The following is a 133666-nucleotide window of genomic DNA, read 5'->3' as shown; positions in this document are numbered from 1 at the left end:
CATTGATATATCAAACTGACATCTTTAATTTTTAATATCATTCTAGTATAATATTAACATATGTTAAAATAGTCTTATCATTAATATCACGTCAGCATAAAAAAATATAAAAAATTTAAAATTTTTCTAAAATTTTAAAAAATAATATTATAAAAAATCAAACAATATGAAATATCTTTAAAAATTTATAAAATTTATGATAATTTTTAAAATTCAAAAAATATGAAAAATCAAATAAAAATCTAAAAAATGAAAAAAATTGAAAATTTTAATAAAAATTAACTTTTCTTAAAATTTAAAAAATACAAAAACTTAAAAAAAATCTAAATTTTTTGAAAATATTTGAAAATTTAAAAAATCTTAAAATTCTGAAAAAATCTAAAAATTATATTAAAAAAATTCTAAATTTTTTTAAAATTCAAAAAAATAAAATTTTCATAAAAATCCAAAAAAAAAATTGAAAATTTTATTGAAAAATTCATAAATATATAAAATTTAAAATTTTAATATTCAAAAAAATGAAAACTTTTCATAATTTTTTTAAAATTTTTACAATTTTTAAAAAAAGTTTAGATTTTTTCAAAAAAAATTTTGTATTTTTATATTTTAAATATTTTTAAGTTTTTTGTGGATTTTTTATTTTAAAAATTTTCTATTTTTATTAAATTTTCATTTTTTTTGAATTTTTTGGATTATTTATTAAAATTTTGAGTTTTTAAAATTTTTAAGTTTCCTTAATTTTTTATTTTTTTTAAATATTTCAGTTTCATAAATTTTTTATAATTTTTTAAAATATTTCAACTTTTTTAAAAAAATTTAGAATTTTTATAAATTTTTAAAATTTTTTTGAATTTTGCTTTTAATGTTGACGTGATATAAATGATGTAACGTTAACTTGATTTTTTTATATTAACAGTATCTTATTAAATATTAATACCACATCAGTAAGTTTACTTACAATATTAATCTTAAATATTAAAGTGAATGATGGAATAAAAATTAAAATATCAAACTAATAATTTTAATTTTTTAGGTATCAAACTAACAAAAATATATAATTCATGGGTTATTTTTATATTTAACCCTTCATAATTTCATATACAAAGTATACTTTTTCTTAAAACGTTTAAAAATCTATATTAAATAAATGTTAGAACAACACTAAAAGAGAAAAAAAAAAAAAAAAAAAAACAAACAAACAAGCAAACAAAAGTTGTATAAGCACTTCGAGAGTATAGTCATTTTCTACTCATGTTTGTTGTATTGTTTACCTCCTTTAAGTCAAAGGTGTCAAATTTTTAAAATGTATAGTATAAGCTACGCCTTTTATTTTTTTTTTAATTTTTGGATGAATTTTTAGCGAACATTGTTCTTTTAATTAGATATTTTTGCAATCTTTGTGCATCTTAACATTTTATGTTAGTAGTTCTCTTTTCAATCAATTTAAATAGGGCAAGTCTTAAATTTATGATCCATTTAGATGAACGGTAAGATTGATTATTACGAAATTAAAAACAATAATAAAATTACTGTAGCTACAATTTAAAAAAGAAATTGTAATTGTGATTAAAAAAAAATTAATGATAAATTTTTATTGAATAAATCTCACTAAAATTAATATTTTAATTCAATTGATAATGTAATAAATTCAATCATACCATACTGAAGATGCAATGAAATCAAAATAGACATTTATTCTTATAAAATATTGCAAGTCAGCTTTTAGAATCCTACAAAATACATTACTTCCTTTGCATGACAATGCTTACCGATCATGAATCAAACTACTTATTAGTCAACTTTTATAAACAACTAAATAAAAATAGTTTTGTGCATATTTATACTATATTAAAACAATCCTCTAAGGGATTACTTTATCTAAGTATTAATGCTATAATAATTTTCATCTAAGTTTTAATTTTCAATTTAAATTTATTATTTATATGTCATATAATAATAATCAAATTAAAATTACTTTATCCATTTGAATAAAAATTTTATATTTAATAAGATGTAAATCTAATAATTTATTTTATTTTGTTATAATATTATATATTGTCAATAAATAATAAAATTAAATTAATTTTAATAAAATATTATATGTTGTGAATAAATAAAAAGTTTAGAAAAACTAGAAAATGAATTGGTCTAGTAGCATTTGCTAATATGATAAAATTACAAGAATAAATAAATTACAATTTAATGAGACCTTTAAATTATAATTAAGAGAATTGAGTTAATAATTTTTGAAGGAATACATGTTAAACAATTTTCAGTTTGGTTTTGTTGACATGAAAGGGTTCTTTCTTTCATATTTAAAAATAATCATTACAATATTGTTTTTAGTTGCAATTTTTTATGCAATTTTTAATTCTATAATGAAATTTTTACATGTAAATTTTATACTATATTTCCATTTCTAAGATCCTCCATTTTCTTCTACTCTTCATTTTTTCTTTTTTCACTTTTTTTTTTTACTATTTTTTTAAGGTGCATTTTTTGTTTTTCAATTTTTTTCATTTCATTTGTTTTTACAAAGCTCAATTAGTAAAGCACGACTAGATGACTAGATTTGGTCTTAGAGTAACATTAGTATCTAACTCGCGAAGAAAAAAGGGTAAAACAAATTTAAAAAAAAAATGATCGAAGAGAAAGAATGAGAGAATGCATTAGCGACGAGGTGTGGTTGCTAGCATCGTCGAAGTAACCTATCATTGATTTTTTATCACAACACCAATTAACAAAAACCATATTGATGGTTAAAGAAATTAAAGGAGTACTAAAAAGAAAATTAAACTTAAAAAAAAAAAAGAATACAGTTAAATTAAGAAAAAATTATTAATTAAAGGGTTATTTCAAATAAAACTATTATTATTTTATTATAGAATAACCGTTTTTTTTTATTCCTTAACATAATTTTAACTAATCAAATTTCTATACATTCTATTAAAGTTAACCCCTCTCTCAAATTTTAAACTCATGTAAGTATTGACATTAAAAATGATTTGAGTGTCAATTCTGAAAAATATTATTATTTGTTATAAGAGAGAGATTGGAAGTGAAATGAGCTATAATTATTATGGGAGATAGACTAAAAGTGAAATCAAACCCAATGATTTTGTTTGTGCTAAAAGTTTAAGTCCAATAGACATTTTGTTTCAGCATGTTTTGGACAAAAAAAAAAATCTTACTCTCTAACTTTTAAGTCATGTTTGATGTATAAGATAAAAGATAGAATAGAATGATAATGATCTTATATTATATTTTATTTGTATTTAAAGAAAGTGAAAGAATTGTAAAGATTAATATCCTTTTGATATAAGATGATTCAATCATCACAAAGTGAAAATAATTATTTTTAATCCATAAAATTAAACTTTCATATCTTATTATACATTTAAAAATTACATCAATAATTTAAATTCTATAAAATTTGAAAAACGCCATCAAATTAACGACATTTTTCTTCAAGTTTAGCGGAATTTATAAATGCTACTAAATGATTAGCAGCATTTGTGAAAAACGTCGTTAAAAGCGTCAATTATACCTACATAAAAAAAATAAAAAAATGTTTCTAATTTATGATGTTTTCACCCATAAACACCATTAAATTTTATCATTTAGCGACGTTTGTGTCACAAAATACTACTAAATTAAGCTGCATTTTTTGACACAAATGTCGCTAAATTTAGTAACGTTTTTCACTACAAACGCAGTTAAATTAGAAATTTTACTTTTTTTATTTTTTTATAATATTCACTATTTTAATTAAATAAAAAATAGATAAATATTTTTAAATACATAAAAATGAATTAAATTCATAAACTAAATATTATAAAGATTTAAATATCTAAATACACAATTTGTTCTAGTGTACATATAAAACAAAATTTAATACAATAACATAAAGAAAAAGATATGTAAGAAAGATTAATATCCTTTTAGCATAGAATGATTTAATTCTCTCAAAATGAAGAGAATTATTTTCAATTTATGAGATTAAACTTGTATATCATTTTATACTTTTAAAAATTACATTAATAATTTAAATTACATAAATTTTGAAGAAAGATAATTTTGACAAATAATTAAATTCTCATATCCTAATCTTTGCATACATCAAATACAAGATACTATGACAATATTTAATCTAATGCTAATCATAATATCATTTTATCTTATCCTATCTTAATCTTATGCACCAAATACACCCTTAATCTATAATATTTGATTGCCCTAAAAAATAAATAAATAAAAACATTATATATTATAATAAACTAATAAATTTAAATATAATAATAATGGATTAATTTTTGAAAATAATATATGCATATATATTTTTTTAATTTGAGAATCAAATTCAAGTAATTATAAAAAATTTAGAATAAATGAAAATCATATAAACATACTATTAATATATTTGGATCATATTTTTATTTTATATAAAATTATTATGATTTTAAATAATTAAAAAAATTTAATGAAATTTAAATATTTTACTACAATTATTATTTTATTTGAAAATGTGTAAATTTAAATTTTTATGTAATTCTTAAGTTAAATTTTTTTTTAAAATTTATATTTTATAAAAAATAAAAAAAAATTTGTGATCTAAGTAAAGCTAAAAAAATTTTCTAGTATTCATACTATTCTCCCCTTTTTATGAACCAAACTATATAATACCTCTTCCTTTTCTATTTTATTCCAACATAATGATTATGCTAATATTTTTTTATTCCCTTTAGTGAACAAAACATGTTGTAAAAGAGAGAGGAGATTGGTTTATTTTGGATTTTAATTTTTAATGGATTTAAATTTTTACATTTTATTTTTGTAATGGATTTCGATATTGATATTTTGTTTTTCAAGAGTTAACTATTTTTATTATATATTACAAAAATTAAAATTAAAATGATGATTAAATAATTTTTAATACATAAATAATATATATTCATGAAAAATCAATAAGCAAACTATCTTAACAAATAAATAAAGCAACATTTAGTTGGATTAAACTCACATATGCCAAAACTTGAATTTTAGAACTGATTCCAAAATAATAATTATTTCATTTGAACAAAAAATTTTAAAATAATTATTTTATCAACAAATATATATTTTAATGTAACTTATCATATATTCTTATTATTGTTTGAGCAACGATACCTTATAATGATTAATGACTTATTAGAAAATTTAAGTGAATTCCTAAATTAATAATTACATTTTACAAATCATACATACTTTTAGAATACATTTTTTAAAACATCTAGAAATTTACATTAAGTAGAATTTTAAAATAATACATGAACAAAAAAAGAAAAAAAAAAACTAAGACATAACAATGCTAGGGGTTATGGACATTTTGTGGTCATTCTTTCTTATGTGTTCACCTCTTTGAGTAATTTTTAAAAATGTGAAAGTATTATATGTAGCTTATAATTTTTTTCAATTAATTTTTTATTGGAGCTAATAATTTAATAGGCGTTATTATATATTTTAATCAGTCTATAATCTTTTTGCATCTTAATTAACATCTTATGTTAGTAGTTCATTTTTCAATTAATGTAAATACTATAAGTTTTAGGAAAAATATTATTAAAATCTCACAACACAACTTCAAAGTTTTTGTAAAGTACCTTGATCTCCTTTAAAAATATTTATCGTACTTGAACCAAACCATTCATCAGTCAATTTTTTATAATAAAAACTAAATAAAAAGATAGTTTAGTACATATTTATAATTTATTCTAAAAATGCTTATCGTGCTTGAACCAAACCATTCATTAGTCAATTTTTTTTTATAAAAAACTAAATAAAAATATAGTTTAGTGCATATTTATATTCTATTTATGTATAACAATAATTAAAGACAAGGTTTTGGAAGGTTTATAAGTTGACATTGGGTAATTTAATTGGCTAGCATTTGTCAAGACCTCTTTTTTTTTTTTTACTTTTTAATACAAAATACAAAGAAAAATATTAAGAACAATCAAACAATTTGTTATATAAAATAAATCAACAAGAGCTCTGATATCATTATTTGAAACTGATCATGTAAACATGTTGGAATTTAAAATTTTTCAACTACCAAAACCAATGACCATTCATTAATATCATTAAATATAACCATAGATGGTAATCAACAAAAGTAAAAAAATCATTTATTTTATCTACTTTTATTCGACATGAACACAAATCCACCAAGAACACCAAGGCTCAGTTTGGTAATTATGAAAATTATTTTTGAAAGTTATTTTTTATTTTTTCCATTGGGAAGCTTCTAAACACTCCCAATATTTCTCTCCTCATCCCTATTTTTTTTTTTCAAAATTACCCTTAAGTGAAATAACTTATTTATCCTTTAGTAAATTATGATTTTAACCTTAATACACCCCATTTTTAGTTTTTCTTTTCTTTTCTTTTTTTTTCCTCTATTTATAGTATCACAAACCCTAAAATTAGTTTACAAACCATAAAATTTTCAAAGAAGTATTTTTATCTTGTACAAATGGATAGTGAAATGGGAAACCAAATTAATGGGGATGAAAAACAAGTAAAGATGATGTATGTCATTTATACATTTCGAAATGTAAATTTAAATTTTACAAAAATGCATATCCATAACCAATATTGCCTTACCAAATATGCATATTCGATACCGTTATCATATTATCGAAAATGCATGTCCAATAATATAATATGCTTTCTAGATATATATTTCGATAAACTATTTATGTTATCGGATATGTATATCCGGTAATGCATAATTGGTTATATATCCATCTTATTATAATATTTTTAATATCTTGGAATATGTTACCAATTTGAAAACTACACTAATAAAGTGGAATCAATCGCAAAAAAATTAAATACCAAATATGATTATAGTTTTTTGTTTACTACTAAAAAGGTAAGATTATGTTTTTGAAGTTAGCTTCTTATAGGGTATAAAATGTTAGTTTATATAGACGAATAGAGTAATAAGTTAAATATGTTGTATAGATATTTTGTAGTCAAGAAGTCTTGATATCATGTACTAAGCAGGTTGGAAAAAATAATGGTATTATGATAGTAATTAAAAATTCTAATTTGAAAGGCTTATGAGAAAACTTATAATAAAATCGACATGTAAACGAAGTAAAAATTACAAGCAACAAATAAATAAGACCAAGGTAGAATAAATGCAACATAAAAGAACAAGAACGAAGAAATGTAACTACCTATTTAAGTTATATGGATTAAATTGGTAAGAAATTATGAGTGATGTGTGAAAGTAATATACAGATTTTATAATCATCTACTAGTAAAATAACTAGAAGGATGTTTATTTGTAAGTCGATTATTTGATAGGGAGAAGAAAATAGTGGTCGATATGTTAAATAATATGATCAAATCTAAAAACATATTGTTGACCGTAAAATAACATAATGAGAAGAATGTCAACACTATAAGAATTATATGCAATGATGCAAAAAAAAAATAGATATGTTAAAAAAATTATAGATCACAAATGCAATAACTTATGAAAAAGTTAACCAATTATAAATACATGAAGTGACATAAGACTAACAAATCAAACAATCATGTAAAAGACTTGTTTTATGTAAAAGACTACTAGGTTAATTATTTGATAAAGAAAAAAAAAAGAGTGGCTAATATATCAAATAGTATAGTCAAACCCAAGAACATACTATTGACATTAAAACAACATAATGAGAAAAATGTCAGTATTATAAAAATTATATGCAATGAATGTGAAAAATATATATGTTAAAAAAATTATATATCATAAATGCAATAACTCGTGAAAAAGTTGACCGATTATAAATACATGAAGTGGCATAAAACAAACAAATCAAACGACCATGTAAGAGATTTGTTTTGGGCTTATTCTACTAGTATAAATTTGTTGCATGCCTTTTCAAGAGTCCTGATTATAGATTACATCTACAAATAAATAGATATCATTTCATATTACTTAAAATTATTGGTGTGACTTTTATTGATATAATATTTTCTTACGCATTTATGTATGTGAAGGTTATGCATGATGATAACTACAGTTGAGCAGTGTATATGTTAAAAAGTTTGATGCCTCACAATGTATTACCTATTGACATTATTATTTGACAAAGATTTGGCTTTGATGAATGCAATACAAGTTATTTTTCCTAACACAATAAATCTTCTGTAAAAATTACATATCTTAAGAAATATCTTTACAAATTGTAATAAATTTTTTGAACGAAATAAGAAATGAAAGGCATTTATATTAGGTTGGAATGTTCTTATATTCTCTGCTACTGAAGATGAATACGAAAGGTATCTAAGTTCATTGAAAATTGATTACTAGATTTATCCAAGTGCAATCAAGTATGTGAAAGAACAGTGGTTGACAAAGTAATGCATTTTGGGATTTTTTTGTTACTGTTTTTATACGGATAAAATAAAGCACTTTAGTAATATTTTAACAAATAAGTATTACTTGGTTTACATTTTTAAGATTATTTTGATTTTCATAATTCATAACAAAAAAATTATTACAATATACCTATATTAATTCATTTAGGACAGAAAATGCATATGCAAAATTAAAAAAGTACCTTGAATCTTTTCAAAGAGATTTTAAATTATCATTGAGGATAATTAACATCCTTCTTAAGCTTTAAAATATAGAGATAATGGCTTCATTTAAGAAAAATCTTATAGTTGTCGAGCATAATTACAAACCTTTATTGTTTAAAAAGTTACGAGATTTGGTATCTAGGAATGCACTTACTATGATATTAATAGAGGCCAAACGAGCAAATCAAGTAAGGATTAATAGGCATGCATGTGGTTATGTAATCAGAAGCACGCATGCATTACTTTATACTTGCGAAATTATTGAGCATATAAGAGTGAGAAGTCAAATTTCTTTATTTGAAGTGTATTATTATTGAAGAAGTTGGATTTAATGAAAGTCAAGTTAATGATATCTCTAAGAATTGACTATTGTGTTTGAAGTTGAGCAAATCATAAAATATTTCAACAAATGTAAGAAGTTTGATAAATTAGCCATGCAAAAAAAGTTACGAGAATTAGGTGATGCATCAACAATTGTATTGATTTCACTATTTGAAATTGCTAAAACAAAGGTCACAAAGTTATAAAAATAGATATATCTAAAGAAATGACTGGTTACACTAAGAGATTATATTATTTGCATAGGATAGTACATCACCAACCACTGCAAATTCAGTAAAAATGACTATATAGATCACTAAAATTTTTATTCAGCGTCCCCATGGTAAATGAAAAATATGATATTAAAATAGTTTAGTTGTGGAGTTACATCCATATATATAAGGTATTGTTGATGTTGAAGTAGATGAACATTATGATTTCGTTCTATTATTGATTGACTTGGATTACATTTAAATAATTGGGTACAAATGTAACATGATTTAATTGATAATCTTAATTGATATCAAGGTAAATATGTCACTTTGTATGAATCCATAAAATGTGTTGAAGAATTGTTAGAAACATTATCTTATTTTGACACTTGTGTCTTATATGATAAATGAATGACCTTACCTGATATAGGTTATTTAATTGCCTTCAATTGTAGATAATGCCTGATCTATTTTCTTATTAGATTTGTACCATTTACACCATTAGAGCACAAAGTCATTATGATTTGATTTGTTAATGATTGTCATTTTATATAAGTATATCTAATTAGTATTGATACATACCTTTTATATTATTGATAATCAAATTATAATTAATACTTATCATTTATATTTTTGCATATTTTAATGAAATTGTTCTTACCAATACCTTCGATTGCAATTAACTAATGCAGAATTTGATATGGGTGTGCTTGAGGATGAAGGTATTATATGTACCTCACATAGAGACTTTCAAGTAATTATTTAGTAAAAATTTTGATGTGGCCACTCAAGAAATAATGCACATAGATCGATTAGTTTGATTTTTTTTCATTTATTTATATGTTGTATATATATATTAATAAGTTAGAATGATTGTTTTAGAATGTTGAACATTTTATTAAATAGATGTGTTATATTGAGCAGGTTATTAAAAAGTTGTGTTACATTGAAAAAGTTATTGAATGGTTATATTACATTGAGATGATTACTAAAAAAATGTATTATGATAAGCAGGTTACATTGAATGGATGTGTTATATCGAGTAGGTTATCTAATAGATGTTTTATAAATACAATATATATATAAATACTACCATATTAAATAAAAATAATAAAAATACAAAATCACTTTATGTTTGAGGCTTACATAAAATACTCTGCACCCTATCTCTCGACTTCTTAAATTAAATATATACATGTTGTGGTTGATTGGGCTATACTGTTGTTGATGTAGTGGGTAAAAATCTCTCGAACAGAGTCAATACTGTTGTCGGTACAATGGGTGGAGAACTCACAAGCACAATTAATGCTACCGTTAATGTTGAGGGTAAAAAGCTTGCAGACAGTAGTGGTGCACTTGGGTGGTGCATGTGTTGATGCTAGTGATGAGGTACGAATAGGCAAAGGTGGTCTAAACACCTAAAAATGATGTTTTAAAAGTCAATGTCTAATGCGATGCAACCGGTCTAAATTGACTCCTATTAGTTATAGTTGATGACCTAGATAATATAACATATGCTTTGATAACTGTATCTCTCTTTACATCGACTTCTTATTGTAATCCACCAAATAAATCATTTTTAAGAACAAACAATGTCATCAAGCTTTGCTAAAAAATATTAACAAGATAATCAATATCAATAACATATAATTAAAATTAACAAGGTAATCAATAACCTTAAACTCATAAAGTTATGATTTACAATATTATTAGTAGGCCTCTATCAATTAGTTGAGACTAAAATCTTTATCTATGTTTTAAATTTTAAATTTATTAATGTGAAATTGATGTATATCAAACATCATAATCCGTTGAACACTCACTTAATTTTTAACACCTTCGCCCTTGATGCTCAGCTAATATAAGATACATATCACATCTCTCTTAGTACTGATTCAGAAAACTATATACATCATATGTGTTGGATGATGAACTTTGCTTAGTTCGGTGTATGGCTAAAAAGGTTAAAGAATAGTTTATACAAATTCAAATTGTTGTAGAACTCTTTCAAGATGATATGGCTTTATTCACACTTGATACATTTTGTAAAAAATAAAATGTCATGTAATAGATGTTCCTCTAATGTATCGAAGTATGATTCCTAACACACCTCAAATACTGTCAAGATAATCAACTATTCTTATAAGGCTTGTAATGTTTTAAATAAGTATAAGTTACGAGCCTTTCATCGTTGAACACACAGTTGATCATCTGTGTATGTCAATTTACCTATTAGACTTAATAATAGAAAGTGCTTACAAATTTATACTTACATTAAATACATAAGTAATCGTTAATCATATGTTTGTTTAATAATGAATAAATCAAATAATTACAATATATATTGTAAGTAATCATAGATACATACCTATAAAAATGTCAGATAACTAATGATTTTATGCACGTTTGCCTTAGTTACAATACTAAGTTGTTTGTATAAACATTTTAGGTAAGCTATCCCCCAAGCATATCTACTAGTGGCATTGAAGTTACTTAATAGACTTAGGTATGCTACTAATACTTTTGTTATATTTTTATTAATGAATAACGTACATTCTAACAGACATGACAAAAATGTCCTAGATCCATACTTTATTGCTTGATCATTAAATATATATGTTATATCTTTAAAAGTATTTCGTAACCGTTATAACCTTACAACGAATCTGCAAGCCTTATTAGTCTTAATTGCTACCTCAAACATAAAAACTTAAATTAACTTAACTAACAATGTGTTCGTCTCATTGATTGTCAAATAATTAAATGAAATCATGGTCTTGATGGTTGGTATGTGTAAAATCATGAACATATCATTGAATTTAATGATCATTTCTTCAAATAATAGATGAAAGTTGTTAATCTTAAGTTATCACCTTTCAATAAAAGTTAATAATATTATATTATTCATCAAATGATTGGTGAAATCAATAAGTGAATCCAACTTTAACTCGACTACATTAGCTCAAATAAAAGTATGTGAACCATTTAAATGCCATTACTGTAATTTATGATTAATTAATTTTAATGGATCTCACTTTTGTAACAATAACAACAACAATATCAATAGCATAAACAACATCAACAATAACATAAAAAGCATTAACATCAATATCAACAATTGTAATAATCAACTTATTCATTTTACACACATAAACTAGCAAAAAAAATTATATGATTAAAATGAGTATCTAGCTATTCCATTTTTGCACCACAATAAGAGATCTAAAACTCTTAAGGATAGATACATCAATAAAATTTTTAAGAAAAGGTTAAAAAACTTGCTTTGCATTATCATCTCCCTCTTTATCAAGATGCTTATGGGTAATAGGTTCCTTATTGTAAGTAAAAGGTTGAGCTTATGAAATATCATCTCTTGTACAGTCTTAAACTAGCTCATTATCATCTACTTGACTCAGAGTCTTTTTCCAGAGTAAGTCAAACTCTTTTGACTTAGACCATGATCTGTTATGGTACATTTATCACATTTATCAATGATTTTACCTTTTGTTCGAATATCTCCACCTTTCATTTGATTCATATATATTGTGATAGTACAAATGTAATAATTACATAGTGAAAATGGGCATTGATTTCAATTCTGAGCTTATTAAAATGAATTTTTATAAGTTCTAAAAAGCTTACGGATTATCATTTCTTTAAACTTTTCAAGCTTAAGGAAAAAGATTTTCATAAGCTTTGAATGGCTTATCTATGTTGAAAATTCAATTCCAACATCCTTTAGAAAGTTATGGAAATCTATTTTCATAATACACGATTTCACCAAAAAATATCACAAACCCAAATTATAAACCCTAAACAAAACTACTAACTAAATAAACTACATCAACTATATCAATTAAATCTTACCTTTGAGTAGAACAAATTGTCAAAACTTGTGATTTATGGGTTTGTATGGTTTTAAGTTGAATTTGGGTTTAGCTTAGAGTAAAAAGATTGAAAGAATAAAAAAGAGAGAAAACGATAGGTGTAAAAGGAATGAATGAAAACATGAAATGTTGGGATTGGGTGTAATGAGTAAAAATTTTAATTTGTATTATAAATCTTGAGTATATTTATCAACGGGAGTGAAGAGTATTTTTTGGACTATATTTAAAATTTTTTTAATGTTTAGAAGGTTGAAAATAACCTGATCAATAAAAATTAATTTTTGATTAATAAAAAATTAAATCATAACATGCGTAAATTATCTTATTTTTTTAATGAAAGATAATTTTCATCACTATTACCCCAAATTTTATTGACAAACCCATAATCCCCTTAAGGCTTTAAATTTTTCTCCATCACCAACGACTATTAAAATTCACAGATCTTCCTTGATCTTACTTTTTCTTTTTTTGATCTTTTTATCTTCCTTTGTTTTTGCATATATCTTCTTATTTGTTTCATGCGAAAAAAAGTTTTGCTCCAACACCATGTTCCCCTTCAACTTTAAATCACTTTTTTTTAGCTTTTTTTTTTTTTCACAAGTCTTATCCTTAGCTTCAACCTTGACTTTAATTTAATCTTCAACTTCAAATTTGTCTCTTTAAAATATATGATTCTCAGATCCTCCAATTTTTATAATTTTTCCTTTATTTGATTTCAAATCTTTAAATTTTTTTTGTTGTTTTCTATATTTATTATTTTAAAATATGATTATAATTGCAATTTTTTTATTTTTTATTTTGTCTTTGTTCATCCATGGGATTGGTTTTTTTTTTTTTTTTTTCATTCATTTGAGTGTTTGGTTTGTTATCAGATTCTTATGATAGATGGTCTAATATCATGAGATCCATTTATTGTAAAATATGCAATGAATTTGATGAAGTTTTTATTATATCTATATAAGAGTATTTATATATGATGATTTTTTCTTTGTTTTGCCACTTTGAGTTCCAATCTTTCTTTTGCTATTCATGTTTTATAGTTTTGATTTTTTAATTTTTATTGTTAGTTGCTAATGTGTTGTTGTATGATACTGTAAAATTTCAAGATAAAACTTTGACAAGTTCTATGTATCTGTTAGTAGATCGAAAGGAAAGAAAATGGTATTGCACAAAATCCTTGAACTTTGCTTGTGCTTTATTATTAAGGTATGATTTATTTGTTGTGCATGTCAATATTTTATTTGTTTGTAACTATGTATTATACTGTATCATCGAAACTCAATTTTATTATGAAAATTGAAACTTTTATAATTTTTTTAAACTTACCAAAATCAATTCTCATAATATAATTAAAATTGAATATTATTAATTATTTCTTTGTAGATGGATAAAAATTCTTTATATGTAGTGGTTATAAGTGCAGTTACTTCAGTATTGGCTTTTGGTATTGTTTTCATATACTAACTGAGCCTAGTGTTAATTAAGATGAAGAAAAAGAATGTACATTATAGTATTTTACATAAAGTTGATATTCATTGTATGATCTAAATATGATATAGCTGATTGTATTTTTTAAATTATGTGATATTTTTAATAGAAATAATTTAAAATAATCAAGTAGATATGTGCCTATGGAAGAACAAGTGATTATATTTTTACATCTAATTGGTCATAATGTAAGGTAACGAGTGATTGGATCAATTGAGATAATTTATAGGTACTTTAAAATTATCTTGAAAGCAATTTTGAAATTATATAAAGATATGATTAGGTTATATGATAATTTGACTCTACCTAAAATAAAGAATATCCAAAGATTTTATCCATAATTTTAGGCATGAATCAATGTTAATAGTAAATCTTTTTTTTTTTTTTATATTTTAGACAAAGTTTATAAATTTTATTTTCTAAAATCTATCCTATAATAATAATAAGATTGTGTAGGAGTAAAAGATGGCACTCATATTTGTGCATTTGTGCCAATTGAAATTTAAGAAAGATTTCATGATAAAAAATGAGAAATGACAAAATATTTTAGTTGTAACAACTTTTTATTTGAAATTTGCTATATGCTTATTACTGGTTGAGAAGGAAGTGCACATGATTTTTTTTTTAAATGCACTTTTAAGGTCAAGAAGATTTAGAATTCCAAAAGGTTAACTGATGAAATATAAAAGATTAGTAATTTAAATTATTTTGATAATTAGTCTATTTAGTAATAATATAAGTTTTGTAAATTTATAGGCAAATATTATCTTACCGGTTCTAGTTATGGCATTCAAAATGAAAATATCATTCATATCTTGATGTTTGATACCACTTAAAAAAGTTTAGTGATCATTGTCATAAAAATGAGAAATAACTTTTAAAATTTTGCCATTTTTCTTTGTGAATAACTATTGAAAATTTGAAAAAAAAAAGTTTTCATGTATTAGATTTTGAACCATTTTAGAATTATAACACCTAAGTAGATACAGTTTTAACTTGTTATATCATCCACAACCATATGATAGAAATTGATTCTAGTGACTCACTTAATCAAGTATCACTTGATGACACAAACTTTAAAGTATAAAGTTTTTCAAATATCTTCTAACGAAAGAAAAAATGAGAATGGATGATAAAGAGAGATGAAATTACACATGCTTTGTGGATTGATTAAGGGTAGAAAAATGCAACTTTTTTTTTTGTTTTATGTTTTTTAACATTAATATGTTACTAAATTTTTTATTATGTATGTTCTCTACTTGTTTGAAATTATTGTTATGAACATTAGTAGGCTGCTATATATGAACATTATTGAAATAATTATGTATGCTTTCTACTTGATTATGTATGATTGTTTATTATTATTTTTTAATTTAAATATTTTTATCATTATAGAAATGAAAAAATCAAAGCAATTTAGGTGGACAAAGCTAATGGAATGCATTATACTTGAGATTCTTGCTTACAAGGCTTTAAATAGAAATAGACCATTTAACATTTTTAAGCCATTCTCATACACTTGAATAGTTAAAAACTATAAATAAAATTTTGAATGTTTAATATGAGCCAAACCATGTAGAGAATCATTTTAAAACTATGAAAAACATATGAAGAAATATAATCCAACCACTTGTTTGCAATAGTAAATTTGGATAGGATGACACCTTAAAGAGATGACTGCATCAAGAAAAATTTATGATGATGAAGTTATGATATCTTTATTTTTTAAAAGGATTTGTGTTAATACTTTGTTATTGTACTGGACTTTTTTTTATGTTAATGAATAAAACAAGCACATCCTGCACATGAACTATTCATCAAGAAGAAACTTGACATGTATAATGAAATGACTTTAGTTGTTAGAAAATATATGGCTATTGGGAGTTTTGTCAAATCATTTGCTGATATAAATTTGAAAGGGAACACTAAGATTAATTCAATGCCTGTAAGATTGGAAAATGAAGTTAATTACGAAGCCACTAGAGGGAAATAAGCATATTTATTGATTGGTATTTAACAACCATGGTCTCATCACAAAAAAAAAAAAAAAAAACTCTCAAATTGTCAAAGATGAGAAACTTGACAAAATGTCAAAGATATTTGGAGATATGCCAATGCCATTAAGAAATTAAGTGATGATCAAATTGTTATTGTTAACTTTTATAAACAAGTGATAAGGATGGAAGGATTTCATGACGTAGTTTTTTCATCTGCCTTTGATTATTTAGTAATACATGAGAAGTAAGCAAAGGCATTCATGGTGAAAAATAAGAATTTTAGAAAAGTTTGGTTATAAAATTTTTTTAATCGTAAAGATGACCATCAAAACTTGTTTATGTAATGCCATAAAATTTATGTAGTTACTTTTGTTAGGGAAGTAAAACATCATTCACCTTACAAATATGAATGGATATGGCTCTAACTTGAGAATGTTGAATGTATTTATTTATAAAATAATGAACATAGCTCTAACTTAATTGAGAGAGTAGAATGTTTTCGTTTTGGAACAATATTATTATATTAAAATTTTGAGTGATGATTAATTTTCTTTTTATAGATATGATTTTAATTATTTTATGATAGTTATTTTTAAATTTATAATGATAATATTATATATATGATATTACATATAATATCATATAAAAAAATTTAACATTGAAACACAACTTTTATAGTTATAAAAATTTTGAGATGTGTTATGGTGAAAATTTTGAAGATTAACCATGGTAAAAAATTTTTTTTTGATAAAGTGATCTAAATATCAAAAATATATTTGCTCCAATGTCATCCAAATAATAGAAAATATTTGATTTTTTAAAGAAATATCTTTGACATAAAATATCTTTTTTAAAGAAATTAATTTTCAATTACCAAATGAAATCTAAACTAAATTTTTGCAAACTCTCAACTATCAAATCATCCAACCTTTAACAACAATCCACATAAATAAATAATGACAAAGTTTTCCTTAAGAATGAAAAGAAATTTAACCGAATACTATGCTAGTAGTATATGTAATTGCCTCTCTAAATTTTTAAGTTTTTTCAACAAATGAGATTATTAATAAATGAAAAAAAAGGGTGGCCAAACCTTTAAATAAAGAAGCATTTGATCAAGAGCTATTCTCAATGGATTGATTCTTTTGACAAATTTTCTTAGATTTTAATTCATTAATTAATTTAGTACTTGAAGTTCCTAACTTCTTTTAATTAACTCCAATTTAATTAGACCATATTAATCTTTTGCAAGTCATGTTTTCTATATATGTAACCTATTAGATTCCTTAACATGTTAATAAATATAAGTATTGTAATCCTTAATAATTTTGAATTAGATGAATCAAACATTTTGAGTTCATCATTAATTATGTAATTAATCAATTTTATGTTTATAACTCATGATTATCATATAGCAATGAATAATGACCATCCAATTATTACGAAAGGCTAGTAAAGTTTGAGTGCTTAGTTTTTTGGTGTAGGTGTTATCCTTTTATCTTTTATTGTCTTGGTTTAACATTAAGTTTATATTAATATCTACTTAATTTGTTTAACCATAATAAGCTTCAAGTTAGATATTAACTTTTTAAATAAGCTTTAGAACAATTCTAAAATTTTATTTTATTTTTGTTAAAGATTTCTTTAATTAATTCTTATAAATAGTATTTTAAATATTCTTTCAATCACTCAAAGTAGTGAATCTTATCTCAATTACTCATGTATCATCATGTGTCTCATGTTATATCTAACAATATCCAACTAAAACATCCATGATTAGGACTATAAAGAAGGTAGAATCAAGTCAAAAGATCAACAACTTATTAGAAAATTTAAGTAAATTCACAAATCAATAATCACGTTTTTCAAACATCTAGAAATTTACATTTAATAGATGTTAGAATAATAAACGAATAAAAAAAAAGTTTAAACATAACCATGCTAGGGGTTATTGCCATTTTGTGCCTGTGTTATGTCATGTTGTTCACCTCCTTAAGTAAAAGATTCTAAATTTAAAAAATGTAAAAATATTATATGTTGCTTCTAATTTTTTCAATCAACTTTTTGTTGGAGCGAATGCTTTAACAAACATTGTTATATCCTTTAATTAGTTCACAATCTTTTTGCATCTTAATGTCTTGTGTTAGTAGTTCCTTTTTCTATCTATTTGAATAACGCAAGTTTTTGAATAAAGCAAGTTTTAGTAGAAATATTTTTACATAATCCCGCAAGGTAGCTTTGAGTCTTATGCAAAGTACCTTGATGTCTTTTAAAAATGCTTATCATGCTAGAACGAAACTATTCATTAGACACTTTTTAATAAACAACCAAATAAAAAGATAGTTTAGTGAAATTTATAATTTATCTATAATCAATTTATTTATAACAATAATTAAAGACAAGGTTTTGGAAAGTTTGTGGGTTGACACTTGGCAATTCAATTGGCTTTCATTTGTCAAGACCCCATGAACTTTTTTTAAATAAAAAATATAAACAGAAATATTAAGAATAATCAAATAATTTAGTATAAAATAAATCAATGAAAGCTTTAATATCACTTGATCATGTTAAGAACATGTAAATGTATAGGAATTTAAAAATTTTCAACGCTCAAAACAAAAAATCATACATTAACATCATTGAATATAACCATACATGGTAATCGATAAGATCAAAAAATCATTTATTCTGTCTTTTTTGATTCAATAAACACAAATTCACTAATAACATCACATTAAAATTTTGTAAACTCTCTTATAAAAGTCTGTACAAATATGAAACGAAAAAGTTTTCTTCAAGACTAAAAAAAAATAGACTAAATACTATGCTAGTAGTACATGTAATTGCCTCTCCAACTTTTTAAGTTTTCTCAACAAATGAGACAATCAATGAATGGAATAAAGATGGGTAGCTAATGTTGCTTTAAATAAAGAAGTATTTGGCGAAGACCTTCTCAATAGGTTTGTGCCTTTTTACTATTTCTCTTGGATTTTATGAAGTCTAACTTAATTAGTTTAATTTAATCTTTCACAAGTCATGTTCTTTATATGTGTTACCTAATTAGAGTCTTTAACAAGTTGGTAATAGATATAAGTGTTGTAATCTTTAATTATTTTAGATTAGACAAATTGAATATTATAACTTCATCGTTAATTCTCTAATTAATTAATCTTATATTTATAAATCATGGTTGTCATCTAACAATGAGTCATGGCCATTCAATTATAAAAAAAAAAAAAAGTCAATATGTTTGAGTGCTAGTTTCTTCGTATAATTGTTATCCTTTTATCACTTTATTTCATGGTTTAATATTGAGTTTAGGTTAGTGTTAGCTCAAGTTGTTTAACCATAATAAGTCTCAAGTTAGATATTAACTCTTCAAATTAACTTTAAAAGTATTCTAAACTTCATTCCACTTTCCTAAAAATTTCTTGAATTAATTCTTATCAATACTAATTGAAATATTTTCTCGATCACTCAAGATGAGGAATTCTATTTTTATTACTTATGTATTTTCATATGTCTTATATTATAACTATCAATACCCAACTATGACATCCATGCTTAAGATTATAAGTATGGTTAAGACAATAAGAGTCTTAATTCTAAGAAAGATATTTCTAATTTTGAATCAAATTGTGAAGGAATTAAATATGTTTTCAATACAACAAAAATCTAAGTAAAAAAATAAATGATTAAGTCTTTTTCTGACAAAAAGCTTTTTCAAGAAAATAAATTGAATTTTTAAATACTATTGAAGTGAAAAAATATTTTTAAAAATTTTACTAGATTGATAGACAAATCTTAGAAATTATTTTCAATATTTAAATATTTAATAGAAGACTATTAGAATCATAGACAGTTAGAATAATTTAAAATCAAGTGGTATCCTTCTTGGACAAACTCGTAGGAGTGCTATAACTTTCTTCATATGTAACCGAACTCCTGAACTTAATTTTAATATATAAACTAGAACCTATTTTTTAAAAACATTAGTTAAACTTAGGACATCCTTAAAAAGAATAGTTTCACCTAGGTAGCCAATCACACTTCAATAAAAAAAAATTGATGGTAACTTCTTAAGTCATTTCTAGCTGTAGATTCACGGATCTATATGTTATGACAAATACTACTTGAAATATTCTCTCGATCACTCAAGGTGAGAAATTATATTTTGATTACTCATGTATTTTCATATGTCTCATGTTATATCTATCAATATCCAACTATGACATCCATGGTTAAAACTATAAGTGAGATAGAATCAAAGTATAAAATTTCTCATATAAGATTGATAATAATCTCAAGTAAAAGATCATTTATACACTTACAACATTAGAATATTGCCAAAGACACTAAGTGATTTACCAAATGACATTTTTATGCTAGATCGTATTTAATGAATTTGTTTTTTTGTAACAAACATTAACAAAATAGTTGAAGTTTATTTAAACTTCAATATATGAGATTAGTTGTTTGCGTCAAAAGTAAGAGCATTACTATGCTTAGATCTCAATAGCTTTATCAATGGCCTATTTTAATAAAATATTGATTAGGAACGATTTAAATAATATAATTTTGATGGAATGACAATCTTATAATCACAGGTCTTTGTAATTTCTCTACAAATTTTGTTTATTAACTCCATGAACTTTAATTAAAGTAAATAATATCAAATTTATTATATAAAGAATATTTTAATTAATAAAAATAATACTTAATAGTATAGGTATCCCATTATTAATCAATTTACATGGTGTAAAACTAAAAAGTGTTATACATTTTTTTTAACCATTGATTTTAATAAATAAAAGGATAAGAGAGATAAATAAAAATAAGAAAAAATTGTTTAATCTCATCCCTTAGATATATTAAAATTAATGGTTAAAAAATAAGTAAAACTTTTTTAGTTTTATTCCATATAAGTTGATCCATCTTTTATATATATATATATATATATATATATATATATAAATAAGGGCAAGATCAACTTATACAATAATGTAATATTTTTAGTTTTATACTTTTTTTTTAGCCATTGATTATAATAGATCCAAAGGATGAGAGAGATAAGCAAAAAATAAAATTTAATCTCATCCTTTGAATCTATTGAAATCAATTATTAAAAAAGTGTATAAAACTAGAAAGTTTTATATTGATTTAAGTTGATCTCTCCCATATAAATATATTTACATATATATGCATGAGATATGAGGATGAGATCTCAAAAATCAGAGATAGCCAATATATAGCCTACATTGTTAACCGGAGAAGATGTTTTTTCCTGGACTCACGCTTGAGTTTGACCAAATGGCTCAAAACTTTGGCATAGCGACTCATCATTCCTTTGAGCTTCAATCCATTATCTTGTTGATTTTTCTTCACCAGCTGAAGCTGTTTCTCTTCTTCCGTGAAGTGGTGACCCAGTGAAGTACTACTCCTGCAGCTGCTCCCTGATCTGCTGATTGCCTTTTCGTCCCCATTGATGAGTTGCTTTAAGCTTTTACGATCACTTTCTAATTCCTCTTCATGATGATCACCTTTGCTTGGGGAGCTTTGATCAAATATACTAGCAGTTGTATGACTGTTTTGATGAATAGCTTTTTCTTGGAGATTCAGTGGCTTCCTGGTTCTCTTGGACATCGTAATGTCATAATGGAGCTTATTACTTGGATTGCACTCACTGCCCATTTTCTCCAAAAAGACACCGGTTAAAACAAAGCATACATGGAGATGGGAATATGGAAGTGGATATGAATGAAGAATTAAAGTTGTGGTTATGGTGAGAGAGAGAGGGTTTACTTGGTGAGCAATTTAATTAAGGGGTAGTTTAAAGGTGAAAGGTCTCTCTCTTTCTCTCCAACCTAAAGATTAACCCTCCCCATCTACATGTAGCTGGTAAGATGCAGCAAATCAGAAGGTGATATATTACCAACCAACTTCTATAATTCTCTTTGTCTTCCCTCGTTTTCCTCTGCAAAGGGTAAAATAAAATAAAATAAAGCATGAAACATTATACTTCAGACATTTGAGAGCAGCATTGTTTATTTAATTATGAGACCTTTTGCTTTCCTACTTCTAGAATATTTTAATTATCAATTGATATGGATGTTAATATTACATCCTCAATATTATATTATTAAAAAAATATTTATAATTAAATTCAAATTTTAATTCATTTAATTTATACAATTACCATTAAAAAATACACCAATCCTTTTTCTTATATTTATGTTATAATCTCTGTTGTATCAATAAATAAATATATAGTTATTTATAATACGAATGTGATCTAAAAATTTTGATTTTCTATTGCATAATATTTTATACTTGGATTTGCTAATCTATATTTTCCAGGACATTGATTAATTTGATTTGAATGCTGGTTGGAAAGAAATTCTTATCGTATCATCGTGTGTTTTATCATTTGATTCAATGATAAAACATGTTATAGAGTGATAAGAATTCCTTCTCACGATCATTCAAATGAAATGTAAAATTATTATATGATGTAAGATTACTTAATACATTTAAAATTTATCCACAAAATTAAATCATTATTAATGTAGTAATATTAGGAAATATCTTTGTACCTTAAACCTTTTCTATTGGACTATTTGAACCCTGGGCGATATCCCCCTCTGTCCACAGATCAGTGCCTCTGGCCGCCAGCCCTGGCCGCCCAGCACCAGAGTAGGCTATAGAAGCTAGATATGGCACATAATAGCATCAGGTCCAGAAGTCGATCAGGCCCAAACTCGTCGTCAGCCATGTTTTTGGGCTCAAATGACGGCGTATCTAGTGTCTAGGGGCTCCAATGTGGAGCCTGGACCAAATCAGGCCACTTTTCGCATCAATAAAAACAAGATAAAAACAACGTAAGTGAGGTTTGATCGTGGATGAGTCAGGAATAGAAGACATCCTCATCGGACTCCTAGCACAAGTGCAACTATGCCAAGTGAAATACCATTAGTTTTCTTCCATCAACTGCTAAATGTAACAAATATACATTCAGGTCGAAAACCAAAAACGATTTAATTCTTTGTTCAACGGAACCAAAAGGGCATTCTCTTGGCTTTCTATGTCTGTACAGCTATAGTGGGAAAAGAATAAAAATTCTGTTAAAAGCAAAATGCTAATCTAGGTAACTAGTCCTGATGATGCTTTCGCAATGATTTTTAAATCGTACCTCTTTTCCGAGTTTCTTTACAGAGGGAAGAACATAATCAACATAGATAACGGCGTATCTTTTCGGGTTCACCTGCATAAAATTCTGTGCTTGATTATTTCAGAAGAGGCAAGTTTTACCGGCCATGACTCCTTCCCAAATGCTGAATAATAAAAAAAGTAGCAAATGCAGGTGCAAAAATGAATCAACCATTCACCTGTCAACAAAAATGATACAGAGAAGCTGAGCAGAAAAAGATATGATACAGAGAAGTTAAGAAGAATCTGTACTAGAACTAGGTGGGATGAACATGCTGTTTCTTAAACTACTGTAATTTAGTCAAACACAAATAAACACATTATATGACAGCTCAAACATAGGGATAATTCCATTTGGCCTTTGGTGCATTTTCCCTCTTCAGTACTTAGTACAATGCATTGGAACATCAAGTTAATTAAAAACACTACCTAGTGAAGGATAAATCAAAGTGACTTAGTAGATTCTCCACTCAATTCCCTTCCAACCAGCTTCAATATCTCCATAATCTGAAACAAGCAAAACAATATACTTAAAACATCAAATTTTGAATGCATAGATGACAAGTATACAGAAATTATGTGCATGGCTAAGCTACTATGGAATTATCAGAACATCACAACAAGTTATTAAATCTTCATATTTATTTTTTTTCCATTAAAATTAACATTCAAGAATACATACAAAGAGCAAAGCAATAAACTAATTACTTATTCTTACTCCTCTATTATCAAAATGACCATGCAGCAGGTTGAAAATTGCATAAACATGCAATCAAAGGTATTTAGATATGCTAATTTTAGTTAACAAACCAATAAACCAGCACGTTTTAAGTAATCCAAGCATGAATTAGCTAAGACCTTTTTTTTCTTTCCTTAATCATTATTTTTGCCTTCTTGGCAAATTCAAGTATAAGCTTTGTAACTGGAGTCATCTGTCATTTCTTTCTTTCTTTCTTCTTTCAAGGGAAAGTTAGAGGGTGGTAGATTTGAACTCAAGACATTCTTTTGGTAGAGAGGTGACATATGGGAATTTGTCCTATGACAGTCATCACATTAGAAAGATAGTTAGGAGAAGATAATCTACGGATTCAAAAGTATTTAATTCTCGGAAACTTACAGAAACACTACTGTAAACATTGTCAACAACATTAAGTTTAACCCTTCACCTTTAAAACCAAAAGTTTATTGGAATTCCTTTTTGCCATAAATAGGAAGAAATAAATCTGAACAGAGTGAGGCACATTTTTGGAAAAAAAGTAAAAACCAAAACAAGAAAGACAAAGTTATGTGAAACTATGATGGAAAGTACAAGTTATTCAAATACAAGATTATCAAAGTAGCATTTTCTTAAAGAAGAGTTTTACTTTACCAAAGATTAGGGAGAAAGAATAAAAAAAATGAAGGATAAAAATCAAAAGGAGAGGGAGGGGGAATAGAACAAAAATAAAATCAATAAGATGTGGTACCAGTAACGAAATGAAATTCAAGAAAACTTGAAACTTTTCCAAATTAGAAACTATTACAGTAAATAGAAAACTCCAATTTGTTTTCTTCTCAAAAAAATTTTATATGCCAAGGGGGGGGGGGGATGGGTTGAAAATTTGCCTACACAAGAGCAAGCATTGAGTATTGAAAAAAAAAAAAAAACAGAAAGAAATAATTTTCTATCTAATCTCTGGCCAATTTTGAGATTCAGACAAGTTTATGAACTTAAAAGTCGACAATTATTTACATACTACAGCACCTCAAACATTATTTTCACACACAGTACATGTAAATAACAGTGTTTCCATGAACAATGGATGCTGAGATGTTAGATCCAAGGTCTTGTTAGGATTAGAGTTTTTTATTATGAGTATTTTGGTTAATTTAAATGGTAAAGTAAACCTCCATCTGGTTGTTGCTTTTACTACTCGCCTTTTGCTTTTCAAAAAAAAAAAAAAAATTGCTGTGAGGTAAAGGCAAAAGAAAAAAGAAAAATCATCTCCATCACGTTGGAAACTCCATGGCATGATTCAGATTGATAAAAGTATGTCAGAAAACTGTGATGACCTTGGAAACTCCATGACATGATTCTTGTATATTCCTTTGTCACATAACTTTTTGCCTATAGCTAACTCCAGATAACAGAGTCCCACTGTGTTTAGTTGCCTAAATGGACCATGTGACCTTTTTTATAGTTTTTGCCAATGTCTTCTTGGGTTTTCTCACCTCCCTTTCCACATAGGCATCCTCATTAAATCAAGAACAACCAATTAAAAATTGTTTGCACAGGATATTCCACAGTTTTAAAACAAAGAAAGTAATTAAGGAACTCATTAGCATGCTTTCTAATGCAACGGAACATATACAATAGGCAAAAAAGATTTTTATAATCAAAGTACTAAAGTTATTATCAACGCTTTGTGACCTAAGAAAAGCTGCATAAAATTTGACTATTTTTTAAGAAATATAATAATGATATACAAGTTCAGTAGAATAAAGAGACAACTTACTCCAGGATAATGTTTCAATATTGGGGAATAATGATCAAGCGCTATGTATATTTTCTCGAGAAGGCCTAAAAGTACTCCTACCTCATCACCCAAGAGATCCACCTACAATACAAGAAGGAAACACAATAAATACTAATAATCTACCAAATAGCAAAGCTCTATTATAAATGCAATCCATGATACTCAATGATCCTCTCTAGTTTGGTTCAAGCTACATAAAATGCATACCACTAATGCAAAAACTTATATGGGTTAATTTATGTAATAATTGAACCTTGAGCCAAAAGTCAACATTTATTTTAAAAGGCCCAGTCATAATATCTATCTATTGTTTTTTATCAATGAAAACCTTCACAAGGGAAGAAGATTGAGTTCTTTGTCCTCTTCCATTTTGCATTTCTTACTGTTTAATGATGTGGGATCATAAAACATATATTCTACACAACAGTGCATAGTCCATTAGGTGATGAAATAAAATATAAAGTGCTCACTACCATATCGCTCCACTACCCTTTTGGTAGTTTTCTTCCCAAACTATTACTGATCAAATAAGGGAGAAAGAAAATTCATATATAAAATGTCATTACTTATACTGTAGAAGATATCTCCAGCTTGGTTTATCATTATAAAAAATGCAAGCCATGCATAGTTATTCCTTATGAAATTCATTTTACAACATCATATATGGTTAAAGCCATCACAGAATGGAATGCTTTAATCTTTCCAAATTCTAAACTTATGTAAACCTTCTGACATTCACATACCTCAGTTTCAGCTTTGTCAAGGTCAGAACATCTCCTTTCAAGATTCTGCTTATATTGCAATTCCTTTCTTTTCAGTATATTGGCCGTCTGAATAAGAGAACCGGATTGCGAGCTCAAATTTTCCAACCTGAAAATTGACACATTTGATGTTAATAAATGCAATACAAAATTCCACCTCCAAATCAATGAAGGTACTTAGTAAAACAAAATAAGTGGATGAAAACTCAGTGGCAAAATATCAAAAGATCCAAAGACAATTCAAGTTAATATATATGAAAATAAATTTGACCAAAGGACACAAGGTCGCACTTGCACACCAATGAAAGGTGAGGAAATAGACCAGAGTGAAAGTTAATTTAAAAAAAAAAAAATCCAAATGAGCTTTAAGTTGATGGAAAAACAATCAACACATCGCTATCCCCACCATAGAGTTCTGAATGGGCTGATTTAAAAAAACATTTTGACCTTTTTGCATGAAGGTTGGGTTGAGGGGTTGGTGGGCTACCTCAGTCAATTGTGGAATTAAAAACTGACAGACATCATAGACAAATAGCAACAACAGGTCATTTATATCACAAAATGAGAGTTCTCTTAATTAGTTCAGTTGATGAGCTTAAAAGTGATAAGAATGAGCTTAATCTAACTTTTCTTGACAATATTAACCAGTTTTTTGAGTATTAGCAATCTGGAAATAGCAGTACACTAGAAACTAAAATTAATGAATTCAAATGTCAATACTTATATGCCTTTTCTCCACAAGTCTTGAGGTAGAGACAGAGCTTAAGTCAATCTTCCTTTCTTAAGCAACCCTAGCATGAGTGAAAATCCAATACCATATATTGTGAGGAAAACAATGCAGTTCAACAGTTACAACCACAATGAGAAAACCTAGGATAAAATTCATTTGGTTGGGGAGCACACAACAGTTTGGTAACTTTAACTTAAGCGTTTCTTTCCGCTTATAACCTTCTATTCATTGGTAAGGACAGATAACATAGAACCTAGACAATTTTCTGCCTCTTATAGCAGAAAGAGTGTGATGAGACCCACCAACATCCCAAAAGACTTCTCTGAGCATCCCTTGAAAGAAAATCTATCAATCGGGAAATGATAAAAAAGGCAACAGTGGTTGGGAAAGTACCTTAGATTACTCCTCTTCATATCTTCTGCTACTCGACATTCAAAACCAGCAACTGCCTTAGATAGTCCTTCAACAAGAATACATATTGATTCCATCTGTTTTCTATGCTCACTTTCATTTGCTTTAACTGATGATAAACTACACTCCTTCTCTTTGGCAGCAACAAGAAGCCTCCTTCTCTCATCATTGCTTTCCCTCAAATCTTTCACTGCCTCGTCAAGCTTCAGATTTAATTCACATATCTCCACTTTATGTCGTTTAAGTTTCTCCAATGCTTGAAGGAGATCAGTTTTCAGAACACTGGATTCTTCATTGCACTTAGAAATCATCATTTGCTGCTGGTTTGTCTGATCCCGTATAAAGTCAAGCTCTTGAGAAGCCACCATAAATTTCTCCTTTTCTCTTGCCAATGCAGCTGCCATTTCATTAAGCAACTTCTCCTTTTCATCATCCACTGATGCCATTAGGAGCATACGTTGCTGCAGTTTTTCCTTCTCTGCAGCTTCCAGTTTTAGTACCCTTTCCTTCTCAAATGCATCCAAACCTAAGTCATGGACTTTCTCCTTGGCTTCTGTGAAGGCTTCTCTGAATATGATCATGCATAGTCCTTCCATAATTGAAGACTCTAAATCAGAATCTTCAAATTCACTCTTGCAGGCATGTGACATATTGCAAGAAGCATCTTTGAGTATAAGGTCATAAATTTCTTTCATAATATTATGCTCCATCTCTGAATCTTCACTGATCCACTTATTCTGACAGATTGCCTCTTTGATGAAGCAATTATATACATCCCCACTAATGGTAGCTTCAATATGTGCATCTTCAACAACAGATTCAAGGTTTTCTACCTTTTTTAGTAAGTTTTCCTCGGTCAGAGAGTACTGTGACATTTTCTCTATGGCATCAGAAACTTGTGAAGAAAGGCAGTTAACTTCCTTTTTCTTATCGGAAAGTGAGTCTCTCAGTTGATGATTTTCTGAAAGCAGGGATTCTAATTTGTCCTTCAAAATTATAAGATTCTCATTATTATTACTTAACAATGGAAATTTTTCATTTTCCACAAGAATCCTATCCAATTTTACAATGACATCTGGGATCTTTTTCCTCAAGACATCAAACTCCTTATCCTTCCTAGATGGCAGAGAAGAGCCCCTTTCTTTCAAGTACTCCCGTTTGAGGCTAAAATATTTTTCAGTCATCTCTTGTAGCTTGTAGTCATGGTTCCTCTTCATTTTTGTCATCTCAACCTTGAAAAAATTCACCAATTCTTCTTTTGACATGTGTGTTAGTTGCGCAGCATCCAAATTTTCTGGCACGGTAATTACTAACTCTCCATGCTTGCCATTTCCTTCCCAAAGTGAATCAGACAAGGAAACATGATTCCCTGAAACCTTTTGATGCAAATGATCAGTCATTTTATAGTTACTCAAATCACCATTGATTTCCAATGAACTATAAGAATTCAGCATCCCAGTTTCAGGATTAGACAGTGATTTAGAAATGCCATCTAATTCCTGACGCAAACTGGAAATATCATTGATCTTCTCAATCCAATTTAGATTTTCATTAACGTAGCATTGAGCACTTTGATCCCATAGTCTTTCTTCAAATTGTTCCTTCAAACTCCGAATACAAATTGTAGCCACCATATGGTCAACTTCTTCCAGATATTCTTGCTCCAGCTGCCATTGACAGAGTGATTCCTTGAATGAGTAAACAATATCATCCACTTGCCCATAAACAGAGTCCAGGGTTATTCTTAAGGAATCAAGGGTTTTATCCACATCAATCCATTTTTTGGGTTCCTCCTCTTGCAAAATACCACCCAATCCCACCATCTTAGAAACTGAATTAATCTTATGCCCTCTGATTTGGTCAATTTCTGTCCTGAGATTCTTAAACTGCCCTTTAGCTGTATTTTTAAGACAGCCAAAAGATTCTTGTATCTTGTCATGCTCAAATAAAGCATTTGACAATCTTGGAAATACACCAAGTTTTGGTTCATGGTGCTTCATTAAAGATCGTAAAGGTTTGTTTTTATTTGAACCAACATGGTAAGGATTCACCATTTTCTTCAACCTCACTATTTCCAACTCTTTTTGAGCAATCCTATCAGCTGCCTCTTGCTCAACAGCATTGACCATGCCCCTGATGACTGAGTCACTCACCATCCTAGAAATGGTCAATCGATCCTTGATGTCTTCCACATATAAATCAAATTCATCGAGAAAGTCAACATCCAATTCCTCAGTGTCTTTTACAGCATCCCCAGTGTGCACCAACCCATGATTAGATGCATCACAATGTGAAATGAAACTAGCATTTACATCTCTACAGCTCTCCATAGCCATTCCAAAATTGCTTCCCACCAGCAGGATAAAACTGCCAAAAAAGAAAAGCGGAAGTAAATCAATTGTAACTACACATATTGCTCAAGATCATAATAAGTTTCTAAGCTTCCATGAGCCAAATAACTGAAATTTTTTTCTTTTTGGCCAAAAGAAATTGAAAATAACTGAATTTAAAACAAAATTGTTTTCTTACTTATAGTCAACAACTTCATAAAAATCCAAAATTTATCAGTTTACCAAATTGAGCTCAGATTTTCAGAGTAAAACATGAAGAAATTAGCTGCAAAGCTTCAAATTTCAGCTCTATTTCCTTTCCAAATTCATTCTTAACAGTCAAACAACGGCAATCAGCTCAAAGTCAAAATTTTCAAAAACAGAATTCTAACCAAATTAACACAATTTGACAACTTTTGACACCCAAATTTGAGCTAAAAACATTCGTAATATATTGCATTTAAACAAGAATTAAACGTGAGGATGAATTACCAAGAAATTCAAGCTTAATATTCTAAGACACAGTTAAAAAAAAAAAAAGCGTAGAATCGCAAAAAGGAACACAATTAAAAGAAGGAGCCAACTTACAAATTTTGACACAAAATTAAAGGTGAAAAAGAGTATTCTGAGTTAAAAGCTGCTCCATTAAAAGCCGTATGCTTCTTTCTTTCTTTTTTTTTTTGTGGTGTTTAGGGTTTCTGAGAAAATAGACAAAACGAGTCGGACACGGTGAGCGGGAATGGAAGGGAAAATAATACAATGAACCTTAAAATTAGATTTATTTACATAATCTGCCATCCACAGGGACATGACATGAGGGTATTTTTTTATGAATTAGAGAGCTGAAAATAAATTATTACAACAAAATTCGATTGACTTTTGTCTGTTTGCTTGTTCGAATGAACCGTTAGAAGTCCTGTCGTACACAATATATATATATATATTTTAATTATTTTTTAAAATATATTTTGAAAAATATGTTTTATGTTACTAATTTTGGTTCTAAAATTTTAAAACTCTAATTAAAATGAATGAAATAATTTATATATATATATATATATTATGGATGTAATCGATCGAGTTTAAATCGATACAATATTAAACATAAGTTCGAGCTCGATTTAAAATTTAATGTTCGAAACTTGACTCAAACTCGATCGAATTTTATTTTTTTAGTTCAAACTTAATTCGAAATAAAAATCGAGTTACTCGAACTTATTCAATTAAGTTTGATTAATATGTAAAAATAAGCTTAATTATTATATTTGACAAAAACTCGATTATTTGTGCTAAGTTCGAATTCGAGATATTTTATTAATTAAAATAATAAAAATATATTTAAATATAAATATTTGATTAGATTCATGAACAACTCAAATTGAATATAAAAAATATTTGAATTCAATTCAATCGATGAATCGAGCTATTTGAACTTAAATTTGATTTAATAATAATTGAATTGAATTTAAATTTTATTCAAATCAAATTCGAATAACTTGTAAATATTGATAAATCATTTATACCTCTATTATACTCAGTCAAATAAATAAAATGTAATATTTTAATGGAAATGAATTGCACATGTACTGGATTAGGTGAGTTAGAGGAGAAGCTCCTTTCTTTAAAATTTCAACTTAAACCTTAAAATATAAAGGAAAATCAAAATTTATTTATGCATTTTAAATATGATCTTATGAAAAATTATTTTTCATGCAGCAGCTGAATAAAGTGAATTTCAGCTAATTAATTAGCTCATCCACCTTACTAGGAATGGCCTGAATCAAATTTGGCTCAAATAACTTAATGAAAGTGGTCAAGGATGATGGGAAAATAAGATCTTCTTACAGTCTTCTCAATGATCTTTGTTTAGAACTCCATTGGAAAAGTTTCATAATATCCAATGGCATAGGTTTTCATGATGATGGCTATTCTTGTTAAGAAATCAAATACACATATTTAGCAGTTCAAATCATATATATTAAGCCTTAATTTCACATATATATTTTTTTTATATTGTCATTTTCACTTACATTTATTGAACTTGAAATTTTAAAAAGAATCTAATTCACCTTTGTATCTCCATTTCACGTAATAAAATGATATTATCATATATCTGTTAAATTTTAAAAATTTTATATTTAAATTGAAAATTTTCATTTATTATTAATTAATTTTAGGTTGAATATTAAACATGCTATCAAAGATTAGATTTATTCCACTCCTCTTGCTTGTTGTCCATTCTGACATTGTCACGTGAAGGTCTTTCTGTTTTAGTTGACAACATTAATTTTGCCGATTCAAGTAGTCAAGGAGTTCAAATTTTTTTAAGTAAAATTTTAATATCGAATTTTATAAATAAAAAGATTTATTTTTTTATAAAATTTGATTCGATTTAATTTTAAATTGAACGATATCGAAAATAACTATCGTACACCAAATTTCCTTACCAAACAAAATAATAAGCCTACACCTGATGGGGCACTTTAAATAGTGTTATGAAACCCATTAAGTCTTTGTCTTTTTTTTTGTCTTATAACATTATATAAAGATTTAATTATTAAATTATTTAAAATTATGTTCAAGTGGACATGTCCACCTTATTTTGCAATTTCGGTAAAAAAATTTTTAATTAATTGAATTCTTACTATTTGTAATAAAGTTTATTAACATGTTTTGTAATTACTAAAAATATTTATATTATATATTATATTCTTATTTTTTTATTAATGTTTCATTTATCTAACAAACTAAGAAATTTCTTAACTTTGATGATAATAATAATAATAATAATAATAATAATAATAATAAAATAATTATTACTTTTATGATCCTTTGAAATTATCTTTTTATTAGAATAAATTGTAAGAACTTCTTTACACTTTTAATAAAGTTGATTTTATAATTCTTCGATTTAAGAAAATATTTAAAATTACTTATTACAAATTTTAAAATAATTTCATCATTGGAGATTTTTCAAATAATCATTTTTTATTATTAACTCTCTATCTCTTTAGTATTTAAAGTAACATTAAAATAAATATATAAAGAAAAATTAAAAATATATATAAGAAATGAAAATATTTGTAAAAAATTGAATAACTTTTTTTAATTAAAAATGGAATAAAAATAATTACTTAGGCTCCATTTTTTAAGGGAAAATGAAATAATTATTTTTCATTTAGTTCACAAAAAATTATTTTTATATTTTTTAATATTTTTTTAACAAAAAACTAACTAGTCAACAAGAAATGATTTATTGGTCCGCAAAAAATGTTGTTATTTTTTTGAAAATTATTTTTTTTTGAAAAATATAAAATAATTTTCAGAAAAGCACTGTTTATGGGTAAGATTATTTATCAAGTTCGTGAACAAAATTCTACTCAAATCAAATCTTGAAATAATTTTTTTTAAGCTCTAACTTTATTTGACCCTACCTAAAATATTATTATATTAATAAAATGTTGCTTAAAATTTTAAAATTAAAAATATTCTAGTATTTTAATTTTAAAAATATTTTTATAGTTCTATTCAAGTAAGACCATGAACATAACATTTTAAACTTAAGCTTGATTTAACCCAATATGAAATATTATTATATTAATAAAAAACATTTTTGTTCAATTTTAATGAAAAAAATAAAATATTAACCATAAAATTCTTTTGATAATTATAATTTTAAATATATATTTTGTATCTCATTAAACATAAATATTTTTAATATTTCAATAATAAATAATATTATTTTATTAATAAATAATAATATATTAAATATCATTTTTATTATTTTAATAATATAATAAAATGAATATTTTCATAATAAAACAATATTATTTTCATAAAATGAATATTTTTAATAATTTATTTTTATTTGTTAATTTAAAATATATTATTTTTATTTGATTTATTAATGTATTTAATTTATTTTTTAACAATAAATATAAATAAGTAATAGTTTTGTTGTGATTTAATAATAGATACTTTCAATACAAAAATAACTATTTTAATAGTATAAATATTTTAATAATAAATATTATTATTTTAAATATTATTATATTAATAAAAATAATATTTTAAGAATTATAATACTATTTTAAATATTTTAAAATATCAACACGAATGTGAAATATTTTTATTTTAAGCATTTTTCATATTCACATAATACTTTGATATTACACATTAGTGCTGAAATATGATTTTTTTAATATTAATAATTTTAATAATAAATAATTTTTAATATTTTAACACTTATATCAATATTATTTGAAAAAAAAAATCATAACAAAATCAAATAACAAAAAATATTTTTCATTGGCTCATCTAAATTATAAAAATCTCTATATTTCAAAAAATGTAAATATTTTTTTAAAATTTTGTTTTGAAAATCAAATTTACGAAACAAAAGAAACTTTTATATTTAGAATTGGGGTTGTTTACATAAAATGTGTTAAAGATCTACCTTGGATTTATTTACTTAAATTCGACTAAGTCGTTATTAACATATTTTTTTAGAGATTTATTTTAATCTAAAAAAATAAAATCGTAATCCATTTATCGCCTCAAAACCAACAAAATTTAATTAAAACATTGATCCAACTATTTAACATATAGACTACAAGCATACAATGAACCTATCATAGACGTACAATCGCACCACTCATATCTCAAATCCAAACAAACTCATAAAAAATAAACATTTGTCACTTTTCTAGATGATCCATAAGCAATAAGAAAAGGAAAATTATTAAAAAAAAATGTCAGGTACCTCTTATTTATTTATTTTTTATTTGGCCCATCATTGAACTAAGCATATTAATATGTAAACTTTATTTATTATTGAAAATGAAAGGGTGATATCATATGAATGGATCACTTTATTTATTATTGTTTTTTTTTTGTAACCGTCCTTAATCTTATTCACATTTGGGGCGGTTGATGACGTGATGTAATTTTTTAACTTTTTTTTTTTAATTTAAGAAAAAGTAATTTTCAAATCTTTGTTTTTTAGTAAGAGAATTATGTTCTTTAACGAACTATGGTTAAAAATTTTTTTTGTAAAAAAAAAATAGATAAATAAATTATTTATTTTTTTAAATTAAAATAAAATATATCATACTTAATAATTTAAAATAAATAATTATAAATCGTGTATTCGATAAAATTTTAATAAACTATCATCGATAAGATTCAAATATAAAATTTTTTCATTAAAAAAAAAAAACCTTAACCAATTAATTAAAATTTTCACTAATTAAACTAATCACTTAATAAATTATAGTTAAAATTAACCGAAAGAGTTCGGTCTAATTTACGTTCTAACGCACGTGAATGCTAAAGGCAGCGACTTTAGCAGTCGCCTTTCACTACTCCAGAAACAAAGAGACCACGTCACCGTATTTTTTTAGTTTATAATCGACTACTTAGAATGTCTGAGGTCACAACTTATTTATAATTAATTTTTTCTTTTAAAATTTACACGGAAGTCTATTTTTTAGAATTACTTAATAATTGTCTTCATCTCACATATTTATATAAATAAAAATGCCCTTATATAATATTGATATTTTTAAAATAAGTGATTAATTTAATTAATTAAGATTTATCTTTCATGATAAAAAGATTTTTGGTTTAAATTTTATCAATAATCGCTTATTAAAATTATTTTGAATATATAATTGTAATTATTTGTCTTAAGTTATCAGATATGACACATATTACTTTAACATGAGAGACTGAATAACTTATTTATTCTCGAATTTTTCTTACAAAAAAAAATATTTTCAAAATATACTATTATCATTTTTTTTTTCTTAGTAATGCTTTTTAACCTAATTTTTTTCACAAACATTTTCTCAAATCTTTATAATTATATAAAAAAATTAATATATTGTGAAAAATTTTTGTTCACTCAATTAATTTTAATTGCTCTTTTTTTTTGTGTTCCATCCAATTTTTAATATTAAATTTTTTATGAAAACTTTTTTAATATTAATTAATGACTAAAAAATTGAGTACAAGCTATACAAGTTCAAATTTGGAAAAAAGAATTAAAGAACACAGTCTAAAATAAACTTTTTTTTTGTCATCACAGGCTAAATTAAACTTCAAAAGAATAAATTATCAAACCAAGTATATATATAAAAAAAAACTATGAAAATATGCATAAAATTAAAATTTCCCATGCCATATGCTATAACTCAAAGTTTGCAAGTGCAGGATAAAATTCTCAATAATACTAAAATTCTATGTCATATGCCCCTACAATTCTCCTCTCACGCAAAGTTGAAAACTTCTCAAAGCTGATTGCCTACGCCAAGTAATTTGAAATTAATTTTTTTTATCATTAATTTATGTCTATTAATAATCAAATGGACATTACACAGCACATATACATATTATTAATACAAAATTATTAAATATATTATCAGAATAATTTTTTAATTTAACAAACGAAATAAACAAGATGACATGACACAAGCTCTTAAGATATATTTAAAAAATAAAAAACTAATTAAAAAAAAGAGATGTATGTCATCTATTAATTTTGTTTGTATAATTAAAAAATTATACTTATAATGTATCAAATAATTTATTATTTTTAACATATGTATATATCACATGTCACATTTGGAAAGTAAAAGAAGTCAAGTTGTGTAATTTTCTAATACAAAAAAGAAGTAATTGATACGTATGACTTGGTTAAACTTAAAAATCTCTATTCAAACATTACTTATTTTTCCAAATTTCAATACTTGAGCTAAACTCAAGCAAAATATAATATTTGAGTTTATATGGATAGATGCTATGCACTATCACAGAATTACACAATAACAATTCATAAAAAATTAATTATAGAATCTTAAAAGTATTTATATTTAATAGATCTTAAAAAATATTTAAAATTAATTTTTTATTAGATATTATTATATTGTTCATTAACAGTATATCAAACATAAATATAAAACATAATATTTATTATTATAATTATACATGATAGGAAGAAAAGGGTTGCAGACGACTGACGATTACCACTTGCAAACAAGAATGTTAAGTTCTTGTTATATGGATCAAGCGAATGCAGTTAATTTGGGGCGAGGAGGGTTAGCCACGCACATATCAAGATACTTATCAATGGTAGTATAACTGTAGTCAGGATATAGCTTGGAGGCCTCCAAATCTTCTTCCATCAATTCATACGTCATTTGATCTCCTTTGATGAATATGTTGTGCAAAACCGCCACCGGAATGTTGTCCGGGAAAGGCAAGGCTATATCAAACAATAATAAGAAACATATTTCAATGTTGGCCAACGTCCAGTATATATATATGAGATCGATAAGAGAATCAGTGGCTTACTCTCAGAGAGCTTTATAATTTCCTCTTCAGGAACATGAACTCTTTTAAAGGTTCGGCCAGTCTTTTCCTCCCATGCAGAAATCAGTTCCAACTGAGTAGTAACATTTGCCGGCGGCCTATAGATGATGACGCGATTGGCTACCCTTGGATCTGTCGCTGCTTTTACTGTATAGGCTGCAATATCTTCCTCATAGTTGAACACAACTGCATGCGGGTTGAAGTAAAAAATTTACATATTAAAATCTTCAAATAAAACGACATAGTTTCTAAGATTACTTTTACTTTTCTTTTAACTATTCAAAGCAAGAGATGGTTGCCAATGTCAAATAACAGCATAATTTATATGGTTACTTGTACATAGCTTTTGTTTTTTTTCTTGTAACCCAATCAGCAGGTTTCCTAGGTTTGAATGGTTTGTTTTTAGTCTGACAACAATGATGTTGAAATTTCCAATAAGGTTACATACGTACGTATACGTACCCTTGACTTGGCCAGTTCCATAAACCACAAGTTCATTTGGTTTCTCATGTGGGTGAAGAAGATAGTCAATAAAATAGACTAAAAATGTATTTGCAGCAACGTAAGTGTAAGGGAGTCCAGCTGCTTCTGCTGCCCTTCTGATCTTCCTTTTGTTAGCTAGTAAAGCTTCAAATGGTGGAAGTGCACTTGTTATTCTGTCTACTTCATTTCCATATTCTGATGGCACAAACCTCTACAATTATTTCACAACTTGTTAGCGTCGGATTCATTCAACCTCAATAAACTTGTTACCATCAAATAATAAAGAAATATTAAAAAAATATTGTCCCAAGGATTGTTACCCCTTTTTTTAAACTTCTTTGCATATATAAAAAAACTATTCAGTTCATATAAACATAGATACAATCCAAGAGCATAATTATAAAGAAGTATATATTAATATTAGATAGATACAATCCAAGAGAATAATTACAAAGGTATATATATTAATATTAGATAGACATAATCCAAGAGCATAATTATAAAGAAGTTTATATTAATATTAGATAGATATAATCCAAGAGCATGATTAAAAAGGAGTGTAATATTAATATTAGATACATTAAAGAGCGGAGTTATCCATCTAACATTGAAGCTCCGTTCAATATTTGAAGAAATCGAGTAAAAATATTAAATCTTTAAATGGATTTAAATAAAAAAAAAAGAATTTTAACATTGATGAGATCGGCTTGGTATGATCTAACAATTATATATGTGTATTATTTTTATATTTATATTTTTATATTATATAAATGATAAATATATTACAGTGTAAAACATTAAAAAATATATTAAGATATCCATTTTTAAAAACTTAATAAAAAATAAAAATACTAAAGATTAAATAAAAAATGCTATTTTTTTATTTTTTAACTATGTATGGACATATTTAGACAAAATTTAAAATTTGAATTATTGGATAAAATTAAATTTAAACAAACATATAAGACATTAATATCATATTTAAGTCAATATGAACCTAGTCTAGCTAAACCCATGGACATCTCTAAGTAATATAGAAAATAAATATTTTTTAAACTTTGAGTTTCTTTGATTAAGAGTAATAACCTTTATCGTGCCAGCATCTTTCATGGCACTTATTATTTTGAGTTGGTCAAGATGTTGTGGGACTGCTAGTGTAGAAATCACAACCTCAACCTGTTGAAGCACCGAAACTAGCTTTTCATGCTCATCCAACTCCCCCTGTGTTAACGTAAAACAAGTTAAATCAATGATCGAGAAAGAAAAAAGTAATTAAAACACAATTTTATACTTAATTTGGAGAAGAAAAAGAATAAAAACCAGAGAAAAATAGCATAAAACAAAAAGTAAATACGAAAATAATAATTACTAAGAAGAAAAGCAATGAAGTTACATAGAATATGGTGACACCCATGGATTCAAAGTCCTTGAGAAGATCTAACTTGGAAGAGGAGTTGTTGTGACTAAGTGGGCGAGTGTAGGCATAAGTGGGATGACCCAAGGCCACGCTTGCCTTCACCATGTATTTCCCAAGATAGCCAGTGGCAGCAAATATCAAAATCTTGCTCTTTTCACCGCCCATGGCCATCCTTTCTCACACCTTAAGTTCAAGCAACTCAGACTGATCAATCCTTTATGTAGGAAAAGAGCCGCTGAATATTGGCCTATTTGGTCAATTAAAAAGATATACAAGATCGAATATGATCATGTAATATCGATTTTTTATTTGTTTGACCAAGTACATGGAATTTGCGTCAATAAAAAAAATTCAATAGAAAGACCATTCAAGGGAAAATTACCACTAATTAAAAATTTTTCATTTGAAAACAATCCTACAATGACCCCACCACATTTTATCCTTTTGTCCAAAATTTCCTTCACTCATTTTTTTTTTTTTTTTGAAAATTGATCATCTCAGTCAAAAAAGCCGGCAAAAAATCAATCTCCCTCTTTTTTTAATTCCTTATTTCTTTTTTTTAATATGTAATTTTGAATCATAAAAATTATCACATAACTATTTTCAATATCATTAATCTTATTTTATTGCAAATTCAAACCCATGATCAAATCCATAACCAAACCTTCCTTTTCATGGTACTTTGTTGTTTTTATAATCTTTTTTTTCTCCAAACATTATCATGGAATGAGTAAGATAAAAAAAATAAATCAATGATGAACTTATGAAAAGAATCTAAAAAAATAAAAAGAATTACATGAAATAGATATCCAAATGTATGAAAAGGGTGAGAAATATACCAAAAGGGAGGTTTTCTTCTATAAGAAATTTTCCTCTTCAATAGTTTTTTGGGCTGGAAAAAGAGACGAGAACCTAAAAAACCCTATATTTTTCTATTTAAAATATCAAAACACCCTCTGGATGAAGATGCATCCAATGATTGTTGTTATTTTGTTTTTTTCTTTTAACAAATGAAATATATTACTCTTTGGCTCATTTTTGTTATTCATTTTTTTGGGATATTTCAAAATTATATTTTTTAATATACAAAATTCTTTTTTTATATATTTTAAATTATTTTTTATATTTTTTTCTTTTTATTATAAAAATCAGAAAACTTTAATCTTATAAAAAATTTGAATTTTAATATTAAATATATTTAAACTAAAATTTTTTATTAAATTTTATAAAAATTAATATAATTTAAATATTTTAAGACAGATAAAATATATCTTAAAAAATTTACTATAAAAATCATCTACTTGTCTTTATGCCTTAGAGACGTCTTTGCATTTTTCTGTTTCCCAATTTCTGCCGCTGTGAACTTTCCTACTGTTTTTTTACTTTTTTTTATGGTTACTTGGAGTTTTAAAAAAGCATTGTTTGTCCTTTTCTGTACGGTCAAATGCCCATTTGATTTACATTGACGTCAGGTAACCTGAAATAACGGGTTTTACGCTTCAATTATAGGGTTAAAAATGAAAATTCCCCTTCAACGCAAAGTCGAAAACTTCTCAAAGTTCATTTGCCTACGACTAAGTAATTAGAAATTAACATTCCATTTGTTTTACAAAATATAATTTTTAAAAAATAATTTTTATATTTTTAAGTATTTGTTTAATAAAAAATTAGTTGATTAATGAAAAATAATTTATTAGTCAATAAAAAATAAAATTATTTTTTAAAAATTATCGTAGAATTAAAAAAAATATTTTTCAAAAAAAATATTTATGGGTAAAATTATTTATTAATACTTTTGAATATAATTTTACTTATAAATAATATTATATAAATAAATAATAAAATTATATTAATAAATAAATAATATTATATTAATAAATCATATATTAATAAATAATAAATTAATAAATTAATATATATAATATATTATGAATAAGTAATATAATATTAATATAATATATTAAGAAATAATATTATTATATATTAATAAATAATATAATAATGAATATTATTAATTTAAATAAAAATATTATACTAATATATGAGTAAATAATAGATTATTAATAAATAATATACTATTAATATAATATATTAATAAATATTATTAATAAATAAAGTTATAATATATTAATATATAATATAAAGAATAATAAATAGTTTTACTTTAAGTATTTTTTATATTAACATAATATTTTAATATTAAATATTATTATTAAAATATAACTATTTTTTAATATTAATTTTTTAAATAATAAATAATTTCAATATATTTTAATAATAAATATTTTTAATATTTTAATAATTATATTAATATCATTTGAAAAAAAAGATTTTTTAAAAATAATTAAATAATAAAAATATTTTTCATTAACTTATCCAAACAGCAGAAAATCTCTTCCAATTCAAAAATTATAAATATTTTTCAAAAATTATTTTTCAAAAGTTATTTTTTACGAAACAAATGGAGTCTAATTTTTTTTATCTTTAATTTATGTCATTTAATAATCAAATGGACATCACCGCAGCACATATATATTATTAATACAAAAATTATCAAATATATTATCAATATAATTTTTTAATTTTACAAATGAGATTAATAAAATAATACATATCCTTATGGTATATTTTAAAAATTAAAAAATTAATTAAAAAAATAAAATATGTGTTACACTATTAATTCCATTTATGTTATCAAAAAAAAATTACTGGTAATATATCAAATAATTTATTATTATTAATATATATGTCCCATATATGTTATATTTCAAAAGTAGAAGAGGTCAAGTTGTTGAATTTTCTAATACAAAAAAAAGAAGTAGGTGATATGTATGAAAACTTATGATCCCCTGCTTGTACTTCCAAGTACCAATACTTAAGCTAAACACAAGTAGAATATAATATTTGAATTTATATTTTATATACAGTTGATATATAAATGTTATATATTATTATTGAATCACATAACGATAATTTATAAAAAATTAATTTTTAAATTTAAAAAAAGTAAATACACTTAATCAATCTTAAAAATATATTTAAAATTAATTTTTTTAAATATTATTATATAATTTATTGACAATATATTAAATATATAAATCAATAATTCTTATTACATGTATAATCCTTATTAATTTTTAGACTCAAATCAAATTTTAAATAAAATTCAAATTTAAACTTATTATTTTATCGATTCAACTCGATACTATTACATTCTACGCTAACCTTTCACCACTCGAGACATAAAGAGACCACGTCACCTCATTTTTTAAGTTTCTAATCGGTTTCCTGCTTAAGATATCAGAAGTCACAACTTGTTTGTAATTTCCTTTTTATTTTACATGGAAGTCTATTTTAGAGAACTATTTGATAATCTATCTTCATCTATAGACAAAATGCCCTTATATAATTTTAATCTAATTTTTTTTATAATGAAGTTTATCTCAAACATTTTTTTAAATCTCTATAATTATTAAAAATTGAATACATATATTGTGAAATTGTTTTTGTTCTCTCAATTACTTTTAATTGCTATATATTTTTATTCTATCCAATTTTTAATATTAAATTCTTTATGAACAAATTTTTAATATTAATTAATGACTAAAAAATTGAGTACAAGCTATACAAGTTCAAATTTGGAAAAAAGAATTAAAGAACACAGCTTAAATTAAACTTTTTTTTTGTCATCACAGGCTAAATTAAACTTCAAAAGAATAAATTATCGAACCAAGTATAAAAAAAAAAAAAAAAAAACTATGAAAATATACATAAAATTAAAATTTCCCGTGCCATATACTATAACTCAAAGTTTTCAAGTGGAGAATAAAATTCTCAATAATACCAAAATTCTATGCCATATGCCCCCACAATTCTCCTCTCACCCAAAGTTGAAAACTTCTCAAAGCTGATTGCCTTACGCCAAGTAATTTGAAATTAACTTTTTTTTTATCATTAATTTATGTCAATTAATAATCAAATGGACATTACACCAGCACATATATATTATTAATATAAAATTATTAAATACAATGTCAGTATAATTTTTTTTATTTTACAAACAAAATTAACAAGATGACACTTGCTCTAGGATATATTTTAAAAAAAAAAACTAATCAAAGAAAAAGATATGTGTCCTCTATTAATTCCATTTATATAATTAAAAAATTATACTTATAATGAATCGAAATTTTTTTTATTATTAATATATGTATATATCACATGCCACATTTGGAAAGTAGAAGAAGTCAAGTTGTTTAATTTTCTAATACAAAAAAGAAGTAATTGACACGTATGACTTGGTTTAATTTAAGATCTCTATTCAAACATTACTTATACTTCCAAGTTTTAATACTTAAGCTAAACCCAAGCAAAATATAATAGCTGAGTTTATATTTTATATACTATCAATATATAGATGCTTTAGGTTATCATTGAATCACATGGTAACAACTCATAAAAAATTATTTATAAAATCTTAAAAATAAATATATTTAATAGATCCTAAAAATATATTAAAATTAATTTTTAATTAAATATCATTATATGGTTCACTTACAGTATATCAAACATAAATCTATAATCTTTATTACATAAATATAGAACATAATATTTATTATTATAATTATAAATGATAGGAAGAAAGGGTTGCAGACGACTGACGATTACCACTTGCAAACGAGAATGTTAAGTTCTTGTTATATGGATCAAGCGAACGCAGCTAATTTGGGGCGAAGTGGGCTAACCACGCACTTGTCAAGATACTTATCAATAGTAGTATAACTGGAGGCCTCCAAATCTTCTTCCATCAATTCATACGTCATTTGATCTCCTTTGATGAATATGTTGTGCAAAACCGCCACCGGAATGTTGTCCGGGAAAGGCAAGGCTATATCAAACAATAATAAGAAACATTATTTAAAGTTGCCCAATGTCCAATATATATATATATATATATATATATATATGAGATCGATAAGAGAATCAGTGCTCTACTCTCAGAGAGCTTTATAATTTCCTTTTCAGGAACATGAACTCTTTTAAAGGTTCGGCCAGTCTTTTCCTCCCATGCAGAAATCAGTTCCAACTGAGTAGTAACATTTGCCGGCGGCCTATAGATGATGACGCGATTGGCTACCCTTGGATCTGTCGCTGCTTTTACCGTAAAGGCTGCAATATCATCCTCATAGTTGAACACAACTGCATGCATATTGAAGTAAAAAATCTACATATTAAAATCTTCAAATAAAACGACATAGTTTCTATGATTACTTTTGCTTTTCTTTTAACTATTCAAAGCAAGAGATAGTTACTAAAGTCAAATAACAGCATAATTTATATGGTTACTTGTACTTCGCTTTTGTTATTTTTTTTTCTTTTTCTTTTAACACAATCAGAAGGTTTCCTAGGTTTGAATGGTTTGTTTTTAACCTGACAACAATGATGTTAAAATTTTTGTTGTAACGGTTTTGGAACCGTCAAACGTAAAGTGAATTTTAAAATCGAAAAAAAATAAAAGATGGGAGTCGCCATCAATTTTTGTTAAGATGTGATTGATCACCCAAAAATTTATCCTTTTAATAAAATTATAAACACAGGTTTAAAGTTTATCAAAAAGATAAATTTCGATCTACAAAAAATCAGGTTGAGTCCGAGAGTCGATTACGTGTGGGGAAAGATTAGCACCCCCACAATGCTCGTAAATTAGTACCATTTAATTACGCTCTATTTTCGATGTTGGATAAACATGGTTTTAATTTGAAATTTAACACTAATTCCCTTCATTTGAAAAAATAAAATTTTGCTAAAAATTTTTATTTAAAAATATTAAGAAAATCTTTAAGTTAAAGAATTATCTTAAAATTCTTTAACATCTAGGCAGAATTTAAAATAACTCTTTTCATTTAAGATTTAACACAACAATCTTTAAAATGAAATAACACTATTTATAGAAAATTATTGATGACTCTCCAACATCTAGACAGAGTACCAAGAATTATTTCTTTCGAAATGTTATTTTTATTTTATTTTATAATATCATAATTTTTTTTAAAAAAATGTTATTTATTTTTTAATTATAAAATATTTTATCATCAAATAGTAAATAAAAATTAAAGACAGAATAATGCAAATAATTACCAATGATAACACGCGAACGAATGTATGCCAATGGATGTTATATAGGATGAGATGCAATTTTAAAGTTGAATTCTTAAGTATAATGAGACCACCATGACTCTCCAACATCTAGGTAGAGCTTAGGTGCGACTGTTTATATTTAAGATCTCAATTTACTATTATACTTTTTAGTTATTAATTTTATTATTAATGCGAATTAAGAAATTGTGTAAAAAGATTTAACGAAGTAAAATTTTCTAAATACTTCATCATTTAGGCGGCATTCGAGAATAAATTGCTTCAAATGAAATTTTCACACGTGTCCATAGGATTTTTAGGATTTTGGATTTTAAGAAGTTTTGAATTTTAGGGGTTTTAGAAACCTAAGATTTTGAAAATTAAAAATTAGTGTTTAACGTTTCGTTTTTAAGAAAATACGAACATCTCTAAAAATCTCCAACATCTAGGTAAATTTTTGAAGCAAGTTCGATTTTAATGATTTTTAAAAATTAAATAAAAATTTCTTATCTTTTTTTTTATGAAAATTTATTAATAATAATTTCTCAATATTTAGGTGAAATTATTTCTTTAAAAATTTTTTTTTTTATTCCCTCCAACATCTTGGTAGGAAAAATAATAATAATAATAATAATTGTTTTTTGAGCATTTTTAATATATATTTTTAATTATTACTTGTTTTCAAGTTTATTATTATTAAAACAATTAAATATCTATCATAACAAATTTAAGAACTTATCATGCATAAATAAAAAAAATACTCAAAACAACAAAAATAATAATAAATAAAAAAATTTAGAAAATTAAAAAAAATTTTTTTTTTACCTGAACCGGATCGGTCAATGGCCCGATCAAAGACGGTTCAGTTGGACCGAAAAAGAGGTCAATTCGGCGTGCGGCTCTATTGAGCGGTCTACGGTTTGATCCGGTTCAAACCGGTTCAATTGGACTAATCAGCAGTTATTGGAAGAACGGATCCACAGGTCGGGTTATGTAGATCCCGGGTAGGATCCGAGTCAATGCGCGGATCCTCATCGACCTAAAATGACATCGTTTTTCTCGTTCGTGTTTTATATATAACCAAAAATTTTTTTTGGTTATTTTGTTTCTGTTTTCAAAAAAACAAAGGGACAACTCTGGGGAGAGCCCCTGAGCTTTCTCGCCGTCCGGTCGTCGGACCACCATGTTGGTCACCGCCTGGGTCGCTGTCGGCAGGGTTGCTGGTGGTCGTCGGTGATCGAAAAATTTTAATAACACTCCCAGAAGCGTTCTTCAATGCGCTCTTCCTGGATCTGACGTTCGTTTTACCTGAAATAGCCTCGATCAGCGTAGATCGAGGCTCAAAGTTTCTATTTTCCTTTTTTTTTGTTGAAGCAAGACTGACATGATTTTTTTACTTTTACAGGCAGTTTTGGCATTGGGTTCCTCCCTGCGGGGAGGACTGTTTGTCTCTTTTTTCTTGTTTCTATTTTTGTGGTTGGTGTGGGTGTTTAGAGTTGTTGAAAGTGCTTTGAGGGGGGTAGCTCGTCTGAGCTTGGTGATTTCTGGTAGGGGTGAAGTGAATGGCTCCTGGGCGTCCGAGACAGCTTTTGAGAGGGGGTCCGAGAGAGTTTTTTGAGAGGGGTTCCGAGAGAGTGTAAGGGAAGAAATTGAGAGTTTGTAAGGGGTTCAAAAGGGGATCTGGGTGGCTGTAAGGTGGTTGTAGGTGGGCTGAACAGAGGGCTGTAGGGTGGCTGGTTGAGGGCAATAGCAGAAGGCTGTAGGGTGGCTGGTTGGGGGTGGTGTCATAACGGTTTTGAAATCGTCAGACGTAAAACGAGTTTTAAAATCGAGAAAAATAAAAAAAGGAGAGTCGCTACCAATCTTTGTTAGGGTGTGATTAGCCACCCAAAAGGTTATCCTTTTAATAAAACTATAAAAACGGGTTTAAAGTTTATCAAAAAGATAAATTTTGGTCTACAAAAAATCAAGTTGGGTCCGAGAGTCGATTACGCGTGGGGAAGGATTAACACCCCCACAACGCCCATAAATTGGTACCATTTAATTACGTGCTATTTTCGGTGTTAGATAAAAATGGTTTTAATTTGAAATTTAACACTAATTCCCTTCACTTGAAAGAAAATAAAATTTTTTTAAAATATTTATTTAGAAATATTGAAAAAATCTTTAAGTTAAAAAATTATCTTAAAATTCTCCATCGTCTAGGCAGAATTTAAAATAACTCTTTTCGCCTAAGATTTAACACAATAATCCTTAAAATAAAATAACAATCTTTATAAAAAATAATTGTTAGTGACTCTCCAACATCTAGGCTAAGTACCAAGAATTATTTCTTTCGGAATGTTATTTTTGTTTTATTTTATAATATCACGAAAGGATTTTTTTTAAGTATTATTCTTTTTTTGATTATAAAATATTTTATCATTGAACAGTAAATTAAAGAGAGAATAATGCAATCAATTATCGTTGATAACATGTTGACGTATGTATGCTAATGAATGTCATTTACAATGAAATACAGTTTAAGAGTTGGATTCTTAAGTATAATGAGACCACCCCGGCTCTTCAACATCTAGGCAGAGCTTAGGTGCGACTATTTATATTTAAGATCCCAATTTTATTATACTTTTATTTATTAATCATATTATTAATGTGAATTAAAAACTCAGTGTGAAAAACTTAATGAAATGGAGTTTCCTAAATACCCTATCATTTATGCAGCATTCGGGAACAAACCATCTCATACGAGACTTTCACACATCCTTAAAGTTTTGAAATAGATTTAGGATAAAATTTTAGGGTTTAAGTTTAGGGTTTGGGGTTTAATTAAAACGCGAACATCTCTAAAAACCCCCCATCATCTAGGCGGACTTTTGGAGCAAGTTTAATTTTTTATAATTTTTGAAAACTAATTAAAAATTTCTTACATATATATATTTTTATGAAAATTTATTAATAATAATTTTCCAACATCTAGGTGGAATTATTTGTTTTAAAAAAAAATTTTTATTCCCTCTAACTTTTAGGCAGGAAAAATAAAAAGCTTATTCCATTATTATTACTATTTAAATATTTTTAAAATATATTATTTTTTTAGTTATTATTTTAATATTATTTTCATTTTATTATTATTAATAACAATTAGATATTTATCATAATAAATTTAAACATTTATCATGCATAATTATAAAATAACAAAAATAATAACATATAAAAAAAATTAAAAAAATTTTTTTTTTACCTGAACCGGACCGATCAACGGTCCGATCAACGCTAGTCCGGGCGGTCTGACCAGCTCGACGGTTGGATTGGCGGTTTGGTCGATCTGACTGGTTCAACGGCTGAATCGACGGTTCTGGCGACCAGCCATTCAGATCAGTTCACTGGCGGTTCGTCTGAACCGGGTTGTCGGGTCGGGTTTGGTCCACGTGCGGATCTTCTACGCTTGAAACGACGTCATTTTAGTCCTATGCTTAAAACGACGTTGTTTTGGTCCTCTGTTTTCTATAAAAGTCAGATTTTTTTCTCAGTCTGTTTGGTTTCACAAAAAAAAAGGCTCTTGGGGGGGTTTCTAGTCTCGTCGAAATTCAGCGCCGTGCCTACGCCTGTCGCCATGTGAGTCACTGCCGGCGGTGGTCGTCGGTGATCGAAAAATGGTCAGAAAGTCATCGAAAATTCTTTTGGACACCCTTTTTCCAGATCCGACCTTCGTTTGGCCTGAAAGTGGCTTGACCATCGTGAATCTGTCTTCAAAGTTTTGGATCTCTCATCTTTTCTCTTTTTTTTAGCTGTGAACAAAAACTGATATATCTTCTTTCTTGCAGGTAGCTTAGTGCTGGGTTCCTTCCTACAAGGAAGACTGTATTTTTTTTGTGTTTTATGTAGATCTATTTCATTTTCGGTTCAGGTGTTTTTTGGGGGGGGTTTACGTGAAATTGGGTTTCTTATGCATGAGAATGGGGGTCTGTCTGAGGCTGTTAAGGGTGTTTTGAAAGGAGAAGAGTTCGTCTGAGTTCGAGGGTTTTCGTGGGTATATCGAATGGGTTTTTTTCTTTTTTGTTAGAGAGCCTAGACAGCTGGAAGGAGAGATGGCTGGGGATTTTAAAGGGCTTCAATTTAGGGGGATCTGTGTGGCTATAGGGTGGCTGTAGGTGGGCTAAAAGGATGCTGGTCAGGGGGCTGGTCAGGAGGCTGACAGGGGGCGGTAATGGCGCCGTACCAGCCCCTGGTTTCTATCTCATTTTTTTATAATTTTATTTAATTTTTGATTTTTATATAATTTAAATATTTATTATTATTATATAATTATTATTAATATTAGTATTAATATACTTAAAATGGAATAATAGTAGACCCGGACAAAATCGGTGTCTACAGTTGTCTCTCTTTGCACATTACTGAGAATAAGGAATAGGGCAAAGATAAAGACAACGATTTTGTTCGAAAGTAAATCATGAATTTTTTTTCAAGTCAGGTCAAGTGATAAAGAAAGCGACATTGTGAGTTGAAAAATAAAGAATCGATTAAGGCAACACCTAAAGTCGAATAAAAGAAAGTGATCGGGATGACACCGCTAGTCAAGGATTAAAGATGACTGAGGCGAAACCACAAGTCGAGGGAATTAATGAAATGATCGAGATTAAACCATGAGTCAAAGATTAAAGATGACTAAAACTGAACCGTAAGTCGAGGAAATCAATGAAATGATCGGGATTAACCGCGAGTCAAAGATTAAAGATGACTAAAATTGAACCGCAAGTCGAGAGAATTAATGAAATGATTGGGATTAAACAGTTAGTCAAAAATTAAAGATGATTGAGATTAAACCGCGAGTCAAAAATTAAAGAAATAACCGGGATTAAACAGCGAGCCAAAGACTAAAGACGATTGGGACTGAATCGCAAGTTAGGCAATTATACAAGACTGAGCTGTGAGTTGAGAAATAAGAGATTGGGTACTCCATAGACCAATAGTTTTGATTTTAAAGATTGTGCTAACATACCATCTTCAAAGCCATCATCTTTGTTTCGAGAAAAAAAAATGTTGATTCTTCCTGATGTCTCATAAAGAAACCTTTTATGCAACTTATCAAAAGGCATGTAACGCGTGCAATGATTATGATGAAAGAAAAGACAAAGATACCGTCAACGAATTATATCATGCATTTCATCCAAGTTAATTCAACTTTTGGTTAAATTCTTTCAAACTTTAGAAGCCACTTCCAGTAATCTCGTCCTTTTAAGTCTTTCAATTTTCGATCAAAAATCTCTGTCTCATAAGGGACCAATCTGGCTTTTAGTCGCTCTAAAACCTCTCATTTTTTATTCTTTATCCCTTTTTTCTTCTTTGTCTCCAATAATCAATCGATTTCGTTTTCATTCTTTCTGTCCCCATATTATTATTTTTGTCATCCTCATATTGCATTCTCTTTTCGAGCGATGCATTGGTCTATTATGAGCTTTATCAGTCAATACCTTAATTTTAAATGACAAACGCAATGATTTCAGGTTCAAAGTTGGATGTGCAATATGACCAGTAATAGGGTATTTCGGGTTTAGAAAAATAAGCCTTTTGAGACATAAAGAACAGTTAACTCAAAAGTATTTCAAAAATCAAATATCAATTCTCTAAATAATGAACATTTGGATGACCTCGGCTTACTTAGATAAGGTCTTTTCTCAAAAACTCGTTACATTTACGATCTTGTCACATGTGATTTCATATGACCAATCTTTACCCCACATCTATGACCAATGAGAACTTGCCCCTTAACAGTCATCTCTTTTAATTCTGGTGACAATTCGTCCATTTGGTGCCACTCCTTCATTCTCTGAAAAACTTTCTCTAAGCTCTACTTTCATTCAAGCCGTCTCTACAAGTTTTTAGCTTAAATGGCCCCCTTTTAACTCAAATCGCTCTTTTCGAGTTTTCAATCTGAATCACTTCCTTTTTCATTTTTTTTTATTTTTTTGTTTCATTTTTTTGTATATATTTTTTAAGCAAAATATTTCTTGACAATGTCTGAATTTACAAGACTTGATAATTCATCTTCGTCCATTTCTGTAAGGATCAAAGCCCCACCAGAAAAAACCTTTTTTACCACATATGGATCTTTCCAATTAGGCATCAATTTTCCTCTATTGTCATGCTGACATGGCAAAATCCTTTTCAAAACCAATTCGCCCTCACGAAAGCATCGGGGTCGTATCCTTTTGTCATGCGCTCGCATGATTCTTCTTTGATACATTTGTCCATAATTGAGTGCTGAAAGCCTTTTCTCTTCAATAAGATTCAGTTGCTCGAAACGATCCTGAACACATTCTGTCTCATCCAATTTTATCTCCATCAACACCCTCAGAGAAGGAATTTCCACTTCAATTGGTAGTACAACTTCCATCCCATACACTAGTGAAAACGGGGTGGCCCCTGTAAAGGTTCGAATTGATGTTCTATAGGTAAGCAAAGAAAAAGGTAACTTTTCATGCCAATCCTTATATGTGTCAGTCATTTTTTTCAATATTCTTTTTATGTTTTTATTTGCAGCTTCCACTGCACCATTCATTTTTGGGCGATATGATGCTGAATGATGATGTTTAATCTTGAACTATGCACATAATTCTTTCATCATTTTATTGTTTAAATTACTAGCATTATCTGAGATAATCCTTTATGGGAGACCATACCGACATATTATCTATCTTTTTATACATCTACATATCACTGATTGCATAATACTAGCATACGAAGCTGTTTTCACCCATTTTATAAAATAATCGATTACCATAAAGATAAATCAATGCCCATTTGAAGCTTTTGGGGTTATGGGTTCGATCACATCCATTTTTCACATGGAGAAAGGCCATGGTGGTGCCAAGACATGTAACGGGATTGGAGGAGAATGAATTTTATCTACATAAATTTGGCATTTATGGCACTTTCTAGCATAACTGATGCAATCATTTTCCATTGTAGACCAGTAGTAACTAGCTCTCATGATCTGTTTGGCCATCATATGCCCATTAGCATGTGTTCCATAAATCTCTTCATGTACTTCTTCAAGTATTATTCTTGCTTTCATAGCATCGATGCACCTTAGCAAAATCTGATCTCGACTTTTTTTATACAGAATTTCTCCATCAAGCATAAAACCTGCTGCTAATCTTTGAATGATCCTCTTATCATTTTTTAAAGCCCGTTCTGGGTAATCTTGACACTTGATATACTGTACAATGTCATAGTACCATGGTTGTCGATCTACATCTTCTTTCATATTTGAACAGTGAGTTGGTGAAACTTTCATTTGTACTGTAATGGGCTAGATTCCCATACCATTGTTTAACTTAAACATGCTGCCAAAGTGACCAAGGCATCAGCAATCTGGTTTTCTTTTCGTGAAACATGCTGAAATTGAATCTCTTGAAAATATTTTCTCAAGCCAGCTATGTGCTTTTGGTACAACACTAGTTTCGAGTCCTTGGTCTCCCATTCACCTTTTAGTTGATAAATTATCAAGATTGAATCCCTATATACTTCTAGTGTTTCAATTTTCTTTTCAATGGCCATCTGTAACCCCATGACACATGCCTCATATTTCGAGATATTGTTTGTGCAATTGAAATCTAACATCGCAATACATGGGTAATAATTTCCTTCTGGGGATATTAGCACTGCCCCAATGCCATGCCCCATTATATTGGATGCCCTGTCAAAAAATATTTTCCATATTTCTCTTACAGGCTTTTTATCTTCGTCCTGTAAGATTGCCATCAAATCTTTATCTAGAAAGTTAAACTTCATAGGTTCATAATCTTTTGTAGTTCGATCAGTAAGAAAATCAACAATTGCACTCCCTTTTATGGATTTCTGTGTCACATACACAATATCATATTCTGAGAGCATGACCTGCCATCTCGCTAGCCTGCCTGATAAGGATGGTTTTTTAAAAATGTACTTGAGGGGATCCAATTTTGATATTAGCCACGTCGTATTGTAGAGCATGTATTGTCTGAGTTTACGAGTAGTCCAAGCCAGGGCACAACATATTTTTTCTATTTGGGGGTACTTGGCCTCGTACTCTGTAAACTTTTTACTCAAATAGTATATAACATGCTCTTTCTTGTCAGTTTCATCTATTTGCCCCAATACACATCCCATCGATTTTTCTTGAACCGTTAGATATAAAATCAACGGTCTTCTTGCAACTGGTGGAACCAACACCGGTGGGCTTATCAAATATTCTTTAATCTTTTTAAATGCATTTTGGCATTCTTCATCCCATTCATCATGATTATTTTTACGAAGCAACCTGAAGATTGGATCACATTTCGAGGTAAGTTGGGATATGAAGCAAGAAATATAATTCAATCACCCCAAAAAACCTCTCATTTCCCTTTACGTGCATGGTACTGATAATTCTTGAATGACTTAAATTTTATCAGGGTTTACTTCTATACCTTTTTCATTGACTATAAATCCTAGCAATTTTCTAGATTTAACATCAAAGGTGCATTTGGCTGGATTTAGCTTGAGCTGGTATCTTCGTAATCTTTCAAAAAGCTTTTTGAGATTAACAACATGATCTTCCCTTTTTTGAGACTTAGCTATGATGTCATCAACATATACCTCTATCTCCATATGCATCATATCATAAAAGAGAGTGACCATCACTTTTCGATATGTGGCACCGACATTTTTTAGCCTAAAAGGTATAACTTTATAGCAAAACGTCCCCCACATTGTCACAAATGTAGTTTTATCCATATCTTCATGAGCTATTTTAATCTGATTATAGCTAGAGAACCCATCCATGAATGAAAAAACAGAGTGTTTAGCAATGTTATCCACAAGAGTATCAATATGTGACAATGAAAAGTTATCCTTTGGGCTCGCCCTATTTAAATCTCGATAGTCCACACACATTCTAATTTTTTCATCTTTCTTGAGAACTGAGACTATATTGGCTACCCATTCAAGGTACTTGGCTACTTCTAAAAAATCAGCATCAAATTATTTTTTTATTTCTTCTTTTATCTTCAGCAATATTTTTGGCTTCATGCATCTCAACTTCTATTGTATTGGTTGGCATTCTGGTTTTAAAGGCAGCCTATGCTCAACTACCTCTGTGCTAAGTCTTAGCATATCCTGGTAAGACCATGCAAATACATCCATATACTCTTGCAGTAGATTCACCAACTTTTGCTTCTCAATTGGTGATAGTGAAGTATTGATCTTAACTTTTTTCTTATCATCACCATCTCTCAAATTTAATGGGTCAGTCAATTCCTGGTGGGGTTCTATAATTTTTTTCTCTTGTTCCATCCATTTCAACAGATCATGAGGTAAATCATAGTCTTCTGAATCAACATCATTATCAAGCTCGTTAATGTAAATCAAATTTTTAAAATCAAACCCGGTGTTATTACCTTGGTCATCCGTAATATTCATTATTAGAAAACCTAAAAATGGATATAATCACAAAGAAATATATATTGATCTTGGCAAGGGTAAAAAGAATGGTAATGAAAGAAAAAAAATGAAAAATAAAGAATACGGTATAAGTGAAATGCATTGCATTCATCATTTTATTAAGACAATGAAAATAAGCCCATACACTTAACCTCCGCATGCTCTTGGGCAGAAGCAATTGAAATTTTTGAGTTTAAAGTTCAAGGATAACAAAAACAATACACCATTCTTTGAGTCTCCTAAAAAGGAAAAAAGATCTCTTCATTTTGTATAACTCTTTCATCTGCTTCTATTTAAAGTCGTGAGAAAACTTTCCCTAATCCCATTACCAGTCCTCTTTGTTCAACTCCTATCGACCCAGGATAGATATGCCTGACTAAACGGAAGGTTTCATACAAATAAGGGAACATCATTTTTCCATTAATCAAATCTTATCCTTTGAGGCGTGCCATTCTCTTTTCTTTTTTCTCCAGCATTACATTCTTCTTATCAGCAGCTGTAGGCTTATAGCCTAACCCCTATCTTTCTTTGTTTTCAATCGGGCATGATACTTTTACGATCTCTTGTAGAGCTTTTCCTAAACCTTACCCCACTTGCTAACCCTTACCAGCAGTCTGCTTAATTACCATATTCGTAGCTTTTGACAATTGAGGGATCGATATCATTGACCCTTCTCTTATATAAGTAGCATTTGCTACTTCAAAAGCTTTGAAAGAACATTCAATTACTTTTTTTGTTGTCTCAACATAGGGAGTTGTTAAGGTCTTTGTTACCAATAAGTCCTCTTCACCATCCACACAGACTTGTTTTCCTTCTATGATGAATTTTACCTTCTGATGTAGTGATAAAGGTATAGCCCCGGTCATGTGAATTTAAGGTCTTTCAAGTAGACAACTATATGCTGGAGTTATATCTATTACTTGAAATATGACATTGAAAGTATAAGGACCAATCTGTAGTAGGATCTTTATATCACCAATTACCTTTCTCCGTGCTCCGTCAAACGCTCTTACAATCATATGACTATTTCGCATGTGAGAGGGATCCACTGGAAGCTTTGATAATATCGTCAAAGGCATAACATTAATAGATGATCTATTATCAATTAGTACTTTGGCCATAGTGTGAGACTTGCACTTGACAGTAACATGTAAAGCCTTAACACTATCACGTCTTTTCGGAGGTATTTCATCATCATTGAAGGTGATAAAATTTGAGGTTATAATATTTCTAACCATGTGGTCTACCTTTTCAACAGAAATGTTATGCTCGACATAAGCTTGATTGAGCACTTTCAGCAAAGTATTCTTATGCGGTTTAAAATTCAATAGTAGCAATAGTAAAAAAATAAGAGCTGGTAGTTTATTTAACTGGTTCACCACACTGTACTCACTGTGTTTGATGATCTTCAGAAACTCACAAGCTTCTTTTTCTGATACCGATTTGTTAACTTGTATTTTTGAGCTTACCACCGGTTGAGAATCTTGGCTTTTCCTTACGTCTTCTTCTTCTATCTTGCTTTTCCCTCTTCTGGCCCTTTCTGACATTTCAAGAGTGTAAATTCGACCACTTTGGGTCATTCTTCATATTCTCGCTATATTGATGGTATTCTCTGCGTTCGGACTATTCGAGGTCATATTAGACCCTCGCATCACTACATCATAATCATATCGCCATGGGATTGTTTTATTGGTCTGATAAGGGAATGGGCTAGGGACATGAATGGTCATTTGTGTCCTGAGAGAGAAGATAGTTTTCTGAGTTAGGGGCTCTGATTTTTCATCATAGTAAACAGTGAGGGATTTGGGGATAAAAGACTTGCTAGGACACTCGTCACCTACTGTATTCACATTATTTCTACCATATTCATCATAGAATTCAATGATGGCCTCATCCATCAAGCTCTGTAATGTTTGCTTAAAGACCTTACAACTTTGGATCGAATGTTTAATTGTTCTCCCATGGTATTTACAAAAATGGTCAGGGTCTTCATGACTGCCATTGTCATCTAAAAATAATGGTTGAATCATGTTCGTCTCATATAAACAGTCATACACCCATTCAAAAGGGGTCCTCACTTCATCCATGCATTTTTTTATCTTCACATATTTTTCCTTACCCACCATATTGATTTTTCCTTTGTGTGATCCAACAAAGGGTTTCCATTAACATTTGGCTTGAATTTAGTATCAAAAGACAAAAGCCCATCATTTATCAAACTTTGCACCTTATGTTTAAATGTCGTGTAATTTTCAGTAGAGTGTATTGCAACTCCGTAATAATAATCGCACTTGACGTTAGGGTCATACCAATTTGAGTAAGGTGGTCTTAATGGTTTCACATAAGTAGGAGCGACAAGGTGGTCTCTCATTAATTGAGGGTACAAATCAGTGTATGACATGAGAATTAGGTCAAAATGAGGTCTTTCTCGATTGTTATTAATCTGTGAGTTTCTTTGATTGCTGTTTGGGTAGGTTGGTCGGGTAAATGATCGAGCTGAAGGTGTAAGGGTGTAATTGGATGGTTGAGGGCTAAAACTTGGTCTGGGTAGCGATTGTTGGGGTGCTCGATAATGGTATGATTGTTGAGAGATTTGGTTTGTGGTAGGGTAGTAAGGAGGTATGGATTATACGGGACAAAAGGATAGTGTGGTGGATTTTTATGAGTGACAGCATGTGTCTCCTGCTCTTTCTTTCTTAAAGTAGTTGTCTTCTTTTCAAACCCTTTAATTTTACCACTTTTGATAGCGTTCTCTATCATCTCCCCTGAGATTACCATGTTAGAAAAGTTTGTTGTGGCATTTATCACCAATCTGTCATAATACGAGGCCTTTAGTGTATTAACGAATAGCACAATTATCTCTTTTTCAGTCAGTGGCGGTTGAACCTGGGTCACTGCATCTCTCCATCGATATGCGTATTCTTTGAAAATTTTCGTCGACTTTTTCTCCATATTTTGTAATGATAGCTTGTCAGGGGCTATATCCAAGACGTGCTTATACTGAGTAAGAAAAATTTTAGCCAAGTTTTTTCATGAATGGATCTTACTTCGATTTAACTGCACGTACCATTTAGCTACTGAACTAGTCAAACTATCCTGAAAACAGTGTATCAATAGTTTGTCGTTATGGGTATGACCCGTCATCTTTCTATAAAATATGATGATATGAGTAGAAAGACACTTTGTCCCATCGTATTTCTCAAAATCTGGGGTCTTAAATTTTGGTGGGATAACCAAGTCAGGCACTAGGCTGAGCTCATTGGCATCAATAACCCCATAAGTGTCATTACCTTCAATCACTTTGAGCCTCTCTTTGAGTTGGTCATACTTGTCTCGAATTTTTAAATTTATAACAGGTTCTGATATTTTGTGAGACTTTTCTTATTTAACAGGGTCGTCAAGATTTGGTACCATGATGGGATCGACTGGGATAGGTCTTGAATTGGTATTCAAGTGGGTCGGTTACTGACTTACAGAATGATTGACATAGGGGTATGGCTGTGCACTTGGTGGTTGTATGTGTATACCTCAAGGAACTTGAACCTGAACCTGAGGTGGAGTGAATCCCATAGGGTATAATGGCTCTTCCATATTAACCTTATCTCCTGTCCTTGATGCGTCAGCGATTCTTTTTCCTTTCATTGATCCAATCAACAATTATCTTAATTCAGCCATTTGTGCTTTAATGCTTTGTTGTATTTCCATCACCCTTTCTCATATCTCTTCCTGTGCCTTTTTGACCCTTTCAAATCTAATTGTACTCTCTTTTTTCATGGCTCAAGTATGAGAACGAGTATTATATCTATGCAAAATTTATGGATTTGGGTTCCTTGGCTTTGCTATTTTTGAGCCTTAGTTTATTAACCATGAATTAGATCGCATGATATAATGTCGTTCATATTATTGTTAGTATGAAAATGCATGCATGAAATGAATGAAATGCAAATTAGGGTACTATTTTAGATCGATCGAAACAAAAAGAAACTTTCATTAACCATGGGAGTCTTTATACATCATCCGATCATTCTTGCATTAAAGCTATAAAAATATTTGATTTGAGCATATGACTCCCTAGCTTCATACAAAAAGTGTAATAATCTTTGACTTTAACCTCGGATTGGTATAATCTTTCGTTCCAGTGCTTCCGTTTTTTCAACCATGTTGCTTATTTTTCGAAAAGCCTTGTAGATTTGAGCAGTCAGATGTTCAATACATTGTTGCCTCCCTAAACTTTCTGCTTTCTACATTTCTCGAGCATCTACCTTCATATTGTAAGTGTGAGCCCAATAGTCCTCTTTCTCTTGCCACTCAATCAAAATCTTATCTATGTGACTCTGATTGCTTGTCAATTGAAGCTCTAAGCTCATTAATTCATGCTCTAAGGCTTTTTTCTCACTTTGCAAATTGGAGTTCTTGTTTTGTTCCCTTTTTAGTTTGACTTTTAGCTTTTCACTTTCTCTTTGGTGCCTTGCTACCTTTTTAAAAACTCCTGAAAGTTTTTCTTTTCATTCATGCTGTTCTTTGGTGAGTGTGAAGATCATTTCTTTGTTCTCTCGAGCTCCGTTCTTCAAATATTCCACCATATCTTGTAGTTTCTCTACATCCTTCTTGGATCCTTTCAAAGGTTTACTATCCAACCTTAATTTCTTATTTTTTTGATGCAGATTTTGTAGATCCTCTTTCAATATTTTTCATTTTTTAGTCAACTCCTGTACTGCATCATCTCTCATCATCAAATCATATCTTAGTTAGTTAACTTGATCCATCATAGCCATCTTTTTTTTTTAACCTTTTCTTTTCAATCTCAAACTTTCGTTGAGCGATCTCAAGAGTCGACAATACCGGTATTGAAACAAGAGTTGGTAACTTCTCTGAAATATCAGCTGGTAGAGGCCTAATTTCGTTAACCTTTTTTATTCTCCACGTAAGGTACCCTTTAGCAACATTATCTATGAATCTAGCTGGGCTTATTCGGTTGACCTGTTTCCATGCATGGATGATTTCACGGACCCTTTCCATATAACGGAGTGTTCCATAATCAAACTCGAGTTAACCGAGCTTATGAGTCATAGGGATGAACTACTGTGAATCATATTATCTTTGAACCATAAGGGGTACGTAACTCACTGCCCCCTATATTCCTAACAAAGGTATCCATGACTCGTCTTTACAACTATATAAGATAGCCATCGGAAGCATCAATGGTGCCCTCCATGTTATATCTTTGCTAGTGAGCTTCAGAAAGAATGCCAACCACTAATTTTTTATCCTATCTTTTCTCCATTCTTTAGCAATAAACTCTTTGATAGGACTAAAATGCATGGAGAATGACCAAAATGATGTCTTTTTTTTCCTCCAAAAATGGCTTCTGAGCCAGACAAAAAGTAACTGAGCACACCTCATAAATCATCCTTCACTCTTTATTCGATAAAAATTAAGTGATCTAATAGTCTCTACCAAAATAGTTGGTGAAGGGTTTATACCTTTATCTAATTGCTCAAAGAAATCAACCACTGATGCTTCTATATACCCTAAAATCTTAGGGAATATCATCAGTCCATAGATGGCCAAAACAAACACATCCAACCCTGATCAATATCAATATACTTTCTTATGTACTCGAGCAAAAAAGTTGATGGAATGGTCTCAACCCTGTTCTTTTCTTTCTTGTGCTTATCTATCTCTTCGACCTTTACTTACATGATCTTGACTAATTTCTTTCTATATCCGGTAGTCTTATGCTCTTTTCAATAGATCATATCTTGATTGGTAGACTTTATCCGGAGTAAAAAAGAATATTCTTCGATTGTGAGGGCCAAGTCTTCTTGGTTGAATACGAAGCATCAATAAGATGGATCCCAGAATTGTATTACGGCTCTTATCAGTTGTTCATCAACCTTCACTGACATAAGCAGTGCCACATCCCTATATTTCTTGGAAAAAGATTCATTTCTCTCTGTTCTCCACTGTTTCCAAATGACTTCCAATTCTGATATATTATTTTGATTGAGATTCATATGCACTGACTGTGGTAGCACTGATATATGACCATCTACTAAGCAATCTCCTTCTTTCCCCTGAGCATTTTTTGAATGTCTCTTGACCTCTATGTAGCTCTTACACACAGACAACATTCTTTAAGTTTTTTAAAAGTTTTTCTTGCTGAAGATTGGTCCAAAATAATACCTTCTAAAAATATGGTACCTATATGATGCATGCAACAAAATTGAAGACAATAAAACAAATCAATAATGTAAATAAAACGAATAAATAAAACTGAGTAAATGAATGAACAAGCATAATAGAATATACATAGTGTCCTAATTTAGGTAATTTTCTTGTAGAAGGGATAATATGGCTCTATCCTAAAGTTGGACCTTACGGCTCACTATATGCCGGGTTAAGATTTACATGTCTAAAGGTTCTCAGACTATTCTTCACATTATCGTCCATTATAGACTAGTAAGGCTCCCCGATCCTCACCCATTACAGGCTACTAACGGAAAGAGTTTAATCTGAGTGAAAGTGTTTCGCTAGCAAATGCGAAGGTTATCACCTCACGAGAGCATAGCTACTTCACTTCCTCCTAAAAGGGATAGAGCTTGGGTCTAGAGCTCATGCATGAATATGCAAAGTGTGTGCAAAATAATGTACTAATTAAAATAACATGAATAAATCATAACCACAAAATCATATAATTTGTTTTATTCATTAACATATATATATTTTTTAAAAAATCAAAATAAAAGATATTAAATGAAATGTCAAATAAAACCAATTAAATTCAAAAATTCTTAATAGCGCATAATTAAAAGTTTTGGCTTGACTCTCGAAATTTTTCCCCAGTGGAGTCATCAAGCTGTCGTAACGATTTTGAAACCGCCATACATAAAACGAGTTTTAAAATCGAGAAAAATAAAAAAAAGGAGAGTCGCCACCAATCTTTGTTAGGGTGTAATTGGCCACCCAAAAGGTTATTCTTTTAATAAAACTATAAAAACGGGTTTAAAGTTTATCAAAAAGATAAATTTCGATCTACAAAAAACCAGGTTGGGTCCGGGAGTCGGTTACGCGTGGGGAAGGATTAGCACCCTCACAATGCCCATAAATTGGTACCATTTAATTACGCGTTATTTTCGGTGTTAGATAAAAATGGTTTTAATTTGAAATTTAACACTAATTCCCTTCACTTGAAAGAAAATAAAATTTTGCTAAAATATTTATTTAGAAATATTGAGAAAATCTTTAAGTTAAAGAATTATCTTAAAATTCTCCATCGTCTAAGCAGAATTTAAAATAACTCTTTTCGCCTAAGATTTAACACAATAATCCTTAATATAAAATAACAATCTTTATAAAAAATAATTATTAGTAACTCTCCAACATCTAGGCAGAGTACCAAGAATTATTTCTTTCGGAATGTTATTTTTATTTTATTTTATAATATCACGAAAGGATTTTTTTTAAGTATTATTCTTTTTTTTATTATAAAATATTTTATCACTGAACAGTAAATTAAAAAGAGAATAATGCAATCAATTATTGATGATAGCATGTTGACGTATGTATGCTAATGAATGTCATTTACAATGAAATGCAATTTAAGAGTTGAATTCTTAAGTATAATGAGACCACCTCGACTCTCTAACATCTAGGCAGAGCTTAGGTGCAACTGTTTATATTTAAGATCTCAATTTTATTATTCTTTTATTTATTAATCTTATTATTAATGTGAATTAAGAACTCAATGTGAAAAACTTAATGAAATGTAGTTTCCTAAATACCCCATCATTTAGGCAACAGTCGGGAACAAACCATCTCATGCGAGACTTTCACATATGTCCTTAAAGTTTTGAAATAGATTTGGGGTAAAATTTTAGGGTTTAAGTTTAAGGTTTGAGGTTTAATTAAAACGCGAACATCTCTAAAAATTCCCATCATCTAGGTGGACTTTCAGAGCAAGTTCAATTTTTTATAATTTTTGAAAACTAATTAAAAATTTCTTACATATATATATTTTTATGAAAATTTATTAATAATAATTCCCCAACATCTAGGCGAAATTATTTGTTTGAAAATTTTTTTTTTATTCCCTCCAACTTCTAGGCAGGGAAAATAAAAAGCTTATTCCATTATTATTACTATTTAAACATTTTTAAAATATATTATTTTTTTTGTTATTATTTTTATATTTTTTTCATTTTATTATTATTAATAACAATTAGATATTTATCATAATAAATTTAAACATTTATCATGCATAGTTATAAAATAACAAAAACAATAACATATAAAAAAAATTTAGAAAAAAAAAATTTTTTTTTACCTGAATCGGACCGACCAACGGTCCGATCAACGTTGGTCCGGGCCGTCTGACCGATTCGACGGTTGGATCAGTGGTTGGGTCAATTTGATCGATTTAGCGGTTGGATCGACGGTTCGGGCCACCAGCGATTCAGACCGGTTCACTGGCTGTTTGTCTGAACCGATTCAAGGCTGGCTAAAGCGGGTTGTCGAGTCGGATTTGGTCCACGCATGGATCCTCTACGCTTGAAACGGCGTCGTTTTGGTTCTCTGTTTTTTATAAAAGTCAGATTTTTTTTCTTTTCTTAGTCTGTTTGGTTTCATAGAAAAAAAAGGCTCTTGGGGGGGGGTCTCTGGACTCGTCGAAATTTGGCCCCGTGCCTGCGCCTGCCGTCGTGTGAGTCACTGTCGACCAACGTCGACGGTGATCGAAAAATGATCAGAAAGTCATTGAAGATTCCTCTGGACACCCTCTTTTCAGATCCGACCTTTGTTTGGCCTGAAAATGGCTTGACCGTCACGAATCTGTCTTCAAAGTTTTGGATCTCTCATCTTTTCTCTTTTTTTTTTTGCTGTGAACAAAAAACTGATATATTTTCTTTCTTGTAGGTAGCTTGGCGCTGGGTTCCTCCATACGGGGAGGACTGTGTTTTTTTGTGTTTTGTGTAGATTTGTTTCGTTTTCAGTTCGAGTGTTTTTTGAGGGAGGGTTGCGTGAAATTGGGTTTCTTATGCGTGAGAATGGGAGTCTATCTGGGGCTGTTGAGGGTGTTTTGAGGGGGGAAGAGTTCGTCTGAGCTCGAGGGTTTTCATGGGTAGATCAAATGGGTTTTTCTTTTTTTTGTTAGAGAGCCAGAGAGCTTGAAGGAGAGATGGCTGGGGATTTTAAAGGGCTTCAATTCAAAGGGATCTGGGTGGCTATAGGGTAGCTGTAGGTGAGTTGAAAGGGAGCCGGTCAGGGGGCTGGTTAGGAGGCTGACAGGGGGGCGGCAGCGGCACCGTACTAGCCCCTGGTTTTTGTCTCATTTCCCTTTTTTTTATAATTTTATTTAATTTTTAATTTTTATATATTTTAAATAATTATTATTATTATTATTATTATTATTATTATTATTAATATACTTAAAATGGAATAACAGTAGACCCGGACAAAATCGGTGTCTACAGGTGGCAACAGTGCCAACCACCCTACTTTTTATTTTTTTATTTTTTTGTCATTTATTTATTTATTTTTTATATAGTTAATAATTATTTATTTTTTAAATTATTATTATTATTAAAATTATTAATATTATATTAAAATGAAAACAGTAGACCCGAACAAAACCAGCGTCTACAATTTCCAATAAGGTTACATACGTACGTAACCTTGACTTGGCCAGTTCCATAAACCACAAGTTCATTTGGTTACTCATGTGGGTGAAGAAGACAGTCAATAAAATATACTAAAAATGTATTTGCAGCAACGTAAGTGTAAGAGAGTCCAGCTGCTTTTGCTGCCCTTCTGATCTTCCTTTTGTTAGCTAGTAAAGCTTCAAATGGTGGAAGTGCACTTGTTATTCTGTCTACTTCATTTCCATACTCTGATGGCACAAACCTCTACAATTATTTCACAACTTGTTAGCTACGGATTCATTCAACCTCAATAAACTTGTTACCATCAAATAATAAAGAAATATTAAAAAAAAATTGTCCCAATGAATGTTACCCACATTTTTTAAACTTCTTTGCGTATATGAAAAAAATAATAAAATAACTATACAGTTCATATAAACATAGATACAATCCAAGAGCATAATTTTAAAGAAGCGTAATTAATATTAGATAGATATAATCCAAGAGCATGATTAAAAAAAAAAGTGTAATATTAATATTAGATATATCTAAGAGCTGAGTTATCCCTCTAACATTGAAGCTCCGTTCAATATTTAAAGAAATCAAGTAAAAATATTAAATTCGTTAAATGAATTTAAATATATAAAAAAAAGAATTTTAACATTGATGAGATTGGCTTGGCATGATCTAATAATTATATAATATGTATATTATTTTTATATTTATATTATATAAATGATAAATATATAATATTATAGTGTAAACATTAAAAAATATATTAAGATATCCATATTTTAAAACTTAATAAAAAATAAAAATACTAAGATTAAATAAAAAACGCTATGTTTTTATTTTTTAACAGCATATGGATATATTTAGACAAAATTTAAAATTTAAATTATTGGATAAAATTAAATTTGAATAAACATATAAGACATTAATATCATATTTAAGTCGGTATGAACCCAATCTAGTTAAACCTATAGACATCTCTAGTTAGTATAAAAAATAAATATTTTTTAAACATTGAGTTTCTTTGATTAAGAGTAATAACCTTTATTGTGCTAGCGGTTATTATCTTGAGTTATGACACCCATGATTCAAAGTCCTTCAGAAGATCTTAACTTGAAATATGAGCAGTTATTGTGAGTGAGTGGGCGAGCGTAGGCATAAGTGGGATGACCCAAGGCCACGCTTGCCTTCACCATGTATTTCCCAAGCTAGCCAGTGGCACCAAATATCAAAATCTTGGTCTTTTCACCGCCCATGGCTATCTTTCTCACACCTTAATTTCAAGCAACTCAGACTGATCAATCCTTTATGTAGGAAAAGAGCCGTTGAATATTGGCCTAATTGGCCAATTAAAAAGATATATTTGATCGAATATGATGTAATGTCAACATTTTTATTTGTTTGATCATAAAATTTGTATCAATAAAAGAATTATTTGGGAAGAACATTCATGGGAAAATGACCAGTAATTAATTAAAGAATTTTCATATGAAAACAATGCTATAGTTACCCCTCCACATTTTAACTCCCCATAATCCAAGTTATCGAAATTGACTATTTTTTCTTTTTGTGCAAAATTTCTTTCACTCATTTTTTTTTTTTATCTAGAATTGATTATATGGTCAAAAGCCTGCGAGAAACATCAATCTCTCTCTTTTTTTTCTTCCTTTTTTTTTTAATATGTAATTTTGAATCATAAAAATTATCATATATCTATTTTCAATCTCTTAAATCTTATTTTATTGCAAATTCAAACCCATGACCAAATCTTCCTTTTCATGGTACTTTGTTGTTTTTATAATTTGTTTCTTCTCCAAACATTATCATGGAATGGGTAAGATGAGAAAATATATCAAAGTTGAACTTATGAAAAGAATCTAGAAAAGTAAGAAGAAATATATGAACTGGATATGCAAATGCATGAAAAGGGTGAGAAATATACTTAAATGAAAGTTTTTTTCTACAAAAAATTTTCCTCTTCAATAGCTTCTCTAATAGTAGAGTTTTGTTGGTTGGAACAAGAGAGGAGAACTTAGAACACAAACCTATATTTTTCTATTTGATAGGCCAAAACACCCCATTGAATCAAGATACATCCAATGGTTATTATTATTTTATCTTTTTCTTACAAACTTGGTATCTAAGGCTTGCAATATATGCCATAAATCATTGTACCTTGAAATCTAACGGCTCTAAAAAGTTATAACATACAACTTAATTAGTTTCTAGTGTAGCTATCTCAATGAGAAAAAATAATTTTGTTCTTATGAGTGTTTTTAAGCTTTTTTTCTGATTTTATTAAAAACTTATGATCCAATATTTATTTTCATAATTTTAATGTACCAAAATTTATAAAATAATGTTTAATTACGAAATAGAGTTTTTCATGAAAAATCGATCCCAAAAAGGTCAAATGGTAATTTCACCCTTTTTGAAGTTCAATCAAGATTTTTAATGCATCAAAATTTATAAATAATGTTTAAATATGATCTGAATTTTTTATTAAAAAAAACCCAAAAAAGTCAAATTACAAAAATGCCCTTAAAAGGGCATTTTTGTAATTTCACCAATTTTGAGGTTAAACATGATTTCTAAATGTCCAAACCATAATTTTATTAATCTTAAACCTTAATAATCCTATTTAATTTGAATTCCAAGGGTTAACCCCAATTTGATTAAATTTGACTAAATTTGATCAAGTTTGACCACAAGGTATTTTGGTCATTTTAGCTCAAAATGAAAATTTTCCAAGGATTTCCTTTCTAAACATAAGGATTTGAAAAATATTTGAACAATTTGAAGAAATCTTGACCGGTCTAACTTACTTTGACTCGGGGTCTCATCAGGGGTATTTTGATCATTTTATCCTTGTTTGCTCAAAATCAAATTTTGTTTGAGTTTTCAGCAATCCAATGTCTTGGTATGATTCTTGCAAAATGCCCTGATTTTGACGTTGTTTTGACTAAAATCAACTAATTTCAAATAAGTTTGACTGAGTTGACTTTAGATTTTTTTTTCTTAATTGTTTTATAAAATCAACTTATTTAAAATTTTTTAAATATTCTTAATTCGTAAAAAAAAATCTTGGACAAAAACTGGGTCTCGATTTTTAAAACATCACAATTGAATAAAAGATGTTTGGATAAAATTGGATTTTTACAATTGTCCTTCTTTGCATATTTCTAAGAATCAGAAATAATTCAAAGATAAAAACAATAATTTTGACTAGGATTAAAAGCTTAGAGTTGTTTTCTTTTTATTTTTTATTTTTTTGTTGTTTTGTTTTTTAATATTATTTTATCATATGTTTTAAAACTCTTATTTAAAAAAACTATACAAAAAATTTTATCTTTAAAAGGTTCTTTCTTAATAGAAGTTTTGAAAATTTAAAAATCTCATCTTTAAATGACTTTTTCTAAATAGGAGCTTCAAAACTTTAAATCTCACCTTTAAAAGGTTCCTCTTAAACATAGGTTATAAAATTTTAAAAATCTCATCATTGAAAGACTCCTCTTAAATAGAGGTTTTGAATCTTAAAAAAAAAAAAATTTTAAAAGTTTGGAGATTATGTCCAAAGGTTTTTCAAATCTCAATACTAAAGTAGATTCAGCGTAAAAAACTTATGAATCTTACCTAGATGTCTTATAAATCTCGATGTTAAAATAGATTATACTCGAAATACTTACTAATATTGCTTGAGGTTTTAGTGATTATGATTTTTAGTACTTGGAGGTCTTTGTAACAAATTTTCTCATCATGATGTCCATAGGTCTTTAAAATTTTTCAACTTGAAAATTTTAAAAATCTTCAACATTTGCCTTTTTAAAAAGCATTTCTAACTAATATCATATCTGTTTCTCATTTTTTCAACAATTTTCTTAAGATTGAACTAGAAGATCTTATTTTATTGCAAATTCAAACCCATGACTAAATCTTCCTTTCCATGGTACTTTGTTCTTTTTATAATCTGTTTCTTCTCTAAACATTATCATGGAATGGGTAAGATGAGTAAATGTATCAAAGTTGAACTTATGAAAAGAATCTAGAAAAGTAAAAAGAAATTTATGAACTAGATATGCAAATACATGAAAAGGGTGAGAAATATACTTAAAGGGAGGTTTTTTTCTACAAAAAATTTTCCTCTTCAATAGCTTCTTTAGAGTTTTGTTGGCTGAAAAAAGAGAGAACTTAGAACATAACCCTATATTTTTCTATTTGAAAAGCCAAACACCTCATTGAATCAAGATGCATCCGATGGTTGTTATTATTTTATCTTTTTCTTACAAACTTGGTATCTAAGGCTTGCAATATATAACATAAGATCATTGTACATTGAAATCAAATAGCTCTAAAAAGTTATAACATATAACTTAATTAGTTTCTAATGTAGCTGTCTTAGTGAGAAAAAATAATTTTGTCCTTATTAGTGTTTTTAAGCTTTTTTTTATGATTTTTCTAAAATTTTTTTATCCAATATTTATTTTTATAATTTTAATGTATCAAAAATTATAAAAATAATGTTTAATTATGATATAAAGTTTTTCATGAAAAATCGATCCCAAAAAGGCCAAATGGTAATTTCACCCTTTTTGAAGTTCAATCAAGATTTTTAATGCATCAAAATTTATAAATAATGTTTAAACATGATATGAAGTTTTTCTCTTAAAAAAAAACCCAAAAAAGTCAAATTTCAAAAAATGCCCTTAAAGGGGCATTTTTGTAATTTAACCACTTTTGAGGTTAAACATGATTTCTAAGTGTCCAAACCATAATTTTATTAATCCTAAACCTTAATAATCCTATTCAATTGTGAATTCTAAGGGTTAACCCTAATTTGATTAAATTTAACTAAATTTGACCAAGTTTGACCACAAGGTATTTTGGTCATTTTAGCTTAAAATTAAAATTTTCCAAGGATTTTCTTTCTAACCATAAGGATTTAAAAATATATTTGAACAATTTGAAAAAATCTTGACCGATCTAACTTACTTTGACTCAAGGCCTTATCAAGGTATTTTGATCATTTTGTCTTTTTTTGCTCAAAACTCAAATTTTATTTTAGAGTTTTCAAAAATCTAATTTCTTGGTATGATTCTTACAAAATGCTTTGATTTTGACGTTGTTTCAACTTAAATCAACCAATTTCAAATAAGTTTGACTAAGTTGACTTTAGACTTTTTTCCTTAATTGTTACTATTTTTCTTTCATTTCTATAAAAATCAACTTATTTAAAATTTTTTAAATATTCTTAATTCTTAAAAAAAATTTGGATAAAAACTGGGTCTCAATTTTTAAAACATCACAATTGAATAAAATATGCCTGGATAAATTAGATTTTTACAATTGTCCTTATTTGCATATTTTTTAGAATCATGAATAATTCAAAGATAAAAATAACATTTTTGACTGGGATTAAGGGCTTAGAGTTCTTTTCTTTTTTTTTTTGTTGTTTTTTTTAAATATTATTTTATCAGATGTTTTAACACTATTTTTTTTAAAAAAAAAAAGATAAAAAATTTTATCTTTAAAAGTTCCTTTCTTAATAAAAGTTTTGAAATTAAAAAAATCTCATCTTTGAAAGACTTTTTCTAAATAGGAGCTTGAAAACTTTAAATCTCACCTTTAAAAGGTTCCTCCTAAACATAGGTTATAAAATTTTAAAAGTCTCATCATTGAAAGACTCCTCTTAAATGGAGGTTTTTAAACTTAAAAAAAAAAAAATCTTAAAAAGTTTGGAGATTATGCCCAAAAGTTTTTCAAATCTCAATGCTAAAGTAGATTCAACTCAAAAAACTTATGAATCTTGCCTAGATATCTTATAAATCTCGACGTTAAAATAGATTATATTCGAAATACTTACTAATATTGCTTGAGGTTTTAATGATTATGATTTTCAGTACTTGGAAGTCTTTGTAACAAATTTTCTCATCATGATGTCCATAGGTCTTTAAAATTTTTTAACTTGAAAATTTTAAAAATCCTCAACATTTTCCTTTTTAAAAAGCACATCTAACTAATATCATATCTGTTTCTTATTTTTTCAACAATTTTTTTAAGATTGAACTAGAAGATCTTATAAATCTCGATATTAAAATGAATTAAACTAAAAAGACTTACAAATCTTACCTAAAGGACTTAAAAATTATATCTGAAGGTTTTTAAATCTCAACACTAAAGTAGATTCAACTCGTAAGACTTACGAATCATAACCGGAGTACTTAGAAACTATATAAAAAAATCTTAAAAATCATTTACAAAATTTAAAATTCTATACAAAGATTTTAAAAATCATTTAAAAATTTAAAATTATGATTGAAAGCTTTGAAAATCATTCAAAATTTTAAATTCTATATAGAAGTCTTGAAAATTTTCAAAAATTGTTAATTTTGCCCCGAGGTCTTAAAAATCATTTAAAAATGTAAAATTTTGCTGAAGGTCTTGCAAATCATTCAAAAAATTTGTTTATTAAATCCAACAAACTCAACCTAATTTGAACTTGAAATAATTCGAATCTAAAAAGATTCAATTTTTTTAAAACCAAAATGATTTGATTCGAAATAACCCAACATGAATATGATCCAATTGACCGATTTTCCACTTCTATTTTCATGTGAGTTTTTCTTTTTGTTTGGGTAAAAAGAGAGAGAGAGAGAGAGAGAGAGAGAGAGAGAGAGAGAGAGAGAGAGAGAGAGAGAGAGAGAGAGAGAGAGAGAGAGAGAAAGAAGGAAAAAAAAAGGAAAGTAAAAATTGTTAGATAATAGATTGAATAATAATTTTATGGACTCAAAATGATAAATTAAATTAAAAAATTATATAAAAAGAATACAATTAGTTTAAATAAAAATGAAAATATTTTATTAATATTAATTATTAATGTATTAAATTACATTTTAAATGATTTTAAAACCTAAATTTATTTTATACTATGCTGCAAAAATAATATTTACATACTCATAAATAAATATAAATTATGTGTTCACAGCTATGTAATCATCTATGGTGGAAAACTGGCTGGTCATGTTTTTGAGAAAGGAAGAAAAGAAATTCAAGCTAAAGGAAGAGATAAGAAGAGGAAAGGTGGAGTTATAGAGAAATTAAAAGATGAGAAGAAAATAATTAGGAATTAAGTGAGATTTGGAGAATTTTTTAATTTTCTAATCTACACCTAAATCTAGACTTGACGATTTGTGTCATACAAAATAATCAAATTTGTGTATTCGAGCTATATTTTATACAAAAATTATGTGTTATAATTTATATTGATACGAAAATATAAAATATATTTTTTGTTTCGTTAAGTTCATATTAATTAATATTAACATTTTAAACTATGTTACCTTTGTGTTTTATTTTATATTGTTTTCATGCCATATCATTGTATCATATTTTAAATTATCAGGTCTATCTAAATTCCAACTAAAAAAAGGGATGCTACATATATAAACTTGTTCAAACCCATAATATTTAAATGTAAAAAAAACCCTGTTGCCAATTGATCCAAACATCAATTGACATTGAAATTTGAAAACTTAAGCGGCTTGATTAAGAGTTTAATTCAAATTCAAATTGCCATTAATTGATTTATTGAGCTAAATTGTGATAGAAAATGCAGGTTTTTGAATTTATATACCTTTTTTCTTTTTTTTTTTTTCCCAAAAGAAGGATTAATATTATGAAGATTATAATAAAATATTTACTATAGTATTTGAATTTTAAAAATTTTTAATATGATACCTAAATTATGAATATATTAACTAATATGCATATGGTATTCACTTTTAATATAATTAATTTTAAATGATTAGACGTGATAGATAAATAATTATCTAAATATTATATGTGTTAATAAATTCATTATACAAATATAACATTAACGATTTTTAAAATTTAGATATAATATTAAATATTTTAATATAATTTAAAAATCATTCGTAATAATGTTATCGATTAAGAGAAGCATGTGCTAAATAAGATGATTGGAGAAAAAGAATGGCATGGCTTGTTGGTGGACTAATTAACATTGGACAAATGGCAGAATAAGAATAAGTCAGCCACTGAAAATTTGTCAACAGATTTGCCGAATGACATGGCATTATTTGAGGGAAAAGGACTGATGCAGCTGCCAAATCAACTAGCATGGTGATTAGTTGGACAAATGAACAATAAAATCAGCGTATGGGGCATCCTGTTCCTACCAATTAGAGTTTAAAAGTTTGAATTCAAGTAGAATGAGCGAGATTTATGGACAAGGAGGAATTCCTCCCATTGTATAAGTCAAGTCCAATTTATTCTCAACATGTATACCAAAATAAAATAATAAATTTAATTGCTTAAAACTTATTTAATCTATCTTATTTAACAAAAATTTCTCATTTAATTACATATATTATTGATAATAGCATCTATTTGCTTTGCATTTATGGTTAATATCAAGTATGACATTATGATTTTAAACGTATATTTTAATTATCATACATATTTTTATGAGATAAGTATTTTTTTTATTTGAAATTATCAAAATTTTAATGTAATCATTAAAATTAAAATTTTAATATTTTATTAATAGATTACACAATTGTTAATATAAGTTATATATTTATAATACATATTTTAATTATGATTTTTAACAATTATTTTAATTATGATACCCAAAAATATTAGTAAAGATTGAAATTTTAAAGAGATAATATCATATTTGGTGCATGAGATAATAGATAGAATAAGATAATAATTATTTTATATAATGTTTGGTTTGTATTTATAGAAATGAATATAATTATAAAAAATATTAATCATCCTTTTGATATAGAGAATTTAATCCTTTCGAAATAAAGAATATTATTTTTAATTTATATGATTGAATTTATATTTTTTATTATACTTTTAATAATTATATCACTAATTTAAATTATACGCTTTGAGTAAAGATGATTTTAATTAATAAATAAATTATTTTATTTTAATTTTTAAACACATTAATTATAAAACAAAATAATATTATTTAATTTAATCTTATTTATAATCTTATTTTATCATAATATTATGTATAAAAAAATATTAATTCCGATACACATATTTTTTAATTATTTCAACAGTTAAATGTACAACCGAAGAGCTTCCCGTGAGTGAATAGTATCCCACATTGTGCCTCGCGTTTTCCACCCCCTGACAAAAGTGTAGACTACAAAATAATAGAATAAAGTTACTCTCACCAGTCAAACGACGTCGCTCATCTTCCTTAGTCGAATTCTACTGCATGTATCTTTCTATGGAACAGGCAAACAGAACTATAATCGGCTATGCCTTCTTTCCACGCAATAAGAATTGCTGCTGCCATCATCATCACCATCTCGTCCTCATCATCAGGGAATCAACGGCCAGGGAACCACGCCCTTCTGATCATGGTCTTGAGTACCAGAGCCTGCCGCCGACGGGCTCAAGTCGCTATTTTTAATCTATTTTTTTTTTTTGATAATCAAGTTTATCTCGAACTTTTTTTATTATTAATATATGTATATATCAGATGCCACATTTGGAAAGTAGAAGAAGTCAAGTTGTATAATTTTCTAATACGAAAAAGAAGTAATTGATACGTATGACTTGGTTAAACTTAAGATCTCTATTCAAACATTACTTATACTTCCAAATTTCAATACATAGCTAAACCCAAACAAAATATAATAGTTGAGTTTATATTTTATATACTATCAATGTATATCAATGTATAAGTGTTATTCACTGTTACTGAATCACACAGTAACAACTCATAAAAAATTAATTATAAAATCTCAAAAGTAAATATATTTAATAGATCCTAAAAATATATTTAAAATTAATTTTTTATTAAATATCATTATATGGTTCACTTACAGTATATGAAACATAAATCCATAATCTTTATTACATAAATATAAACATAATATTTATTATTATAATTATAAATGGTAGGAAGAAAGGGTTGCAGACGACTGACGATTACCACTTGCAAACATGAATGTTAAGTTCTTTTTATATGGATCAAGCGAATGCAGCTAATTTGGGTCGAGGAGGGTTAACCACGCACATATCAAGATACTTATCAATGGTAGTGTAACTGTAGTCAGGATATAGCTTAGAGGCCTCCAAATCTTCTTCCATCAATTCATACGTCATTTGATCTCCTTTGATGAATATGTTGTGCAAAACCGCCACCGGAATGTTGTCCGGGAAAGGCAAGGCTATACCAAACAATAATAAGAAACATATTTCAATGTTGCCCAATGTCCAATATATATATATATATATATATATATATATATATATATATATGAGATCGATAAGGGAATCAGTGCCTTACTCTCAGAGAGCTTTATAATTTCCTCTTCAGGAACATGAACTCTTTTAAAGGTTCGGCCAGTCTTTTCCTCCCATGCAGAAATCAGTTCCAACTGAGTAGTAACATTTGCCGGCGGCCTATAGATGATGACGCGATTGGCTACCCTTGGATCTGTCGCTGCTTTTACCGTAAAGGCTGCAATATCTTCCTCATAGTTGAACACAACTGCATGCATGTTGAATAAAAAATTTACATATTAAAATCTTCAAATAAAACGACATAGTTTCTATGATTGCTTTTACTTTTCTTTTAACTATTCAAAGCAAGAGATGGTTACCAATGTCAAATAACAGCATAATTTATATGGTTACTTGTACATTGCTTTTTTTTTTTTTTTTCTTTTAACCCAATCAGCAGGATTCCTAGGTTTGAATAGTTTGTTTTTAGCCTGACAACAATGATGTTGATGTTTCCAATAAGGTTACATACGCACGTACCCTTGGCTTGGCCAGTTCCATAAACCACAAGTTCATTTGGTTTCTCATGTGGGTGAAGAAGATAGTCAATAAAATAGACTAAAAATGAATTTGCAGCAACGTAAGTGTAAGGGAGTCCAGCTGCTTCTGCTGCCCTTCTGATCTTCCTTTTGTTAGCTAGTAAAGCTTCAAATGGTGGAAGTGCACTTGTTATTCTGTCTGCTTCATTTCCATATTCTGATGGCACAAACCTCTACAATTATTTCACAACTTGTTAGCCTCGGATTCATTCAACCTCAATAAACTTGTTAGCATCAAATAATAAAGAAATATTAAAAAAATATTGTCCCAAGGATTGTTACCCCCCTTTTTTTAAACTTCATTGCATATATAAAAAAACTACAGTTCATATAAACATAGATACAATCCAAGAGCATAATTATAAAGAAGTATATATTAATATTAGATAGGCACAATCCAAGAGAATAATTATAAAGTATATATTAATATTAGACAGACACAATCCAAGAGCATAATTATAAAATATATATTAATATTAGATAGACATAATCCAAGAGCATAATTATAAAGAAGTTTATATTAATATTAGATAGATATAATCCAAGAGCATGATTAAAAAGAAGTGTAATATTAATATTAGATATATTAAAGAGCAGAGTTATCCATCTAACATTGAAGCTCCGTTCAATATTTGAAGAAATCGAGTAAAAATATTAAATCATTAAATGGATTTAAATAAAAAAAAAGAGTTTTAAAATTGATGAGATCGGCTTGGTATGATCTAACAATTATATGATATGTGTATTATTTTTATATTTATATTTATATTATATAAATGATAAATATATTACAGTGTAAAACATTAAAAAATATATTAAGATATCCATTTTTAAAAACTTAATAAAAAATAAAAATACTAAAGATTAAATAAAAAATGCTATGTTTTTATTTTTTAACTATGTATGGACATATTTAGACAAAATTTAAAATTTGAATTATTGGATAAAATTAAATTTAAACAAACATATAAGACATTAATATCATATTTAAGTCAATATGAACCTAGTCTAGCTAAACCCATGGACATCTCTAAGTAATATAGAAAATAAATATTTTTTAAACTTTGAGTTTCTTTGATTAAGAGTAATAACCTTTATCGTGCCAGCATCTTTCATGGCACTTATTATTTTGAGTTGGTCAAGATGTTGGGGGACTGCTAGTGTAGAAATCACAACCTCAACCTGTTGAAGCACCGAAACTAGCTTTTCATGCTCATCCAACTCCCCCTGTGTTAACGTAAAACAAGTTAAATCAATGATCAAGAAAGAAAAAAGTAATTAAAACACAATTTTATACTTAATTTGGAGAAGAAAAAGAATAAAAACCAGAGAAAAATAGCATAAAACAAAAAGTAAATACGAAAATAATAATTACTAGGAAGAAAAGCAATGAAGTTACGTAGAATATGGTGACACCCATGGATTCAAAGTCCTTGAGAAGATCTAACTTGGAAGAGGAGTTGTTGTGACTAAGTGGGCGAGTGTAGGCATAAGTAGGATGACCCAAGACCACGCTTGCCTTCACCATGTATTTCCCAAGATAGCCAGTGGCACCAAATATCAAAATCTTGCTCTTTTCACCGCCCATGGCCATCCTTTCTCACACCTTAAGTTAAGCAACTCAGACTGATCAATCCTTTATGTAGGAAAAGAGCCGCTGAATATTGGCCTATTTGGTCAGTTAAAAAGATAGATAAGATCGAATATGATAATTAAATATCGGACCAAGTACATGGAATTTGCGTCAATAAAAAAAAATTCAATGGAAAGACCATTCATTTGAAAACAATGCTACAATGACCCCACCACGTTTAATCCTTTTGTCCAAAATTTCTTTCACTCATTTTCTTTTTTTTTTTTTAAATTGATCATCTCAGTCAAAAGAGCCGGCAAGAAACATCAACCTTCCCCTTTTTTCAATTCCTTATTTCTTTTTTTTTAATATGTAATTTTGAGTCATAAAAATTATCACGTAACTATTTTCAATATAATTAATTTTATTTTATTGCAAATTCAAACCCATGATCAAATCCATAAACCAAACCTTCCTTTTCATGGTACTTTGTTGTTTTTATAATCTTTTTCTTCTTCAAACATTATCATGGAATGAGTAAGATAAAAAAAATAAATCAATGATGAACTTATGAAAAGAATCTAAAAAAATAAAAATAATTACATGAAATAGATATCCAAATGTATGAAAAGGGTGAGAAATATACCAAAAGGGAGGTTTTCTTCTACAAGAAATTTTCCTTTTCAATAGTTTTTTGGGCTGGAAAAAGAGAGGAGAACCTAAAAAACCCTATATCTTTCTATTTAAAATATCAAAACACCCTCTCAATCATTGGATGAAGATGCATCCAATGATTGTTGTTATTTTGTTTTTTTTTTTTTTTAACAAATGAAATATATTACTCTTTCGCTCATTTTCGTTATTCATTTTTTTGGGATATTTCAAAATTATATTTTTTAATATACAAAATTCTTTTTTTTATATTTTAAATCATTTTTAAAATTTTTTTCTTTTTAATATAAAAATCAGAAAACTTTAATCTTATAAAAAAAATTTGAATTTTAATATTAAATATATTAAAACTAAAATTTTTTCTTAAATTTTATAAAAGTTAATATAATTTAAATATTTTAAGACAGACGAAATATATCTTAAAAAATTTACTATAAAAATCATCTACTTGTCTTTATGCCTTAGAGACGTCTTTGCATTTTTCTCTTTCCCAATTTCTGCCGCCGTGAACTTTCCTACTGTTTTTTTTACTTTTTTTTTTTTATGGTTACTTGGAGTTTTAAAAAAGCATTGTTTGTCCTTTCCTGTACGGTCAAATGCCCATTTGATTTACATTGACGTCAGGTAACTTGAAATAACGGGTTTTACGCTTCAATTATAGGGTTAAAATGAAAATTCCCCTTCAACGCAAAGTCGAAAACTTCTCAAAGTTCATTTGCCTACGGCTAAGTAATTAGAAATTAACATTCCATTTGTTTTACAAAATATAATTTTTAAAAAATAATTTTTATATTTTAAAGTATTTATTTAATAAAAAATTAGTTGATTAATGAAAAATAATTTATTAGTCAATAAAAAATAAAATTATTTTTTAAAAATTATCTTAGAATTAAAAAAATATTTTTCAAAAAAAATATTTATGGGTAAAATTATTTATTAATATTTATTAATATAATTTTACTTATAAATAATATTATATAAATAAATAATAAAATTATAATAATAAATAAATAATATTATATTAATAAATCATATATTAATAAATAATAAATTAATATATAATATATTATGAATAAGTAATATACTATTAATATAATATATTAAGAAATAATATTATTATATATTAATAAATAATATTATATTAATAAATAATAAATAATGAATATTATTAATTTAAATAAAAATATTATACTAATATATGAATAAATAATAGATTATTAGTAAATAATATACTATTAATATAATATAATTTTTTAAGTTTCTCTTGTTTGTAATTTCCTTTTTATTTTACATGGAAGTCTATTTTAGAGAACTGTTTGATAATCTATCTTCATCTATAGACAAAATGCCCTTATATAATTTTAATCTAATTTTTTTTATAATGAAGTTTATCTCAAACATTTTTTTAAATCTCTATAATTATTAAAAAGTGAATACATATATTGTGAAATTGTTTTTGTTCTCTCAATTACTTTTGATTGCTATTTTTTTATTCCTTCCAATTTTTAATATTAAATTCTTTATGAACAAATTTTTAATATTAATTAATGAGTAAAAAATTGAGTACAAGCTATACAAGTTCAAATTTGGAAAAAAGAATTAAAGAACACAGTCTAAAATAAACTTGTTTTTTGTCATCACAGGCTAAATTAAACTTCAAAAGAATAAATTATCGAACCAAGTATAAAAAAACTACTATGAAAATATACATAAAATTAAAATTTCCCATGCCATATGCTATAACTCAAAGTTTTCAAGTGGAGAATAAATTTCAAAATAATACTAAAATTCTATACCATATGCCCCTACAATTCTCCTCTCACGCAAAGTTGAAAACTTCTCAAAGCTGATTGCCTACTCCATGTAATTTGAAATTAACATTTTTTATCATTAATTTATGTCAATTAATAATCAAATGGACATTACGCCAGCACAAATATATTATTAATATAAAATCATTAAAGACATTATCAGTATAGTTTTTTAATTTTACAAACAAAATTAATAAGATAACACATGCTCTAGGATATATTTAAAAAAAAAAAAAAAACTAATCAAAGAAAAAGATATGTGTCCTCTATTAATTCCATTTATATAATTAAAAAATTATACTTATAATGAATCAAAATTTTTATTATTATTAATATATGTATATATCAGATGTCACATTTGGAAAGTAGAAGAAATCAAGTTGTATAATTTTCTAATACAAAAAAAAAGTAATTAATACGTATGACTTGGTTTAATTTAAGATCTCTATTCAAACATTACTTATACTTCCAAGTTTCAATACTTAAGCTAAACCCAAGTAAAATATAACAGCTGAGTTTATATTTTATATACTATCAATATATAGATGCTTTAGGTTATCACTGAATCACACAGTAACAACTCATAAAAAATTAATTATAAAATCTTTAAAATAAATATATTTAATAGATCCTAAAAATATATTAAAATTAATTTTTTATTAAATATCATTATATGGTTCACTTAGAGTATATCAAACATAAATCTATAATCCTTATTACATAAATATAAACCATAATATTTATTATTATAATTATAAATGATAGGAAGAAAGGGTTGCAGACGACTGACGATTACCACTTGCAAACGAGAATGTTAAGTTCTTGTTATATGGATCAAGCGAACGCAGCTAATTTGGGGCGAGGTGGGCTAACCACGCACATATCAAGATACTTATCAATAGTAGTATAACTGGAGGCCTCCAAATCTTCTTCCATCAATTCATACGTCATTTGATCTCCTTTGATGAATATGTTGTGCAAAACCGCCTCCGGAATGTTGTCCGGGAAAGGCAAGGCTATATCAAACAATAATAAGAAACATATTTCAACGTCGGCCAATGTCCAATATATATATATATATATATATATATATATATATATATGAGATCGATAAGAGAATCAGTGCCCTACTCTCAGAGAGCTTTATAATTTCCTCCTCAGGAACATGAACTCTTTTAAAGGTTCGCCCAGTCTTTCCTCCCATGCAGAAATCAGTTCCAACTGAGTAGTAACATTTGCCGGCGGCCTATAGATGATGACGCGATTGGCTACCCTCGGATCTGTCGCTGCTTTTACCGTAAAGGCTGCAATATCATCCTCATAGTTGAACACAACTGCATGCATGTTGAAGTAAAAAATCTACATATTAAAATCTTCAAATAAAACGACATAGTTTCTATGATTACTTTTACTTTTCTTTTAACTATTCGAAGCAAGAGATAGTTTACTAAAGTCAAATAACAGCATAATTTATATGGTTACTTGTACTTCGCTTTTGTTTTGTTTTTTTTTCTTTTTCTTTTAACACAATCAGCAGGTTTCGTAGGTTTGAATGGTTTGTTTTTAACCTGAAAACAATGATGTTGAAATTTCTGTCGTAACGATTTTAAGACCGTCAAACGTAAAGTGAGTTTTAAAATCGAAAAAAAATAAAAGGAAGAAGTCACCATCAATCTTTGTTAGGGTATGATTAGTCATCCAAAAGTTTATTTTTTTAATAAAACTATAAAAACAGGTTTAAAGTTTATCAAAAAGATAAATTTCGATCTACGAAAAATCAGGTTAGGTCCGAGAGTCGGTTACATGTGAGGAAGGATTAGCACCCCACAACGTCCATAAATTAGTAACATTTAATTACGCGCTATTTTCGATGTTGGATAAAAATGATTTTAATTTGAAATTTAATACTAATTCCCTTCATTTGAAAAATAAAATTTTGCTAAAAAATTTTTATTTAGAAATATTGAGAAAATCTTTAAGTTAAAGAGTTATCTTAAAATTCTCTAACATATGGACATAATTTAAAATAACTATTTTCACTTAAGATTTAACACAGCAATCCTTAAAATGAAATAACACTTTTTATAGAAAATTATTTGTGACTCTCCAACATCTAGGCAGGTACCAAGAATTATTTCTTTCGAAATGTTATTTTTATTTTATTTTATAATATCATAATTTTTTTAAAAGTATTATTTATTTTTTAATTATACAATATTTTATCATCAAATAGTAAATAAAAATTAAAGACAGAATAACACAAATAATTATCAATGATAACACGTGAACGTATGTATGCCAATGAATGTTATATAAAATGAGATGCAATTTTAAAGTTGGATTCTTAAGTATAATGAGATCACCATGACTCTCTAACATCTAGGCAAAGCTTAGGTGCGACTGTTTATATTTAAGATCTCAATTTACTATTATACTTTTTATTTATTAATCTTATTATTAATGCGAATTAATAAATCGTGTGAAAAGATTTAACAGAGTAAAATTTCCTAAATACCCCATCATCTAGGCGGCATTCGAAAATAAATTACTTCAAATGAAATTTTCACACGTGTCCTTAGGATTTTTAAAATTTTAGATTTTAAGGAGTTTTGGATTTTAGGAGTTTTAGAAACCTAGGATTTTAAAAATTAAAAATTTGTGTTTAAGGTTTTGTTTTTAAGAAAATACGAACATCTCTAAAAATTCTCAACATCTAAGCGGATTTTTGAAGCAAGTTCAATTTTAATGATTTTTAAAAATTAATTAAAAATTTATTATATATTTTTTTATGAAAATTTATTAATAATAATTTTTCAACATCTAGGCGAAATTATTTCTTTAGAAAAATATTTTTTATTCCCTCCAACATCTAGGCAGGAAAAATAATAATAATAATAATTATTTTTTGAGCATTTTTAATATATATTTTTAATAATTACTTGTTTTTAATTTTATTATTATTAAAATAATTAAATATTTATCCTAACAAATTTAAGAACTTATCATGCATAAATAAAAAAAATACTAAAACTAACAAAAGTAATAATAAATAAAAAAATTTAGAAAATTAAAAAAAAAATTTTTTTTTACCTGAACCAGACCAGTCAACGGTCTGGTCAAAGACGGTTCAATTGGATCGAAAAGGGATCGGTTCAGTGCGCAGTTCGATTGAGCGGTCTACAGTTCGATCCGATTCAAATCGGTTCAATGGGACCGACCAACAACTATTAGAAGAGTAGGTCCATGGGTTGGGTTATGTGGATCCCGGGTCGGATCCGGGTCAACGCGTAGTTCCTCTTTGGCCTAAAATGACGTCATTTTTCTCGTTAGTGTTTTATATATAATAGAAATTTTTTTTTTGTCATTCTGTTTCTGTTTTCATAAAAAAAAAGGGAAAGCTCTGGAGAAAGCTCTGGAGCTCTCTCGCCGTTTGGTCGTCGAACCATCGCGTCGGCCGCCTCCTGGGTTGTTACCAACAGGGTTGTCAAAAAATTTCAATAACACTCCCAGAAGTGCTCTTCAACGCGCTCTTCCTGGATCTGACGTCTGTTTTACCAGAAACAATCTCGATCCATGTAGATCGAGGCTCAAAGTTTCTATTTTTCTATTTTTTTTTTGTTTTGTTGAAGCAAGACTGATGTAATTTTTTTACTTTTGTAGGTAGCTTTGGCGCTGGGTTCCTCTTTACGAAGAGGACTATTTGTCTATTTTTTATTCTTTTTGTTTTTATGTTTCTGTTTTTGTGGTTGGTGTTGGTGTTTGGGGTTGTTAAAAATGCTTTGAGGGGGGTAGCTCGTCTGAGCTTGGTGATTTCTGGTAGGGGTGAGTGAATAGGCTCTTGGGCATCCGAGAGAGCTTTTGAGAGGGGGTCCGAGAGAGTTTTTTGAGAGGGGGTCCAAGAGAATGTAAGAGAAGAAGTTGAGAGTTTTTAAGGGGTTCAAAAAGGGATCTAAGTGGGTGTAAGGTGGTTGTATGTGGGCTGAACAGAGGGCTGTAGGGTGGCTGGTTAGGGGCGGCAGCAACGCCAACCACCTTACTTTCTATTTTTTTGTTATTTATTTATTTATTTATTATTTTTTATATAATTAATAATTATTTATTTTTTAAAATTATTATTATTATTATTATTAAAATTATTAATATTATACTAAAATGAAAACAATAGATCCGGATAAAATCGATGTCTATAGTTGCCCCTCTTTACACATTACTGAGAATCAAGAATAGGGTAAAGATAAAGATAACGATTTTGTCTGAAAGTAAATCGTGATTATTTTTTTTAAAACACAAAATGATTGGGATGACATCGCAAGTCAAAAAATAAAAACATCGCGAATCAAATTGATGCTCGGAAGTCTTACAAATCATGCTTGGAGGTCTTACAGAATCGATTGAGATAATACTATAAGTTAAAAAATAAGGAATCGATCGGGATAACACTGCGAATCGAATTTATGCTCGGAGGTCTTAGACATCATGCCTGAAGATCTTACAGAATCATGCCCGGAGGTCTTACAGAATCAACTGGGATAACACCACAAGTCGAAAGATAAAGAATCGATCGGGATAACATCGCGAATCGAAATTATGTCTGGAGCTCTTAAAAATCATACCTGAAGGTTTTACAGAATCATGCTCGGAGGTCTTACAGAATCAACTGAGATAACATCATAAGTCTAAAGATAAAGAATCAATCGGGATAACACCGTGAATCGAAATTATGCCTGGAGGTCTTAGAAATCATGCCCGGATGTTTTAGAGAATCATGCCCGGAGGTCTTACAAAATTGATCGAGATAACACCGTAAGTTAAGAATAAAGAATCGATTGGGATAACACCGTAAATCAAAATTATACCCGGAAGTCTTAGAAATCATACCTGGAGGTCTTACAGAATCAACTGAGATAACACCACAAGTCGAAAGATAAAGAATTGATTGGGATAACACTACGAATCGAAATTATACCTGGAGGTATTAAAAATCATGCCCGAAGGTTTTACAGAATCATACCTGGAGGTCTTATAGAATCGATTGAGATAACACTGCAAGTCAAGAATAAAAAATCAATCGAGATAACACCGTAAATCAAAATTATACCTAAAGGTTTTAAAAATCATGCTCGGAGGTCTTACAAAATCATGTCCGAAGGTCTTACAGAATCGACTGAGATAACACTGCAAGTCAAGAATAAAGAATCAATCGGTATAACACCGTGAATCAAAATTATACTTGGAGGTCTTAGAAATCATGCTCGGAGGTCTTACAGAATCGACTGGGATAACACCACAAGTCGAAAGATAAAAAATTGATCGAGATAACATCGTAAATCAAAATTATACCCAGAAGTCTTAAAAATTATGTCCGAAGGTCTTACAGAATCATGCCTAGAGGTCTTACAGAATCGACTAAGATAACACCACAAGTCGAAAGATAAAAAATCGATCGGGATAACACCGTGAATCGAAATTATGCCCGGAAGTCTTAGAAATCATGCCCGAAGGTCTTAGAGATTATGCTCGAAGGTCTTACAAATCTCAAAATCTTTGAATGCTTCTCATAATCAGAGGCAATGAAACTTTAAAATTTGAAAATATTTTAATCTTGAAAGTTATGCGTAGAGGCTTTTAGAGATTATGCCCGGAGGTCTTACAAATCTCAAAATCTTTGAATGTTCCTCATAATAGAGGCAATGAAACTTTAAAAACTTGAAAATCTTTTTAAACATGGCTTTTGCCTGATCAGAGATTTTTGAGACGCTAAAAGTTTTATTCTAATGAAGGTTCCCTCAAAATAGAGGCTTTGAAATCTTGATTGAGAACGGTTCTTCTTAAACAGGGACTTTAAAACTTTAAAAACATGCCTTTTTTTTCTTTTTTTTAATACTTATAAAGTTGATAAATGCAAACATAATACAAATGTCTATTCTCATTAAATGAAGCTAATGAAAATGTTGATGCAAATGTCAATGCCAATGTAAGAATGCAAATGCTTGATACATTTGACTTTTTCACAATGCAAATGACAATGTCTTTTTCATGTAGATGCCTCTACAAATACCTTTTCTTAGGATGCAGATGCCATAATGCAAATGTAAATTCTTCTTATGGTGTGAATGTAAATGTCTTATACAAATGCCAATGCAAGTGATGCAAATACGAATGTCTTTCTTGTGATGCATATGCAAGTAATGCAAATGCAAAGACTCTTCTTACCCTTTTTTTTTTTTGAAAAATTTTTGTTTAAATTTTCATTGTTTCATTTTCACCCAAAAAATGATTCAGTATTATGTACAAAATGCTTCAATAATCTTGAAAATTTTTAAAAGTGATCAAAAATTACCCCACATAAAGTATTTTCATAATTAATAAAAAATTTAGAATTCAAGACTTCCGAATCTCTTGGAAGTCAGTGATCACTATTTAGAAAGCTTATGGATGGAAGGGTAATTGACAATTCAACTCTTTTTACTAGTGGGCATATTTCATGAAAAGGCTCGACAAGGGTTGTAAGGATTTCATCTTGGGCTCACAGAAGAGATAATTTTTAAAACGCTTTTTTTTATTGAAAACGTGATACTCCAATATGAGTCAAAACTAGCAATTACTTTTCAAACAAGATTTGAAAAGAAGATAAGGCTAGCTTTTTTTTTTTTAAAGAAAGTTTTTAATGGGTACTGGTCCTTCAAAAGGCTTTTTATCGAGACCTTTTATTTCGGATAGAACCTTGAAACTCTGAAATTCATTATGAGGCCTCAAAAATGACTTTAGCTCTAAACTGCCATTTTGGAGTTTTCACTTTAGAGCTATATTTTTTTTTTATCAATGAAGAATTCAACAAGTATATACAAATTCAAGGATACTGGTCTTCAATCCAAGTATCAACATTTGATCAAAATAGACTTTTTAAGGTATGTAATGTAGGCCAAGGTTAAGGGTTTTGAAAGAATGGATAAACAGGCTCAAAATATGTTATTCAGGGTAATTAGGCTAGGGATCCTGATGAGCATTCTCTAACTTTCTTCCTTTGCCCTCTTTTTTTTAAAACAATTGACTTTAATTTTAGTAACTTTATTCATCTCTTTTTTTTTTCTCTGAATTCTTATTTTCAAAGTACATATTTTTTTTTACTTCTTTTTTTTATTCTAACTGAAGCTTCAAATTCTTATCTCTAAGGTTTTTTTGCCTTAAAAATGCTTAACTTTAACTTTGGCTGTTCACTTTCTTGAATCTTGCAATTTCAATTGAAGCCTTATTCACTTTTTATCCTAAATTTTCACCTTCGAGGGACAGGTTAGACGTTTTTAATATCGGATACTTTTTCTTGAAGTTAATTTTGAATATATCCTAATTTTACCCCCTAATGTATAAAATGATCATTGGCTAGGGTATATTTTGAAACAAAAAATTTAATAGGCTCAAATGGGTAGCAAATGGATAATTTTTATGTACGAGAAGGATAAAGAAAGATGACCATTCATCATTTCAAACATGATCTCTTGGCTAGAAGAGTAAATCATTGAATATGTCCCTTTTGTTTTTTTTTAATTTTATTTTTTTTATGCCCCATCCTTTTTTACTCAAGGTTCTAATGACGATCAAGTTGTATAGGATCAATCGTATAGATTAAAAAGGCTCTTTAGGTTTCAAAATTTTTTAACATTTTCTTGATGAAAGGAAGAGAAAAGTTATAAAGGTATGAAATAAATTGTCTTAGATAGAAAGGAATTTTTTTTTTCAATGTGCCTTAAGACATGGAACAAAGGTTATTTAAGAAAAAGGCTCAAGCATTTTTGTATCTATGGTCATAGCAAAATTTTGACACACATTGAATTATCAATTAAAAATTTGAAAAAGTATCTGATTTTTAAAATTTAAAACTAACTTTCAAAATTAATCTCTTTTGTTCTTTGCCCAAGAAAAGATTATCGACCATTTAAGGTCTGAACTCAAACTCACATTCCCTGAAAGATTGTGGTTGATGAGTCCAATCATTTGAGTGATTAGGATCATGAAAGTATTTGAAAAGGTGTGAAAGTATTTGGTGAGCTTTTTCCTAATAGTAATCATTATTTCCTTTAAGAATCTTTTCATCTTTATTGCAAAATAAAACTTCTTTTTTTTTTCTTTTTGATTTTTTTTTTTGAAAGTTACTTATGTGAGACTTTTATTCAAACAAGAGAAATTTTCATGAAAAAGATCCAAAGTATTCAATTCTTCCAAAACAAGTTAAATAACTCATAGAGACACAATGCACATGTCATACATACATAGTAAAAAAAAAAATCATCTTATCCTGATTTTTAAAACTTGACACCTCTATCTTCATCTTAATTTCTCACATTTGACAATTGAATGGAGTCAAAAACTTTCATTATTCTATTACCTCCGGAGTCAGAATACCATTCTTGATAAGATCTTCATCCTTTTATTTCAACTACCTATATTTTTCAGTTGAGTAGCCAATTGCCCTCATATGGTAATCACACTTGTCATTGGGATTGTAACTCCTTGTTGATGAATTTGGTGTTATTTTCAGAGGCACAGAAGTGAGATATCGATCTTCTATTAGCAAAGGTAAAAGGTGAGAAATAGAGATGGATAATTTCTCTTGATCATTCTTTGGTCTCTTTCGATTCTTTGTCGGTCGGGTTGTGGATTCAAATGTAGGAACAAGATCATGAATGACCATTTGAGGATGAAAATTTTCTTGAAAGCCTAAATGCTGGCTTGATTGGCAAAGATATGGGTTTTGAGAGATATGACTTATGACAGGATGATAGGGTTGATAAGCAAGATAAAGATTGTATGGGATAAAGCTATTAGGTAGATGTTTTTCTATTGTGATTGCTTGTACCTTTCTTTTATTCTATTTTGATGTGCTTTCCTCTTCAACATCTGTCGTATCTTTTAACTTAATCCTACCACTCTTGATTGTATTTTTTAAAATTTCACCAGAAATTACCATGTCCAAAAAATTTTTGAAGATATTCCCAATCATTCTTTCATAATAGGGAATGTCCAAAAAATTGACAAATAAAATAGTAATTTCTTTCTCTAACAAGGGTGGTTGTACTTAAGCTGCTATGTCTCTCCATCTATGTGCATATTCTTTGAATGTTTCAGTTAATCTTTTCTTTATGTTTTGCAAGGACAACCTATCTGGCACTATATCTTTAACGTGCTTATATTATGCTAGGAAGGCCCTAGCTAATTCATTCCAAGAGTAAATCTTACTTCGGTCTAACTGAGCATACCATCTTGTAGCAGGTCCATTGAGACTATCTTAAAAGTAATGAATTAATAATTTATCATCATGAGTGTAGCCTGTCATCTTTCGACAGTACATGATAATATGTGTTAAAGGGTATTTCGTTCCATCATACTTCTCGAAACTTGAAACTTTGAATTTTGATGAAATAACAAGATCAGGTACTAGACTAAGTTCACTGGTGCTAACATTTTCGTACACATCATGACTTTCAATTACTTTCAATCTCTCTTCCAACAGATCATACTTATCTTTCATCATTATATATTCTTATGGATCTAGCACCCTTTTCAATTTCTTTAATTCTTTATGATCATCCACATTAGGCACAGTAGTGAAGTCGTGAGGAGTATGCCCAAGATTGATATTTAGCTGAACTGATGGTAACTTGGTAAAATGGCCAATATAAGGTTGATGAGTTGTTGGAGGTGCTTATGACACATGGAGATCTTGAACATATGTGAACCTAGATGAATACAATAGTGTCTCAACAGTTGTTTCCTCCTTTGTCCTATACATCTCAATAACTCCTTTTTCTTTTATCAATTCCACTATCATCTATTTTAATCTGTCAGTTGTCTGTTCACGTTTTGTTGTATTCTTGTAACTGCTTCACTGATATCTCTTTGGGCTTTTTTTACTCTGTCTATTTGACTGTCATCTTTATTTTTTATGATTCTGGTACTAATTCGAGTGCTATAAGTGTACAGACTCAACTGACCTCGTTTTCTAAGGTAGCTATCCTTGAACCTTTTATAATCATCAGAAGTCATAAATGCACAACAAGAATTTTATTATAAAAAATCTTTTGGCTTTGAAGGTTTAACAAAAGTATATTCATAATCATCATCTTTTATCTTTAACTAGCATGAAAAACAATGAATTCAAACAGATGATGCATGATGTGCAAGCCAAATTTTATTATTATTAAGAAGGGAAAACTTGAGTTTCATCATATATTCTGGCTGGGTTATCTAAAGACATTTTTTTCTCTTCGAAAGTTTGATGAAAGTATATTCACAACCGTCACTCTTTTTCACTGGCTCTAATTATTAAAGGTGGACAGAAGCATCAATTCATAGAAAATCTAAGTTAAAAGAAGTTTTCATTCATTCCAAAAATATCAAGTTTACACATCATAAACCATTCTAGGGTTAGGGCCAAAAAGTGCCAGACCTACTCCTACTTTTCTTTGTCTCACCTAAAAAAAAAGTTGACTATGATTACTAGGGAGGATAACTTTTTGCTTAAAAAGCTTTTTATTCATCATCTTGACTAACTTAACTGTTGCCAGCTGCACTGCCTACCATTTCGACATGGATCAAAATAGGGTTCTTGTGAATAACTGACTTTATCTTGGCATCAAAACTCAGATATTTAGCTTTCATCAATTCCTGCACCCTATATTTCAAAGCTGTGTAGTCTTTCAGAGAATGGCCCACAACACCAAAATGGTATTCACATTAGGCATTAGGGTTATACCATTTAGGAAAAGATAGTTTGCGAGGTTCAGCAGGGATAGGGGTAATGAGGTAGTTCTTATGAGTAGCGAGAATAACTCTTCCCTATGAGTAGTGAGAATAACTCTGTGTAAGACATGGGCATTAGATCAATATGGGTTTTTCTTTTAGTGTTACCAGAGTTTTTCTATCATATGATTGGTTTACTTTACTGAAAATGTGTTCGTATAGTTGGTCTCGAGGTGAATTGAGAAACTCTGGGTTGAAGATTGGGCTGATAAAGTGCTGATTTGATAGCATGCTGAATAAGTGATTGTGAAATGTGAGGTGGGGATGTGAATTCAAGTGTGAAATTTTTGAAGGTTGCATGACACTTGGGGGCTTAATTCTAGGTGCTTGGAAATGAGGTTGGAAGTAGTCATAAAAAGAATTTAGGTACGGGTTAGGACTTGAGATAGTTGGTGATGGTTGTTTGAAGTCAGATGACTCTTTATTGGAAATTAAACTCTTGAGCTCAGTCATTTGTGTGGTTAGTTCACCCATTCCTCTCTTGAGTTTGTCCAAACTTCGATACTATTCAAAACATCCAATGCCTTAATATGCTCTGGAAGAGTGCTAGAACTAATAGGAGTCGATTGATCTTGACTTGATGGAATCAAAAGTGACAACGATCCTTGAGGAGGAACAAACTCAACTCCACCACTATCGTTAATCATTTATATCAATTGAGTCATTTATCATTTTATCTTTCGAAGCTCAATCCATAATTCCTCTTGATTCAACTCCAAAGCACTAATCCTTGCTTCCAATTGATCTCTCATTTTTGCCATTCTAATTTCTACCAAGGCAAACATTTTATTTCGAGACTTAGACTAAAAATTCTAGATTATTACCCTTATTGAGTGAATATCACAAAAACAAAGACACACAAAGTATGTTTATGAATACATGAATATAAGAATGTCACAAAATGCATATATACTTATGACAATGAATTTTTATATGTACAAAGACCCAAATAAAAATTTCATCAACAATGAATGTGTATGCAAAAAATGCAATGTTATTGTGCAAGAATGGTGGGATATGAAATGCAATGTATGTTCCATACAATCCTAATATTCATGAATCTATATGTATGAAATGCAATGACATATTTACATGAATGGTGAGATGTATTCTTATGACTAATGCAACATACTTGTATGAAATGCACGAACCTACTGTATGTATGAGATATGTATGTATGAAATGCAATACATGTGTTGTACTGGCTTAAAAAGGTAAACACTGCCTTAAGATACGTAACGAGATAGAATGCATGCACTACTTATTAAGAAGTGCATGGGATGCGTGTGCATGAAGTAAAATACGTATGCTATCTATTGATATGGATGGGATGGAATGCACGTATTATCTTATTATAATGCGCATGGGATGAGATATATGTATGATGTATGAAATACGAAAGATGAAATAAAATATGAAATGTTTTTGTTTTGAGAAGGAAAAATGAAATAAATAAGGCTTGAAAATTAGTCTTTATTCGACCAATAAGCAAATAATTTTTTAAAAAAAAATCCTTAAATTTTGAAAATGTTTTTTTACCTTTTTTTTCTTTTTTTTTCAATGATCGACCTAAAATAAATACGACATATTCAAATATAATACACACAATCAAAGAATAAAATAAAAAAATAAAAAAATAAAATGACTCGAGAATTCAAAACAAACAAGTAAGAAAAATAATATAACAATCATACAACAAAATAATATAACGTATAATGTCCTAATTTTTGGTAATTTTCTAAAAAGGTGGCATGGCTCTATCCTAGGCAGGCTTCCTATGGCTCACGATATGCTGTGTTAGGATTTATATGTCTAAAGGTTCCCAAACTATTCCTCACATCATCGCCTATTATAGACTAGTAAGGTTCCCCGATCCTCATCCATTATGGGTTATTAACGGAAATGGTTCAATCTGAGTGAAAGTGTTTTGCTAGTCAATGCGGAGGTTATCACCTCACGAGAGCGTAGTTACTTCACTTCCTCCTAAAAAAGATCGAGCCCGGGTCTAGAGCTCATGCATGTGAGTGAATATGCAAAGTGTGTGCAAGGTAATGTATTAATCAAAATAACATGAATAAATCATAACCAAAAACAAAATCAAAATGAAGTAATAACTAACACATAATTTATTTTATTTATTAACATGAATGTTTTCGAAAAATAAAATAAAAGAAATTAAATTAAATATCAAATAAAATCAATTAAATCCAACTATTTTCAAGAGCGCATAATTAAAATTTTGGCCTGACTATCAAATAAGTCCCCAGTGGAGTTGTCAAGTTGTTGTAATGATTTTGGGACAGCCAAACGTAAAGTGAGTTTCAAAATCGAAAAAAAATAAAAAGGGAGAGTCGCCACCAATCTTTGTTAGGGTGTGATTGGCCACCCAAAAGTTTATCCTTTTAATAAAACTATAAAAACGGGTTTAAAGTTTATCAAAAAGATAAATTTTGATCTATAAAAAATCAGGTTGGGTCCTAGAATCGATTACGTGTGGGAAAGGATTAGCACTCCCACAACGCTCATAAATTGGTACCATTTAATTATGCGTTATTTTCGATGTTGAATAAAAATGGTTTTAATTTGAAATTTAACACTAATTCCCTTCATTTGAAAAAATAAAATTTTGCTAAAAATTTTTTATTTAGAAATATTGAGAAAATCTTTAAGTTAAAGAATTATCTTAAAATTCTCTAATATCTAGGCAGAATTTAAAATAACTCTTTTCGCTTAAGATTTAACACAACAATCCTTAAAATGAAATAATACTCTTTATAGAAAATTATTGGTGACTCTCCAACATCTAGGCATAGTACCAAGAATTATTTCTTTCGAAATGTTATTTTTATTTTATTTTATAATATCATAATTTTTTTAAAAAAATATTATTTATTTTTTAATTATAAAATATTTTATCATCAAATAGTAAATAAAAATTAAAGACAGAATAATACAAATAATTACCAATGATAACATGCAAACGTATGTATGTCAATGAATGTTATATAAGATGAGATGTAATTTTAAAGTTGGATTCTTAAGTATAATGAGACTATTACGACTCTCTAACATCTAGGCAGAGCTTAGGTGCGACTGTTTATATTTAAGATCTTAATTTACTATTATACTTTTTATTTATTAATCTTATTATTAATGCGAATTAAGAAATCGTGTGAAAAGATTTAACGAAGTAAAATTTCGTAAATACCCCATCATCTATGCGATATTCGGGAACAAATTACTTCAAATGAAATTTTCACACATGTCCTTAGGATTTTTAGGATTTTGGATTTTAAGGAGTTTTGGATTTGAGAGATTTTAGAAACTTAGGATTTTGAAAATTAAAAATTAGTGTTTAAGGTTTTGTTTTTAAGAAAATACGAACATCTCTAAAAATTTCCAACATCTAGGCGAATTTTTGAAGCAAGTTTGATTTTAATGATTTTTGAAAATTAATTAAAAATTTTTTATATTTTTTTATGAAAATTTATTAATAATAATTTTTCAATATCTAGACGAAATTATTTCTTTAGAAAAATATTTTTTATTCCCTCCAACATCTAGGCAGGGAAAATAATAATAATAATAATTATTTTTTGAGCATTTTTAATATATATTTTTAATTATTACTTGTTTTCAATTTTATTATTATTAAAACAATTAAATATTTATCCTAACATATTTAAGAACTTATCATGCATAAATAAAAAATTACTCAAAATTACTTAAACTAACAAAAATAATAATAAATAAAAAAATTTAGAAAATTTAAAAAAAAAACTTTTTTTACCTGAACCGGACCGGTCAACGGTCCGATCAAAAACGGTTCGATTGGACCGAAAAGAGGTCGGTTTGACACGCGGTTCGGTTGAGTGGTCTACGGTTCGGTCCGGTTCAAATCAGTTCAATTGGACTGGTCAGCAGCTGTTGGAAGAACGGGTTCACAGGTCAGGTTGCGTGGATCCCGGGTCGAATCCGGGTCAACGCACGGATCCTTTTCGACCTAAAACGACGTCGTTTTTCTTGTTAGTGTTTTATATATAACCGAAAAAAAAAAATTTTGGTCATTTTGTTTCTATTTTAAAAAAAAAAGGGGTTAAGAGCTCTCTCTCGCCATCCGACTGTCGAACAACTACGCCGGCCACCGCCTGGGTTGCCAGTGGTCGCAGTTGGTCAAAAAATTTTAATAACACTTTTAGAAGCACTCTTCAACGCGCTCTTCCCGGATTTGACGTCCGTTTTATCAGAAACAGCCCCGATCGACGTAGATCGGGGCTTAAAGTTTCTGTTTTTCCTTTTTTTTTATTTTGTTGAAGCAAGACTGACATGATTTTTTTGCTTTTGCAGGTAGCTTTGGCGTTGGGTTCCTCCATGTGGGGAGGACTGTTTGTCTCTTTTTTCTTGTTTCTGTTTTTTTGTTTTTGTTTTCGTGGTTGGTGTGGGTGTTGGGGTTGTTGAAAGTGCTTTGAGGGGTGGTAGCTCGTCTGAGCTTGGTGATTTCTGGTAGGGGTGAAGTGAATAGGCTCCTGGGCGTCCGAGAGAGCTTTTGAGAGGGGGGTTCAAGAGAGTTTTTTGAGAGGGGGTCCGAAAGAGTGTAGGGGAAGAAGTTGAGAGTTTTTAAGGGGTTCAAAAGGGGATCTGGGTAGCTGTAAGGTGGTTGTAGGTATGCTGAACAGAGGGCTGTAGGGTGGTTGGTCGGGGGCGGCAACAGAGGGCTGTAGGGTGGCTAGTTGGGGGCGACAGCAGTGCCAGCCACCCTACTTTTTCTCTTTTTTTATTTTTTTGTTATTTATTTATTTATATAATTAATAATTATTTATTTTTTAAAATTATTATTATTATTATTAAAATTATTAATATTATACTGAAATGAAAACAGTAGATCCAGGCAAAACCGATGTCTACAATTTCCAATAAGGTTACATACGTACTTAACCTTGACTTGGCCAGTCCCATAAACCACAAGTTCATTTGGTTACTCATGTGGGTGAAGAAGACAGTCAATAAAATATACTAAAAATGTATTTGCAGCAACGTAAGTGTAAGAGAGTCCAACTGCTTCTGCTGCCCTTCTGATCTTCCTTTTGTTAGCTACTAAAACTTCAAATGGTGGAAGTGCACTTGTTATTCTGTCTACTTCATTTCCATAGTCTGATGGTACAAACCTCTACAATTATTTCACAACTTGTTAGCTACGGATTCATTCAACCTCAATAAACTTGTTACCATAAAATAATAAAGAAATGTTAAAAAAAAAAATTGTCCCAAGGAATGTTACCCGCATTTTTTAAACTTCTTTGCATATATGAAAAAAATAATAAAATAACTATACAGTTCATATAAATATAGATACAATCCAAGAGCATAATTTTAAAGAAGCATAATTAATATTAGATAGATATAATCCAAGAGCATGATTAAAAAAAAAGTGTAATATTAATATTAGATATATCCAGGAGCTGAATTATCCCTCTAACATTGAAGCTCCGTTCAATATTTAAAGAAATAGAGTAAAAATATTAAATTCGTTAAATGAATTTAAATATAAAAAAAAAAGAATTTTAACATTGATGAGATTGGCTTGGCATGATCTGACAATTATATAATATGTGTATTATATTTATATTTATATTATATAAATGATAAGTATATAATATTATAGTGTAAACATTAAAAAATATATTAAGATATCCATATTTTAAAACTTAACAAAAAATAAAAATACTAAGATTAAATAAAAAACGCTATGTTTTTATTTTTTAACGGTATATGGATATATTTAGACAAAATTTAAAATTTAAATTATTGGATAAAATTAAATTTGAATAAACATATAAGACATTAATATCATATTTAAGCCGATATGAACCCAATCTAATTAAACCCATAGACATCTCTAATTAGTATAAAAAATAAATATTTTTTAAACATTGAGTTTCTTTGATTAAGAGTAATAACCTTTATTGTGCCGGTTGTTATTATTTTGAGTTGGTCAAGATGTTGTGGGACTGCTAGAGTAAAAATCACAACCTCAACCATTGAAGCACTGAAACTAACTTTTCATGCTCATCCAACTCCTCCTGTGTTAACATAAAACAAATTAAATCAATGACCAAGAAAAAAAAAGTAATTAAAACACAATTTTATACTTAATTTGGTGAAGAAAAAGAACAAACAAGAGAAAAATAACTTAAAACAAAAATTAAATACGAAAATAATAAATACTGAGAAGAAAAGCAATGAAGTTACATCGAATATGGTGACACCCATGATTCAAAGTCCTTCAGAAGATCTTAACTTGAAAGAGGAGGAGTTATTGTGAGTGAGTGGGCGGGCGTAGGCATAAGTGGGATGACCCAAGGCCACGCTTGCCTTCACCATGTATTTCCCAACTCCCAAGATAGCCAGTGACACCAAATATCAAAATCTTGGTCTTTTCACCGTCCATGGCCATCCTTTCTCACACCTTAATTTCAAGCAACTCAGACTGATCAATCCTTTATGTAGGAAAAAAGCCGTTGAATATTGGCCTAATTGGCCAATTAAAAAGATATATTTGATCGAATATGATGCAATGTCAACATTTTTATTTGTTTGATCATAAAATTTGTATCAATAAAAGAATTATTTGGGAAGACCATTCATGGGAAAATGACCAGTAATTAATTAAAGAATTTTCATGTGAAAACAATGCTATAGTTACCCCTCCGCATTTTAACTCCCCATAATCCAGGTTATCGAAATTGAATATTTTTTCTTTTTGTCCAAAACTTCCTTCACTCAATTTTTTTTTTTTATCTATAATTGATTATATGGTCAAAGCCTGCGAGAAACATCAATCTCTCTCCTTTTTTTCTTCCTTATTTCTTTGTTTTTAATATGTAATTTTGAATCATAAAAATGATCATATATCTATTTTCAATCTCCTAAATCTTATTTTATTGCAAATTCAAACCCATGACTAAATCTTCCTTTTCATGGTACTTTGTTGTTTTTATAATCTGTTTCTTCTCCAAATATTATCATGGAATGGGTAAGATGAGAAAATATATCAAAGTTGAACTTATGAAAAGAATCTAGAAAAGTAAAAAGAAATTTATGAGCTGGATATGCAAATACATGAAAAGGGTGAGAAATATACTTAAAGGGAGGTTTTTTTCTACAAAAAAATTTCCTCTTTAATAGCTTCTCTAAAGTTTTGTTGGCTGGAAAAAGAGCGGAGAACTTAGAACATAACCCTATATTTTTCTATTTGAAAAGTCAAAACACCTCATCGAATCAAGATGCATCCGATGGTTGTTATTATTTTATCTTTTTCTTACAAACTTGGTATCTAAGGCTTGCAATCTATGCCATAAGATCATTGTACCTTGAAATCTAATAGCTCTAAAAAGTTATAACAAATAACTTAATTAGTTTCTAGTGTAGCTGTCTTAGTGAGAAAAAATAATTTTGTCCTTATTAGTGTTTTTAAGTTTTTTTTATGATTTTCCTAAAATCTTCTGATCCAATATTTATTTTGATAATTTTAATGTATCAAAAATTATAAAATAATGTTTAATTATGATATAGATTTTTTCATGAAAAATTTATCCCAAAAAGGCCAAATGGTAATTTCACCCTTTTTGAAGTTCAATCAAGATTTTTAATGCATCAAAATTTATAAATAATGTTTAAACAAGATATGAAGTTTTTCTTTTAAAACAAAAACCAAAAAAAGTCAAATTTCAAAAATGCCCTTAAAGGGGTATTTTTGTAATTTCACCCCTTTTGAGGTTAAACATGATTTCTAAATGTCCAAACCCTAATTTTATTAATCTTAAACCTTAATAATCCTATTCAATTGTGAATTCCAAGGGTTGACCCTAGTTTGATTAAATTTAATTAAATTTGACCAAGTTTGACCATAAGGCATTTTGGTCATTGTAGCTCAAAATTAAAATTTTCCAAGGATTTTCTTTCTAAGCATAAGGATTTGAAAAATATTTGAACAATTTGAAAAAATCTTGAACGATCTAACTCACTTTGACTCGGGGCCTTATTAGGGGTATTTTGATCATGTTGTCCTTTTTTGCTCAAAACTTAAATTTTATTTTAGAGTTTTCAACAATCCAATGTCTTGGTATGATTCTTACAAAATGCCTTGATTTTGACGTTGTTTCGACTTAAATCAACCAATTTCAAACAAGTTTGACTAAGTTGACTTTAGATTTTTTTCCTTAATTGTTATTATTTTTCTTTTATTTCTATAAAAATCAACTTATTCAAAATTTTTTAAATATTCTTAATTCTTAAAACAAATCTTGGACAAGAACTGGGTCTCAATTTTAAAAACATCACGATTGAATAAAATATACCTAGATAAAATTAGATTTTTACAATTATCTCTCTTTGCATATTTTTTAGAATCATGAATAATTCAAAGATAAAAATAACAATTTTGACTGGGATTAAGGGCTTATAGTTATTTTCTTTTTTTTTAATTTTTTTTTGTTGTTTTGTTTTTTAATATTATTTTATCAGATGTTTTAACACTTTTCTTTAAAAAAAAAAAGATAAAAAATTTTATCTTTAAAAGGTCATTTCTTAATAGAAAATTTAAAATTTTAAAAATCTCATATTTGAAAGACTTTTTCTAAATAAGAGCTTGAAAACTTTAAATCTCACATTTAAAAAGTTCCTCCTAAACATAAGTTATAAAATTTTATAAGTCTCATCATTGAAAGACTCTTCTTAAATAGAGATTTTTAAACTTTAAAAAAAAAAATCTTAAAAAGTTTGGAGATTATGCCCAAAGGTTTTTCAAATCTCAATACTAAAGCAGATTTAACTCGAAAAACTTATGAATCGTGCCTGGATGTCTTATAAATCTCGACGTTAAAATAGATTATACTTGAAATACTTACTAATATTGCTTAAGGTTTTAATGATTACGATTTTCAGTATTTGGAAGTCTTTGTAACAAATTTTCTCATCATGATGTCCATAGGTCTTTAAAATTTGTTTAAAATTTTTTAACTTGAAAATTTTAAAAATCCTTTACACATTCCTTTTTAAAAAGCACTTCTAACTAATATCATATCTATTTCTCATTTTTTCAATAATTTTCTCACGATTGAACCAGAAGATCTTATAAATCTCAATATTAAAATGAATTAAACTAAAAAGACTTACAAATCTTACTTAAAGGACTTAAAAATTATATCTGAAGGTTTTTAAATCTCAACACCAAAGCAGATTCAACTTGGAAGACTTACGAATCATAACGGGAAGACTTAAATACTATATCCAAAAATCTTAAAAATCATTTACAAAATTTAAAATTCTATACAAAAAAATCTTAAAAATCATTTACAAAATTTAAAATTATGCTTGAAAGCTTTGAAAATCATTCAAAATTTTAAATTATATATAGAAGTCTTGAAAATTTTCAAAAATTTTTTATTTTGCCTCGAGGTCTTAAAAATCATTTAAAAATGTAAAATTTTGCTGAAGGTCTTGGAAATCATTCAAAAAATTTGTTTATTAAATCCAACAAACTCAACCTAATTTGAACTTGAAATAATTCGAATCTAAAAAGATTCAATTTTTTCTTAAACCAAAATGATCTGATTCGAAATAACCCAACTTGAATTTGATCCAATTGACCGATTTTCCACTTCTATTTTCATGTGAGTTTTTCTTTTTGTTTAGGTAAGAGAGAGAGAGAGAGAGAGAGAGAGAGAGAGAGAAAAGGAAAAAAAAAAAAGTAAAAATTGTTAGATAATAGATTGAATAATAATTTTATAGACACAAAATGATAAATTTAATTAAAAAATTATATAAAAAGAATACAATTAATTTAAATAAAAATGAAAATATTTTATTAATATTAATTATTAATGTATTAAATTACATTTTAAATGATTTTAAAACCTAAATTTATTTTATACTATGCTGCAAAAATAATATTTACATACTCATAAATAAATATAAATTATGTGTTCACAACTATGTAATCATCTATGGTGGAAAACTGGCTGGTCATGTTTTTGAGAAAGGAAGAAAAGAAATTCAAGCTAAAGGAAGAGATAAGGAGAGGAAAGGTGGAGTTATAGAGAAATTAAAAGATGAGAAGAAAATAATTAGGAATTAAGTGAGATTTGGAGAATTTTTTAATTTTTTAATCTACACCTAAATCTAAACTTGACGATTCGTGTATTCGTGTCGTATAAAATAATCAAATTTATGTATTCGAGCTATATTTGATGCAAAAATTATGTGTTATAATTCATATTGATACGAAAATATAAAATATATTTTTTTGTTTTGTTAAGTTCATATTAGTTAATATTAATATTTTAAACTATGTTATCTTTGTGTTTTATTTTATATCATTTTCATGTCATATCATTGTATCATATTTTAAATTATCAAGTCTACTTAAATCCCTTACTCGTTATACTTATCCAACTAAAGAAGGGGATGCTACATATATAAACTTGTTCAAACCCATAATATTTAAATGTCAACAAAAACCTCTTGCCAATTGATCCAAACATCAATTGACATTGAAATTTGAAAACTTAAGTGGCTTGATTAAGAGTTTAATTCAAATTCGAATTGCCATTAATTGATTTATTGAGCTAAACTGTGATAGAAAATATAGGTTTTTGAATTTAAATACTTTTTTTCTTTTTTTTTTCCCAAAAGAGAAAGCATTTAGAGGAGAACGTTTACACTCAAAAATATATATAATCTTTTAATTCAAAAGAAGGATTAATATTATGAAAATTATAATAAAATATTTAATATAGTATCTGAATTTTAAAAAATTTTAATATGATACCTAAATTATGAATATATTAACTAATATGCATATAGTATTCACTCTTAATATAACTAATTTTAAATGATGAGACGTGATAGATTAATAACCATCTAAATATTACATGTGTTAATAAATTTATTAATCAAATATAAAATTAACGATTTTTAAAATTTAGATATAATATTAAATATTTTAATATAATTTAAAAATCATTCATAATATTATGATTAAAAAGCATGTGCTAAGATAAGATGATTTGAGAAAAATAATGACATGGCTTGTTGGTGGACTAATTAACATTGGACAAATGGCAGAATAAGAATAAGTCAGCCACTGAAAATTTGTCAACAGATTTGCCGAATGACATGGCATTATTTGAGGTAAAAGGACTGATGCAGCAGCCAAATCAACTAGCATGGTGATTAGTTGGACAAATGAACAATAAAATCAGCGTATGGGGCATCCTGTTCCTACCAATTAGAGTTTAAAAGTTTGAATTCAAGTGGAATGAGCGAGATTTATCGACAAGGAGGAATTCCTCCCATTGTATAAGTCAAGTCCAATTTATTCTCAACATGTATACCAAAATAAAATAATAAATTTAACTGGTTAAAACTTATTTAATCTATCTTATTTAACTAAAATTTCTCATTTAATTACATATATTATGTTTTGTAGCACAAGAATATTGATAATAGCATCTATTTGCTTTGCATTTATGGTTAATATCAAGTATGACATTATGATTTTAAACGTATATTTTAATTATCATAAATATTTTTATGAGATAAGTTTTTTTTTATTTGAAATTATCAAAATTTTAATGTAATCATTAAAATTAAAATTTTAATATTTTATTAATAGATTACACAATTGTTAATATAAATTATATATTTATAATATATTTTAATTATGATACCCAAAAAAATTAGTAAAGATTGAAATTTTAAGAAGATAGTATCATATTTGGTGCATGAGATAATAGATAGAATAGGATGATAATAATTTTATATAATATTTTATTTGTATTTAAAGAAATGAATAGAATTATAAAGAATATTAATCATCTTTTTGATATAGAGAATTTAATTCTTTCGAAATAAAAAATATTATTTTTAATTTATATGATTGAATTTATATTTATTATTATACTTTTAACAATTATATCAATAATCTAAATTATACATTTTGAGTAAGGATGATTTTAATCAATAAATAAATTATTTTATTTTAATTTTTACACATATTAATTATAAAATAAAATTAAATTATTTAATTTAATCTTATTTATAATCTTATTTTATCATAATATTATGTATAAAAAATATTAATTCTGATACACATATTTTTTAATTATTTCAACAGTTAAATGTACAACCGAAGAGCTTCCCGTGGGTGAATAGTATCCCACATTCCACCTCCTGACAAATTAGTGTAGACTACAAAATAATAGAATAAAGTTACTCTCACCACTCAAACGACGTCGCTCATCTTCCTTAGTCGAATTCTACTGCATGTATCTTTCTATGGAACAGGCAAACAGAACTATAATCAGCTATACCTTCTTTCCACGCAATAAGAATTGCTGCTGCCATCGTCATCACCATCTCGTCCTCATCATCAGGGAATCAACGGCCAGGGAACCACGCCCTTCTGATCATGGTCTTGAGTACCAGAGCCCGCCGCCGACGGCTCAAGTCTCTATTTTTAATCTTTTTTTTTTTTATAATCAAGTTTATCTCAAACTTTTTTTATTATTAATATATGTATATATCAGATGTCACATTTGGCAAGTAGAAGAAGTCAAGTTGCATAATTTTTTAATACAAAAAAGAAGTAATTGATACGTATGATTTGGTTAAACTTAAGATTTTTATTCAAACATTACTTATACTTCCAAGCTTCAATACATAGCTAAACCCAAGCAAAATATAATAGTTGAGTTTATATTTTATATACTATCAATATATATCAATGTATAAGTGCTATTCACTGTTACTGAATCACACAGTAACAACTCATAAAAAATTAGTTATAAAATTTTAAAAGTAAGTATATTTAATATATCCTAAAAATTATTTAAAATTAATTTTTTATTAAATATCATTATATGGTTCACTTACAGTATATGAAACATAAATCCATAATCTTTATTACATAAATATAAACATAATATTTATTATTATAATTATAAATGGTAGGAAGAAAGGGTTGCAGACGACTGACGATTACCACTTGCAAACATGAATGTTAAGTTCTTTTTATATGGATCAAGCGAATGCAGCTAATTTGGGGCGAGGAGGGTTAACCACGCACATATCAAGATACTTATCAATGGTGGTGTAACTGTAGTCAGGATATAGCTTAGAGGCCTCCAAATCTTCTTCCATCAATTCATACGTCATTTGATCTCCTTTGATGAATATGTTGTGCAAAACCGCCACCGGAATGTTGTCCGGGAAAGGCAAGGCTATACCAAACAATAATAAGAAACATATTTCAATGTTGCCCAATGTCCAATATATATATATATATATATATATATATATATATGAGATCCATAAGGGAATCAGTGCCTTACTCTCAGAGAGCTTTATAATTTCCTCTTCAGGAACATGAACTCTTTTAAAGGTTCGGCCAGTCTTTTCCTCCCATGCAGAAATCAGTTCCAACTGAGTAGTAACATTTGCCGGCGGCCTATAGATGATGACGCGATTGGCTACCCTTGGATCTGTCGCTGCTTTTACCGTAAAGGCTGCAATATCTTCCTCATAGTTGAACACAACTGCATGCATGTTGAATAAAAAATTTACATATTAAAATCTTCAAATAAAACGAAATAGTTTCTATGATTACTTTTACTTTTCTTTTAACTATTCAAAGCAAGAGATGGTTACCAATGTCAAATAACAGCATAATTTATATGGTTACTTGTACATTGCTTTTTTTTTTTTTTTCTTTTAACCCAATCAGCAGGATTCCTAGGTTTGAATAGTTTGTTTTTAGCCTGACAACAATGATGTTGATGTTTCCAATAAGGTTACATACGTACGTACCCTTGGCTTGGCCAGTTCCATAAACCACAAGTTCATTTGGTTTCTCATGTGGGTGAAGAAGATAGTCAATAAAATAGACTAAAAATGTATTTGCAGCAACGTAAGTGTAAGAGAGTCCAGCTGCTTCTGCTGCCCTTCTGATCTTCCTTTTGTTAGCTAGTAAAGCTTCAAATGGTGGAAGTGCACTTGTTATTCTGTCTACTTCATTTCCATATTCTGAAGGCACAAACCTCTACAATTATTTCACAACTTGTTAGCTACGGATTCATTCAACCTTAATAAACTTGTTACCATCAAATAATTAAGAAATATTAAAAAAATGTCGCAAGGGCATATAAACATAGATACAATCCAAGAGCATAACTATACAGTTCCTATAAACATAGATACAACTCAAGAGGATAATTATAAAGAAGTATAAATTAATATTAGATAGATATAATCCAAGAGCATGATTAAAAAGAAGTAAAATAATAATGTTAGATATATTCAAGAGCTGAGTTGTCCATCTAACATTGAAGCTCCTTCTAATATTTAAAGAAATCGAGCAAAAATATTAAGTTCGTTAAACGGATTGAAAAAAAGAACGAAAAAAAATTATGTCAAAAGCGAGTCGAACCTTAATTTTAACATTGATGCGATCGGCTTGGCATGATCCACAATTATATAACATGTGTATTATTTTTCTATTAATATATTATATAATTTATATTATATAAATGATAAACATATAATATTATAGTATAAACATTAAAAAATATATTAAGATATCTATATTTTAAAATTTAATAAAAGAATAAAAATATTAAAGATTAAATAAAAAAGGCTAAGTTTTTATTTTTTAACGTTGTATGGATATATTTAGACAAAATTTAAGATTTGAATCACTGGATAAAATTAAATTTGAGCAAACACATAAGACGTTAATATCATATTTAAGTCGATATGAATTCCGTCTAGTTAAACCCATGGACATCTCTAATCAGTGTAGAAAATACATATTTTTAAACTTTGAGTTTCTTTGATTAAGGGTAACGACCTTTATTGTGCCAGCATCTTTCATGGCACTTATTATTTTGAGTTGGTCAAGATGTTGTGGGACTGCTAGTGTGGAAATCACAACCTCAACCTGTTGAAGCACTGAAACTAACTTTTCATGCTCATCCAACTCCCCCTGTGTTAACATAAAACAAATTAAATCAATGATCAAGAAAAACAAGTAATTAAAACACAATTGTATACTCAAATCGGTGAAGAAAAAGAATAAAAGCTAGAGAGAAATACCATAAAACCAAAAGTAAATATGAAACTAATAATTACTGAGAAGAAAAGAAATGGAGTTACATAGAATATGGTGACACCCATGGATTCAAAGTCCTTGAGAAGATCTAACTTGAAAGAGGAGGAGTTGTTGTAAGTGAGCGGGCGAGTGTAGGCATAAGTGGGATGACCCGAGGCCACGCTTGCCTTCACCATGTATTTCCCAAGATAGCCAGTGGCACCAAATATCAAAATCTTGCTTTTTTCACCGCCTATGGCCATCCTTTCTCACGCCTGAAGTTCAAGCAATTCAGACTGATCAATCCTTTATGTAGGAAAAGAGCCTTTCAATATTGACCTATTTGGTCAATTAAAAATATATATATGATGGAATATGTTCATGTGATATGGTCTTTTTTATTTGTTTGATCAAGCACATGGAAAATGAACACTAATTAAAGAATTTTCATTTGAAAACAATGCTATAGTGACCCCACCACAATGTAACTCCCCATAAACCAGGTTATCGAAACTGACTATTTTATTTTTTGTCCAAAATTTCCTTCACTCTCTTTTTTTTTTTTTTTTTTCAAAATTGATCATCTCAAAAGCCTGCGAGAAACATCAATCTCCCCCTTTTTTAATTCCTTATTTCTTTTTTTAATATGTAATTTTGAATCATAAAAATTATCATATAACTATTTCCAATCTCATAAATCTTATTTTACTGCAAATTCAAACCCATGATCAAATCTATAACCAAACCTTCCTTTCCATGGTATTTTGTTGTTTTTATAATCTTTTTCTTCTCCACATGGAACGAGTAACATGAGAAAAATAGATCAAGGATGAACTTATAAAAAGAATCTAGAAAAGTAAAATGAAATACATGAAATGGGTATGCAAATGTATGAAAATGTTGAGAAATATACCTAAAGGGAGGTTTTTTTATATAAGAAATTTTCCTCTTCGATAGATTCTCTAATAGTGGAGTTTTTTTTTTAAGGAAAAAGAGAGGAGAACCTAAAAAACTCTATATTTTTCTATTTAAAATTTTAAAAGACCTAATTAACTATTGGATTAAAATGCATTTAATGATTGTTATTATTTTATTTTTTTTTCTTACAAAGTTGGTCCCCAAGGCTTGTAATATAGGCCATAAGATCAGCATACCTTGAAATCTAATGAGCCTAAAAAATTTATAGTACATAACTTAGCAATTAGTACAGATGTCATAATGTGAAAAGATAATTTTACCCTAATTAGCATTTTTAAACTTTTTCTATGATTTTGCTATAACCTTATGATCCAATATTTATTTTCATGATTTTAATGTACCAAAAATTTTAAAATAATATTTAATTATATCTATAACTTTGTGTGAAAAAATTGACTCCATAAAGGCCAAATTATAAAAATGCCCTTAAAAAGCATTTTGATAATTTCATCCATTTTGAGATTCAATCAAGATTTTTAATGCATCAAAACTAATAAAATAATATTTAAACATGATCTGGAGTTTTTAACAAAAATCAACCCCTAAAAGGTCAAATTATGAAAATACATTTTAAATGACATTTTTGTAATTTCACTTTTTTGAAGTCCAACATGATTTCTAAATGTCCAAATCATAATTTTATTAATCCCAAACCTTAATAATCTTATTCAATCATGAATTTCAAGGGTTGACCCGAGTTTGACAAAATTTGGCTAAATTTTACCAATTTTGATCATGGGGCATTTTGATCATTTTAGTTCAAAATGCAATTTTTCCTAAGATTTTCTTTCTAAACATAAGGATATGAAAAAAATTTGACCCATTCCAAGTAATCTTAATAGATCTTGACCTATTTTAACTCGATGATTGATCATGGGTATTTTGGTCATTTTACCTTTTTTTACTCAAAACTCAAATTTTGTTTAAGCTTTCAAGAATCCAATATCTTTGTTCGATTCTTACAAAATGCCTTGAATTTGACCATGTTTCAATCAAAATTGACTAATTTCGATCAAGTTTGACTAAGTTGACTTTTGACTTTTTTCTTTGACTTTTACATTTTTTTACATCTTTATAAAAATCAACTTATTCAAAAATCTTTAAATATTCATAAATCTTAAAAAACTTTTGGACAAGAACTCAGTCCCTATTTTTAAAGCATCATGATTGACTAAAATAAACTTGGATAAAATTAAGTGCCTATGACTACCTCTCTTTACATATTTCTTAAAATTAGAAATAATGCAAAAACAAATATGATAATTTTGTCTAATTAGGGGCTTAGAGTTATTTTCTTTTGTTTTTTTTGTTTATTTTGTTACTATTTTTTGTGTTTTGTTTTCTATATTAACTTATCAGATGTTTTAAAACTTTTTTTATTTTCTTTTTTTTAAGAGATTAAAAAATTTTATCTTTAAAAGGCTCTTTTTTAACAAAGGTTTTAAAATTTTAAAAATCTCACATTTGAAAGGTTCTTTTTAAATATAAGTTTTGAGATTTTAAAAATCTTAACTTTAGAAGGTTTATCTTAAATAGAGGTTTTGAAACTTTAAAATCTTATCTTTGAAAGGCTTCTCCTAAACAAAAACTTTGAAACTTTGAAAAAAATCTGAAATGCTTAAAAAATATGCCCAAAGATCTTGCAAATCTTGATATTAAAGTAGATTTAGTTCAGAAGACTTACGAATTTTACTAAGAGGACTTAGAGACTATACTTAAAAGTTTCATAAATTTCAACAATAAAATAAACTCTGCTCGAAAGACTAACAAATTTTGCCTGAAGATCTTAGAAACTATGCCCGAAAATCTTATAAATCTCAACTCTAAAATAGATTTCTCTCGAAAGTCTTACTAATCTTACCTAAAGGTCTTAATTATTATATTTTTTAGTGCCCATAAGTCTTTGTAACAAAGTTTCTCATCTTGATGTTTGTACGTGTTTAAAATTTTTTAACTTGAAAATCTTTAAAATTCTCAACATTTTCCTTTCTAAAAAATGCTTCTAACTAATGCCATATCTATTTTCCATTTTTTTCGATAATTTTCTCAAGATTGATCCAGGAGATCTTATAAATTTCAACATTAAAATGAATTCAACTAGGAAGACTACAAATCTTATCCGAAAGACCTAGAGGTCTTATAAATCTCGATACTAAAGTAAATTCAACTCAAAAGATTTATAAATCTTGCTTGGAGAACTCATAAACTATGTTTAAAAATCTTGAAAATCATTTACAAAATTTAAAATTCTAAATGGAGACCTTGAAAATCGTTTAAAAATTAAATATTATGTTTAAAGATCTTGAAAATCTTTAAAAAATTTAAATTTCTACATGAAAATCTTGAAAATCATTCAAAAATTTAAAATTCTACTTGAAAGTCTTAGAAATCATTCAAAAATTTAAAATTCTATTTAAAGGTTTTAGAAATCATTCAAAAAATTGGTTTATTAAATCCAACAAACCCAACCTAATCTAAACTTAAAATGATCCCAATTCGAAAAGATTTAATTTTTTTTTAAACAAAAATGATCCAATCAAAATAATTGAACCTGAACCTAATTTGATTGACTTATTTGTCACCTTTAATTCCATGGGACTTTTTCTTTTTGTTTTGGTAGAGAAAAGAGAGAGAGAGAGAAGGAAAAATAGCATGAGAGTAAAAATAGTTAGGTAATCAAATGAATAATAATTCTATTAACACAAAATGATAAATAAAATTAAAAAATTATATAAAAAGAATACAATCAATTTAAATAAAAATGAAAATATTTTATTAATATTAATTACTAATTTATAAATTATATTTTGAATGATTTTAAAACCTAAATTTATTTTATATTATAGTACGAAAATAATGTGTACATACTCATAAATAAATATAAATTAAGCATGTGTTTACACTAAAAAATAATTGATCAATCTACGATGCAGAGCTGTATGTAAGCTCATTAATGGTGGAAAGCTCTTTGGTCATGTTTTTGAAAACGGAAGAAAGAAATTCAAGTTAAAGGAAGAGAAAGGTGGGGTACCTAGAGAGAAATTAAAAGATGGGAAGAAAATTATGAGCTAAGAGAGATTTAAAAAAAAAATTTTAATATTCTAATTTATCCCTAAGTTTAGAATTGACAATTCAAATATTTGTGTCGTGTAAAATAATAAAATTTATATATTCGTATTATATTTTATACAAAAATTATGTGTCACAATTCGTATTAATATAAAATTATAAAATATATTTTTTTATTTATTAAACTCATAATAATTATTATTAAAATTTTAAATTATATCACATTTTTTTTTATCGTATTCATATCATATCACTATATATTATCAAATCTACTTAAATCCCTCTCTTGTTATACTTATCTAGCTGAAGAAGAAAATACTACATATATAAACTCATTCGAACTCATAATATTTAAATGTCAATAAAAAATCTTATGCCAATTGACATCAACCGACACTCAAATTTGAAAACTTAAATGGTTTGATTGAAAGTTTAATTCAAACTATAATTGCCATTAATTAATTAATTAAGCTAAACTGTGGCAGGAATGGCAGGTTTTTAAATTTGAGTACTCTTTTCTTTTTTGCCTAAAAGAGAAAGTATTTTGATGAAAAAATTTATACTAAATATATATATATAATCATTCAATTTAAGAGAGGGACTAATATTATAAATAACTCTTAAATTATAATGAAATATTTAATATATTATTTAAATTTAAAATTTTTTAATATGATACTTAAATTATGAATATATTAATTAATATAATATTCACCGTTAACGTAATTAGTTTCAAATGATGACACATAATAAATAAATAATTATTTAAATATCACGTATGTTAATAAATTTATATTTTAAATATCACGTTAAAAATTTTAAATATTTTAATATTATATTAAATATTTTAATATAATTTATATGCCATCAATGATATTGACTATTAAGAGAGACACGTGGCAAGAATGGATGATTTGGAAAAAGAATGACATGGCTTGTTTGTGGACTAATTAACATTGGACAAGTGGCAGAATAAGGATGAGTCAGCCATTGAAATTTTGTTTACAAATCTGCTGAGTGACGTGGCATTATTTGAGTGAAAAGGACTGACGCAGAAGCCAAATCAACTAGCATGGCGATGAGTTGTACAAATGACAAAAACATTCAAACATTAAATTCAGCTTATGAGTAAAGGGGCATCCTATTCCTACCGATTACCGTTTAAATCTAAAAGTCTTGAATTCAAGTGAAATAAGTGGATTTATTGACAAAGAGAACTTCCTTCTATTGTATAACTCAACTCCGATTATCAACGTCTGTTAGATTAAGTGACAAAAAATTTAATTTTTTTTAAGTAAGATTTTAATTTCAAATTTTATGAATGAAAAAAATTTATTTTTTTATAAGATTCGATTCAATTTGATTTCAAATTAATCGGAATCAAAAGTAATTACCGAACATTAAAGATCTTAGACAAAAAAAAAAAAAAACTCAACTCCAATTTATTCTCAACACGTATATCAAAATAAAATAATAAACTTAACTAATTAAAACTTATTTAATCAATTTTATTTAACAAAATTTTCTTATTTTAATTACATGTATTATGTTTTGAAACACCAGAATATTGATAATAGCACCCATTTGTTTTGCATTTGTGGTTAACATCAAGTATGACATTACGATTTTAAACAGTTATTTTAATTATAATACATATTTTATGAGATAAGTATTTTTTTTGAAATTATTAAAATTTTAATATAATAATTATAATTAAAATTTTAATATTTTATTAACATTTGCACCTGTTGATACAAGATAGATATTTATAATACATATTTTAATTATGATATCAAAAAACATTCCAAAGATTAGAATATTAAGGAGACGGGTGTTATTAATTCTCATATATATAAATATATATTAATTATTTCAACAGTTAAGAGTACAACTGAAAATTTTTTTGAGTAAATTTAATGATTTATATATTTATATTATATAAAATATTAAAATTTATATATTTATATTGTGTTTTATATAAAATTTATATTTTCAAATTTATATAAATATAAAAATATGAAATATTTTTTTATTAAACTTATATATAATAATTATTAAAATTTTAATTTATATCTTAATTTTTTTTATTTATATCACATTTATATCATATTATTATATTATATTTTAAATTATCAAATTTACATACGAGTAAATATTCTCCCATTGAGCCACGCGTTTTCGGCCTTCACACGAATGAATGCTTGACTGCAAAATAATAGAATATAGTTGTTCTGACAACTCAAACGACGTCGCTCACCTTCCTTAATCTAATTACAGTGTACTATGTATCTGTCTCAAACAGACAACTGTCAAGTGCCTTCCCTTCACTCAACAGAGCTATAATCAGCTATGCCTTCTCTCCACACAGTAAGAATTGCTGCTGCCATCACCATCACCATCATCGTCCTCATCATCAGGGTATCAACGGCCAGGGAGCTACGCCCTTCTGATCATGGTCTGGAGTACCAGAGCCAGCCGCCGACTGGGCTCAAGTCACCGGGGATGATGTCCTTCTTCGCACCAACATCGAATTCCTCCTCTTCGACGCCACCTAAGGTGCCGCTGCCGAAGGCTATAAATTCCAATGAGACGTCATGGTGGGTGGGAGCAGGCAGCAATCGGTGGGGGAGTGATCACGTGAGGCATGTGCTGGTGTTGGGGAGCTTGATTTGTGGCGTCACAGGTGTGGCATTACTAGCTACTTCTGCTTTTATTTACGTTATTAGAATGAGATCATCGCCTAATTCCACAAATAATACCAACAATATTAATAGTTTAGTCCCAATTAGCACCAAGTGATTTTGGAATCATTTATATTTTTTATTATGTCTCTATAAATTTAGTGATTTGCCTATTTATATTATATAAAATATTAAAATTACATAAATATTATTTATTATAATTTGTGTTATTATGAAAATATAAAATATATATTTTTAATTTTATTAAATTTATATATAATTTTTTTAAACTATTAAATCATGTTATATTTATATTATTTCATGATATTTTAAATTATCAAATTTATCTTTAATTTATTTAGGAGAGATCATGTAAAGTGTTTTTCTTGCAGCAGAAGCTTTGTAGCCTCGTTGAATTTGGGAATGACCGGTTTTTAATTTCTTATAGAGAATTCCTGAAAATGAGATTAGAAAAAAAAAAAAAAAAAAGAAAAGAAAGATTACTAGCTGATCTCGTCTTGAACATGCACCTCTAAAGTATATTAAAAAAATAAAAATTAATATATAAAAAAAAATACACAAAGCAGTTAAGCTTGACCGACAATGTATAAAACGTGAATTTATCAATATATTATTTCTTTAAAAAAATTTATCTGATATAATAGAGTTTTTTAATTTCAGAGGCTCTAAGTCCTAACAATAAGTGAGTGTGTAACATGCCCATACCCATCCACAGCATGGACACACTGCACGTCTTTCTGTCTGATTTACCATGTTCTTCTGCAACATCTTTTTCTTGGTTTGAGAGAAAGGATCTAAAGTTTCCCTTTTTTTTTTTTTTTTTATGCATCTAATACAAGATTCCCTTCATATATGGGTTCTTTTCCTTCTTGATTTTGATTCTCTAATCCACATGGGGTTTAAGTGCTGTCATAACAGTAGCCGCTGTGCCTTGCCAGAGAAATATGAGAGCTCAAAACGCAGAGAAGGGTTGGCTAGGCTGTTATAAAGGCCATCATTCATTTTTCTCACATAATTTTGATATAACAACAACAAAGCCTTAAATCCTATAAGCCTGAGATCGGCTATATGAAAAACTAAAAAAAAAAATTTATGTTAGGTCATAGTTTTAAATCTTCTTGTCCCACTCATTTCTATAAAAAACAACATTTCATTTATTTCCTTAACCTTCGTATCATCTTTTATTACTTACACTTACTTTCTTCGTGGTCAAGTTTTAGTCTCTCCTAAATCCAGAAACTCATTTCTCCTAACTGGTGCACAATAGGCCAATGGTTGAGATGGATCTATGTGTAAATTCAAAACCAAGAATAGAGAGTAAATGCTAGATGGCATTGGCTAGAGAAGAAGTGAGCTAGTTTTGGAAGAGATGGAAGCTTGCACCAACAAAAAATAAGTTAGGGCATATAACTCAGGCTGCATATATCTTTAAGCTCATCAAATCCATATCCTAATTTTTCAAAAAATTGTTAATATCACAGTTTTAATGTGATACCATACCCATATCTCATGTCTGTGTCCATGCTTCCTACCTTATGATAAATGAAACTCATCTTCTTACAGCAATGAAATGACATTTAATGGTGGAATTGAAGATTAAAAAAACCAGTAATTTATGAACTATGATGATATGAAATCAAGTTTTGGTGAACTCCTTGAGAAAGTACTAGATGCAACATTTTTGCATAAACAAAAAATAAATGAAATGATACCACCAGGAAGCCTTTTCTCAAGACATTCTTTTAATCGTTACATTGATGTTGTGCCACCAGGAAGTTGCATTATAAGGGAGAATAGAAGCAACAATATCAACTAATGATAAAGAACAAGGGAATTGAAAGTTAATACATGTTTAGCCATTAGCTTTTTAATAAATAGATTATTCAACCACCCACCATACACGAATGAATTAGTGATTTTCGAATAAAGTAATACTCAAAGGAGATGAGTAGAGAAATGATCAAAGGCATTAGAGTAAAAGCATGCTTGATTGGGTGTGATTGAGTTTACCAGTACACATCAAAACAATTCTTTCCCAAAGTCCATGTCATATCTATTAATGCTTCCTATAACCTGCAAAAGATAAAGAAATGCATAGAAGTAAACACGACTTAACAGGCCCTTTCTGAACAATGAACATCTACACAATGATGGAAAATTTTTGGGAAAATTGTTTGTACCAGAAATTTTCTAAAAACAAATGGTAATGCACAAACTGATATCAACATACAAGTTGACAATCTAATTATTATAGGAATAATCCAGCTTATGTATGCAAAACAATTTAAGCAACTACAGAATACCCCAACAGTTTGATCACCCAGTATTTATGCTACTGTTGAAAATTGCATTGTAACCGATTGACAAGGGGATGGAGAATGGAAAGCAGACCTTTAAACTCTTCTGAGCCTTGATACCAAATTGTTGTAGACTATAATACCCACGCTCAGGCATAGATGCTTTTATCTTCAACAGTTTTCAAGTCTCTCCCCATCGTCTGTACATGTAGTTATTTCCTTCAAGCTAGATTTCAGATGATGTTTGTAAATTCCCTCTAGATACAGTGACCATCTTCTTTCTTTTGATGGAAGAGTTTGACCTTCCCCCCAATTTTGATGCACTGCATGTGGGAAGATCACTAAACCGAATTCCACTTCAGGAATATCCCCGAATACAGGGATATCAGTCCGAGTAAAATGTTAAAATCAATAAAGATTCAAACCAATTCCATTTCAGGAATATCCCTCAAATACAGGGGATATCTATCATCTTTTAATTGCAAAGCTAAATAATCCAACAACGCATATATAAGCACACCTTCAGGGTGACTTCTATCTTCAACAGTAAATCTATGTGTTTTTCCATTAACTTGAACAAGGCTTTGCCCGGGAGACTTGCTCACGTTATTATGTTTCATCAACAATCTTATCATTGCAACTTCATCCCAATTTCCAGTTGATGCATATATGTTTGCCATCTCCACATATGGAGCAGCAACTTGAGGCTCCATCTCAAATAGGCGACTTGCCACATGCTTACCAATCTCTACGTTGTGGTGAACCTTGCAAGCACTAAGCAATGCACTCCATATGCCAGCATCTGGTTTAATTGGCATATTTAAAATAAACTCCAATGCTACTATTAGCTTACCTTTACGTCCAAGAAGATCCACCATACATGAATAATGATCTAACCCAGGATAGATATCATATTCTGTGGTCATCATATTGAAGAATTCCCATCCTTTATCAAGAAAGCCTGCATGAGTGCAAGCTTGCAGGACAGCAAGGAATGTTATTTGGTTAGGTTTGAAGCCCAAACCCCTCATCTGATGGAAAAGGTCCAAAGCTTCTTCAAATTCTCCGTTCACGGCACAACCAGAGATCATGGTAGTCCAAGAAACAATAGTTCTCTCGGGCATGGTACGAAAGACCTCTCGAGCCTCACATATACTACCACATTTTGAGTACATATCTATTAGTGCATTACAGACCATTGCATCCTCTTTAAACCCTTTAGATTTGGCATAACTGTCAATACATTTTCCAAGCTCAAGGGATCCTGTCTTGCCACAACCTGAAACCAAAGAAAGTACAGTAACCAAATCAGCTGTCTCACCAGCTTTTTCCATTGAATAAAACAAGGTCATTGCCTCATCCATATTCCCTTTCTCAGCATACCCGCTAATCATGACAGTCCATGAAACACATGTCCTATTAGACATGAAATCAAATAAGAATCTTGCAGAATTAAGATCTCCACACTTGGAATACATGGATATAAGAGTATTGGTTACAGATAAGTTCAAGTCACAACCTAATTGGATTCCATGAGAATGAATTTGCATTCCTTGAAATAGTGCTTCAGGTTGCACACATGACGAAATCAAACTAACAATAGAGCTTGCATCTGGCTTAATTCCATCTACCAACATCCTTCGATATAAATCAAAAGCATTAGCAAAATTTTCGAAGTGGGCATATCCAGCAATCATGGAATTCCAAGAGATGACAGTCCTCACAGCATCAATCTCATCAAAAACCTTCTTTGCTGATGCTAAGTCACCACATTTGGCATATACTGCAATCCAAGTGTTAGCTACTGTAACATCAACAGCAACCCCAATTTGAATCCCAAACGAATGAATTCCCTTCACTAATTCCAAATTCCTTGTACTCAAAACTCCCAGACTAAGTCCCACAACAGTGACCGAATCAGGGTGAATCCCAGCAAACCTCATCCCACCAAAAAGACTTAACAACTTATCAAGAAAACCCAATTTAGCAAAACCAATAAGCATTGCATTCCAAGCAGCCAAATCTCTTTCAGGCATTCTTTCAAACGTTTTGCATGCATAATCCACTTGATCACATTTTATGTACATATCAACTAATGCTGTTTGTACGAAAATATCGCTTCCAAACGGGGATTTCAAGATTTGGTTGTGGAGGGTTTGGGAATATTTGAGATTGGAAATCTTGGCACAAGCTTTTGCAATGAAAGGAAAGGTTAAGTTGTTTGGTTCCAACCCTTTTTGCTTCATTTGGCGAAAGAGAAGAAGCGCTTTGTGGGCACTGTTTTGGTTTACAGCCTCCTTTATACGTGAGTTCCATAGTTTAACAGTTAAAAGTTTTGAATAAACGTTGAGACTTTGAGTAACAGAATTTGCTGCCATTTCTCATTGCTTTCCTGAAAATAATTTTTTTATTAAAAGAAAAAGAAAAAACCTTTCATAGGCAAATTCAATGACGAACAGGAAAAAAAAAAATGGAGATACCAACAGAAAACAGAAGCCAAAAGCACCAGCGTCTGGAAGCGACATGTAAGAGTATGTTTCATGTTTGGTTGGTCTGGCGGCCTTAGCTTTTATAACAACTACTTTAGTGCAAAGTTGTTTTAAAAGCTTAGGAAAGATAAAATTAGCATTTTATAAATTTAATAGAAAAATATCTTTAAATATTGAAAAAAACTTTTATTATATAAAATATTTTATTAATATTTTCATAATGAGATAAATAATATATTAAATTTACATTTAATGTACTGTGCATAATTATACACCTTCAATGTATCATAAGTTGTCATTTCATTAATTTTATAAATTAAAAAAATTAAATTAAATAAAATTTTTATTTAATTAAATAAAAGTCATTATTGAATTTTTTCAACTTTATCTTTAAGGAGTTTTAGTTTTTTAATTTATAAATTAATAAGATGACACATATGATGCATTAACAGTATATGAAATTTAACATATTAAATATAAATTCAATATATTAAACTATATAATATAAATTATATACTAAATAAATTTTTTATATTATATTACATATTTTATTTTAATTCGGAGCAGAGAGGCCTTTCAGCAAAATTGGACAAGAAGCCAAGGAGCCAGAAATTAATTCTTGAAAGTTTAAGTCTAAATGAAAAAATAAAATAAACAAGACAAGCATGTGTTTCCATATCCATCCATATCAAACAACAAACAATGTTACAGAATTTATTTGGAGGAACAATGAATGATTACATTATTTATGCTCAGTCTACTGATCAAGTGGCAGCCACTCTATTTCTAGATAAATTTCTCCAGATTCAACGTTTTGGAGCTTCAGTGACACATCTTGTTTCACCTTCCCATCGACAATGTTGATGATGCTGTCCTCTAATAGGGCGTTATCATGGGACTTGAGCCATTTTCCAATCTGCATATTTCCAAACATTTCTGGGTCCCCATATGCCATTGCAGATGTTATCAATGGCTGGATATCGATCTCTGCTTCTCCCATTATGTCATCAGACGAGAACGTGTCATGATCATATACTTGCTACAATGTCCAAGTTTTGAACAGATTAGAGGAACCCCATCATAATCATGCTTGAGATGACAGCAAATCTAATATGAATGAATAATAATGCATACATCAGCAGTTCAACCACACTTCTTGTCATTCTAAACAACAAACAATGACAGAAAGTATAATTACGTAAAGCATTAAAATGCATGTCTAGCTTTATTGATAACTAAGGGAAAACATAAAATAATATCATCCGTTGGTTACACTGTTGGACGGGAGCATTTTCACCTAAAATTCTTTTTACTACAATCTTACAATTGTCTAATCACAACAAAGAATTACGTAGGGATCCACCACCTATAAATGTGGGCTTCTTGATTAGACCCTACATGACAAACCAATTTCCAGATTCTAATAAATCAATCATGACAAACAATCCCGCATTTCTCATTCCATCCTTTTTCATCAGATATAGTGACAAAAGGAGGTCTGCTCCATGATCCCAGTATACATTTCCCTTTATTTCCTCTTCAATACACATCATTTTTATCAAAGGAACAGGAAGAGTGGCCAGAAAATAAAAATATACGTCAAGTACGCATTAAGCTTTTAGAGCTGAAAAGTGCTGGGCGGTAATCATGAAAATGTGCAATTCATCAAAGTTCCCAGGTAAAACTATAAAGTGGTCCAGAAGCAAACTAAGCGGCAAAACATCTGGAAGTCAGGTAATATTTCAGGATTTAAAGTAAGATGGAAAATTTTCCATTTCTAATACTAGAGTTGGCACAAATGAATCTGACTAGTTGAAAACCAGACTTATTCAGCCCAAATTGACTCAAAATTTATTAACTTGAAAATGCAACCCAAATCTGAATTGACTCAGATGAATGGCCAGATACCTCAAATGAAGTTAAATTGAAATAACCTGACCTCACCACTGTCCTACCTTATTACTGCTTTAATGCACCTAGAGGCAACAAAAGTTGGTATGAAGTAATCCACCGAAAAACTGTTCTCATAGAGGTCAAATTGATTTAAAACTTCAAGAACCAGAATCTACGCAAAATGAACTGGAACAACCCAAAACCTGAATGACACAAACCCAGCCAACACGAAACCAGACCAACTTGAGCCTAACAATCCTTAAAACAGAGCCAAATACATGAAATTCATATAACTTGAACCAAATCCAACCCAATCAGCCTCACCACCATTACAGAAATTCATAAATAGGTAGAACCACGATTCTAAAATATTGCACACATACAAAGCGTAATAGTTCTTTAAAAAATAGTAAACTTTTTTGCAACTAAAAACTTTCCTTTTTTTCTCTTTTTTGAGGAAACAACTATAAAGTTTCTTAATAACATGGATTGAGAAGAAAACTACACTTACCAACTTCACAGCCCCATACTTTTGAGGAACGGACAGCATGAGTTCCTCATTCCAAACTGGATTCAAGTTGCTTTTTATTACAGTCGTCTGAACAGTCTAATAAGATCAAAGACCCAATGTTGTCATTAGTAAAAGAAATAGTACCACTAAAAGCAATTAGACCTTATTCTCATTTTGATAGGAAAACAAACACATAAGAAAACATGTAAAGCATATCCAGGAGGTATATGTTTGTAGCACAAATTTGAAAGGAAAAATATATGAAGTATAACAAAGGCTTTAATAGAGGTCTGAAGTCTGAACCACCATCCAACCGACTGAATGGTACTAACAGTTTGATCCACATGCAGAACTGATACTGATGTAATCTACAAGCATAAATGCCCACAAATCCATGTATGCAAATGCACATAGAGAGAAAGAGTGCATAATTCATAAAGGTCTACAACTTGAGATCATCAAGAGGTAGCAACAACATAGTTTATAGCCTTGACAGAAATTTTCTGTTTCAGTAATGAGAATAAAAGCCTAAGACATGGAGCAACTAACCTGCTGCCCAAGAGTCAAGACGACATAAGGATCACTTGTCATCATATCCCGGATGGCTAAATCTGTGCCTTTTACCACTTTGACCTTCAGTAACCCAACAAATTCTACCATGCCTACCTGTTACAACTTTCACGCCAAACGGATTGAAGTTATTAAACACAGCACCATATAGCCAGTTAAATCCATCTAGAGGTATTTTAATTGTTAATGTTAATACTGACTTGACTTTTGTAAGGAAGAATACAGTCACAACTTGCAACAGTTAACATGGGGCTTTGCTAGGTTTTACTAGTAGACTTACTTTTCCAAAATAGTAAACACGAACCAACTCACATCATGTAAACAAGCAGCACATAAAATATATACCCTCACTAATTATGGATTTAGACAAATAAAACTGAATGCAAAATGGACCTATGGACAGAATGCAACAGAAGGATCCCATCCACATGTTCAGGTCACGCTATTCGACAAGTGACCATATTATCTCTTTACATCATTAGCAGCACGATCTTCCTAAAGGTTCCTGAGACAATGAAGCAGATTGGAAGAAACAAAGTGCAAATGAATTTACCGATTCTTGTGATGACATTAACTGGAAACTATCCAAAATCTTTCCAGATAAGCTTGATCGATGAGAAGCAGAAGAACTTTTCCCTGATGTTATCCGCAAGCTAGGTTTCAAAAATTCTTGAAGTTCATACTTGGACCTGCAGGAAGATTTGAAATAAGTAATTATTATGACATCTAAGCTATGATCTGTCAAATCTGCTATATGCTTCCAGAACAAACACAGAAAGAGCAATTATAAAATAGGTTGAATGGTAGGTCATGATAGGTTACTGTAGTTAAGCATTGCCTTTCTATCTAAACCCAAAAAAGATGTGCCAAGAAAAGGAATAGTATAAATGGGAAAATAGGTTTAGATCACATATAGTATCCAAGAGAAGTGACAAAGAAAAGCTCAACATGAGAGATTCTACATTTGTCTGAACTCTAACCTGATAAATCTCCTCCGCTCATCATGACTAGCATCAGGACCAGGCTTTGAATAACCTTCAGGTATATAGGCCTCGTAGATTGCATTAGCAGAGGAATTTCCTCCAACTTCAATCATGGCATCAATTTCATCATCAGACCATTCATCCAATGCCACAGATAAAACCTGATATCATCAGAAAATAAAAAAAAAAAATAAAAGAAGGGACAAGGATAAAAGAAACTCTAAGTGAACAAAAAGACAAGAAAATGAAGTTTCAAAGTATCATATAATATTATGTAAGAGGAATTGCAAGAATGATATAGACATCAATTTGGTCAAAATAATGATAATATAACTATAAAAGTAAAAAGAAAAACATAATACTGTAAAGTTAAGCCTTTAAAAGGGTGAATACATCACAACAATCCACAGTTAAAAGATTCTACAAAGATAACATAAACAAGTGAATGACTTCAGTTATACATATGAAAGATTCAACTGGAATTATGTTCGTAACAACCAACTGATACCATTCCAGTTGACAGATAAATGCTTTTATGCCATGTATCAGTTCTGCATGACAATTTGATCGCATCCCACAAGCTTATAAGGAAACACAATAAAAAGAAACAAGATTTATTTAACAGCTGAAATGAAATTGATCCTCAAGATAATTATATTTTCATCTTGATCCAAGAATGTTCTTCCCAGCTTCGACCAGGTTAAGACCAGGGATGCTTTTAAGATACACAAGTATGCAAATGAACACAGACATTCATTCTGAATCAGTCAGTGGTTATCTTAAATAGGGTAGCAGTTAGACTCATTAGTTCGCATAGTAATTGATTAAATTTGTTTTTCTTCTCATTTATATCATGAAACATTTCATATATCAATTGTGTAAAATTCACAGCTATGCCGCTGGTTCTATTATCAAAGTTCACACCTATCGCCCGATACTTGGATCTTCTAATCGTACTGATTTATCTAATTATATTAAGATTCCCATGCTAAAGCTCAGATAACAAATTGCCTATGATAAATTATATAACCATGCATGTCATAAACAGCCGACAGAAAACCCCTCATACATTTCCCCAATGATGGGTCAAGATTCCATGAAGAAAAATATTAAACTAGATGCAACATACGGTACTCACCTTGGAGATGTGCGTACCAAGGCTTCTGTGCACACCGCAACATTTCATGCATATAAAGACACCAATATTTGCTGATCTGAAAATACATTTCTCAAGTGATTTTCTTAATCCTTCCTTATGTTACAATCAAACATAAATACACATGCTTGATGTGGTTAGGTTCTAAGCTTTGCATTGAATTCATACATCAAAGATAACAAAGAGACATGTATTCATCACTGTATCTCCTATTCATATGAATAGAAATGAATAGGAAAATCTAAATATGCTGTAACGGTAATACTTACGCCCACTTTGGATCTGGAGCACCACAATCAGCACAAATGCGATTATCAGTTTGTTTCAATAAGTCCTTCAATCTTCTATTAGCTGCAAAGGAAAGACACATTTTCCACAAAATTCAGCAAAAAAATGCATTAAAAAATCAACATATTAAGGAAGAGGACAGAGATGTTGTCCAGAAAAACAAATGTAATTATGCCTATTAAGGTTCAATTCACCAAATTGGGGAATCCCTAGCCTCTTATACTCAATGCAAAACCAAAAAATTAACTATTAGGCTTTTTAGTGTTTGATCACAGTGCAAAACCAGATTATAAGTGTTTGTATTTTGTGGCAAATCCAATTTCGTCAAGAATGACCGAAACGAGAAGAACAAAAAAGAAATGAGTGGCAGTAAGGATATGAATTTCTCCCTTCATTCTCAACCACCATTCTAAATCTTAGGCCTTTATGTACACAAGTTTTAACACTTCGTAGTGAAGAAAAGAAGTTGACAACTGAACTTTACAAAGACAAATCTAAAAGATTAGCTCTCTTAAAGAAAACCATTACATTTTTCACCTTATTTTACAGGCCAACCACAAAATAATGCTAAGACCTAATGCAATTACTTTGAGACCACGTGTGCAAATGTCCCACGCATGATGCATACCTAATAATTAAAAATTTGGCAAACTTGTCATTTGGCAAATTATTGAAGGGAACTTAACCAAAATTTAGTCAAAAAACTCCCAACCTATGTTCTTCCTTATAAATTTACAGGATTATCTATCTATCTATCTATAATTCATTTTGAAACCATTCTATTGAACTGATTGATGTAATATTAGCATACCAACCTGAGGTAGATTTCCTGACTCCACTCATTGCTCTGCTACCAACCCACAATCATCCAACAAGCAAGCTTTCAAGACTAACAAAAACACAAACACAAACCAATCTAAATCAGCTAAATGTAATTTACTTAAAATTAAGACTTTTCTCTGTTCCTTTTGTCTTTTGACGGCATATTCTAAAGAGAAATGAAATACCAGAATAATAATAATAATAACAATAAAATCAATTATTGACAAATAAATCAAGGTAAAACGTCAAATGAAATAATTGTAACAATATTCTAAAACAGAAAGTACGTGTTTGAGATGAAATCGTTTATAATAGAAATATGGAAATACCTTTTATAAAAAAAAAAAAAAAAAAAAAAACCCCAAAAAGATTTAGAAAAATTGTAATTTATTTTCGTTTCCTATCATTTTTCCATCAACAAACAGAGAAGAGCAAATCATTCATATTCACGAAATCAGCTAAAAGTTGTAAACATTTGAAAGTGAATTAAATATCAAAATTCAAAAGTTTGTTGATCATTAACGGAAAGGATTACATGAACAAATAAATAACCGAAGCCAAGCAATAATCAAAATTTCATTAGAGAAAAAAAAAAGAAAACAAAGTCAAAATCAATTTGAAAATGAAACGAAAGATCTGAAAGAGGTGTTTGAGAATTTACCACTGAATTGAAATTGAAAATTCAAGGATATCCAGAGAGAGTTTTGGGTAAGAAAGAGAGAGAAAATGAAAAGGTATGCTTTTCAAAAGCCAAAAGGTGATGAAAACTATGGAAGAAATGCAACCTTTATTTTTCTATTTAATAAAGCGCGTATTTGTTGTTATTCTATGGTACTAATTAATAAAGAAATTTTTTTGTCAAAGTGTTTATTTTTTAATTTTACAAAAACCTGCCTAAAACCGAAATAAATTTGGAAGTATTCAACTTCTAATGAATACTTCCACTAATTGGAATAATAACGTAATTTTCCATGAAAAAGTTTGAAGGAATATATTGACGTTAACAATTTTTTTTTTTTAAATATGTTTTCAATTGCAACATCAAGGATTTTGATTTCTTCAAGTTAAATGAGTTAAAATTATTGATTTTTTTTTATCAAATCGAGTTGAATACAAAATTAAATTAAAATTCAAATAAATTAGACAAAATTTACGAATTCAAGTCAGCTTTGAATTCTCTTAAATTAAACAAATTTTATGGATTAAAGTTAGCTTTGCCAACTCTTAAGCACATGAATCACCTGGTTCTATTTTTTTTCCAAGTTGAACCGAAAGTTCAAAACTTAAAGAGGAAAATAATTCGGGTTGGATGGCATTGAACAATGATAATAATGAAAGAAGAAACAAAGGAGATGTTTAATAGTTTTATATTAATCAAGAAACTAGCTCAATTATTTAATCATACAAATGTATGCTGACAGCTAAATCAAGGTTTTCGTGTGAAGCCCATAAAAAAATGAAAATGCCAAATTGTCTACCATGGCTACATTGCTGCATCTCTTAGAGGCAGGGCATGAATAAATTAGTAGACTTCTACATGCCATTGTTTGTTCTTCTTGAGCTGTGAAAGCTTCTCATCCCAGCTCTCTCCTCTCTGCTCCGCAACTCTCTTCAGTGTTTCTTGGATCCCAGGCATCATTCCCTTAAGACCACAGAAATATATATGTGCTCCATCATCCAAGAGCTTGAAAATTTCATCACTGTATTCCTCAATCTTATCCTGAACATACATCTTGCCCCCACTCTTGTTCTTCTGCTCTCTACTAAGAGCTCGATCATATCGGAAGTGATCTGGGTAGTCCTGAACGTATTTGGTAAACTCATCATCGTAAAGGAGACTGTCATTATTGGCTACTCCAAGGAAAAGCCATGCAAGTCCGCGGAACTTGAATGTAACATCTTCCATAAACATGCGACGCAGGTAGCCTCTGAATGGAGCAACACCAGTGCCAGTAGCTATCATTATGTGGTTGGCATTTGGGTTATCTTCAGGCAAAAGCATTATCTTGCCAGAGGGGCCTGCAAAAATATTCTACTGGAGTTAACTGGAGATATTTAGTCAGTTCTGATCACCAATTTTCCTGTAAAGTCTATAATTTAACCAACAGCAACAAGCGGGGAAAAAACAAAAAAAAGAACATAATTCGACAAACTTTACCAAGAAAAATATTAAAATACGAATTAGTATTTGATAACATAATGCCAAGACAAGCTTAGTGGAAAACAACCAAAACAATAATGCACAATTGGTTGGAATGCAAGCAATTCAGTAACCATCTGATTGGAACATCCAAAAGAACATTCCTTTAGACATTAATTAGACCTTATAAAGCTGTCAGGACAGTAGAAGTTAGTAACAGAGAAACACTGTCCTCTGTTTTCTGAACTACCAAAACCTAGTTTTTTGTAATGCAATTTTCAATTGATTACTACTGTCAATAGCTGTATGGTAGGTGATTCCAGCCATGGCCCTATGGTAATATCAAGATATGTTGAAGGCCAGTGCTTTATTATGAATGTTCCACTTTATTAAAGAATCTTACCAGTGATCTGAACTTTATCTCCAGGCTTGGTGTTGCATAGGAAATTGCTACATACACCTCTTTTTGAAGGATCCTCCTTTCCAGTCTCAGGGTCATAATAGACAGCACGTCGAACACACAAACTGGCTGTCTTGCCATCAAAAGAATCTCCATACCTGGATGACGCAATGGAATACAGACGAACATTGTGGGGAGAACCTGGTTTCTTTGGATTTTCACCCTATAATAAAAGAAAAAAGGAAAATCCAATCAGAGAATAAATGGGAAATTTTAGAAAGGAAATCTATAAAGTAGAAACTAAAACAAGAAGTTCAAAGAATACATATGACTTCAATCTATGAGATCGAAAGCCACTAATGGATATGACAGGAGAATGATAATGAACTAGAATTAGCCATAATAAACATTGCGATCCTGATATTCAACCATCTGATTCCTACATTCCAAGCATGATATATCATCAATGCAACTTTAATGTAAGCATTGAAGTTAAAATATTCTAAGCATAAGAGTTAGAGATTAACCACACTAAACTATCTGAAAACAGTAAAAAAAAAAAAAAAAACAGTATTACATTAGAGGGACTTACAGGAGGGATAACACCATAGCTCTGCCCTTCCCAGTATGGTACATTGCTACCATGATCAATCACAATATGGCAAGTCTCACCTGGTGCTTTTGGACCAACCAGTCTCTCAACAGAAACAATGGTAGCTGTGTAAGGTTCCTTGGGCTTGAATAAATTTAGTGGAGGCTCTTTTGCAGTTTCCATCTCTAAAGGTGAAACTGTAACCTTGGATTTGCTGGTTTGTTGCAATGACATGCATACCACGTACTGATTGATCTTCTGTGCATTTCGTGATTTCAAATCCAAAGATAAGATGGAAGCCCATGACTTGTCACTAAAGCTTATACTGTTCCTCTGCAACAAAGTCAAGTGCTTCTTTATTACGAATAATTTACCATACACACCATGTGGAAGGTTAACTTAGAGGATAAAGAGAAGTGGGCCTGAAATGCCATCTTAGTAAATAGTGCAACTCTATTTCAGTTCTTGCACCAACAATATTTATAAAAGAAACAGCTTCAGAAGCAAATCACTTAATACTATTCTCTATGGCAAAGCTTAGTCACTCAACCAATGCCGCATGTGACGAACATACTCACTTTGGCAATTGTAAATGTGTTCAAAGATGCATATGCATGAGAAAAGTACATTATTATAACAGACAAACACCATATAAAATTAATGAAGCAAGAGAAAACTTGAGCTGCCAAATGAAGTTCAACACCCTTGTATCCATAACCTACTCCCCTATTCCAGAGGCATAAACCAGATAGCATCTCACTAGAACAACGATCTGTTTAGCTATTTAATTACCATCGGCAACTTCGATTATAGAGGATTTTGAACTTGTTCAAGAGTGGCAAAAGTACAAGCAATATTTTAAAAGAAGAACGAAGAAATGAAAGAGCTATATGATTCTTTTGCAGTCAGCAGCTTTGACATATTAAAAGAATAAAGCAAGGAGAAGGAGTGACGATCATTTGGCTTTATCATTTCAATGTAAAGGAAAAATGCAGCATGATGGACACTTCTTCAGCCTTGAGGCATGGCAGAAGTTGGAAATTGAAGCTTGCCACGAAAGAAGAAATCACAAGCAAGGCATTATATTTGTATAGTTGGTTTTGACAATTAACATGGTAATATAATACAGCAAAGATGGCCATGTTATTCTTCTTTTTCCAATCATGGCCACTCTCAGTCTCAGATAACACCAATACTTAAAACATTAACTGCATTTCAATATCATACATGAATTCTAACTCCAATAGTGCATTCGAGTAGTTAAGATCAATAAAATTTCAGTTGATAAATTCAAACACGTAACAGATCATATACTCTAACTTAAACCTGGCAATTCATATATTCATGTAGTGTAAAATACTAATAATATATATATTCGTATCATAATTCGCGTCGACACAAAAACATAAAATACTTTTTTTTTTTAAACCGACATATGATTTTTGCTAAAATTTTAAACTCCGTCACCTTCGTCTCTCTTTTTCGTGTTTCCAATGATCTAACCATCCATTACTGCAACTAAACCAAACTGCACTGACCTTATTGCTAATTAACCAGTACCTTTTTAAATACAGATCTCCTTAGAGAAACGTCGCTTCCAACGGGAACAGCTACAGAAATCTGAAAAACAAAAAACAAAATCTCAGTCTTGCAAGAAAACCCATTTCGATAAATTCAAGAGCAGCAAAAGATATCATAAGATTAAAAAAATGAGAGAGAGAGAGAGAAAAAAAAAAAAAAAACCTGGGATACAGCAGAATGAGCCATTATTTTCTTTTGCTTTTTCGAGGAAGATGAGAAGTGGGGGTTTTAAAAATGATGAAAGAGTCCTTTGGGACTGCCAATAGACGGCTTTTGCCTCCCTGCGATTGCCTTGGCCTTTGCCTGTGTTATAGGTTAAATTTGTAAATTATTATTTTAATTTTAATTATTACAACCAATATATATTATTTTAATTATTACAATCAATATATTACAAATTTTGTTAAAAATTTGTAATTTAATTAACAAATAAGTTTTCAAATTTGATAAAAATTTAAGAATAATTATTTGATATTTTTATTGCATAAAATTATATTATAAATTATTTATTTCATTATAATCATACAATTTAAATTTGAAAAAAATAAAAGAATATTATCTACTTGAAAAAATTACTAAAATAATATTACTTTAAATTTTTATCATTCGGTTCGATCAAATAAACTCGAGTAGGTATTTCATATTTTATTATGTTAAGATTTAATTTTAATTTTATGTAATAAAATATTAAAAAAATATATAAATAATTGTCTAAGTAGACCCTTACTTAACATTAAATCCTAAGCCAAGCATTGGGCATCCGAGACCCACATAAAGAAAAGATTTGTATTTTATAAACTCAATTATACTTTGATAGAGAGGCTCAAAGGGAGAGTGACAAGCAAAATGTGGAGAAGGAAAAATGGACTGTAAAGGGGATTTTTTTTTTTCCAAACTTTTCACTAGGATAATTTCCTTTTGCTTTACTTTGGGACAATATTATTTTGTTAATAGAAAGTTTCATAAAATTTTATATATGATGCAATAATTTAATTCTCTAAGAATCTTGAAAAATTAAAAGCTCTTAAAAAATATTAGAGTTTTTAATAATACAATTCCATTAACAATTTTGAAAAATTATAAAAAAATATTTATTATTGTATAAATACCAAAATTATTCACTTAAATTTTATAATTATTGAATATTAAATAACTTTCTTAAAAATTAAAAGTTTTTAGTAATATTAAGAGTTTTTAATAATTCAATCCCATTTACAATTTAAAAATTACCAAAAAAACAATCTAATCTTATCAATATATCAAAATTGTTCAATTAAATTTAATAATTATTTAATTTTATTTAACAAAATTTATAGAAGTTAATATTAATGCAATAGTTCAATTACATTAACAATCTTAAAAAATAATTTCATATAATAATATCTAAAAAATTACAAAAAAAAGTTATTTACTCTTGTCAAAATATTAAATTGTTCACAAACCCCTATGTATCTCAAGATACTTGTCAACAAATGAAAGTTATAATTAAGATTCATTTATAAGATAAATATACATATTCAAATGTTTAGTATTCTAAAATTTTCAAAATTTCTCTAACTTTATTTTTATATTGCATTAATTACATGTTTATTTTTATTAAATTTTTTAATTCAATTCCATAAGCCAAATCCTTCAACACCCTTCACAATCAAAAGAAAATTTTTCTTTATTCAAAAGGATACATGTCAAGTGAAATTTTTTTTGGGATTCTTTTAATAGTATGTTATTATGTAATATGGGAAATGATCATTTTTATTATTTTGAAATAAGTAAAAGTTTCATTATTTTGTTTATAGGTGATAAATGCAATTTCAATTAAATTTATAATTAATATTTGTTCAAGTTATTTTTACATTTTTAATTAAATTTTATTTACTTTATATCCAATTTAAAATTATTAAATATCAATAATAAATTTATTTAGAAGTACATTATTCACCTTTAATGAAAACTTTCACTAATTTTGAAATAGTGAAAAAGATCTTTTCCTATGTTATAAATTCAAATCCTAATCCGCAATACCCTCCATGATCATTTTATCCAAAAAGACATGTGTCAAATGATGAATTTATCGGAATATTCTTTTAATAATGTGTTATAAATGTTGTAATTTATAAATCATTGATGTTATAGATCTATGATAAAATATCTAAATAGTTACTGAATTTTAAAATTTTTTTAAAATGATCATTTAAATATTAATTTTTTCAATTTAATCACTTAAGTTTAAGTTAGTATTTTTTTACACTTAACCATTAATAACTAACAACATGCTAATATAATATTACTGAATCAATTGTCAAGTGCCATGTAGCACTACCATGTCATATCACAAGCCATGTGGCATTGTTAATGTGACATTATAAAATTTAAAAATAAATAAAATTTAGTCATTTAACTTTTTAAAAATTTTTATTTTGATCACTCAATTTTAAAATTTTATAATTTGATCATAAACAAATAAAATTTCAATTTTATAAAATATTAGAAATAAATTTTTATTACATAAAATTAGATTTTAAATTTTTATTTATTGTAATTATATCATTTAAATTAAAAAAATAAAAGAATATTATCCACTTTAAAAATTACTAAAACAATATTACTTCAAAAATTTGGCATTTAATTCATCCAAATAAACTCAAGTATTTTATATTTCATAATGTCAAAGTTTTAATTTCATGTAATAAAATATTAAAGGAAATTTACATAACAACATAAAATAAAATAATTATTATATTAAATTTCATAAATTGCTAGTGATTCAATCATTATAAAGTTACGTTAAGGTTGACATTCAAATATTAAAAATTTCACAAACACTACAACAAAACTATAAAAAGTTAAAATAGTTACTTAAATTTATTTGAAATAATAGATTAATATTCTTTTATTTTTCTATTGATAAATATTTAAAATAATAATATTTTAATAATTTTAACAATTGATTAAAATTCTTTTAGTTTTCAAATTTAAATAATATAATTATAATAAAATAAAAATTCATAGTTTACTCTCATGTAATAAAAATATTGAATGTTTATTACTACTTTTTATAAAATTTAATAACTTATTTAAGTATTATCCTAATAAATTTTAGCAAGTAACATAAATAATAAAATAATTTATTATATTAAATTTTATAAATATTAGTAATCAACTCATTATAAATTCATAGTGACAATGACCCATTGACACCAAAAATCAAAATAGTAATAAAATTTTTAATGACCAAAATATTAATAAATTTCATATTTCATAATGACAAAGTTATAATTACAATAATTGCATTTGATCTATGCTTTTTTATATTTTATTATATGAAATTAAAATTATAAACTTTTCTTGTAATTAGAATTTTGACATTAAGAAATATAAAAACACATACTTGAATTTATTTGGATGGATTGAATTACAAAGATTTGAAGAAATGTTATTTTAGTGATTTTGGCATTTAGATAATATTCACCCATTTTTCAAATTTAAATGATATAATTATGATAAAATAAAATTTTTATAATTTAATTTTATGCAATAAAAATATCAAATTCTTATTTATTTTTTTATAAAAAATAAGGATTTACTTGTTAGTAATCAAATTATAAATTTTTAAAGTTAATTGATCAAAATAAAAAATTTTTAAAAATTAAGTGATGTTACATTCAGGTTCAAAATTTATAATGTCACATGACTTGTTAATTGACATGACAATGTCTTGTGATATTTGACAATTAACGTGACAATGTTACATCAATACATTGTTAGACACTAACAACAGAGTGAAAAATGCACTTATTTAAATTTAAGTAATTAAATTTAAAACATTAATGCTTAAATTATCATTTTAAAAAATTCTTAAAATTAAAGAGTTAGTATTTAATATAATATCAGTATAAAATTTTAATTACACAAATAAGATTAAGATAATAATACATATTTTAATTTTTTTAATTAAATTTTTGTTTATTTAAATATATCTTAAAGAACATATGTCATCCTCTTAATCTCATATATATATATATATATATATAATCAAAATTTTACACTAATAATATTTCAAATATTAATTCAAAATTAAATGATTATTTATATATTTTACCATAGAGTCTAACAAGAAGCCTAAAATATCATCAATGAGATTCCATGAACCCGAATGTAACATGACTTTCTTTCCACATCCCATGTGTAAATGAGAGTCATGATATAAAATTACAAAATAATAAAAAAAAGCAATTTCATAAGAATTATGTTCTAGTAATTTCTTTTCTTTACTTTTTTTTAATATTGTTTAATTTTCCTTTTCTTTCAATAAAACAGACAACAATTTATTATCATCTCACTTTCATTCAATAGAACGAACGTAAGACAAACAACCTTTTGCAACTCAAAATTTTAGTCACCTTCTCTATTGAAGATAAATTTTGATTCTCGGTAAACCCTAGTTTCTTTTCCCTCTTTTTAAATTAAAAACTTTCTGCTGTTTCCTTTTGGTTTCAGAGAAAGATAATTTCTCCATAAACTAACGCATCCGAATCCTTTTCTTTTCTACTCTTTTGAAATTCGAGCAATAAGAGTACTATTCACAAATGTTTTACCTCAATTTCTTATTTTGTTTGGATTTTGAGAAAGTGTGAGAAAAAAACTTGTCAAATTTGGGCATTTTCAACTACTTCTAGATTTTCCAGATTTTCAATTTTTTGTAAAGAATATTTAATTGAATTAATAATTACATTTTAAATTTCCTCAATTTTAAGCTTTTTTTTTTTAATTTTTAGAATTCACGTTTGTTGTTTAAAATTTTCTATGTGTTTAATAATACCTATGAAATTTATGTTTTAGAAAAAAATATAGTTTATATTTATAAACTATGTAAACTATATTATGAAGTTCTCTCGAGAATTTCAAAATATAAAATAGGTGTTCATTGGTTTTGATATGCAAAAATTGAGAAATGTTGGGAACTTGAACAAGTTCTATTATTGATTATAGTGAAGGTTGTAGGGAAAAAAATATGTTTGAGGAGAATAAAGATATCTTGAACTAAGATAAGAGATTTGTGGTCTACAAAGAGTAGGATACGATAATCCTAAATTAGAATTTTGAGAAGAAATCTTTTATTTATATTGTTTCTTTGGAATGGTGATTCATTGTCTTTATTGCTAAAAGGTTTCTCTTGAACTAAGAAGGGAAAGGAAGAAAGCGAGTCAGTGTGATAATTCCTCATCCTCAAATTAATCATTCCCATAGATTATTGTCCCAACAAATAAGTAATTGTAGGGGTGAAATCTTGATATAATTCGAAAAAGCGAGGAGTAAGT

At 28.3% G+C, this 133666-nt stretch overlaps 9 protein-coding genes and 3 pseudogenes across 13 annotated transcripts; 2 read left to right on the top strand and 10 right to left on the bottom strand.

The window, feature by feature from the left end:
* The first annotated feature begins 15933 nt into the window (after window positions 1-15933).
* Window positions 15934-16832, top strand: LOC149510802 (uncharacterized; annotated as a pseudogene).
* A 4917-nt stretch (window positions 16833-21749) lies between these two features.
* LOC111280418 (uncharacterized) lies at window positions 21750-22224 on the bottom strand. The gene has a single exon (XM_089757015.1). The coding sequence runs from the start codon at window positions 22222-22224 to the stop codon at window positions 21787-21789; it is 438 nt and encodes a 145-aa protein (XP_089613141.1). The 3' UTR covers window positions 21750-21786.
* On the bottom strand, window positions 21750-31356 carry LOC111280417 (WPP domain-associated protein-like). Of its 3 annotated transcripts, XR_016335017.1 has the most exons (8): window positions 31076-31234; window positions 28140-30524; window positions 26999-27125; window positions 26235-26336; window positions 24169-24246; window positions 23723-23918; window positions 23127-23482; window positions 21750-22507 (listed from the first exon to the last, which is right to left on the bottom strand). XR_016335017.1 is itself a non-coding variant. In XM_022867776.2 (6 exons), the coding sequence occupies exons 2-5, from the start codon at window positions 30491-30493 to the stop codon at window positions 24184-24186; spliced, it is 2646 nt and encodes an 881-aa protein (XP_022723511.2). In that variant the 5' UTR covers window positions 30494-30524; window positions 31076-31356; the 3' UTR covers window positions 23544-23918; window positions 24169-24183. The 3 variants fall into 3 exon arrangements, 2 of the variants coding, with proteins under 2 accessions (XP_022723511.2, XP_022723512.2); XM_022867776.2 differs by lacking the exons at window positions 21750-22507; window positions 23127-23482 and having other exon boundaries at window positions 23544-23918; window positions 31076-31356; XM_022867777.2 differs by lacking the exons at window positions 21750-22507; window positions 23127-23482 and having other exon boundaries at window positions 23544-23794; window positions 31076-31235.
* Window positions 31357-37536: 6180 nt separating this feature from the next.
* LOC111281143 (isoeugenol synthase 1-like) lies at window positions 37537-39949 on the bottom strand. Its single transcript, XM_022868782.2, has 5 exons — window positions 39735-39949; window positions 39428-39562; window positions 38321-38552; window positions 37841-38044; window positions 37537-37751 (listed from the first exon to the last, which is right to left on the bottom strand). The coding sequence occupies exons 1-5, from the start codon at window positions 39927-39929 to the stop codon at window positions 37552-37554; spliced, it is 966 nt and encodes a 321-aa protein (XP_022724517.2). The 5' UTR covers window positions 39930-39949; the 3' UTR covers window positions 37537-37551.
* Window positions 39950-44464: 4515 nt separating this feature from the next.
* LOC111280674 (isoeugenol synthase 1-like) lies at window positions 44465-66204 on the bottom strand (annotated as a pseudogene). Its single transcript, XR_016335063.1, has 5 exons — window positions 66122-66204; window positions 65361-65386; window positions 65017-65262; window positions 44754-44957; window positions 44465-44646 (listed from the first exon to the last, which is right to left on the bottom strand). The product of XR_016335063.1 is annotated as an isoeugenol synthase 1-like (transcript).
* An 8627-nt stretch (window positions 66205-74831) lies between these two features.
* LOC111280968 (isoeugenol synthase 1-like) lies at window positions 74832-77536 on the bottom strand. Its single transcript, XM_022868523.2, has 5 exons — window positions 77279-77536; window positions 76972-77106; window positions 75821-76052; window positions 75345-75548; window positions 74832-75225 (listed from the first exon to the last, which is right to left on the bottom strand). Exons 1-5 carry the CDS (start codon window positions 77471-77473, stop codon window positions 75026-75028), a joined length of 966 nt encoding a protein of 321 aa, XP_022724258.1. The 5' UTR covers window positions 77474-77536; the 3' UTR covers window positions 74832-75025.
* A 3233-nt stretch (window positions 77537-80769) lies between these two features.
* Window positions 80770-97247, bottom strand: LOC111281140 (isoeugenol synthase 1-like; annotated as a pseudogene).
* A 6370-nt stretch (window positions 97248-103617) lies between these two features.
* Window positions 103618-105676, bottom strand: LOC111281195 (isoeugenol synthase 1-like). Its single transcript, XM_022868844.2, has 4 exons — window positions 105638-105676; window positions 104599-104830; window positions 104124-104327; window positions 103618-104012 (listed from the first exon to the last, which is right to left on the bottom strand). The coding sequence occupies exons 1-4, from the start codon at window positions 105659-105661 to the stop codon at window positions 103813-103815; spliced, it is 660 nt and encodes a 219-aa protein (XP_022724579.2). The 5' UTR covers window positions 105662-105676; the 3' UTR covers window positions 103618-103812.
* A 6523-nt stretch (window positions 105677-112199) lies between these two features.
* LOC111281096 (uncharacterized) lies at window positions 112200-112826 on the top strand. The gene has a single exon (XM_022868704.2). It carries the CDS (start codon window positions 112274-112276, stop codon window positions 112721-112723), a length of 450 nt encoding a protein of 149 aa, XP_022724439.2. The 5' UTR covers window positions 112200-112273; the 3' UTR covers window positions 112724-112826.
* A 1371-nt stretch (window positions 112827-114197) lies between these two features.
* On the bottom strand, window positions 114198-117502 carry LOC111281241 (Tetratricopeptide repeat (TPR)-like superfamily protein). The gene is made up of 3 exons (XM_022868930.2): window positions 117408-117502; window positions 115018-117315; window positions 114198-114699 (listed from the first exon to the last, which is right to left on the bottom strand). The coding sequence occupies exon 2, from the start codon at window positions 117299-117301 to the stop codon at window positions 115343-115345; it is 1959 nt and encodes a 652-aa protein (XP_022724665.2). The 5' UTR covers window positions 117302-117315; window positions 117408-117502; the 3' UTR covers window positions 114198-114699; window positions 115018-115342.
* A 495-nt stretch (window positions 117503-117997) lies between these two features.
* On the bottom strand, window positions 117998-124449 carry LOC111280695 (ADP-ribosylation factor GTPase-activating protein AGD12-like). Of its 2 annotated transcripts, none has more exons than XM_022868102.2 (9): window positions 124297-124447; window positions 123629-123702; window positions 122795-122876; window positions 122508-122583; window positions 121367-121530; window positions 120940-121075; window positions 120366-120482; window positions 119817-119912; window positions 117998-118451 (listed from the first exon to the last, which is right to left on the bottom strand). In XM_022868102.2, the coding sequence occupies exons 2-9, from the start codon at window positions 123654-123656 to the stop codon at window positions 118170-118172; spliced, it is 981 nt and encodes a 326-aa protein (XP_022723837.1). In that variant the 5' UTR covers window positions 123657-123702; window positions 124297-124447; the 3' UTR covers window positions 117998-118169. The 2 variants fall into 2 exon arrangements, with proteins under 2 accessions (XP_022723837.1, XP_089612959.1); XM_089756833.1 differs by having other exon boundaries at window positions 118268-118519; window positions 124297-124449.
* Window positions 124450-124988: 539 nt separating this feature from the next.
* On the bottom strand, window positions 124989-128650 carry LOC111281196 (ferredoxin--NADP reductase, root isozyme, chloroplastic-like). Its single transcript, XM_022868845.2, has 5 exons — window positions 128511-128650; window positions 128328-128387; window positions 126768-127100; window positions 126179-126398; window positions 124989-125654 (listed from the first exon to the last, which is right to left on the bottom strand). The coding sequence occupies exons 1-5, from the start codon at window positions 128532-128534 to the stop codon at window positions 125158-125160; spliced, it is 1134 nt and encodes a 377-aa protein (XP_022724580.2). The 5' UTR covers window positions 128535-128650; the 3' UTR covers window positions 124989-125157.
* Window positions 128651-133666: the final 5016 nt, after the last annotated feature.

The sequence above is a fragment of the Durio zibethinus genome, chromosome 28 (assembly GCF_047325235.1).
Source record: "Durio zibethinus cultivar Kanyao isolate XHJ-2024 chromosome 28, ASM4732523v1, whole genome shotgun sequence".
In the NCBI taxonomy this organism is placed as follows: domain Eukaryota; kingdom Viridiplantae; phylum Streptophyta; class Magnoliopsida; order Malvales; family Malvaceae; genus Durio; species Durio zibethinus.
Note: the sequence above shows the minus strand (reverse complement) of the source record. Positions and strands in the feature narration are given on the sequence as shown.

Excerpts from the sequence above, each read along its gene's own strand:
- LOC111280418 (XM_089757015.1), bottom strand. The coding sequence starts at position 22,224 with ATGGGCAGTGAGTGCAATCCAAGTAATAAGCTCCATTATGACATTACG.
- LOC111280417 (XM_022867776.2), bottom strand. The coding sequence starts at position 30,493 with ATGGCTATGGAGAGCTGTAGAGATGTAAATGCTAGTTTCATTTCACAT. Across the intron at positions 26,337-26,998 it reads TTGACAAAGCTGAAACTGAG|GTGGATCTCTTGGGTGATGA; the intron begins GTATGTGAATGT and ends CTTGTATTGTAG. Across the intron at positions 24,247-26,234 it reads TATTGAAACATTATCCTGGA|ATTATGGAGATATTGAAGCT; the intron begins GTAAGTTGTCTC and ends TGCTTGTTTCAG.
- LOC111281143 (XM_022868782.2), bottom strand. The coding sequence starts at position 39,929 with ATGGCCATGGGCGGTGAAAAGAGCAAGATTTTGATATTTGCTGCCACT. Across the intron at positions 38,045-38,320 it reads TGGAACTGGCCAAGTCAAGG|TTGTGTTCAACTATGAGGAA; the intron begins GTACGTATACGT and ends ACCCGCATGCAG. Across the intron at positions 37,752-37,840 it reads AATTATAAAGCTCTCTGAGA|CCTTGCCTTTCCCGGACAAC; the intron begins GTAAGCCACTGA and ends TGTTTGATATAG.
- LOC111280968 (XM_022868523.2), bottom strand. The coding sequence starts at position 77,473 with ATGGCCATGGGCGGTGAAAAGAGCAAGATTTTGATATTTGGTGCCACT. Across the intron at positions 76,053-76,971 it reads AAGATGCTGGCACGATAAAG|AGGTTTGTGCCATCAGAATA; the intron begins GTTATTACTCTT and ends AAATAATTGTAG. Across the intron at positions 75,226-75,344 it reads AATTATAAAGCTCTCTGAGA|CCTTGCCTTTCCCGGACAAC; the intron begins GTAAGGCACTGA and ends TGTTTGGTATAG.
- LOC111281195 (XM_022868844.2), bottom strand. The coding sequence starts at position 105,661 with ATGAAAGATGCTGGCACAATAAAG. Across the intron at positions 104,328-104,598 it reads TGGAACTGGCCAAGCCAAGG|TTGTGTTCAACTATGAGGAA; the intron begins GTACGTACGTAT and ends ACATGCATGCAG. Across the intron at positions 104,013-104,123 it reads AATTATAAAGCTCTCTGAGA|CCTTGCCTTTCCCGGACAAC; the intron begins GTAAGGCACTGA and ends TGTTTGGTATAG.
- LOC111281096 (XM_022868704.2), top strand. The coding sequence starts at position 112,274 with ATGCCTTCTCTCCACACAGTAAGAATTGCTGCTGCCATCACCATCACC.
- LOC111281241 (XM_022868930.2), bottom strand. The coding sequence starts at position 117,301 with ATGGCAGCAAATTCTGTTACTCAAAGTCTCAACGTTTATTCAAAACTT.
- LOC111280695 (XM_022868102.2), bottom strand. The coding sequence starts at position 123,656 with ATGAGTGGAGTCAGGAAATCTACCTCAG. Across the intron at positions 122,877-123,628 it reads AGTCAGGAAATCTACCTCAG|CTAATAGAAGATTGAAGGAC; the intron begins GTTGGTATGCTA and ends TTTCCTTTGCAG. Across the intron at positions 121,531-122,507 it reads TTGGTACGCACATCTCCAAG|GTTTTATCTGTGGCATTGGA; the intron begins GTGAGTACCGTA and ends TGATGATATCAG.
- LOC111281196 (XM_022868845.2), bottom strand. The coding sequence starts at position 128,534 with ATGGCTCATTCTGCTGTATCCCAG. Across the intron at positions 127,101-128,327 it reads GGAGATCTGTATTTAAAAAG|AGGAACAGTATAAGCTTTAG; the intron begins GTACTGGTTAAT and ends ACTTTGTTGCAG. Across the intron at positions 125,655-126,178 it reads AGATAAAGTTCAGATCACTG|GCCCCTCTGGCAAGATAATG; the intron begins GTAAGATTCTTT and ends ATATTTTTGCAG.